We start from the raw sequence: 123175 nt of genomic DNA, 5'->3' as shown, positions 1-123175 counted from the left end.
AGAATTGTATTGATCAGTGAAACTTGATTTATATATTTTCATTTAAAATATATTTAAAATAACACTGGACATAATTCATATATTATAAATTAGTTTTGCCCTCTGCTCTTGAGATTCTTTTTCTAGTATGTCAGAGTAAATTTGGACTTCCATCCCCAATAAGACTTGAGATTGGAGGACACAAAAGGTTTTTCTCAGACCTAAATTATATCTGAAAAAAGCGAGAAATGTCATAAGCCCTATGTGACCTCTCTAGGAGCAGAAATGATTTACAGCCGTGGCATTTAACCATAATTCCTTGATCTCGTTTGAGAAGAGTTCAGTAAGGAACAACCTCTTGATTTTTGTTTCTTCCCTGTTTCCTTGTCTTGCTTACCAACAATCCATTGTAATCCATGAATTAATATGACATCAGGCTGAGTGGTCTCTGGAGCTCATTCGAGTAACTTTTTTCCCTAAAATAACTTTAATTTCCTTGTTTTTCAGTTCCTCTTGTCTCCTTGCCCTTTACTAAAACCAGAATTCACCAAAAGCTGACTGGCTTTGTGCTGACCCTTCTTAGGACAATCTTTCCTTAATTATTTTACTCATCACTCTCTTTCATTTTTTGCCTTCTAGAAATATGTTGAAAGCTTTCTGTAGTTGATGACTTCCACAACCTCTTGGCTTTTATTGGCTTGTTAATTTTGGTATTTTTACACTGTTATTTAAATATGGTTTCAGAAAGAAGAGAAAGTAAATATGTGTTCTAGTCTGCATCTTGAGCTGAAAATCCCTGTCAGTTCTAGCATCCAGCATTTCCATGCGGGGGGGGGGGGGGGGGAGGTGGGGGGGAAACCTTGGCATTAATAGGTGTAACACTCAAGATTTCAGCTTTTCTTGGGCAATCACTAAGGACTTAGTATGTGGTAATTTCTAATGCTGCTGCTGCTGCTAAGTTGCATCAGTTGTGTACTGACTCTGTGCGACCCCATAGTTGGCAGCCCACCAGGCTCCTCCGTCCCTAGGATTCTCCAGGCAAGAATACTGGAGTGGGTTGCCATTTCCTTCTCCAGTGCATGAAAGTGAAAAGTGAAAGTGAAGTCGCTCAGTCGCGTCCGACTCCTCGTGACCCCATGGACTGTAGCCTACCAGGCTCCTCTGTCCATGGGATTTCCCAGGCAAGAGTACTGGAGTGGGTTGCCATTGGGTTGCCATTGCCTTCTCCAAATTTCTAATGGGAAAGTAATAATAACTATTTCATGGATTATTTGAGAATTACATTAGATAATGAAGATGCAAATGCTTTCTAAAGTTTAAAAGTCCATACAAATGTTTTTGGTTATTGATTTGTTGCTACTTCAGTTTTACTTGACAGTGATTTATGACCTTGCTTATGTGAGAAGATGCCTTCTGATTTGTTGTTTTGAAAGTTAGATTATATTTTTCAACAGCTCAATGAAAATAGCACCATTTCTGAAGGTTAAGGGTGAAACCGTGAATGTCTCTTGACACCTGTCACTTTACAGTATTTTCAGCAGCTAATTCACTCATGGATTCCTCCTCCCAGTTTTGTTGTGGACCTACTACCAGCCCGATGATTTCCATCAGGTGTTGGAAAACATTTTCTGGAGTTTTACATATGTATCTTAGACTCGGTGGGCCGCATACAGTTTCTGTAGCTTCTCCTCCTCCTCTTTCTTCAGCAGCCTTTCAAAATGTGAGGTTCAGTATTAGCTCAGCAGTCATAAAAGAACAGGCTGAGCTCACAGTGATTTGTGAGCAATTATTTGCCAGTCCCTGCTCTACATTGTCACTGAATAAGAGGTGCGTTTTTGAGTAAATCATGTCTTTGAGTCAACTCTTGGTCTTCTGGAGCTTGTCCTTACTCTCTTGCAGTTTCTAATCAACAGGGCATTCAGAGAGATCCTGTTAAAACGTAAATCGGGTCGTATTGCTCAGATCTCTTCAGTGACTTAAAAAGCAAAGTCCTCAGAGTGCCTCCACAGGCCTAGAAATCTGGGCCTCTGTTTCTTCCTGACTTGTTCCTTCTCCTCTCTGCTTTGCTCACTCTATTTCCCACGCGCTGACACCCTTTCTGTCCTTGAATACTCTAGGCACATTCTTGCCTCCTCCTCTTGCCATCTGACTGTTCCTTCTGCTGGGAATATTCATTCCCCAGATATGCACCTTGCTCCCTTCCACAACCACCTTAAATTCCTTGATACATTTTATCTTCCCCATAAAGCCTTCATTTATTACTTAATTTCAAGTGGCAGGTGCCTTCTATCAGCCATCTCCATCTCCCTACCATGCTTTCTATTTTTTCCCTAGCACTTACCTGATATACTAGTTATTCTATGCATCTATGTAATTTTTATTTACATATTTATACTTATATTTTTTTATATTTGCTTGTTTATTTTTGTCTGCCCCCTCAATTGGAGAGAGGGTATATTCATCTGTGTTGATCACTGCTGTGTCATCACCCTACAAAACATACTGAAGAATGGTGCCTGAAATTTGATAAGGGATTAAGAAATTGGCCACATCACTAAATAGGTACACAAATTAATGAACAAATCTCCAGGGCTTCTGGATTGAGGGCTAATGAAAAGAGGAAGGAAAATGGTTGGGACAGGGTACTACAAGAAGTAGAATTTGGAATACTCTGATAGCTATCCTAATAGATAAGGTCTTGTTAATTTAGATAGTTTTTTTTTTTTTTATTTGACAATATTATATTGGTTGGTTTTGCCATACATTGACATGAATCTGCCCCGGGTGTAGAGAGCTGGCAACTAGGGACACACAGCATCAAGATTTTTATAATATATTGTGTAGAGTTCTTTTTAAGTGTGCACAGATATCACTGAAAATCTATGCATGTGTGCATGCCTCTATTACTTTATTTAGTGCTTTACAAGAGCCCCTCAAGGGCAGGGTTATAGTAAGTATCAGTATCTTTCCTTTATGATGAGGCTGAATTTGTTCAAAATTATATCATAATTTATTTGTGTCTGTGAAACTAGACTTAGTTTTTGAGTAGACCCTCCCTAGAAATCTATGACATTAATAAAACCAACAAACATGTGTTCAGCTTCCAGTGATACACATACTACCGACTCAATTATGGGCCATCCATTTTAATGAAGGCAAGAAGTGATTTAACAAATACAGAGCAAAGAGAGTATTAAGTTTTGTCCTCTGTTAATATTAGTAATGGATAAAGAGGGCTCTAACACCTTCAAGATAGCTTGAGACCATCATCTCTGTGTCATGGCAGAGGGATGTTCAGCCAGGATATTGTTCTCTGTCACTCAGAAAAATACCCATAATGGATAATTATACCTACTGAGTCGGATATGGGATATCTGGGTGATTAGGAGTCCTTGAGCATGATTCTTTCAGATGCCTTAACTACAAGATGAAGCTAGCAGCTTTGGATACTTTCAGCAGTGAAGAGTTTGGATGTTCATTTTTGTGCTGAATGAAATGAGCTTATTTCTTCTTGGAAAGCCTCCCACATACCATTTCTAACCTCTGTTTTCTGTTTGGAAAGACTTTTAGAAATTAAAGATCAAGATCAAGATCTTTCTTGGGTGGAAGAACTCAAGACCCCAGCATGGATGGTATGGTCCCAATCACATTTGTAAAAAGCAAAAGGAACCATCATCTCTGAATCTACAAGTAATTGAGAACAGGCTTCTTCTAAGGATGGGGGATATTTTTGTTTATGGGGAGAGGGTCAGGTCAGAGGGAGAATGACAGTGACTAAAACACCATTCAGTTCAGTTCAGTCGCTCAGTCGTGTCCGACTCTTTGCTACCCCATGAATCACACCATTACACACCCTTATATTTTTAATCTTTATAAGAGAAAATAAAACAAATCTTACTCAAAAAAAAAAATCAAGATAAAAATAAATCGCAACTTAACTGATACATGGAATATTTTTCTGACTTAAAAGACCATGCAGAATTAAATATGACCAAGTTCAAATCTGAGCTACTAGGGCTTCTCTGGTAGCTCAGATGGTAAAGAATCTGCTTTCTATGCAGGAGACCTGGTTTCAATCCCTGGGTTGGGAAGATCCCCTGGAGAAGGAAGTGGCAACCCATTCCGATATTCTTGCCAGGAAAATCCCATGGACAGAGGAACCTGGCAGGCTACAGTCCATAGGGTCACCAAGTCAGACAGGACTGAACCGACTTAGCACTAGCACAGTTCAAATGTTAATTTCATTTTCATGTGTATAATGGAGTGAAATCTTCAAGGTGCCAGAAAACAAGAATTCACCCTACCTACTTGAAACTGCAGCACAGCACACACACTTCAGTTACCAGTTCTGTTCATTCCACAGAATTTTCATAAAACATAGTGTTCTATATACCTGGGCTGTATCTCACTTATTTTTAAGAATTTCCAGATAACTCTTCATACATAGTGTTACAATTCCAATCTTGCCAAGTCCTGCACCAGTTACATAGAACACAGCACATTTATTCCTCTGGGTTGTTCAGATCCCAGTGAAAGAAGCATGGAGTGGGTCAAAGAGATCAGGAATCTTGTCCCAGATTTACCATAAAACAATTGTGTTCTCAGGAAAATTGTAGTTATTCTAGACCCCTTTCCTTTTCTTTATTTCCACAGAGTTGCACTAGGTGACACCAAATAACATCCCACTCTTTGCAGTGATAGCTTCGATTTTATTGGTATTCTAAACAAATGAAGACAATGACACGTGAAGCTGTGCACCATCTCTGTAACCATGTTTTTAGAGTTGCCCCTATTTTAAAAATGAAAAGATGGCTGAGCACAGAAGTAGATGTTTTGACCAGAGGCTCCAAAGTAAATGCAACTAAACCACAAGTTTTCTTCTTTCCCGAAGCTCACTTAACGGAAACATAGGCTGCTGGATATTAAGCTGTAAAGCATATTATCAGTGTATTTTAAAAGAAGCTATTCTTCTAGAATTTCTAATTAGTAGCGGCAACCCACTCCAGTGTTCTTGCCTGGAGAATCCCAGGGACGGGGGACCCTGGTGGGCTTCCGTCTATGGGGTCACACAGAGTCGGACACGACTGAAGTGACTTAGCAGCAGCAGCAGCAGCAGCAGGAAGTTTTGAAATTCTTAAAAGATCATCTGATCTTGTGAGATTTACAGATCCATTTTCCAGTCAAGCAAGTTGAATTAGAGCATCTGAACTTCTGGATGCATCTCAGAACTAAAATTCTGAACCTCTTGAGTTTTTCTTCATGCTGTCAGAAAGTCATGCTAGATAATCCTTTTAATAGGGAGTATGGATGGACTTGTATATTTTCATATAAGAAAGCACTGTGGTGAGTCAGGATGGAAGTGGAAGTGAAGCCCTCAGTCTCAGAGGGGTATTGAGCTCCTGGTGAAACAGTGTCATCATTTCTTCAAAAGAGAAAAGCAGTTATCTGAAGTTATTAACACCAAATAACTATTGATACATTTATTTGTGATCCATGTATTTACTGTACCAACTAGGCGTGTTCTCTTTGGGAAGTAAACAGCTGTTTGAGACACGGATTGTTTATTTTTGTTTGTTTTCCCACAAAGACCTGACCTTCTGATCAGGAACATCTATATTTTACTAACTTCTGGAACCACCAGCTAACACAGTGTCTAAAATGTAGCCAATGAATAGGAAATCAATGAACACATTTTTAAAGTATGGGCCAGGGCATGGGCAAATATAAATTTTTTGTTTTCAGTCATAACGTAATTGAAACATGTAAATGATACAGACAACAAGTGCTACAATATTTCAAAGAAGGCATAGAACAGATAACCTGTAAGGATCTATTGTATAGCACAGGGAGCTATGCTCAATATTTTATAATAACTTATTAATGGAAAAGAATCTGATAAAGGATGTATATTTAATCACTGAACTGTATACCTGAAACAAACATGGCATTGTAAATCAACTAGACTTCAATTTAAAAAACAGACGACAGCAAAAGACACCAAGAAGTCATAGACATTCTTATGATATTTCCATAAAGAAGCCAAATGAAGAAGAGAGAGATAGCTTTTGAATTAACCAGAGGAGGAGTCACAGAGAACCTAGGCTTGGACTGGAACTTGAGTTTACATTAAGATTGCAGTGCAGGTACAGATGTAGGTGATCACATACTCTCACTATACTGAGACTCGCTGAAGTTATGAGTCTCGTTCAAGATCCTAAAGCAAGTACATTGTGGAGTCAAAATTTTAAGTGACACCTAATACACTAAACTCCAACCAGTCCCTCCTAAAGGCAATCAGTCTTGGTGCTCATTGGAAGGACTGATGTTGAAGCTGAAACTCCAATATTTTGGCCACTTGATGCAAAGAGCTGACTCATTTGAAAAGCCCCTGATGTTGGGGAAGATTGAAGGCAGGAGGAGAAGGGGATGACAGAGGATGAGATGGTTAGATGGCATCACCAACTCAATGGATATGAGTTTGGGTAAACTCCGGGAGTTGATGATGGACAGGGAGGCCTGATGTGTTACGGTTCATGGGGTCACAAAGAGTCGGACACGACTGAGTGACTGAACTGAACTAAACTGAATACACACACACACACACATACACACACGACTGAGTGACTGAACTGAACTGAATACACACACACACACACACGACTGAGTGACTGAACTGAACTAAACTGTACACACACACACACACACAGACACACAGACACACACACACACACACACCCCAAGCCCTTTCTGTGATACTGTGTTGTCATTGAAACAGTTTTGTTTCTTTTTGGTAGATTATAGTAGAAATTGGTTCTAGTATTTCCTGCAGTAATTACTAGTTCTGTTTATCTCCTCTAGAGTTGATCTTCAAAATTTCCATTAGAATGGTTTTGCCAAAATGAAACATACAAATATTCATGATGCCTATATCCAAGTATTTCTTCTGCTGCTCCCTGCTTCTCTTCTAGGAGTATATGAACAATTCACTCTCTTGAATTATGCTTTTCCCTTCTCGAAGAATTCTCTCCTCCCTATTGGGCACCTGGAAAACCTGCTTCATTTCTGAGTCAAAACTCAGTTTACACATTATCTCTTTTGTGCTGTCTTCTCTTTAGTGTTGTGATCACTTTCCTTTTTGCTTCCATTACACTTTTGCATACCTGATTGTTGCACTTTTTTACACAAAGTTGGATTTTTTACATATCTCGGCCTCTTCTGGGCAACATTCCTTGGGACCAGGGCTACCTTTTCTTCATCTGTTGATGCAGCCTTAGCATGTTACTTGGCATGCAGTAGTTAATATAAAAATGAGATTTGAACAAATTTGAAAAGGTAGGTACATATGATTTATTATGACTTTCCAGACATTACAGGAAAAGACATTACTGTTGGTGCTGAATGTTCACTTCTACTGTAGTGAATGGTGGTGGTACTTGACTCCACTTATAATGTTTTACCCACTATTTTATGTATTTGTACCTGATATCTCTTCTTTATTTCCATCTATGTATTTTTTGCTTATCCAAGTAAAGCAGGAATGAGGGTAGGGCTAGGCTACACTTGGCTGGAATAGTAAAGACATTGTGTGATTTTTGGTGAGAAAATCTTGACACATAAGAGGTCTACATCTTTCCTTTGAGGCATATGGAGACTCTGCCTCTAAAGAGTTTTATTAGCAACTAATCAAGATGTTTTTGCACAAGACTCCTGATTAGGTATTAGTAATACTAAGAGTGAATCAGAACTAAAGAAGTTTCTGATTTGTTTTACATTGTAAGTGTAGGTTATTATTTTTTAATGCTGGGGGTGGTGGTGGTGGGGAGTGAGGGAATGGTCTTTTTCCCATCTTGATGTTTCAATCCTGTCAAGAGAGATCTTAGGGTAATTTCAGCCCTGCTTCTTTACTTACTCCACCCCAGGGTGATCAAGTGACTTATATAGGAAGCTTGAAAAGAATTAAGCGGGCATGTTTGTCTTAACTAACTCTGTTCTCTCCCTTGAGAGTGAGAGTTGGTATCTTCTGTTTCTGTCATCCTGTGTATTACTAGTTCAGTTATGGACTAGTAATTTCTGGGGTTCAGTTATGGGATCATTTCATTCAAACTGGAGTTGAAGCCAGGGTTAGATCAGTACCAGGAATATTTGGACCTCCATCTTCGCTCTTTTATCTTGTTTCTTAATTAACTCCATTCAGTTCAGTTCAGTCACTCAGTCGTGTCCGACTCTTTGCGACCCCATGAATCACAGCACGCCAGGCCTCCCTGTCCATCACCAACTCCCAGAGTTCACTCAAACTCATGTCCATCGAGTCGGTGATGCCATCCAGCCATCTCATTCTCTGTCGTCCCCGTCTCCTCCCACCCCCAATCCTTCCTAGCCTCAGAGTCTTTTCCAGTGAGTCAACTCGTCGCATGAGGTGGCCAAAGTACTGGAGTTTCAGCTTTAGCATCAGTCCTTCCAATGAACACCCAGGATTGATCTCCACCTAGATGTCATTAAGGTGTTGTATCTGTTGTACTTGCACAAATGCATCATTTGGTGTGTTACCTGGAAACACTGAGAAATAAAAAGAAAGGAGCAGACTTTTTGGAGAGGAAAATGTCCACATGGGAATGTTTCGGTGCTTCCATGCAAGGTAGTCTTGTGCCTTGGTCTTTAATGTGTGGTGGGATGTTGGGACCTTTGGCTATTTGAAAATACTTCGGCTTATGCAGTTAACTGCAGAAGTCGAGAAAAGGTTTAATGTGTGCTGTGTTAATTTCCGGTACCTGCTGTAACAAATCAGCATAAACTTGGAGGCTTAACATGATAAAAATGTACCATCCCACAGTTCTAGAGGTCAAAAGTCTGATTTCAAGGTGTCAGTAGGGCTGCACTCCCTAACGGCGTCTCCTGGTCTCTTGAGACGAGGTGCACTCCTTGTCTCTCTGAGCTTCCGTGGTTAGCAGCTTCCTGGGCTTGAGGCCCCATCACTCAGTCTCTGTTTTCACTCCCGGTGTATGTCTGTATTTTTCTTTCATCTGGTCCAAACTGCCCTCTGCCCTTCTTGTTTAATAAGAACAATTGTCATCATATTAAGAACCCACCTGATTAATACAGGATGGGAATCCCATCTCAAGATCCTTAATGAAACTTGCAAAGACCTTTTTTCCAAGTGAGGTAACAGTAGAATTAGAACATGAATATATCCTTTCAGGGGTCATCATCAACCCACTACACCAACAATAAGACTCTGCAGTTGGCTGCAGTTTATTGCAAGAGAGAGTGGCTGTTTCTGTCAAGCCACTTAAGTAAAGGTCTGGCATAAAGAAAAGGGGCCCTAGGGAATTGCAGGTGGCTGAGCGAATGCCTGGAGCAGAATGAATAGGGCAACTGGAGGGTCTTTAGTATACAGAGAACTTTACCCGGCTCTTAACTTTGGGGTGGGCAGAAGTTTACAGGGCAGGAAATACTCAGGAAGCTGCTCACCTTGGCTTACTCTTCAGGTAGTTTTTTCCCAAGCAGGCTTGACTGAGACAAAGACGTAGTTGTAAGGAAAGTATATGTTACAGAACTTGTCAGCATTGACACGTATGGTTACCATAGGCTCAAGTTAATCCCTTTACATGTGGATCCAAGCTGACATGGAATTTGTCAGTTACCGTGGAAAAAGAACTGTTCTCTAAAAGGCAGGCTTCTTTGGTCTATGCAGTTCCATAGCCAGAGGCAGTGAAAATGGCTATCGTGCCATAGGACCATAGAATCTACACATCATAACTGGAGGTAAAATGTTACTGGATAGAACCCATAATCAGGTCAGTACTGCAGGGGGAACAAGACCATCAGAGAGGAAGGATAGCTCAAGAGTCTATGCGTGATAGGTGCTCAGGGCTGTGCACTGCACACGGCAAATTCATAGCGACCAATCAACCTTAGGCCAGAAAAGTCCTCCTGGGTCTAAGTTTGCAGGTCAGGAATTTCAGATAAATGGCACAGACTGATGGACATCCTAGTGAGGCTAAAATCAAAGAGACTTTATCTTTCTTTCCAATGCCATTGAGTTTCTGCTATGTTCTTTGATAATTTCTGTACTGGATTCTGGGAATGAAAATGTGCCCAGTTTCATTATTCTCGGAGTGGGGACTGGCTTGCTTTTGAGATTTTTTAAATTGTGGGCATAATAAACTGATAGAACAGCCAAGATCCTGAGAGACCAGGCCAATGTCAGTGACAGAAATCCAAGCTGTAGATATGGAAGGCTCCCTCAGGCCACTGAGACACTGAAAGCCCTACCACTGAGAATGAATTAAAACATACATTTGGGAGGATTATTTCTGGACATTTAAGGACTTCAGATTTTTTACCTAGCATAACAAGGAAACTTGATTTAAGAAAAAAAGTGAGGTCTTCAACTTTGTTTTTCTTTCTCAAGATTGCTTTGGTTATTGAAGGTTCTGTGTGGTTACATATACATTTTAGACTAATTTCTTCTATTTCTGAAAGAATAGGGGATTTTGATAGGTATTGCATTAAAATGTAGATAGCTTTGTGTAATATGGACATGTTAACATATTAAGTCTTCCAATTCGTAAACATGGGATATCGTTCCATTTATGTCTTCCTTAATTTCTTTCAATAACATTTTGTAGTTTTCAGTGTGCAAGTCTTTCATGTCTTTAGTTAAGTTTTTCCATATTTTATTATTTTTGATACTCTTGTAAATGAAATTGTTCTCCTGATTTCTTTTTTAGATTGTTAATTGTTAGTGTACAGAAGTACAAGTAATATGTGTATTCTGGTTTTGTATTCTGCAAATGAACTGCTAAGTTTATTAGTTTTACTAGATATTTTCGTGAAATCTTTAGCATTTTCTGCATGTTTTTTCAGTATGTTCACTTTCAGCCGAAGTGTATCCTTAATTCTAGCTGACATTTTCACTTCCATCTTAGGTTTTCATCTTTTAAAAAATTATTTTCCCATTAATTTTTTAATTTGTATAATCATATTTATATTTTGGCTGTTCTGCGTCTTCATTGCTGGGCACGCTTTTCTCTCGTTGTGGCACAGAAGTTACTCTGTCCGCAGTGCGTGGGCTTGTTGTGGAGCACGAGCTCGAGGGCGTGTGGGCTTCAGTCGTTGTGCTGTGTGGGCTCAGTTGTTGTGGCTCAGGGGCTTAGCTGCTTCGTGGCGTGTGGGATCTTCCCAGACAGGAATCAAACCCAGGTCCCCTGCACTGGCAGGCAGAGTCTTTCCCACCGAGCCACCAGAGAAGCCCCTTAGCCTCTCACCTTCATTCTCAGTGTATTCAGGCTGAGTTGGGGATCTCTCTTGCTCCTCTTCCCTGTACCTGACCATGCCTAGAATAGGAGGTGCCTCTACGAACCTGTGTTGATTTATTTTAAATGACATAAGTGCATGTATATGTTCATTTCCCTCTGGAAAAGGGGGTTCCATTCCATAAGATTCGAACATCAAGTCTTTAAACTTCACTGAACCCATAGATTAATAAATAGTTGCATAATTATCCTCCTCTCGGAGAGTCGGACACGACTGAGCCACTGAACTGAACTGATACCACTCTAAGATAATCATATCGAAGTATGGTTATTAATTAATTGCAAAGAAATAATAGGCAAAGAGAGAGAAATTGATTCTCAAAAGAAATTCTTCCACCAAAGTAAAGACTAAAGGTCAAAAAGTCAAATTAATGTGGTATTTGTGACTATTCTAAGTGATACAGAACTCTGACAAGAAATACTGCAGTGCTGATTGCTAGTATCATCTTTTCACTCTCCATTACAGTTGTTTATATTATTCTCATGAGGTTTGACTTCAGTTACCAAGATTTTTATAATCGTCAAATTATAAAAACAAAAACCAAAATATCTTGAAATGCCAATACAAAGAAAAATGAGTCAGAACATGAAAAATGTTTTAGACAAGTTGACAACGTATATTCTTTGCTCATTTCTGTTTGAGACAAGTTCCATCTTATTCACACCCACATGTACAATACACTGAATAAAATACAACCAGTCACCCTATGGTGATGAAAAACAAAAGACAGGATGGTTCTAGAAATTTCTTCTGTTTATTCCTAGTATCTCATTGTATCTGGCAAAATAAGCATGTTGAAATGTTCTCCGAATTTTTGTGTTTTATAATAATTTGCTTATTTATCTTAATGTAAATATTAAAAATCTTGAAATATTTTAACAGTTGGCATAAGATTTCCCCCACCTATTTTCTCTAATGTTCCCTTTGCCTCCTATAATGATCTTTTAGGACAGCCTGCATATACCACTCACATACTCCCCAGACTCTACAGCCCCATACATGTGCAAAAATAGCTTCTAGGGATGGATTCGAATACATTGGATTGAATTAGGAAGGCTACAGAATACATAGTTTTTCATCTCAATATTTCAAAAATACCTTTGGAAATTTTGCACTCAAGTTTGAGTGCAAATTTCATCGACTTCCAAGTGCATTTCAGGTATACTTAGGTATGTCCAATAAAATGGTGGGCTCTATTACTGGGGGACTATTTAAATGAGCAAGCGAAACGATATCAGCAAAAGGATATATTATAACCAAAAGGCAGATATCATGGGTCAATCAAGCAATCCCAGAAACATATCCACACATATAGGACAGTTAACTTACAAAGCCAGTTTAGAAGAGAAAGGATAATCTTCTTGACAAATGGTGCTGAAAACATAGTACCTGGGTAATATCCATAGATATCCATATGCAAGACTATGAGTTTTGATCCCTACCTCACACCATATAAAGAATTAACTAAAAATAGATCAAAACATAAATCTGTTAAACTTGGACAAAATCTGTTTGACCTTGGTTAAGCAAAGTTTCCTAGAGATGACACCAAAAACAAGATCCATAAAAAAAAAAAAGTGATAAATTAAGTTTCATCTTTGAAAGACATTATTAATCAAAGAAAAGCAGCAGATTGGAAGAAAACATTTTCAAATTATAAATTTGAAAAAACTTATATCTGTAACACAAATAGAACTCAAAACTCAGTGACTAGAAAATTTAAAACAAAATGAGCAAAAATATTTAAAAAGAGATCTTGCCAAGAAGATGTATGGGTGTCAAACAAGTACATGAAGTTGCTCAATGTAATCAGTTATTAGCTAAAAGAAAAAGCCACAGGACATAGTACTGCACACCTGGCATACGTGCAGTGGCGTGCACACCTGGTATGGCTAAAATTAGAGTCAAGCACACTGAGTACTGGGGAGGCAGTGTAAACATTGGGAGTGTTACACCCTGCTTGTTGCTGCCGTTGTTGTTCAGTCACTAAGTCATGTCCAACTCTTTGTAAACCCATGGACTGTAGCACGACAGGCTACTGTGTCCTCCGCTGTCTCCTGAAATTTGCTCAAATTCATGTCCGTTGAGCCAGTGATGCTGTCTAACCATCTCACTCTCTGCCTCCTTCTCCTTTTGCCCTTAGTCTTTCCCAGCATCACTGGGGGTGGTCTTGATCCCTGTCTCCTGTACAATGCTGCAAACCTCTGTCCATAGTTCTTCAGGCACTCTATCAGATCTAATCCCTTGACTCTGTCACTTCTACTGTATAATCATAAGGGATTTGATTTAGGTCATCCCTGAATGGTCTGGTGCTTTCCCCTATTTTCTTCAATTTGAGTCTGATTGTGGCAATAAGGAGTCCACGGTCTGAGCGACAGTCGGCTCCCGGTCTTGTTTGTGCTGACGGTACAGAACTTTTCCATCTTTGGCTGCAAAGAATATAATCAATCTGATTTCAGTATTGACCAGCTGGTAATGTCCATGTATAGAGTCCGGAGATGTCAGGTGAGCAGCAAACTAGAAGGGCCATTACTAGGTGACAGTCTCACCAATGGATTCAGGAAGGCTTTTTCAGCTTTGAGCTCAACACAGAAAGTGAAACACATTTGGGGATTGAATTATTTACCGTGCTTGTCCCTGCTGCTCCTGAGAGGCAACCTCCAGGGACAATATTGGGCCAGAAAGCAATGCAAAATAAAAGGAAGAGAGAGTTTCTGGACTCTACTCCATTTTTTAAAAATTATATTTATTTATTTAGCTTTGGCTGTGCTGGGTCTTCATTGCTGCATAGACTTTTGTCTAGTTGCCGCAAGCAGGGACTACGCTCTAGTGTGGGCTTCTCACTGTAGTGGCCTCTCTTGTTGTGGCTCCCACCTTCAAGAGCACAGGCTGAATAGTTGTGGCACATGGACTGAGTTGCTCCAAATCAGATGAGATCTTCCTGAATCAGGGATCAAACCCATGTCACTGGCAGGTGGATTCCTTACCACTGAGCCACCAGGGAAACCCTCTATCCATTTTTGTATAACAGCTAAAGAGGATCTTCTGTGAAGACCAACCTGTATCAATGCTGCACTAGGAATCCAAAATCTTGGATACCTATGACTATTTAGAAAGTTTAAGTATATGTGAGAGCCCTTTGACTATCCTGATTCACTGTTCACTTTGTTGTAAATGTTGCTAACAAGAGACCATGAATGTTATTATTTTATCTATAAACATTTTTAATTAAAAATAATTTTGTTGTTTTTAATTAAAAATAATTTTATTCACTTTTAATCCCATTATAAATGTTTCTTTTTTAATTAGTTTTTACTGGAGTATAGTTGATATACAATATTGTGTTAGCTTTTGTAAAGTGGATCTGTGATACATAGACATATATCCACTTATAGAAAAAGAAGTATAAACAATAACACGACATTCTTTTACAAATTCACATACAGTTTGCTTGGCCTTCCAAGAGAATACTGGAAATATTTTCTTGAAAGTCATGCCAGAGCCATTTTAGCTCCTCTTTGTTTCCTATTATTTTTCAGATAACATGACAAAATTTAGTGAGTTTTGATTGAATCAGAGGATTAGCAACTGAACAACAACAACAAATTAAGATTTTAAATTCCCTGTACCTAAAGAGGAAAACTGAAATTGCATTACCAGATCAAATGCACAACAAGGCAGAAACAGAATGACTTCAGTATTGAGGGCGTGAGGAGAAGGGGACGACAGAGGATGAGATAGTTGGAGGGCATCATCAACTCAATGAATATGAGTTTGAGAAAATTCCAGGAGATAGTGAAGGACAGGAAAGCCTGGCATGATACAGTCCATGGTCGCAAACAGTCAAACACAACTGAGTGACTGAACAACAAAAACTTCAAAATGATAAACTTAAAAACAAGTGAGCAAACTGGTTCTCAAATAAAAAGGAGTCTGTTCTTTAATAGGATTTGAAGGAAAAATAATATCCTCAGACATGGGATCATGTTTCATTCCATAGGAAGGAGACCGGATGCCAGAAATGGAAGGTTTTCAGTGTCATCCAAGTCCACTCGGAGGCCCCTCGTCCAGGGTTCAGCATCCCGATCTGTTTTGGTTACTGTCATTGTTCAGTCACTAACTCAGGTCTGACTTTTTGTGACCCCATGGACTGTAGCAAACCAGAGTCCTCTGTCCTCCACTCTCCCCCAGAGCTTGCTCAAATTCATGTCCATTGAATTCGTGATGCTCTCTAACCATCTCTCATCCTCTGCTGCCCCCTTCTCCTTCTGCCTTCAATCTTTCCTAGCATCAGGGTCTTTTCCAAATGAGCTGGCTCTTGGTATCAGGTGGTCAAAACATCAGAGCTTCAGCTTCAGTATCAGTCCTTCCAATGAATATTTAGGGTTGATTTCCTTTAGGATTGACTGGTTCGATCTCCCTGCAGTCCAAGGGACTCTCAAGTCTTCTCCAGTACCACAATTCAAAAGCTTCAGATATTTGGCACTCGGCCTTCTTTACGGTCCATCTCTCACATCTGTACATAACTACATGATACATTACTGATCCTATGTATATAATAGAAAACCTAGGCTTCTCAGGTGGCTCAGTGGTAAAGAATCTACCTGCCAACACAGGAGACGCAGGAGATGTGTGTTCAATCCCTAGGTCAGGAAGATCCTTTGAAGTAGGAAATGGCAACCCGCTCCTGTATTCTTGCCTGGAAAATTCCATAGACAGAAGAGCCTGGTGGGCTACAGTCCATGGGGTCACAAAGAATTGGACATGATTAAGTAACTGAGCATGCACACACAAACGAGAACTTCTATACAGCTCAAGGAACTCTACTCGGTGCTTTCTGGTGACCTAAACAGGAAGGAAAACCTGTTAAGAGGGGATATTTGTACATGTAGAGTTGATTCACTTTGTTGTACAGTAGAAACTAACACAACATTGCAAAGCAACTATACTCCAATAAAAATTTTTCATAAAAGAAAAAAAAAGACAAAAATACAACATCTGGCACAGAAGATTAATTCAACCACTGTCCTGGATATGATCCTAAAGTAACCTTTCATTTGGCTCCTCCTCCGCCCTGGCACAGTGTGGGAGCAGTTCTGCCTCCCCAGGAGCCTGGTGGGATGTATGCATATAATGTCATCTAATCTAGGACAAGGGCACCAGGAATATATAACGGGAAAAAGATAGTCTCTTCAATGAAAGGAAAAGGAAAGTTAAGTCGCACAGTCGTGTTCGACTCTTTGCGACCTCATGGACTGCAGCCTCCCAGGCTCCTCCATCCATGGGATTTTCCAGGCAAGAGTATTCTTCGATGAATGGAAGAATAAAACTGAACTGGATTCTTTTATTATTCCATGTATAAAAATCAACTTGAAATGGATTTATATATATCAATTCAGATCAGTTCAGTTGCACAGTCATGTCCAATTCTTTGAGACCCCATGGACTGCAGCACGCCAGGCCTCCCTGTCCATCACCAACTCCTGATGATGCCATCCAACCATCCCATCCTCTGTCATCTCCTTCTCCTCCTGCCTTCAATCTTTCCCAGCACCAGGGTCTTTTCAAATGAGTCAGCTCTTCGCATTAGGTGGCCAAAGTATTGAAGTTTCAGCTTCAACATCAGTCCTTCCAATGAACATTCAGGACTGATTTCCTTTAGGATGGACTGGTTGGATCTCTTTGCAGTCCAAGGGACTCTCAAGAGTCTCCTCCAATACCATAGTTCAAAAGCATCAATTTTTCGGAGCTCAGCTTTCTTTATGGTCCAACTCTCACATCCATACATGACTACTGGAAAAATCAAAGCCTTAACTAGATGGACCTTTGTTGACAAAGTAGTGTCTCTGCTTTTTAATATGCTGTCTAGGCTGGTCACATATATATATACACATATGACCTGATATTCCTGAAACTGTAAAACATAGAAGATGACATGGGAAATAAGTTCCTTGGCATTGGTCTGCCAGTGCTGTACAAAGCAGCAAAAGCAAAAATAAACAAGTGGGACTACATCTAAAATAAAAGCTTCTGTACTGTGATGAAAAATTAACAAAATGAAAAGGCAGCCTATGTGATAGAAGAAAATATTTGCCAACCATATACCTGATAATATCTAAAATATAAAAGGAACTCATGTGACTCAAGAAAAAAAGTAACAAATTTTAAATAGATATTTATAGATGTATTTCCAAGAAAGGTATAAAAATGGTCAACTGATACATAAAAAGGTGCTCGACATCACTAATAATCAGGGAAAACACAAACCAAAACCAAGAAATATCATCTCACACCTATTAGAACAGCTATCATCAAAAAGACAAAAGATAACAAGTGTTTGGAAGGATGTGGAGAAAAAAGAATCCCTGTGCACTATTAGTGGAATGCAAAGTGGTACAGCCACTATGGAAAACAGTGTGGAGGTTCCTCAAAAAGTTAAAAATACAGCTATCATATGATCCAGCAGCCCCACTTCTGAGTATATATTCAAAGAAAATGAAATCATTATCTCCAAGAGATATCTGAACCTCCACGTTCATTGCAGCAATTTTGACAATAGCCAAGAATGGAAACATCTAATTGTCCATCTACAGACCAAGGGATAAAGAAGATATGATATATATATATATGGTAGAATATCATTCAGCCATGAGAAAGAAAGAAGTCTAGCCATTTGTAGCATCACAGATGGACCTTGAGGGTATTGTGCTTTGTGAAGTAAGTCAAAGACAAATACTGCATTATATCACTTCCATTTAAAATCTTAAAAAGTTAAACTCAAGAATCTTATGTACATCATAGTGATTATTGTCAACAATTTGAATTAAATACTTAAATTTGCTGATAGAGAAGATCTTCAATGTTCTGGCCACCAAAGAAAAACAGTAATTATGTGAGTGGATGGAGGTGTTAGCTAATGTTATGGAGGTAATCATTTTGCAGTTTATAAGTGTATCAAATTAATACACTGTATATTAAAAAGCAGAGACATTACTTTGCCAACAAAGGTCCATCTAGTTAAGGCTCTGGTTTTTCCAGTGGTCACGTATGGATGTGAGAGTTGGACTATAAAGAAATCTGAGCACCGAAAAATTGATGCTTTTGAACTGTGGTGTTGGAGAAGACTCTTCAGAGTCCCTTGGACTGCAAGGACATCCAACCAGTCCATCCTAAAGGAGATTAGCCCTGGGTATTCATTGGAAGGACTGATGCTAAAGCTGAAACTCCAATACTTTGGCCACCTCATGCGAAGGGCTGACTCATTTGAAAAGACCCTGATGCTGGGAAAGATTAAGGGCAGGAGGAGAAGCGACAACAGAGGATGAGATGGTTGGATGGCATCACTGACTCGATGGACATGGGTTTGGGTGGACTTCGGGAGTTGGTGATGGACAGGGAGGCCTGGTGTGCTGCAGTTCATGGGGTCGCAAGGAGTTGGACACGGCTGAGTGACTGAACTGACTGACACCTTAAACTCATACATTGTAATATGTCAATTATATCTCAATAAATCTGAAAAAGAATTTAAAGAGTACGTGCATGCTCAGTTGTTTTGGTAGTGTCCAACTCTTTGCAACCCTATGGACTGTAGCCTGCCAGGTTCCTCTATCCATGGGATTCTCTAGGCAAGAAAACAGGAGTGGGTTGCCATGCCCTCATCCAGGGGGGTCTTCCCTGGAGGGAACCCACATTCGTGGGATCGAACCCACGTCTCTTATGTCTCCTTCATTGGCAGGTGGGTTCTTTACCATTATCACCACCTGGGAAGCCCTTAAAGAGTACAGTGAAGTACAGAAGTGCATAAAGATGAAATAGAGACAATAGAACTGGGTGCTAGAAAGTGGTCATCTCTCCAGTTTATGCTACTCCAGCACACTGCCCTCACTGCTCTTCCTCTGACATGCTAAATGTACTCCTTTTCTTCTTCCTGGCATTAGCTGTTTCTTCTGTCTGAAAACTCTCTCAATCTCCTCTTGGATTTTTCCCACATTTTTTTCAAGCTTCTGCTCAAATGTTAAGTTCTCTGATAGGCTTTCTTTTAAACCATATTTAAAATTACAAGTCCTACCCCGCAGGGGTTAATAGTCAACCCACCTGTTGCTCTGGCTAAGCCATGAGAAACTCACCATGGGAAAAGAATAAAAGCTAAATATAGCAATACAGCATAACCCAAATAAAAGTACATTGGGTTGATTAGTTGGGGTCGTCATACCCCGCTAAGCTAAGGAAAAACATAGTGTGGAACTTGGAACGCTGGGTCAGCGCAAGTTCAGAACACTGCTTGTGCACACACTAAGATGTTTTCCTAAGGTATATGCGGGTCTATGACCTCCAGCTAGGTGATAACCCTTGTACAAGAAAATAACAAAGATAGCTTAAAGTAATCAATAAACGGGAAACGTGACTGGGGATACAGGAGAATGACATCGTTGTAACACAACAGATACTTTCTGCTTGCCAAGACACTAAATAAAAGTGATGAGGCCCCAAAGTGCCCCCCAGTCCCATCTTTAAAACTTTAATTCTGTCTCTAGTTTCTTTTTCCCAAACTGCGCGTGGACCACTTTTAATCCCTACCTGTTGTGCTTGCCTCAGCACTACTCCATTTATAATCCGTCCCACTTCCATGTTTCATTTTTCTTGAATGAAAAGAAAAAGTTAATATTTCAGTTATTCACTTACTGATTTTGTTTAGTTTCTGTTGCTCCCCAACCTCAATTGAATTGTTCTAGGTAGGCAGGAAATTTTTTTTCTGTTTTTAAAAACAGGCTGTATCCTTACTGCCTGTTCAGCACTTAATAAACAATTGCTTACTTGAATAACCCTATACCAGTCTTAGCCCTGAAAATGCAACTTTGCAATGACTATTATAAAATAACAGCTGAAATGTCTCTAAACAAAAAATCTGAGAATATTAGTGAGGAAAATTTGTTTTTCTCTTTCTTCAAAAGAGAAAGAGAGTCAAATGGTACATCTTTTTATTGTAACTATTACAGCAAACACTGCTATTATTTAATTATTCCCCAGGAAACTTTTGCAAAACCTGATTAGTGGAAGCTCAAGAGAAGATAAGAACTTACTCCGCAAGTGCGCTATTCCTCAAGGAACAGCAGGACTTGGATTTCATTGTAAATAAAGACAATTCAAAACCCATCTGCTGAACAAATACTTGCAAAATATCAGGGCATGGCTCCCAAATCTCAAAAGGCCATGATGCAAGGAAATGAATTTAGACAACACCTTCATCTGGGCTTTCATCTAAATATGACCCTTGAGGCTGGGGAGGAAAAACTCTTTTAAAATTCACTCTTTGCTTCTCATGACAGGTTACAAACTGGATCGGCCATCTCATCAGAAGTCCCTCACATGCTATGGGAATATTTTATTTCCCCTCTCTGACTTTTCTTCTTGGCACACATCCAAGGAGTGAGTTAAAGTTTTGCATGCCCTATTTCAAATGCTGAGATTTTTGCATACATGGATTTGCTGACAAGTGTTTACTTCTTGTTCTAAATGTAAATATCTGACTACAATAAAATTCAGACAGAGAATTTTAAAATATCAACTTTCTATTATTTTCCTGAGCTTTGGGAAATACACCTAATTTTCTGATTCCTTTAAAATACTAATGGGTATTGTTTACAGAGAGACTTGGGGATTTTATTTTTAAAATGTATAACGGTAAATTACTGGAAGTGGATTTATTACCAATATTATAATGAATTTTGTTTTTTGTTCAGTAGAAATAATATGACAAATCTCTGATTCCACTCTGATATCACAGCTCTCCAACCCACATATTGCCCTCAAGCTCACTAATTTTGTGTATCTTCCTTAAGTGATAAAACACCATTCAGCATCTGTATGCTTCCTGTTTCTTGCATTTGTAGGATATCCTTTGGATTGTGACTTTATACAGTTAGTATTCCCAAGAAATACTGTAACAGGAGACCCAAACAGGGTGAGTATTGACATTGATTTGACTGGCCACTGTTAGGGTGCCATTGCACTGCAGGCTCAGTCACTCAGTCATCTCTGAGTCTTTGCAATACAATAGACTGTAGCCTACCAGGCTCCTCTGTCCTTGGGATTTTCCAGGTGAGAATACTGGAGTGGGTTGGCATTTCCTCCTGCTAGAGATCTTCTCAGCCCAGGGACTGAACACACATCTCTTGTGTCTCCTGCATTGCAGACAGATTCCTTACTGCTGAGCCATCGGGGAAGTCCTTGTTAGTAAAAATGAGGAATTTCAATATCATCAAACAGGGTTTCAAGGTATCAAGACACACATTGCAATATAAAAGACAAAAATTAAATGAGTTTTAAAAATTCAGTCAAATGAGTTATGAAGCTACCACTATGATGTGTGTTAGCTGAGCTTTTTCTTCAATAAAAGCAGCAGAATAATTTGTGGACATCTAAGGGTAATTTTGAAGCTTATTCATATGAATTGCCTCTTAATGTTATGCTTTTTCTCTTTTTTCTGCATATTTTTATTCACTGTATGTGTGTAAGTACAATTTATATGTTCTTAAGTAAAAGGCCCTCTCATTTATAGTGACAAGCCAAGATTCACTAGCTCCATAGCTTGAGTTTCTAGACAAGATGACATTTATTCTCTCTCAGCTACTGTACAAAAGCTTCAATTGAGAAAAATCATACAATTATTCATGATAAAAATCTTAAATAATCTTCTTTTACAAATCTTGCTTCACAATTGCAATAGATCAAAGAAGACTGTCTTTGATGACAAAATACACACACACACAGAAGCACTTGTGCGCCCCCTGATATAATGTGATTGCTATGAGAAACAAACAGATTGGCTACCAGCTTGCATTCAGACCTGATAAAATCTATATAGCCCCATGAGCAATGAGAATACATAAATAGCAGTGCTTTCACTTTAGGTTCCAAATATGATAGCCAACAGTAGGCTTCTAAGAAAGCAAGACATGAAGCTTTGATTCGATAATTACCAACTAGGGGAAGAGGGGAGCAAGAATGGTTAAGAAAGATATTCCATGTCTCAAGATTGTCTCAATAGAAGATGCCTAGAATGAGTATAAAAATGTTTCAGAGGTTATGCATAAAAAAGAGAAAACGAGACCAAACATAGAAAGCAGCTATGAAAATAATGGAAATGCCATGCACACAAATCAAAATCTTTTCTCTATGTCACAACTATTTTGCAGCAAAATGGGCCAAGTCTAGTCACATTCAACAGGGCAGTCACTCCGAGTAGTTGCTCTCCTTAAGGTCCATCAGTCACTCTGAGTCGTTGCTCTCCTTAAGGTCCGTTGCCCCAAGTGGCATATCTAGTTCTCAAGTTCACTAGAGAGTATATCAAAATTTTCAGTATTCAGGTGCCAAAGGTTAGGGCTCTTCTCGTGCTGTGGAGCTGAATCCAACAGGCCGGACAGAGAAAACACATTTCTTATACGCCAAACGTGTTTAGTACAGTCATATAATATACCACCTGTGCTGGTACCAGAGAGGCCCTTTTCATCATTACTTAACAATATCATAAACAAGCACAAAAAGAAATATTCCCTGTATTCTTTCTTTGTTATCTCAGTGAGATAGAACCTTCTGAAATTTCATTTGCTATTATTATCAATATCACTAATTACAAAAAAATTAGTTTTACATAATATTTTAGAAATTCCACATATGCTGGTTTGTGTGTACTATTCTTTTTTATGGTAAAACACACAGAAAGTTAAGTGACTTACTCTGAATTACAAATTTTACACTTAAGTGTTATCCAATATCCCAATCTAGTTTAATGATTGTGCCAAACCATGTTCTTATTTATATGATTATTTGCATCCTATCAAAATGAAGGGCTTCCCTGGTGGCTCAGTGGTAAAGAATCCACCTGCCAATGCAGGAAGAACCCCTGGAAAAGGAAATGACAACCCATTCCGGTATTCTTGTCTGGGAAATCCCATGGACAGAGGAGCCTGGTGGGCTACAGTCCATGAGCTAGCAAAAAAGTCAGACATGACTACGTGATTAAACAACATCATCAAATGAAATCATACTCTTGGGCAATAGGTTATGATGATCACCATTTGGGTGCTTTAAAATAAAACTCATTGTTTATTACTTAATCTACCCAAACTGGTAACGAAACTAGGATTTTTCAGGAAGAATCAGTATACTGTGTTAAAGTTAAGTAACTTCTGTCATCCCATGTCTTCCAGACCAATGAATATGTCCAGCAGAGAAACCACCCACTTTGTTATCCACTTAATCCTCCTGGGCTGGGCTTTCCCTCAAGCCCAGAAATGCAGCTCCTCTACTTCGGGCTCTTTTCAGTAGCCTATATCCCGACCCTGATGTGGAACACAGATGTGCGGTGGGATCAGCGCCTTCACACGCCCATGTACATCTTCTTGGGGAATTTCTCTTTCCTGGAAATATGTTATGTCACCACAACCATCCCTAATATGTTGGCCAACTTTCTATCCTCAAGCAAGTCCATCTCCTTCGTAAGCTGTTTTGCACAGTCCTACTTGTTCTCTTTTGGGTGTGACGAGGGCTTCTACCTTTGCATCATGGCCTTTGACAGGTATCTTGCCATCTGCCATCCTCTGCATTACCCACGCATCATGACTAAAGAGCTCTACACTGCCATCATCATCTTTGGGTGATCCTGTGGGTTCATTCTCTTCCTAACCCCTGTTGTTCTCATTTCACAGTTGCCCTTTTGCAACCCAAATATCATCGACCACTTTATGTGTGATCCTGTCCCATTGATGATGCTGTCCTGTTCTGAAGACAGCACCACACAACTCATTTACTCTACTTTCAATGCTGTTTTCATGACTGGCACCTTTCTCTTCCTCCTTTGCTTCTATGTGCTGGTGATTCTGGCTGTGGTAAGGATGCCCTCAGAAGCCAGCAAACGCAAGGCTTTCTCCACTGGTGCTTCTCATCTGGCTGTGGTAATTCTGTTTTTTGGCTCTGTTATGGTGATATATGTTAGTCCTGGATCAGGACACCCAGTGAAAGTGCAAAAAATTGTGACCTTATTTTATTCTGTAATAACACCCCTCTGCAATCCTCTAATTTATAGCCTCAGGAACAGTGAGATGAAGGCTGCTCTAAGGAAAGTCTTTTGGGCTGAAATATCTGTTCTTAAAACATAAATCAGAAGTCATAGTGAACTAAGTTGCAACACAAGCTATCTGAATAAGACACGAACAGGATGGTTTTCTAGAAAATTTAATAATAATTTTGGTTAAGGAACTATTACAATAAAGCCTACTATTATCATAAAAGTCACCCACTACATGATGGATTAGTCTTTTTTTTTTTTTTTTTTTTGCTGATTATCAGTGATCTTTATTATAAGTGAATATGTTCAAAATCAGGAGTTTGAGGTTGTTCAAAAAAAAAAAAAAAAGAACTATTACAAATTTAGGAGAACCAGGTAATGACAAACTCAAAAACAAACAAATAAAACCTGGTTGCTCATAAGGAACCCTGTTTTATAATCTTAAAAATTATCTCACTAGAGCCACTCCAGTACTCTTGCCTAGAAAATCCCATGGATAGAGGAGCCTGGTAGGCTGCAGTCCATGGGGTCGCTAAGGGTCGGACACGACTGAGCGACTTCACTTTCACTTTCACACATTGGAGAAGGAAATGGCAACCCACTCCAGTGTTCTTGCCTGGAGAATCCCAGGGCCGGGTGGGCTTCCGTCTATGGGGTCACACAGAGTCGGATACGACTGAAGTGATTCAGCAGCAGCAGCAGAGACATACAGATAGAATACTATAGGATGTTATTACACGTGGATGGCCATAACATTATAAACTGTCATTTTTAACCCTTGGTTATTTTTTTATCTGTTGACAAACTTAACTACAAAACATCTTTAAAAATATGGTTCTTGAATGATGGTATATACAGCAGGTTAGTAACAACCAACATTCTAAAAAATGTCAAAGAGCTTTCAAATGAACACAATTTCAGTATCACTTTTCATATATTTAAGTTACATCCATTCTAGGACTAGAAACAGCATTCTTTGATGGTGGCTCACTATAAGATATTGTATTGGAAATATGTAGATTAAGCAACTGCTTCTTATGATATGCATCATTTTCCTGGTTGGCGTGTTCATCCAGAGATTTCCCTACACAGTTCTTTAGTTCATCGATTCCTTCTCCAGTAACTGCAGAGATGGGGATGATGTGTTGGAATTCCACAGTCCTCTCTGGAATCATGTGTTTTTCAAATAAATGCAAAAATTCTTTAGGATTCTGGAGTTGGTTCATCAGTACATGGAACTTATCCTGTGCATCTGGCAAGTCCATTTTATTTACTGCTAAGAGTGCAGATTTTGTCTGAAGTTCCTCTTTGTACAACTCTAACTCTTTTGAAAGCAGTATTATGGTTTCAAAAGCAGTTCTGTAATGAGTTTGGGAAGAAAGCTGAAATCCAGAAATATCAACAACAAAAAGCAGTTGTTTAGTTCTTTCTATATGCTTGAGGAATTTGTGGCCCATTCCTTTGTTCATATGTGCTCCTTCTATTAAACCAGGAAGATCAGCTACTGATATCTGTTTGAAATCACTATACATAATTTTTCCGAGTTCAGGCTTTATTGTTGTAAATGCATAATCTGCAATTGTAGGTTTTGCATAAGAAATCTCACTTAGCAAAGAGGATTTTCCAGCATTTGGGAATCTATAACGTTACCACTGTCATCAGTTACTGAAACACCCACAGGGACAGGAATTTCACAGTCTTTCCCTTTGGAGCCTTTCAGTGCACTAACTCGACTGTTTGCTCCTTCTCCAGCCACAAACCGTTTCTGAGGATATTTATCCTTAAGTTGTTTTAAAGTCATTTTGTTATGGGCTACAATCCAGACGTCACCACCTTTTCCACCTTCTCCACCTAAACGAGGGTAGCCCATTCCACCACTTCCTCCCTTGGTGAAGAGTCTCAGGTTATCAATGAAGTTTCCATACTTTCTGAACAGCATGCAACTGCAGCGCACCATGCCTGCAAAGCGGATTAGTCATTTTTAAGAAATAAAATTGTCTTAAGAAAATTGAACTTGTCATCATAACCAAGCTTCTAAAAGGAAGTATAAATATGCTTTGTGTTTCAGAATTGAAGCAACATATAAGGATTCAAGAGGATTCATAAACTTGTTTTGGTATTTACACTGCAACATCTTCTCCACTGGTAGCCACAGAATGTAAGGATTACCGTATGAAAAAAGTACAGCCGTACAGGTGTGATCTTTTTACTCTCTTCCAAAGAATAATTCCTGTTTCTACTCTAAGGATCGTAAAGAAACAAACAGCCTTAGGTGCATATTAAGTAGTAAGTCAGAAAGTACTCAAAATAAGAATTAGGAACTTAGTGGCTCGTGTTTATTCAATAAAGTTAAGATATATGCTAAATGTAAAGGGCATTAGTCAGGACTTCTCTCTTTGCTGCAAATCCAGTGTCAACTGACATGCTGTAGGACCATATTTTATTTCGGTATTTTTGCCATGTGACATATTAAGTATTATCTAAAATGTGTCTAAAGATCTTTTTAAAATATATAGTTACAAATGTTTGTTTATGCATTTTATTTTCACCACTAGCACGTATTTTTTAAAGATGATTCTAAGAATATAACAGAGAAATAAAGTGTAATTTAGGGAGCCACATTTATAGCCTTCAGAAAATCATCTATTCCACAAAGTGAAGTACAACTGTAATTGGACTTCCTTTAAGAAAGAACCAAGAATCTGAGGTTGTCTGGACAAGGACGGTCAGAATTTCTGGGGGTTCTATAGCAAGTTTTTTCTGTCCTATTTCACAAAGTGGACTGAATGGGTGAACAATTGCCTGGACAAATTATCTACCTAAGTAAAAATGCTTAATTAAGAACATCATCCAAAATATCTTTAACATAAGATGCTGTTTCCCTGATTATTTTAACTATTATTTCCTTCTGGGTGCTTATGGTTTGCTCACCCTACAGTCATCTAGCTTTCTTAAAGCAGATAGGGAAAAGAGATGAGAATGTGTAGTGAATAAAATGTACTGTTGCTTCCAAAGGTGTGTGGTTTCTGCATTTGTAACCGATTTTGCGATAATAATTAACTAGGCTTTTTGCATCTCACACTTTACGTATCAGAAACACCTCGTAATTCAGGCTGCTGACACTTAAAATGGAATGAAATTAATTAATTAATTAAAACGAAATAAAATTCAAGTTTTTTAGTAACTTTTGCTTAATTCAGGACTTTATGAATTAAGGATATAGTGAAATCTAAACTTCAAATTTGTCTAGTTTATTTTAGGAGATTATTTACAAGGATACAAGCAAAGTCTATCTACTCAATAAACAATCTCTTGTTTTACCACTTCCCTCAGATACTTCCCTCAATCTCACCATCTGGACCAGTCTCACCATTTGGACATTCATTCCAAATCATAAAGTAAATTCTTACCTCCTCTCATACAGAGGTCAGCCTTGCAGGCTACTTCCTTTATTTCAATTACATGTCCTACTATTTCTAAGAATTTATCAGTGCTGATCCTGAGCTAAACCACTTATGTAAACTATCTCCAAATTTACCAACATGCTTTTCTAGGAATAATCCATGTGAAGTTAATAGGAAAGGAGAAAAACTGTCTGCTCAGCTTTTTTAAGTGCCATTCTTAAATAAAGCAAGTAAAGGGTTACACCAAAGTAAGCAAATTCATGAAGTCTTCAAAACATTGTAAGTATTATAAATCTCCAAAAATCATGTACTGAAATGGAATTTTATCCAATTTTGACAAAATAACTTTATTTTCTCCCAAATCACCTGATGGAACTGTTATCACACTGAGTAATTTGAGAACAGTCACTTCATTTATTATATACATATAATATGCATTTATTTTATACATATAACAACCTTCTGGAGCAAGTTATTACCAACACTATGTTAAAAAATTAGAAAATTAACAGTTTTAGTGAGGTTCAGGAATTTCCCAAATATCACACTAGTAAATGGTAATGGAGCCAGATGTTTATTGTAGCAGATACTTTTGGTAAGCTTCTTTTTCAGCTACAGTTGTACTGAATAGTTCTACATGAATTTTAACTCATACTGGGAGAAATATCAATAACCTCAGATATGCACATGACACTACCCTTATGGCAGAAAGTGAAGAGGAACTCAAAAGCCTCTTGATGAAAGTGAAAGAGGAGAGTGAAAAGGTTGGCTTGAAGCTCAACATTCAGAAAATAAAGATCGTGGCATCTGGTCCCATCACTTCATGGGAAATAGATGGGAAAACGGTGGAAACAGTGTCAGACTTTATTTTTGGGGGCTCCAAAATCACTGTAGATGCTGACTGCAGCCATGAAATTAAAAGACGCTTACTCCTTGGAAGGAAAGTTATGACCAACCTAGATAGCATATTACAAAGCAGAGACATTCCTTTGCCAACAAAGGTCCGTCTAGTCAAGGCTATGGTTTTTCCCATGGTCATGTATGGATGTGAGAATTGGACTGTGAAGAAAGCTGATCGCCGAAGAATTGATGTTTTTGAACTGTGGTGTTGGAGAAGACTCTTGAGAGTCCCTTGGACTGCAAGGAGATCCAACCAGTCCATTCTAAAGGAGATCAATCCTGGGTGTTCATTGGAAGGACTGATGCTAAAGTTGAAACTGCAATACTTTGGCCACCTCATGCGATGAGTTGACTCACCGGAAAAGACCCTGATGCTGGGAAAGGTTGGGGGCGGGAGGAAGGAGAAGGGGACGACAGAGAATGAGATGGCTGGATGGCATCACCGACTCTGTGGACATGAGTTTGAGTGAACTCCGGGAGTTGGTGATGGACAGAGAGGCCTGGTGTGCTGTGATTCATGGGGTCGCAAAGAGTCGGACACGACTGAGCGACTGAACTGAACTGAATTGAACTGAACAATGTCCCACTTCAAAACCACCACATATCTTTCAAATTTCTGCCTCAGAGTGTCTCAGAAGTCACTAGAGCCAGCCACTTGATGGCAAGTTGATTACACTAACCCCTTCCTTTATGGAGAAGGGGTTTATCCTTCTGAAATTTATCCTTTCTGAAATTGCTACAAGTACTGGAGACTGGTTGTGTTTCCCTGTTGATAATTGCACACATTTTCTGTTCACAAAATCAGACATCTTTCAATTCTACATCATATATGTTATCAATATGTAATCTCAAGATGTGAATATATTCCTAAGCATAAAACCAAAGTATAAACCATTAAGAGAAAGAGTGCATATGTGACTACATAAAAAATAGCTTTGGTTCAAAAAATTGCTATGCACATGTATTGAATAGGTAAAACATCAAAAATGGAAAATATAAATATGTTATAAGAAATTATTTTAAATCAAGAAAAATGAACACATGATTAGAAAAATGTTATATATATAAATGAAAAGGAAAAAAAGGCAAAATGATAAAAAACACTTCTTAGACTCAACCAAATTACTAATTAAATAAATACACATTAAAATAATGACACATTACTTTAAAATATTCATAATGGTAATTTTTAGACAGAATTATAATAAGCTGTATGTGTGTGTGTGTTTCACATGTGAGGAAAATGAGCATTCTCACTATCTGCTGGTTAGACTAAGTTAGGGCAACACTTTTAGAAAGCAATCTAGCAATATGGCAAAGAAAAGTCTTAAAATTATATATACATTTTGATCAGCTAATACACTTATACTAATTCACTGTAAGAGAACATCATCACAGAATAGTTTGTAATAGAAAAAACTTGCAAAGCAATCTAAATGTCCAACAAGAGAGAACTACTTATATTACGCTGTAACCATAAAATGATTATGTTCCTCAGTTCAGTTCAGTCACTCAGTGGTGTCCGACTCTTTGCGATCCCATACATCACAGCACGCCAGGCCTCCCTGTCCATCACCAACTCCCGGAGTTTACCTAAACTCATGTCCATCAACTGATTAAATCAATCAGCATTTGGGAAGAAACCAAGAGGAGAAAAAGAAAATCACAAAACAGTGCTCTAAAGACAATATGAAGTGGGTGGAACAGTGGAGGGAGTGAGGAAAGATATGGGTGTAACGCATTTTTTACATAATTGGAGTCTCTCCGAGCCAGTGCCAGGTGCCTGCTTTCAAGCCTATTAAAATTCTATTTCTGCCCAACTTCTTCTGAGTCAGGGATTCCACCTCTTGTCTGAGATTAGCAGTCATATCAAAGTTGCATGGGAGACTCTCAAAAGACCAGAAAATTCTCAGAATTAGTTAAATTCGCTTTCATTTGAAAATTCATTATTTAATGTACAGGACATGTTTGGCGAGAACAAATGAAGCAGAATGGTGAAATTAAGCACTACCTATATCATCTCCAACAGTTTGGATATCATCGATCTAAAGTCAAGTATAAAGTGACAAGTATATGTATTCGGCCACTTCTCTCTTCTGCCCAAATTCACAAGGAACACAGCAACAGTAAGAGTCCTAATGTATGGCCTGGGGAAGGCTGTGCCAAGAGAGGGACCTGGTATCCTGGGCCATATTGCCCAAAGCTGAACCTGGTTCAACACAGTCCTTGGGGCTTAGCTGCCTACCTTCCACAATATCCTGCCTGGAACAAAAAGAGTGCCTGGGAAGGTCCAATTTGCCCAGAACCAGGATGGCTTTCTTTCTTGAGGCAATTGACCTATCTGAGAAGATTGGTTTCTGAGGTGTTTCTGGAGTTAAAAAGGGAAAGAACTGATTTGGAAGGTTACATGCTAATGAAATACTGACAATATACATTATCAGTAACAAAATGTTTGAAAAGGTTAGACAGTCATCATCAAAGCAACAAAGAATGAAAAGAAGTTTTTATAAGCAAGTCACTGAGGGAGGAGTTTAAAGATGAGTCTCCAAACACAATGTGAGAGTATAAGTGATTCTATGACTTGCAGATACATCACTGGTGCTTCCAATGGAAAATCCTTCTAAGTCATTACTAGAAGAAGCAACAGGAAGCAGGGCTACAGTAAAAGGACCTGGTCACTATTAACTCAGAATTATCTTTCCCCCAGGTTGCTTTCTGCTGGAACTAGTGAACATCAAACAGAGTGAGTGGGCTACTTCCAATATTGCTGCCTTTGTCAGCTTGGATTAGAGACTTTCTGCCTGGTTTTGGACACCTGGTATCTCTGTGCTAAAATAACTAAAGCTTGGAGAAGAAAGATGGAGTCTAGCACAAGAAATAGAGAGTCGAACAGAAGTAACATCTGAATCTGGTCTGACCCCTACCTTGCTGGGAGGCACTGCAAGCTCATACTCAGTTGTGTTCAACTCTTTGCGACCCTATGGATTATAGCCTGCTAGGCTCCTCTGTCCATGGGAGTTTTCAGGCAGGAACAGTATTACCGAGAATTCAAATGCACCTCATTGTCAAGACTACTCTGTGTCTGCTTACACAGCAAAGAATAAAAAAGAATTAAAGTTCTGTCCTTGAATGGGATTTTTGCTGGAACTTTTGCCAAAGTAGCTCATTACCTTGAAAGCTGCTTATGGGCAATAACTATTTTAAACAAATCTTTGTTCACAATAGCAATCATTTTTCAGACAAATTTGTTTTATCAAGATAAAATAAGATGTTAAGCCATAAACCAGATTCTGAACAGCCTTCTCAAATATAATGTTTGAAGTAAAACTACTTAAGGAAGCCAAGAAGCCAAAATAACAATATTAATAGAATTTTCCCAGAGGGATAGAAAGACATAACAATGACCAGGAAAGAATAACAGGTAGAAGCCATGGGAAGATTAGATATAACTTTTCACTCCAGTCACCCTATATGTAGAAAAGATAAACCAAGTTGAGTTAGAGCCAAATATAAACTCTTACCCTCTGTGGGCTTCTGTTCAATCATTTTAAAAGGATAAGACAGTATTTCAAAGAGTTTAATGAGATTTACAAGTATTTGATAGGACTTCCCACATGGCTCAGTGGTAAAGAATCTGCCTGCAATGCAGGAGACCCAGGTTCAATCCCTGGGTTGGGAAGATAACCTGGAGGAGCAAAGGACAACCCACTCCAGTATTCTTGCCTGGGGAATTCCATGGATAGAGGAACCCAGCCAGGTATAGTCCATGGGGTCACAAAGCGTCGGACATGACTTATAACTGAGCATGCACACATATATAATAGATAACACATATGAAATCTGCTGGCATAGTAATCAGCAAATAGCAGGTACTATCACCTAAACACAATAAAAACCGGGTAGAGTGTTTATATCCATTGAGACAGGAGAAGATAATTGGAAAACATAAGAAGACATAAAATCCTTGTGGTTGAGGGTATGATAGGAGGCTCTGAACAAGTGAGACCCTAGGTTTTCTTATTCTCATGAGGATTGAAAGCCACTGTACAATTTCACTGGGAATCAGTTCCTGCCACCAAAAGTCTACTCAGGGAATGCAGACCAACTTTTAACACTGCTGTACAGACTGATAAAGATAGGCAGGGAGGTTACCTTTTTAGTGGGTCATAGGGAAGAGACTTGGGCTTCCTCAGTGGCTCAGTGGTAAAGAATCTGCCTGCCAATGCAGGAGATGCAAGATACAAGTTCGATCCCTGGGTCAGAAAGATTCCCTGGAAGAGGATATAGCAACCCACTCCAGTATTCTTGCTGGGAAAATCCCACAGACAGAGGAGACTGGTGGGCTATAGTGCACAGGATCATAAAGAGTCAGACAACTGGCCAACCGAGCATGCTCCCACAGGAAGATACTCAGGATCTGGGAATTTGTTAAAGTGAACTTTCAATGTCATTTGAAGAAACACATATGCTAACAGGGGAGCTCTGGGAGCCTTAAAGCAACTGGTGATATCCAATATGGAGCTGGTTTTAAATCCAGAGCCTGTCTGTGGGTGTCAGGTGAGCAGCAAATTAGAGGGGCCATTACTAGGTGACAGTCTCACCGATGGATTCAGGAAGGCCTTTTCAGCTTTGAGCACAACACTGAAAGTAAAACACACTTGGGGATTGAATGATGCCCTCTGATTGTCCCTGCTGCTCCTGAGGGATGGCCTCTAGGGACAGTATGTGGCCAGAAAGGTATACATAGTAAAACGGAGAGTTTCTTGGCATTTTATTCTTTTTTTGCAGTTAAAGAGAATCCTTTGTGAGGCTCAAAGTGTGGCAAAGTGTCACCAGGACCCCCAAATTCTTCATCTAGGATCTTTAAGAGGGCACAGTGGTAGCCCCTCAACTGCCTGCTGCAATGTCCACTGTGTGTATTATTGCTACAGAAAGAGGGCTGTGAACGGTCCTTTGGATTTTTATTTATAAATATATTTCATATGATAAACAAGGTAATATATCAACTGATATATAACTTTTTACAAAATCTTTATTATTCCTGGTAGAATCACATCTGTCCAGCATACAATTGTTCAAAAATCCCATCAGGAAATTTTGAGCTGACATTTCTCTGTTTGGCATTATTTTTCAGGTAAAGAAATGATAGAAGCTAATGAGCTTCATATCACTTCAAAGGAGAGAAAACTTTTGTAAGTAATCGATATTTATTTTCATTAAGTGTAATTAAGACTGAAGAATTCCTGTATTTGCAGTGAAAGGAAAAATCAACATATAGTCTCAGGTAGAGTCCACAGTGACCCAAGGCAGGGAGAGAAGGGCCCTGGGTGAATTGAACTTAGAACAGTGAGGCAGGAACAGAGGAGTTTTTAATCAGGAAAGGAAGGAAGACATTCATGAGAGTACCAAGTTGTATTACAGATAAAAATCTGAAAGAAAATTTGTTGTTTCTTTCTCTTTCTTTCTGATGACATTTTCCTTTTTCTTACTTTGAATTCTGATTAACGTCTGCTCATTCAAGAGCCTACGTTAAAACATCAAAGACTCCTCCTCAAATACTCTTATCCTTACCTTAATTTTGAGGTGGGTTTACACTGATTCTGACCGTGAGTGAAGGGGGATTTCCCATTAAAATATAACACCCCTGCAACGCACCTTCATTCCACTATTTTTCTTTCTTTATCAAGTTTCTTTGCCCTGTTTACACACAATCTTACCCACCACAGTCAGTTCAACTCTATATTTACCCACCATAGCCAGTTCAACTGTATAAGTAAAATTATGGTCACAGTAAAAAGTGTGATGGCTCTTACTACACATATTTTAGCTAAATATCCAATATTGAAAATTTAGGTTGTCTACTTCTGATTTAAAGCATCATATCATCCCTTCCCATCACTGAATTTCCAGTCAAAGTTTTCTCCAATGAGCCCATCACCTGGGATGTATAGCTTATAGTTCATTTCAACTCATCCATCTGTTGGTCTTTCTGAATGAACACAAAACTCTTTTTATACTTGATCTCCCTTTGGCATTTGATGGAAGCTGCTAGTTTGGAAGATACCCGCCTCACCATCTTAGTGATGTATCTGATGTATCCTATAGAGAGAGACAGTGAGAAATATGTAAATAATCTTTTCCTATAGTATATAGCCTCAATCACTAACACAGCTTTCCTGAGGCTAGTCCTCCACATGCACGAGTGGAAATTTGATATAGGCAAGTGGCAGATGAACAAATTGAATAAAACACAATAAGGAAACACAGCTAATACATACATAGCTGACATCTGTGTAGGGGAAAAAGTTGGATTTTAGAATCAACGTGCTCAGAGTGACAGTAAAATTCAGCGCTACATTTAGAAATGTGAAGGTGTTTTTTCTTAAGGCTCTAGAACTGGAAAGCAGAGGGAGGAGAATTTATTGAGATAATGAATGTTAAGTGATGGTCACAATAAATGCTTCATACATAACAGCGGGTGCTCTTTGCTCACTACCTTAGACGTCAAATTTTTTAAAAATGTTCAGAAATTGGTTCAAGTCAGAGGGCTTCCCTGATAGCTCAGTTGGTAAAGAATCCGCCTGCAATGCAGGAGACCCCAGTTCGATTCCTGGGTCTGTAAGATCCATTGGGGAAGGGATAGGCTACCCACTCCAGTATTCTTGCGCTTTCCTTTTGGCTCAGCTGGTAAAGAATCCGACTGCAATGCCAGAAACCTGGGTTCAATCCCTGGGTTGGGAAGATCCCCTGGAAAAGGGAAAGGCTACCCGTTCCAGTATTCTGGCCTGGAGAATTCCATGGATGTACAGTCCATGGCGTCACAAAGAGTTGGACACGACTGAGTGACTTTCACTTTCATAAAAGTGCCAAAAATTAGGACGCAGGGCAGGTCAAAGATGGTGATTTCCAGCTTTTGTTAGTAGCCTTGCTAAAACTCTTCTTTATCATAAATCAGAATTTGGGTCAAGGAGGAAAAGCTGTAGTACATGCACAATATACTTTTGCAGCCATCTAAGCAAAGAGACAAGTTTTCTCCATCTGCCTCTTGCTGTTTTTCTATTTGAGAGCCAGGATCTCCTAATTAAAGAAGAGAAGCCAACGAAGGTCCTTTTTTCTCTGTATCAGTTTAGCTGTTGGCTCAGCAAGTAGAAGTTAAATACCAGCTCTAAGAAACTAATAGGTACTGTCTAAAATGGAATTTGTGGCAATGTCTTCAGCACCCTGCTTCCGTTAACAGAGCCATCCAGGACAGATAGCCTGAGAAAATGTTAACTGACAACATAGTAAGGTACTCTTTTTGTACTGACCTAATTCAACTTCATAGTAATTTATTATTTTTTTACAACATGACAAGCTTTAATATTTTTTCATTCATCTTTTACCTCTTATTCATATAAAATGATTCTCTTTGTCTTATTGAAGACAAGCCTTGAATTCCACTTTTCTGCTATGAATATTGCCAGGCCATTTTTTTTTAATTGAAATAAAATAGACTTGCAATATTATATTAGTTTTAGGTGTACAGGATCATGATTCAGTATTTTCATACACTACAAAATGATCACCACAATAACTCTAGTTATCATGTGTTACCATGTTAATTTGAACTTTGATTTTTCTTAGAATTTTCCAAAATTCTAAATAAAATTTTCTTTGCAATGAGGAGAAAAGAAATTACATGGATGTATGAGGGTGTATCTTATGGAACTTTACATCAAGGAAGAATTAAGGTAAATGCAAACATAGAAAACAATCTGGACTCCATGTTATATGATGTCAGTGAAATTTGTACTCTGAAAAAAATGGAGACTGTTACAGTGGGCGCTGTGGGAGCATATAGTAACATATTGGCTGGGGTTCTCAGAAATCTGCTCTCATTGGACTAAGCTAGATCATTGGGAAATGAGTTAAAATCAGAACCATATGGAGCCCTTTCACAAAAGTGCATTAAAGGAATAAACAGAAGTCAGAAAATTAAAAAATGACTTTTCAAGAGAAAGAAATGGCTAATCTAATGATCATTCCCTTCACAGATCAGAAGAATGCACCTCTCAGAAGCCAGTGATATCTCTGGGTCTGTGAGTGAGTTCATTCTCCTGGGCTTCCCCTGCCGCAGGGAGATCCAGATCCTCCTCTCTGTCATATTCTCCCTCATCTACCTCCTGACCCTCCTTGGGAACGCAGCCATCATCTGTGCTGTGTGGTCAAGCCAGAAGCTCCATACACCCATGTACATCCTCCTGGCTAACTTCTCCTTCCTGGAGATCTGCTATGTCAGTTCTGATGTGCCCAAAGTGTTGGCCAACATCATCTCCCAGACCAAGAGCATCTCCTATGCTGGCTGCCTGCTCCAGTTCTACTTCTTCTTCTCCATGTGTGCAGCTGAGGGCTACTTTCTATCTGCGATGTCCTTTGATCGGTTCCTTGCCATCTGTCGACCTCTGCATTACCCCACCATCATGACCTATCAACTCTGTGCCCGATTAGTGGTTTTCTGCTGGGCAGGTGGCTTTTTATCAATACTGATGCCTGCAGTTCTTATGTCCCGGGTGCCTTTCTGTGGCCTTAATGTCATTGACCATTTTTTCTGTGACCTGGGACCATTGCTGGCACTGTCCTATGCCCCCGTTCCAAAAACTACTCTAACTTGTGCCACTGTAAGCTCGCTTATCATTTTCATCAGTTTCCTCTACATTCTTGGGTCCTATACCTTAGTTTTGCGAGCTGTACTTCGGGTCCCAGCTGGCTCAGGCAGGAACAAAGCTATTTCTACACGTGCCTCCCATTTCTTGGTGGTTTCCTTGTTCTGTGGCTCAGTTATGGTGATGTACGTGAGTCCAGGCTCCAGGAACCATCCTGGGACACAGAAATTTGTGACCCTGTTTTACTGCATGGCAACCCCACTCTTTAATCCTCTGATCTACAGCCTCCAGAACAAAGATATGAAAGATGCATTGAGGAAAGTCCTCTGTGCCTCAGAATTTTCTAAAAATACAGAGAAACGATATACATTTTTACATTATTATTCTCTCAAGATTTCAGAATTTCTCTCATTTAAAAAAATTCTTTTCTGGGCATGTCTGAGTATTTGACTTCTTAATCTCATGAAAGTATGATTCATTACACACACCAAAAAACTCTCATCCTATCTCAAAATAAAATACCCACAGTTCCAAAGGTCTATTGCAGCAAAGTTTCATGGAGTTTTTATTCACCAATGTATTAATATAAATTGATGTTTTAAAGATTTTTTTTGTAGTCCTAAAACTAATATAATCAAGTTGGTATATATAAAACTAAGACTCATACTTCCAACTTGTGTCTTGGATTTTATCCTAATACTGTTTTATGCACTTTAAATTTATCAACTATTTTGCTTTTCCAATTATAAGGTTGTCTATAATTGAGAAATAGCACCAACTTACTATGCTCACAAAAAAAGCCAATCAATTTATAAGATCAAGGACTCAATATCTGTCACTGAAACAGTAGTGTTTTCCACTTGTGTTTTCCTTACTACCTAAAACTGATGAGCTACACACAGTATATAGCAAATTAAAATAGGAATTTATATGGTTTCTTCTTAAGGAATATTCTTGGTCCAACTTTGAAGAGAGTACAAAGGCAAGCACACGTTTACATGTGCCAAATCATTAAGTATTCTTACTCAAAACTGCGTTTCTGCACCTTCCAAGCTTTAAGTAGAGGAACATTTACTGTTAACAGAAAATAAGCATGAGAAACCAGAAAACAGACTCTGCCAATTAAATATAAGCTACTTCAAGGCAGTCAGCACTTGATATAAATTTTTCGGCTTGACCTGATCATCCGCTTGTACTCTGAATTGTTCATATCTTATTTTTTTAATTAAAAATTGATTGAGGCAACATTGGTTTATAACATTATGTAAGTTTCATGTGTTCAACAATATGTATCATATTTTAAACTGTAGCACAAAACTTCTTTTTCTGGGGGAGGCGTTGGTTTGTAAATTTTCTTCTATATAGTGAAGAAAAAGCTTATGATTTGACCGACAATGTGCAATCCAAACCAGACCTCAATTTGTTTTCTGTTTTTATGTAGAAAACAGGGTTCTTACTTGCACACAACAAGTAAAGAGGGCTTTAAAGCCCTCTTCCAAGTTATTCTGACTTTGGGGAATATTTTCTGTAATAGAATATGCTAAGTAGTGAGGCTGCTGGATCACCGTAAAATCAGAGGAGAATTCCAGGCACCAACCAATCCAGAAGGGTTTAGTTTCTTTTTGCTCTCTGCAGATTACTGAGACTGCACCTTTCTACGGCAAATCTACTATGATGTAATTATAACAGGTTTCTTACTTGCTTACAACAGAAGCTGACTTTGGCTGATTAAGCATGACAATGGGGAAGATTTATTGATGGGATATAAGGAATGTCACAGAATCAGTGAAAGTGAAAGACTCACAGATGAAGCGCAGAATCAAAGATGAATGTGCAAACCATCCTGTGGAACTGGTCTGAGGAGAAATCGCTATCCCTACAGCCATGCCTACTACCATGAGCCGCCAGATGGCACAGTGTTGCCTATACTGAATCTGCCTCAGATGCTAAAGAATCCTCCTGCAGTGCACTAAAATCCTGCCAATTCTGCACTAGGAATTTGTCTTTCCTGCAATAAGTGTGCTAACTGCTTCAGTGCTATTTTTTTCCCCAATATTTCAATATTGTTATCCCCTACCATCCCATTTCTCCTTCCTGCGTCACTATTTTGACCCAAAATCTGATGTAGTTGTACCTGCTTGGTGCAACCAAGAGTACATCTCTCTTCTATAGCTGCCTCAGAGGCTGGGAGAGTTAATACCTAGAAATAAAAACTCCAGTTATACAAAGATACAAAGAGCTCCAAGTCTCTACTGAGATACTAGGCAACAAAAGCAAAAGAAAAATACCAAGTATAACTACACATTCATTTCAACTCCCCTATGATATGCCTGGGTTATGTTCTCTTTAGAAGTTCCGTAACTTAGGATTTAGCTAAATAATCCACCGATGTAACAGCATGGAAGTCACAGCAGGATGAGTAAGAGGAAAGAAACTTCATTGTGAGTAGTTGAGGGCTTGTCTATCTCACAATGAGTGCTGTTAGAACTTAATATGAAGTTTATAAGTTATTACTACACTCTGGAGTTCTGAGAGACGGAAGTTCAACTAAAGGGGAGGAAACTGTCCAGCATCTGAGAAAGTCTCTATTAACTGCAGTGAGATTTAAGGCTGCCCCCAAGCCTTTCTTAAAACTGGCAAGGAAGGGATAAAGAAGATTCTTCATTTACTCTTTCACTTTGAGTCAAAAAGTTTTAGCCTGAAGGTTAGTGGGCCACAATCAACTAAATAGTTAAGATCTTCCCTTACATCTAGGTTTTCATGATGTCTGAAAAAGATATTCAATATGAAATTAAATATATTTGGTTTTGCCCTAAATGTTAGATACATAAATTTTTCAATAACCAGGGCTTATTTAGCTACATTGGAATGAATTATATTTCATTTTCTCAACATTTCAAAAACTTACATACACAAAATAAAACTTATACAAATGATATATTTTATAGTCAACATTTTTCATCATAAAAAGAAAAACAGAACAAAATAATGAAAATCCTCACAGTTCCACACCTCTACACACCTACTTCTCTCCACAGGATGTGTTTAGTTTGGTGGGTATATATCCAGATATTTTCGGTGCATTTACACATAAAATATTGGTTTTGAAAGAGTATATAAATTGGAATATTCATTGGAAGGACTGAAGCTGAAGCTGAAACTCCAATACTTTGGCCACCTGATGCAAAGAGCCAACTTATTGGGAAAGTCCCCGATGCTGGGAAAGATTGAAGGCAGGAAAAGGGGGTGACAAAGGATGAGATGGTTGGATGGCATCACTGACTCAATGGACATGACTGAGCAAGCTCTGGGAGTTGGTGGTGGACAGGGAAGACTGGCATGCTGTAGTCTATGGGGTCGCAAAGAGTCGGACATGACTGAGAGACTGAACAGCAAGAACAGTAAATTGGATTGTACCTGAGTATTGTCCACAAATTACTGACTTTCACCTAAAAGCGATTTTCACCTAAAAAGCGATTTTCACCTAAAAAGCGATGTCTGAGGGAGGACTTCCATGCAGCTCTTGCAGGGTCTTCTGTCAGTTTGGAACAAATTAGGGCAATGAAGCTGAAGACACAGTTCTTCAGGAAAGACTTTCTCCAAGGAGGTGGTACACGGATGTGTGAGAGAACTCCTTCCAGAATACAGTGGACTCAGTGGGGGGTTTTGCCACCAAAATTGGGATTTAAAATAGGAAAACCAGTGAAATAAGAGGACAATTATTCCTTCTAAGCAAAGAAACTGTATTCTGAAAAATGACAATTCACTTACTTGTTTAACCTCAACAACTTTTGGGCTCCTTAATTAGACCTCAGTTTTCTCTATGTATACATACACTGTCAAGTACAACAGCCATAACCCACATGTGGCTATTGACCACTTGAAATGTAACTAATCCTAATGCAGAATGTAATAATTGTAAAATCACACACCAATTTTGAAGACTTAGTATAATAAAAGAATGTAAATGTTTCATTAACAATGTTTAAATTGATTATAAATTTAAATGATACTCTTTGGGATAAACTGAGTTAAAATATATTATCAAAATTAATTTCACCTATTTCTTTCAATCATTGTTTATGTGGCTAATAAATATTAAAAACTACATATGTGTTGTTTGTGGTTCACCTTGTGTCTCAGCACTGGTTCAGACAGATCTCAAAGAATCTAACAGCTTAAAATGCCATTCATGTTGATTATGTTGCCATTTCATTATGTTGATACTTCTTAGGTTTTTACCTCCACTTGCAACTTCAACTCATACTTCTGGACTTGCATATAAAATTGTCTACTTATAAATCTCCACTTGGATATTTATTCATCCATTTTTAAGTGTATATTTCTATATTTTATTTAGTGAAACTAGTCATGGTCTTGACAGTATGAGAAATTCTGTTTAATGTACGTAATTCTTATATAGGTTGGTCTTATTCTGTCATGACACAACAAAGCAGATTCCTCTGGTATATATAAATATGTACATAAATCTTTACATTTTAATTCCAGGTTTTCCCATGGAAGCATCACCTTCACTGAAAATTCGGACACTGCTAATTAAATCTAACTTTCGTGTATGTGCCGTGCTCAGTCACTTCAGTTGTGTCCGAGTCTTTATGGCCCCATGGACCGTAACCTGCCAGGCTTATCTGTACATGGGCTTCTCTCAGCATGAATACTGAAGTTGGTTGTCATGTCCTACTGCAGGGAATCTTCCCAAATCAGGGACTGAACCCGCGTTTCTTGTGTCTTCTGCGTTGCAGGCAGATTCTTTACTGCTGAGCCAGCAGAAAAGCCCAACTTTCGTGTAAGAGAACAGTTTAAATATGAGACGTATAATGTAAAAATCATGGGCAAGATTTCTACTTATTAAATAGGGCAGTGGACAGAAATTGTTCGCTCTTTTTTTGAGATAAGTTGTCAAGCTTGTCAATTCTACCTTCTTCTTAATAACAGGAAAGATTATTTATGTTACAAGGATATATTTTCCTGCATTCTCAAAGTACTCCACTCACTCATCCTCTCCCAAGGTGATGTCTTTACTCTTATTTGTATTTGCGAGAAAATCACGAAAGAGAAAGAATATCAGGAACCTAAACAGATATTAAAACCTGAGAATGCTCAATTTCCTTACATAAAATGGCATCGTATTTGTAGACAAAGCTCATTCTGCTTCTACAGAAAAAAAAAAAAAACCCTCACTGTTAGATTTTGCTATCTTGATGTCCTTAAAACATGGCAATAGTCTGCTCTTAAATCAGGAAATTAAAAATGGTTAAACAACAGCTAAAAGTCAAACAACCAGGGCTATGGGAATCCTACGCGGCCATGTGGCTTTTCCCGGCTCCCTGACAGACCTTATTTTTATCTGATGGGTTAAAGCCTTTCCTGACTACAGTGTTAATGCCCTCACAATGAGTTCTCCAAAAAAAAGAAAAAATTACGTTTCAGTTTTGTTAATTAAGGTCTGTGCTGACTAAGACACTTCTGAGATAGTTCCTTGTTATGTTATATTGCTTAAAAGCTTAATTAAGGACTCTAAGATTGTTTCTAAAGCTTATCTCGGTAACCAATCTTTAGATAAAGGTCAGATGCTTCATGATGTACAACCAGGAGATTAACATTCGGATATAATCATTTAACTGAGTCAGATGACCTGGGGTATATGAGGCTATACACAATGAAAGTTCTTGACTTAAATTCTTGCTTGTGACTTTACTAATAACTGGTAGCTATATTATTGTCTATGTAGCTTGCTTCAGAAGATTATTTCTTGTTACCAAATGTGTGACTGAGCCTGTGATAAAATGCTGATATGCAGTTCCATATGAGATCAATATTGTAACAATGTAGCTCTAGATATGAGAAGAAACAAGAGGAAATATTTTCCTGGACCAAAAGGCTAGTAAGACAGGTATGGTCCACAGGCTTTTGCCACTTACAAGGCCTGGTCTAGTGACAACACACTGAGTGGGCTGTCAATGGAATCTTTGCTCGACCTGGGAATGAGCCTTCCCAGCACTGCAGGACACAATGACCATGAAATGTCCCCAAAACCTGGTCAAATATGTGGCTATGAAGGGGTCCTGCTGACTGAAAGTTGGCCCTTGCCAGTTGCCTCCACAAAGATTAAATCATGACCATTACAAGATGCTGACCTTCAGCACCACCTTGACAGTTCAGGGTGGAGATGCAAAAATAAGGCATTCTGTGCTCTGGGGGTAAAATAAAAAAACAAGCTTTCAGATTATCAGGTGTTTTCAGGTAAAGATTTTTATGAGTACAAATTCTTGCATCTTCTCATACCTAGAGAAACACTAATTTCATGAATCAGTGTCTGGACCTGGTTCTCCTGGCTAGCCCCTCAGCAGCTTTCCTACATCTATTAATCTTTGGGTCATATATCTTTAGCTTTCTTGTTAAGTTTGTTTTTCCAAGTAGTAGTGCAACAAGAATATCCCCCGGCCAACACCAAGACAAGGCTAGAACAAGCTGCCTTATCATTCTGTGCACTCTCATCTCCCTCCGTAAATGCACCCCTAGGTCCTCATGCTATTCTCCTTTTGAGATCTTATATGGGAGACCACCCCCAGTAATAAACAACTCAAGGAAGACCATCAGCAACTAGCTGAACTGAGGTGTCCTGATACCTCCAGGCCCTGGAAAAGTCTTCTCCATATCGCCGGAGAAACCTTAGAAAGGACACCCATTCCTTTGGGCAATTGGGTTCATTCTATCAGCCAGGATATGAGGTATGGGTTAAAGATTAGGACAAAAAAAAAAAAAACAAACAAACAATTCAGCCAGTTTGAAAAGGCCCTCACACGGTTCTCCTGGCAACCACTACTGCTGTTAAAGTTATAGGTGTCATCCCTTGGATCCACCACACCAGAGTCAAGAAGGCAACTACTTCCTGTGATGAGGACACCTGTAAAGCATTCAGCACCCCAAAAACCGCCTCAAGGTCCGGTTCCAAAGACAACGGCCCTCACCCACGAAGGACACTGAGCCCTGCTCTGGTCACTCCGGAATCTGACGAGTCAATGCACGGCAGGAGCTTGAGCATTCTTCAGCCTTGCTCCAGCCACACTCCAGCAGCTGGCGGGTCAATGCAGGAAAGAAGCTTGAGGATCCAGCTAGCAAAATATCAATGGATTTTCATTGTCAACCCTAGCCTCTATCCCTAATTGGTATTATTGCTGTGCTCTTCATTACAGGACCAACTAGACTCCTTGGCTGAGGTGGTTTTACAGGATAGGAGAGGGCTAGACCTACTGACAGTTGAAAAGGGAGGACTATTCCTCTTTTTGAATGAAGAATGCTGCTTTTATGAAAACCAATCAGAAATAGGGACATCGCCCAACAGCTAAGGGAACAAATCACAAACAGGAGAGAGAAACGAGCTAATTCCTGGGGTAATTGGAACAATATTTGGAGCTGGGCATCGTGGCTTCTCCCTTTAACAGGTCCTCTTTTCATGCTGTTTGTGGCACTCTGGTTTGGCCCTTGTATTCTCAATGATATTACCCAGTTCATAACCCCTCATAAAGTTACAAATACTAAGAGCTCAATATAGCCCCCTAAATGACTGGGAGCTCTGAATGTCCTACCAAAACATGAGATGATGCTTTCTGCAATGAGTGATAGAAGCATCAAGAGAGGGAATGAAGAAGAAAAGTTAAAATTTTACATAACCTCCTGCTGCTTCTGCCTCTGTAACTCAGCTTGCTCCTTGCAAAGTCTGGATCACTTAGGTCTCAGAAAGTGGGGACTCACAATACTAGAAACTGGCTCTTATCTCATTCACCCCTGTACTGTTTTTTGCAATCGCCCAGCCCCCACAAGCCTGCAAATCAACTTAATCAGGCCTGTCCATGTATAAAAATTCTGCAACCCCTTTGTTTGGGGCTCAGAGCCTGGAGTGTTAACTTCTCTGGGCCCACCGGCATAATAAATGTGAGTTCTCCAACTCCCCGAGTGTGGTGCTTATTTTCTCGAGTACTGGTTTCTGAATCATGTGAGACATGACGATTATATTCAGTTGAAAAGAAAGAAAGAAAGAAAGTCTTTTGAGAGGGTGATGGACCTTGGAAAAACACACATTTCCATGATCAGTGATGGAGGCAGAATATCAATAGCATATAATATGAAAAGATTTGAATACAAGAAATTATGTTCACAGAACAATCCAAGAGTGGAAGTTAGAATATCTGTAAAGATATAGTCAGATATTAGGTACAAAGATAGGGCCTCAAAGCAGAGGACTCACTGCCAGTCTGACTCGTTTGGGCTTAATTTGCTAGTCAGTGGAAATCTGGAGCTGCTCTAGTAGAACAGTAAAGTGATCAAGAGTTTATGGAAGCTGCATTCACAAGACAATTCACCAGACAATTACAGGCTGATGAAATCAACAAGAAATTATTAGAAAGCTGTTTTGATAACTCAAGGAGAACGGGTGAAGAACCTGACCATGGGTAATAAATGTGCAAAAAGATACCAGGGTTGGTTTCAAGAGATGGGCAGTGGTAGAAACCTAATCTCCTGGTCTTTAAAATAAGCAGAGGTAATTAAATATTGCTCAAGGAGCACAGGAGGAAGACAGAAAAGAGAGATCTTACTTTTCATTTTCCACAGTAATACTCTTTAGCTGTCTTCTGATTGTCCTTCACCTGGGATGCCTCGGAGCAAACAGCCACCCTCAGCACAATAGACACATGCTCAGAGCCCTTCAGTTCCCATAGACCAACCCACTGAACAGACACTCCTGTTTTTGTCTTTGGGTATGTCTCAGAGGGCTTTCCTGGTGGCTTAGACTGTAAAGAATCCTACTTGATTCCCCAGTCCCATTTTCTTTTGACTCTTTTGAATCTCCATATTTCATTAAGTAAATTAGCTTCTACTTACAAAGTTTTCTTCTCTCACAAGCCACACAAAATGGGTGTTGATTTGCTATGTTGTCATCCGTGTGAAAGAGAACAGAAGACAAGAGACTCATCTACATTATTGCCCAAGTCTTCAAGAAAAAAGTTTCCATTTTCCTGTCTGCTAAAAATACAGTTCTTTTGAAGACAACTTGTAAAACACAAAATGACAATTTGACAAAAAAATTGTTAATTCCACGTCTATTAAGATTTTTGTAATAGGAACAGTATTTGTAAATGAAAGCAATCATGAAAATTTATGCTTTCTCATGTTAATATACAAAATAAAATGGACATCAAGACATAGGAAATAAGTGACTGTTCCATATGCCCATATACATTTATCCTCATGCTTCCCAGGAGTCCAAGGTGTCAACTCCTTTGTAAAACATCTTCAGGTACCTTTCTTCACAAAGATTCCTTTCAGGTTTTACTCAGAGAGTAGAATATACCACAAATCTCTCTGCTTCTCATTATTTATTCCTTCCAGACTCTGAAGCCTGTCTCTGGAGATCTCAACCCCAGGAGCAATGGAAGCAATTAATAAGCATCATACAGACTCAAGAACGTTTCATCTTCAGTGATGATCAAACTGGAGATAAAAACCCCATGCGTGTGCACACGCTTATATGTAGACTCACGTGCAAACACACGTACGTGCAAACACACACACCCAAGTGTTCTAGGCTCACACATTATTGCCCCCTCAAGAGCTGTGTCTCCTAACTTTATAAATTACTTCTTAGCTAACAAAGGTTTTTGACATGATATGTACCATTACCTTCAACCTTTGTTAGACCTAGAGTTTCCCATTCTTGTGGTCCAAATGCAATTTAAAGATCTCATCCACTAAATCCAAAATGAGCCTGTTAAGTATTAAAACAGGAAAAAGGAGTCCAGAAGGGTGGTGGCTAAAAGACAAAGAAGGGAAAGGCCCCCAAACAAAGGAAGGTCCAAGGACCAGAGTGAGGACCTCAGGGAAAACAAACAGCACTCCTGGCTAGCTCAATCTACATAGGGCAGACCCAGGGGGAGGAGAAAAACATATAAAAAGAGGAGCCAAAGGACTGGGGGTCTCTCTCTTTCTCTTCAGTCTTTTGGGTCGGCATTCCATCACAGCTCAAGGATGTATTTTCCTTTATTTTCTAAATAAAACTGAGCTGTAACACTGATCTGTCCAAGAGCTGTGACACGGTCTATCCGAGGGCTGTAATGTTGGTCCATCACTTCAAATTTTTGTTGTGATGAGACAGAACTGAGGAAATCACACACACACACACAAGCCTATCCCACAGAGCTGTCTCTATTCCTTACAAAACTCCTTATTTCCACATATAGGTCAAACAAGATAGGTATTGGTCAACCAAGAAGTTGAGACATTAATTGTATCAGTTCAGTTCAGTTCAGTCACTCAGTCCTGTCCATAACTGCAACAAATCCATTTTCTCTTCTTCAACTCAACAGTTTTTTTCAAAGCCTTCCTTGCAGCATAGGTGTGCATACTTGTTATGATGTATTTAAAGCTGATGTGCAATACTTCAGGCCTTACCCATACAAAATCCTTGACGATCTCTGATGTGATTGAGCATGTTGACCCAAGAAACTGAGTTTTGAAGATGGCAAAGCCCAAGATGGAAAAACCTAAGTTCCAGAATCATCACATGAAGAACAGTCTCCTGTGGAGTAGGAATACCTGTTTGGGATTTAAATGAGTAGTAAATAAACATCTTTCAAGCGACCCACTACAAAAGAACTTTGTTTGGAGAACCAAAATGTAACTGACTGAATCAAATATTTATATTTTGATAAATATATAAAGAAATCAATCCATGGTTGACTATGTGAAATGAAAATATCTCCTGCCATGTTAATAAACAAGAAATGTCACAGCCTATTTCTTCAAAATGTGAATCTGACCTCAAAATGTGAAATCAGTTCAGTCGCTCAGTTGTGTCTGACTCTTTGTGACTCCGTGGACTGCAGCACGCCAGGCCTCCCTGTGAATAAGGACTCCTAAAATTGTAATCCAGAAAATGCTGCCACCCTTACAATGATTGCTGAGGTGCGGGTAGGGGTGCTGGGGGGCAGGGGAAATGCAAGAAGCAAGTTGAACCAGGAAGCAGGATTGGCCTGGGATAGCTGAGGTGCATATGAAAGGAATGAATTCAGTGAGCCCAGAGGCTTGCCTCTTCCCATACATAGAATGCTTTCAAACTGCCTGCTCCCTTTGTTCCCCTCCTGCCTGTCTCCTGAGCTCTGAGTCCTAAACATTCCCACCAAATAAAATAACTGTCTTCTTTCAGGTTGTGGCTATATTTTTTAAGCCGACAACTGTATCATAGTGTATATATGTACAGAATAATTCCATCCAACTTTCTAATTTACCATAACAGGGAGAAATTAAGGAAACTGTATATGAAAAACAAATCCAGAAAAACAAAAATTTTGAGTCATACAGTGAATATATTTTAAATTTTGGTCACATTGCCCTCCAAAAAGTTCCAGGACTTTCTTCATTAACGTTACCTTTCCCTCTGTTCTTAGCACCAAAGCTGTGTACTGTGCTGCTAGCCTGTTTCTTCAAACCAGACTTTATAAATAAGTGTAGCAACACTATTTCATGCCTCCAGTGTGATGATCTATGTCGACGTCAACTGAGAGAACATGAACATACCCTTAAGTCTATCTTTTCCTCTAAGGTGACCCAATGGCTACCATTCAAACATTCTAGATCCTCAAGAACACAGAGCTAGTGATCCCCCCAAATAAAGACCTGGGGAACTGTATTAACTATTCACAAGCCATTATAGAACCAAGGCAATTCTCATGCTATTTCAATGTGCACGCATTGGGGGTATATGATCCTTCAGAACTCATTGGATCTGTTACTAACTTGACTCTGTAACACTCTGAGACATCAGCAGTATTTTTAAGGGGAATTGTGAAATTCTCAGAAGATTGAGATAATGAAATTAATTTGAATTCATCTTCTCCTTAAAGTTAACCTGATAGCTTATGACATACTTGGTGAGAGAAGAAGCTGTTTTTTGGCATTAAACAGAATAATACCTAAACTTAAAGATGCCAGATTTTCTAAAATGCAAATCTTGTCATCTCTTTTGCTTTCTATCCCTATATATTTCCTTCCCACCTATGGGATCAAGTTCAACATCTTTAGCATATCTAACTTTCTGCATGTTTAAGTTCATCTCCTTTCAGGAGCCCCACACTCACTGTGTAATTCAGTTATATATTAGGAATGTTCTATATGCTTCTTTTACTGTTTGTAACATTACCAACCACCATCATTCCCTGACTTCTATCTAGAAAACTTCCAACTCATCATTCAAAACTCAGCTGAAACATCAGCTTCTCTGTGAGCACTTTTCTGGCACTTCCCACCTACACCCCCAAACCTGTACTCTTAGTCCAACACTGCTCTGTGCTCTGGCACCTTATGCATTCCTCTCTCTCAACAATTTTTTTTTAAATTGAATTGTTAACACATCTGTGGCCCCACAAGTCAAGAGTTCCTCCAGAACACCTATGCATCTCAATGTCAAATGTACTACTTAGAACATTTAGACCTCTTAGTTCTTTGTATAAAAAGGCATATCCTCTGGTCTATATACCACCATCAGCAAGACTAAAGAGGAGGCCGTAAACTCTTGCATCTCCTAATAAGTTAGCCTCTTCTCCCTCCCTACCAACCCCTTTCTACAACCATCACTGTGGGAAACATCAATACAATTCCACTGTGCTATTTTTCTCAAAGTGGCCCTGACCTGACTTTACTGGCAGCCCTCCTTGTCTCTTTTGCCACTTCAAGGTTTTTATTCCTCTCTCTTCTCTAAAAGTTATGTTTTGAATTTCAGCCTCCCTTCAGAGGAAGAGGACAAAGAGGAAGGGAGAGTAAAGAAAACACAATAAGTCATTTATCTAAAGTTACTTATGAAAGCTCCTAACCTCCTAATCTTAACTTACCACACTTCCACCCACTTTCATTACAAAGGAGGATGCAGGAAGCCAAGAGCTACACTGTCTAATATGGTAACCACTAGCTATATGTGGCTACTGAGCACCCGAAATGTGAATCCAAGCTGAAACATGCTGTTAATGTATATAAAATTCACCCCAGTTTGCAGGATGAAAAAAATGAATGCAAGATATCTGGTTAATAATTTTACATTGACTACATGTTGAAATGATGTTTTAGGCTGATAGATTATTAAAATGAAATTTACTCTTTCTTTTTAATGTGGTAACTAGAAAAATGTACCTTATGCATGTTGTTTGCGTGTGTGGCCCACCTATTTCTATTGGACAGCTCTGCTTTAGCCTTACGTGTCCTGAGAATAGAAACAGAGGAGGCGCTCTCTTCCTCCTTGAACTCATACACATCAAAACTGTGGCTCACAGTGGAGGAGGGTGAATCCAGTTGGCTCAGGTAGGAAGTATTTCTGAGATTCAACACAGGCTCTGCCTGGGATACCTGAAGAGTGGGTAACACTGGGCAGCCTCAGAGAAAATTCTTTCAGGTGTCAAGAGTTTGCACATCTCAGGTGGACTTGCCCTTACATACCTATCTCAGATGCAAAATTATTCCTTTCTTTAAAGTTATTCCTGGTCAGTTAGTACAGTGTCTAACAATTATGTGCACAAAGGGTGAAAGAAATTCCTGAGGCGGAAATCTACATTTGGAAGAAGGGGAGAGACTTCCTTGCTCTGTCCTCCAAGGTGCCCTTTTGGTTTACTCTTTGATGACAAAAGGGCACCTTGAAGGACAAAGCACAATTAGAGTTGGGGAGTGGAGATGTAGTCATGATTTCAAGGGAAATATCCTACCCTTTGGGCTTCCCAGGTGAAACTAGTGGTAAAGAACCCTCCTGCCAATGCAGGAGACATAAAAGAAATGGGTTCAATCCCTGGATCAGGAAGATCCCGTGGAGGAGGGCATGGTAACCCACTCCAGTATTTTCGCCTGGAGAATCCCATGGACAGAGGAGATGGGTAGGCTATACAGTTCATAGGGTTGCAAACAGTTGGACATGCCTGAAGAAACTTAGCATGTTTGCATGCATCCTACCCTTAGTAGCTTTTTCTACTGAGAAAAAGTTGTAACAGCAACATCATGGAAGAAAATAAAGACAAGGTTGCAGCTGCAGAGACTGCCAGAAAAAGCATACAGTGGAAGTGTGAATCAATAATAATAAAATACAGAAAAATTGACACTGGTAGTATGCCTTGCATTTTTAAGTTATTTTTAACTATGGTAAGATACACATAATGTGACACATTACAATTAATTTTTTTAGTGTACAGTTCTGTGGCATTAAATACATTCACATTGTTGAGCAACAATTACCACCATTCAATCTATAACTTTTTTCTTCCAAAACTGAAACTCTAGATTCATTAAACAACAATTCCCCATTTCCTTACCCCAAGCTGGTGGTGACCACTATTCTAGTTTCTGTCTCTATCAGTTTGACTACTCCAGGAAACTTCTATAAATGGAGTCATACAGCATTTGTCGTTTTGTGATTGGTCTATCCATGTTTCTGCATGTTTCAGAATTTCCACTCTTTATTAGGTTGAATAAATATCACACTGTATGTATATCACATTTTTTTCATTCATTCATCCATTGATGAGCATTTGAGTTGCTTTCATCTTTTGATCATACTTTGGTATGATCAAACACTTTACAGATATTTTTAAATGATCTTTCATTTGGTCCATATGGGCTCTTAATCGCTTCAGTCATGTCCAAGACTGTGCAACTCTATGGACTGTAGCCTGCTAGGCTCCTCTCTCCATGGGATTCTCCAGCAAGTATACTGTAGTGAGTTGCCATTTTCTTCTCTAGGGGATCTTCCCAACCCAGGGACTGAACCTTTGTCTCTCACATATCCTGCACTGGCAGGCAGGTTCTTTACCACTAGTGCCACCTGGGTAGCCATTGATCCACATAAAACCCCCCAAAAATATTCTTTTAAAAATTTGGAGTGAAAGCTTCTTGCTGAGGCAGAACCAGAAGACAGTCCTCATCAATTTTGTCCAACAGATAATTATTATTATTTTCATAAGACAAGGAAATGTAGGGGAGTATGCCAAAAAATTCTCCTCTTGATTTGCACTTACGCAGACTTCTTTTGAAGTTCAAAACTTGTTTTAAATAGGCACTTTTTCTTTATATAAAATAAAAGAATTATAATTTAAAAGATAAGAACCATAAAATTCATAGAAGAAAACACAGGCAGAACACTCTTACCATAAATCATAAAAGCATCTTTTTGGGATCTGTGACTTACAGCAAAGGAAACAAAAGCAAAAATAAATAAATAGGACCTAATAAAACATAAAACTTTTGTATAGCAAAGGAAACCATTGACAAAAGATAAACACAACCTACTGTATGGTAGAAAATATTTGCAAATGATATGACCAACAAAGCAATTAAAATCCAAAATATATAAACAGCTCATACAACTCAATTTCAAAAAACATCAACCTGATTAAAAATGGACAGAAGACGTGAATAGTCATTTTTCCAAGATGATATCTAGGTGGCCAACAGGTAGATGAAAAGGTACTCAGCACCACTAATCATCAGAGAAAGGCAAATCAAAAAAACAAATGAGACATCTTTTCATACTTAACAACATGGCCACCATCAAAAAGTCTAGAAACAAAAATGTTGGCAAACATATAGACAAAAAGAACGTTTGTATGCTGGTGGTGGGACTGTAAATTGGTGCAACCAATTTGGAAAACACTTTGACAAAAAGTAGAACTACCATCAGTTCAGTCGCTCAGTCCTGTCCGACTCTGCGGCCCCATGAATGGCAGCACGCCAGGCCTCCCTGTCCATCACCAACTCCCGGAGTTCACTCAAACTCAGGTCCATTGAATTGGTGATGCCATCCAGCCATCTCATTCTCTGTCGTCCCCTTCTCCTCCTGCCCCCAATCCCTCCCAGCATCACAGTCTTTTCCAGTGAGTCAACTCTTCCCATGAGGTGGCCAAAGTATTGGAGTTTCAGCTTTAGCATCAGTCATTCCAACGAACACCCAGGACTGATCTCCTTGAGAATGGACTGGTTGGATCTCCTTGCAGTCCAAGGGACTCCCAAGAGTCTTCTCCAACACCACAGTCCAAAAGCATCAATTCTTTGGCAATCAGCTTTCTTCACAGTCCAACTCTCACATCCATACATGACCACTGGAAAAACCATAGCCTTGACTAGACGGACCTTGGTTGGCAAAGTAATGTCTCTGCTTTTTCATATGCTGTCTAGGTTGGTCATAACTTTCCTTCCAAGGAGTAAGCGTCTTTTAATTTCATGGCTGCAATCAGCATCCGTAGTGATTTTGGAGCCCAAAAAAATAAAGTCTGACACTGTTTTGCCATCTATTTCCCATGAAGTGATGGGACCAGATGCCATGATCTCAGTTTTCTGAATGTTGAGCTTTAAGCCAACTTTTTCACTCTCCTCTTTCAACAATTCCATTCCTTGGTATATATTTGATGAAAAAGAAAATGTTAATTAGAAAAGATATACGCAACCCAATGTTCATAGCAGCATTTTTTCAGTAGCCAAAATGTGGAAGCAACCTTAGTGTCTATCAACAGATGAATGGATAAAGAAGATGAATATTCTATGTATGCTACTGCTGCTGCTAAGTCGCTTCAGTCGTGTCCGACTCTGTGCAACCCCACAGACAGCAACCCACCAGGCTTCCCCGTCCCTGGGATTCTCCATGCAAGAACACTGAATATACATATACCTAAAATGTGTGCATGCTGCGTGTTCAATCAATCATGTCTGACTCTTTGCAACCCTATGGACTGTAGCCCACCAAGTTCCTCTGTCTGTAGGATTCTCCAGTCAAGAATATTGGAGTGGGTTGCCATTTCCTCCTCCAAGGGATTTTCCCAACCCAGGCACTCAGCCTGCATCCCCTACTTCTCCTGCATTGCCAGGAAGATCCTTTAGCACTGAGCCACCTGGGATTCCTTAATGGAATATTACTTAACCATAAAAAATAATGAAATCCTGCCATTTGCTACAACATTGATGGACTGGAGGGTATTATGCTCAGTCTAATAAGTCAGACAGAGAGAGACAAATACTGTATGTTATCACCTATATGTGGAATCTAAAAACAAGCAAATGAATATAACAAAACAGAAACAGACTCACAGATACAGAGAACAAACTAGTGGTTACCAGTAGAGAGAGAAGGAAGGGCAGACAGGCACAACAGGAGATTAAGAGATACCAACAATTATGTATTAAATAAGCTTCAAAGACATATTGCACAACGTAGGCAACTATAGTTGCTATTTTACAATAACTTTAAATTGAGCATTATCTATAAAAATATTGAATTACTGCTTTGTGTAGCTAAAATAATATAAAACTGCATATCAACTATACTTTAATAATAAAAATAATAATTTTTTAAGTTTGGGAAAAAAGAAACTGCTGAAACTCATACTTGGCAACAATAAATAAGGATAAATTTTGGTACAATTTTTATTGATAATAATATATTACCAACATTATAATAAAATATTTATTGAGTGCCAAGCACTGTTACAAATGTTTTCATATATTAACTCACTCAATCTCCAACACTCTTTAATGGGGATATGATTTAACTTCGTCTTCTCCAGTTAAAATTAGGAAAACAGATAAATAACTAGTCACTCAATCAGTAAATAATAGAAAAGACTTTGAATTTTAAGAAATTCTCCTCTGGAAATATTTATTTTAGATCTAGTAACATTTATTACTTTTAAGTATAGTTTTCCTTGACTCTTTACAACAGTCCTAAAAAGTTAGGACTGTTTAGCTCACCAAAGTGTCCCATTCAGGAGTTATTTCTAAAGTTTACCCATAATTTTCTTCAGAGCAACCTTCATCTCCTCATTCCTGACGCTGCAGATCAGAGGATTTAAAAGTGGAGTTGCACTTGAGCACAACATGGTCAGGAACTTCTGCAGCCCCGGCTGACCGGCTCCCCTGGGCTTACACACAGCATTGAGACTGAGCCGTGAGAAGGAACACAGCTGTCAGGTGGGAGGTGCGTGTGGAGAAGCTCTTCTCCCATGTGAGCCTTTGGGGACCTGAGCCACAGCTCGAAGTCCCAGAGTGCAGGACACAAGAGTGCGGAACCAAGTGACGAATGTGATCCCAGCACTGAAAGTGCTGCAAGTCAGAGCTGTCCTGGGGACAGGGACACATGATATGGCCAGCATCGCCCCAAGATCACAGAGGGAGTGATCAATGACATTTGAACCACAGAACGGAACTTGGGAGATAAGAGCAGCAGGTGTAACTAACCATAAGAATCCACCCACCCAGGAAGCAGACACAAGGGTTCCACAGACTTTCCTGGTCATTATGGTTGGGTAGTGCAATGGACGGCAGATGGCAACATATCTGTCAAATGCCATAAGGGCCAGGAAGAAGAGTTCTGTGGCACAAAGAGGGAGGAAGATGTGGAACTGTAGGATACAGCCATGATAGGAGATGGTCTTGGTCTTGGATAGGAAGTTGAACAACATGCTGGGCACATTGGAATGGATGTAGCAGATCTCCAGGAATGAGAAGTTGGCCAATAAAATATACATGGGAGTGTGGCGTTGCTGGTCCCACCACACAGCACAGATAATAGCACTGCTGCCCAACAAGGTCAAGAGGTAGATGATGGAGAATAAAACAAAAAGGAGAATCTCTATTTCTTGGCTACACAAGAAACCCAGCAGGATGAATTCATGAAAGGTAGCAGTGACACTCTTGTTATGCAAAACATGCATTTTCCTCTAACCTGTAATGTGCACAGACATAAACAGAAGTGCATGTTAAGGGTCTGTTTTATTCAGTTTTTCATGCCTCAATTTCTCATTGGAAGTAAGTGGCATTATAAGTAGAGAATAAACTGGAATATCAGTATTTAGTCAATATGAATAATTTTTCTCAAAATAACATTGATATAAAACAGAATAGCACCACTGATAATATTACTTAAATATTACTTCACTTTAAATAGTTCTTCTAGAACATTTTCTTCCAATTTTAGCCTGTAAGAAAAACAGAGATAGAAATGAATCATTAAACACCTTAACTGGCCACCTTTGTTTAACTCAAGTAGCACTAATAAGCTTCAGAAATGTAGTCATTAAATGTCACTGCTACCATTAAGCTGGACGTGGATTATCTATCGTTTTGATAATCACTACAAGGTCCATAAGCTCTCCTCCCTATTTAACTAAAATACTATAGACTCTTGGTAAATCAAATAAATACACTAATTTATTTATGCTTCCATTTTTAAAAAACTTACATTCCCAATTGATTATGTGAAAAATACACCTTGCTTTAAAAATTACCGTTATGTTATATAAGTACGGACTTCCATGATAGCTCAGTTGTTAACAAATCTGCCTGTAATGCAGGAGACCCCGGTTCAATTCCTGGATCAGGAAGATCCTCTGGAGAAGGTTTAGGCTATCCACTCCAGTATTCTGGCCTGGAGAGTTCCATGGACTACAGTCCATGGGGTCACAAAGAGTCGGACACGACTGAGCAACTTTCACTTTCACTTATATGGGTATAATAGCCAGAGAAGTTTGAACCTAGAGGTTTTTCAGAAGCTATGAATTGACAACAAAGAAAGCAAAATATGGAGGTTACACTACTAAGTTAGAGGCTGTGCTGTGCTTAATCGGTCAGTTATGTCCAACTCTTTGCAACCCCATGGACTGCAGCCTAACAGGCTCCTCTGTCCTTAGGGATTCTCCAGGCAAGAACACTGGAGGGGATTGCCATGCCCTCCTCCAGGGGATCTTCCCAACCCAGGGATTGAACCCAGGTCTCCTGCATTGCACTGTTTCTTTACCGACTGAGCCACCAGGGAAGCACAGGGATATAAAATGAAAGAGAGTTCATAAATAACCGGAGGTTAATTCAACAATTCCCAGTCTAAATTAAGGAATATAGCATGTGCTTTAAAATATTTAAATTGTTTTAATTTAATTCCAATTATCCTCTGTGGAGTGCCCTTCATTCACATTTGCTATGCACTTTCAGTTCCATTTGCAAAGTTTGCTAGTCTACTATTTTTAAAAATCATATCATATACTTTAGCTTTTAGTTAGAATAGATTTTCAATCCACTTATTTTTCTTTCCTTATTAATTTATACTATTTTCCCTCAATTTTCATTTTAAATATATAGGGTTTAGTTTAAAAATAATAATAATAAATAAAGGAAGGGCTCAACATTTTAATGCTTCCGAAGTGCAAAGTCAAAGTGACTGTTTAAGAAGGCAATGTAAGTTGTATCACAGTTTAATTTTAAAAAAAGAATAAAGAATCAGAATTCAAGAGGGCTATAATGAAGTCCTGGATCTTTTAAAAACAGTATTTATAACCTGGGACAAGTGACTCTCTCTTTCTCTCTCTCTGCTTCAATATCTGCATCTGCAAAATCAGAGTAATATCTAGGTTGCTTCCATGTATTATTGTAAATAGTGTTGCGATGAACACTGGGGTACATATGTCTTTTTCAGTTGCGGTTTCCTCAGAGTATATGCTCAGTGGTGGGACTGTTGGGTCTTACGGTAGTTATTTTTATTCCTAGTTATTTAAAGAATCTCCATACTATTCTCCATGTATCAAATTACATTCCCATTAACAATGCAAGAGAGTTCCCATTTCTTCACACTCTCTCCAGGATTTAATGTTTGTAGATTTTTTGATGATGGTCAATCTGACTGCGGTTAGGTGATACCTCATTGTAGTTTTCATGTGCATTTCTCTATTAATAAGTGATGTTGAACATCTTTTCATATGTGTATTAGCCATCTGTATATCTTCTTTGGAGAAATGTCTGTTTAGGTCTTCTGCTCACTTTTTGATTGGGTTGTTTGTTTTTCTGGTATTGAACTGCATGAGCTGCTTTGTATATTTTGGAGGTTAATCCTATATATACAATGGACTATTCAGTTCAGTCACTCAGTTGTTTCCGACTCTTTGTGACCCCATGAATTATAGCATGCCAGGCCTCCCTGTCCATCACCAACTCCCGGAGTTCACTTAAACTCACGTCCATCAAGTTGGTGATGCCATCCAGCCATCTCCTCTCTGTCGTCCCCTTCTCCTCCTGCCCCCAATCCCTCCCAGCATCAGAGTCTTTTCCAGTGAGTCAGCTCTTCCCATGAGGTGGTCAAAGTATTGGAGCTTCAGCTTCAGCATCAGTCATTCCAATGAACACCCAGGACTGATCTCCTTGAGAATGGACTGGTTGGATCTCCTTGCAGTCCAAGGGACTCCCAAGAGTCTTCTCCAACACCACAGTCCAAAAGCATCAATTCTTCGGCAATCAGCTTTCTTCACAGTCCAACTCTCACATCATACATGACCACCAGAGAAACCAAGGCCTTGAATAGATGGACATTGGTTGGCAAAGTAATGTCTCTGCTTTTTAATATGCTATCTAGGTTGGTCATAACTCTCCTTCCAGGAATAAGCGTCTTTTAATTTCATGGCTGCAGTCAGCATCTGCAGTGATTTTGGAGCCCCAAAAAATAAAGTCTGACACTGTTTCCACTGTTTTGCCATCTATTTCCCATGAAGTGATGGGACCAGATGCCATGATCTAAGTTTTCTGAATGTTGAGCTTTAAGCCAACTTTTTCACTCTCCTCTTTCACTTTCATCAAGAGGCTTTTGAGTTCCTCTTCACTTTCTGCCATAAGGGTGGTGTCATCTGCCTATCTGAGATTAATATTCCTCCCAGAAAACTTGATTCCAGCTTGTGCTTCTTCCAGCCCAGCGTTCCTCATGATGTACTCTGCAAATAAGTTAAATAAGCAAGGTGACAATATACATCCTTGACGTACTCCTTTTCCTATGTGGAACCAGTCTGTTGTTCCATGGTCAATTCTAACTGTTGCTTCCTGACCTGCATACAGGTTTCTCAAGAGGCAGGTCAGGTGGTTGGGTACTCCTATCTCTTTCAGAATTTTCCACAGTTTGTTGTGATCCACACAGTCAAAGGCTTTGGCATAATCAATGAAGCAGAAATAGATGTTTTTCTGGAACTCTCTTGCTTTTTCCATGATCCAGCGGATGTTGGCAATTTGATCTCTGCTGCCTCTGCCTTTTCTAAAACCAGCTTGAACATCACGTGAACGCGACGTTCATGGTTCACATATTGCTGAAGCCTGGCTTGGAGAATTTTGAGCATGACTTTACTAGCATGTGAGATGAGTGAAACTGTGCGGTAGTTTGAGCACTCTTTGGCATTGCCTTTCTTTGGGATTGGAATGAAGACTGACCTTTTCCAGTCCTGTGGCCACTGCTGAGTTTTCCAAATTTGCTGGCATATTGAGTGCAGCACTTTCACAGCATCATCTTTCAGGTGTTGAAATAGCTCAACTGGAATTCCATCACCTCCACTAGCTTTGTTCATAGTGATGCTCTCTAAGGCCCACTTGACTTCACATTCCAAGATGTCTGGCTCTAGGTCAGTGATCACACCATCGTGATTATGGTCGTGAATATCTTTTTTGTACAGTTCTTCTGTGTATTCTTGCCACCTCTTCTTAATATCTTCTGCTTCTGTTAGGTCCATACCATTTCTGTCCTTTATCGAGCCCATCTTTGCATGAAATATTCCCTTGGTATCTCTAATTTTCTTGAAGAGATCTCTTGTCTTTCCTATTCTGTTGTTTTCCTCTATTTATTTGCATTGATCACTGAGGAAGGCTTTCTTATCTCTCCTTGCTATTCTTTAGAACTCTGCATTCAGATGCCTATCTTTCCTTTTCTCCTTTGCTTTTCGCTTCTCTTCTTTTCACAGCTATTTGTAAGACCTCCTCAGACAGCCATTTTGCCTTTTTGCATTTCTTTTCCATGGGGATGGTCTTGGTCCCTGTCTCCTGTACAATGTCACGAACCTCCGTCCATAGTTCACCAGGCACTCTATCTATCAGATCTAGTCCCTTAAATCTATTTCTCACTTCCACTGTATAATCATAAGGGATTTGATTGAGGTCATATCTGAATGGTCTAGTGGTTTTCCCTATTTTCTTCAATTTAAGTCTGAATTTGGCAATAAGGAGTTCATGATCTGAGCCATAGTCAGCTCCTGGTCTTGCTTTTACTAACTGTATAGAGCTTCTCCATCTTTGGGTGCAGAGAATACAATCAATCTGATTTCGGTGTTGACCATCTGGTGATGTCCATGTGTAGAGTCTTCTCTTGTGTTGTTGAAAGAGGGTGTTTGCTATGACCAGTGCGTTCTCTTGGCAAAACTCTATTAGCCTTTGCCCTGCTTCATTCCACGCTCCAAGGCCAAATTAGCCTGTTACTCCAGGTGTTTCTTGACTTCCTACTTTTGCATTCCAGTCCCCTACAATGACGCGATGCCGGCTCTGAGCGTGCAGACAATGGACTATTCAGTTCAGTTCAGTTTGGTTCAGTCACTCAGTTGTGTCCGACTCTTTGCGACCCCATGAATCACAGCACACCAGGCCTCCCTGTCCATCACCAACTCCCGGAGTTCACTCAAACTCATGTCCATCGAGTCGGTGATGCCATCCAGCCATCTCATTCTCTGTTGTCCCCTCTCCTCCTGCCCCCAATCCCTCCCAGCATCAGAGTCTTTTCCAGTAAGTCAACTCTTTTCATGAGGTGGCCAAAGTATTACTTAGCCATAAATTGCATTTGAGTCAATTCTAATGAAGTGGGTGAACCTAGAGCCTATTATACAGAGTGAAGTAAATCATAAAGCAAATATCATATATTGATGGATGTATGTGGAATTAGAAAGATGGTACTGATGAACCTATTTTCAGGGCAGCAGTGGAGACACAGACATAGAGAACAGACTTATGAACACAACGGGTGAAGGAGATGGTAGGACAAATTGAGAGAGTAGCACTGAAACATGCACATTACCATATGTATAATAGATAGCCAGTGGGAATTTGTTGTATGACACAGGGAGCTCAAACCTGGTGCTCTGTGACAACCTAGAGGGGGTGGGATGGGGTGGTAGGTGGGAGGAAATTTCAGGAGGGAGGGGACATATGTCCCCTATGGCTGATTCATGTTGATATATGGGAGAAACTAGCACAATATTGAAAATTTATCCTCCAAGTAAAAATAAATAAATTTTTAAAAATCAGAGTAACAATATCTACCATGGAAATTAATGAAACATTAAATGTAACATATTCTTAAAGCACCTAGCCTAGAGTAAATAAATGTTTAGTGTGAGCTCCACTTATTGCCCTAGTTATCATAAGCAAAACATGAGCCCATTGATCTGATTCTTCCTTTAAAAGTATCTGTTTGAACCTAAAATATAGCTTCCATACACATTCTTATCTCTGAGTATTCAATCTAACAAATTATATGAGTTCAATGCACTTCTATGGTGTTAACTTATAATGGAAAAAATGTCTTAAAATCCCATCATATATAACTCAGAATGAATCTCTCAAAAATATACTCGAATTCCCAAATAGCGCATGAAATTTGCTCACTGAAATAATCACTTTAATAATTCCTTACCTTTTGAATTAAACCCCTTTTGATAATTATCTATACAATGCTTCTGTTTCTCTGATCCGCAACCTATTGGTCATTATTCTTCTTTTAGTACCTTCCACAAAGCGGTTCAGCTACAGATTTGTTAAACAGACATTTATGGGTTGCTTGAAAAAAACCACTATGAGGAAAATTTCCATTTTAGTTAAAGTTTAGAAGTCCAGGCATAACTTTATCCTTTACTGCCTTGTATATGTTAAAGCTAGGAGAGTAGAACTGGAGTTGCATCCCTTTAGTCTGGATTGATAAAGCTTTTTTCACCCAGAGAACAGCTTCAAATAATCCAGGTTTTTAAAATATTTGATAGTTAAAGAAAGACAGAGTATTCAGGAATTCTGTTCCCTCCTCTGCCTGCGATAGGATTCTTCCTTCATTCCCTCTTGGCTTCCCTCCCTTTCCCAATCTAGAATGAGTAAGAGCTAGTAACATGGACCACCCTCCTCTCCTCCAACCCGAACCTTTTCATCTTTTTCAGCATTCACTTGAATGAGCACTTTTAATAAAGGTGACAATAGACAGGACATGGTGCTACAATAATACAATACTGATCACTGAGGTGATTGTGGCCTGGATATGATTACAAGTAAAAACAGCAAGGTGATTTGGAAAGGGTGGGAAGCACTTGGAATGATGGAATGAATTTGGAGGGGATCTATGGCATAGAAAGTAATCATGTGGAAATTCTACTACTAGGAGAATAATTATACAATCAGAGGAGATATTAAATAATGAGATCTTTCAAGGAGTTATTCACAATGCAAATGACTAAAACTGGTTTAGGAATTTTTAAGACAATAAAACCTGAAGTCTGAGACATTTGAAAAATTTTTCCATAGTGGATTTCCCTGTATGTTAGGATTATTTCAAAGAGAAATGCTCATTTTCACGGCAATTTTATCAAAGAAAAAAACCCTAGGGCCTTGCCCCATCTGGCCACCTTGCACTGATAAAATACCACGCACTGAAATTCTCAATTAACTGACCACCTCAAGACATCTATTCATTCATTTAATACATAAATAATATCAATCTGTTGTGTGGAAGACAGAATAAAAGGAGGGATTCATTCACACTCACTCTGATGAGGTATGTCCAACCTCCACTAGAATTCAAGGGTCCTGTCTGCAGAAGAAGGCATACATTCCTAGCATTCAATCACTTCTGGCTTTGACAGGATTATTATTTAAGGAAAATCCATCTCTTTTTTCTCCCCTCCCCTTAATGTGTTTTCTTTCTCCTGAGGACCCACACAAAAGAAACACTGGGAGATGTCCTGATTGCCCTCTAGGGTACACAAAAATTTTTTTTAATGAGTCTTGAAAAGAAAGCAATTTGGATGCACAATCTCTGACTTACTGGAAGTATATTCCTGTGACATCTCAGACTTGTTGAGGAATATTCTGATCCTAAAAAAGCTTCACTTTATCCATAGTAAAGTTCTTCTGAGAACAACTGCTCTAGATGAGAATGGATACAGTTTGGTCAGATCAATTTCCCTGTGAGCATCACAAACTTGAAAGTAACTTGTTTTTTAACTGTTATCACAACAGATAAATGATAAATACATGAACAATGGAAAGGGGTCACATATTCCATAACCAGCACCCCTTCTTCTTTCTTCCTTTTTCTGATCTTTTGGTGACTGGCATCTGGTTGTTGATTTTTAGGGTAAAAGAATATCATGGTACCACAGCTGTTCAATTATTTTTGGCTTCTTAATAAAGACTGATGTATCAATATAAGATAATGATGAAGGAAATTGAAGAAGGCACAAGTAAATGGAAAAATATTCCATGGGTCCATGTTCATGGATCAGAAGTAATATTGTTGAAATGTTCATACTCACCAAAGCAATCTATTCAACCAAGGCATGTGTGCTCAGTCATGTCTGACTCTTTGCAGCCCCATAGACCATAGGCTCCTCTGTCCATGGGATCATCCAGACAAGAATACTGGAATGGGTTGCCATTGCCTTCTCCAGGGGATCTTCCTGACACAGAGATCAAACCTGCATCTTCTGTTTCTTCTGCTTTGGCAGGTAGGTTCTTTACCACTGAGCCACTTGGGAGGCCAATTTGCAGACTCAATGAAATCTCTCAAAATTCCAATGGTACTTTTCACAGAAATAGAAAAATCAATTCTAAAACTTGTATGGAACCACAAAAGGCACCAAAGCAATCTTAAGAAGGAAGAACACTGCTGGAGGCATCAAACTTCCTGATTTGAAACTATATTGCAAAGCTATAGTAATCAAAAGAGTATAATATTGGCATTAAAAACAAACACATTGACCAACAGAACAGCATGGAGAATCCAGAAATAAATCCATGAGTGAGTGAGTGAGTGAGTGAGTGAGTGAAGTCACTCAGTTGTGTCCAACTCTTTGCAACCCCATGGACTGTAGCCCACCAGGCTCCTCCATCCATGGGATTCTCCAGGTAAGAATACTGGAGTGGGTTGCCATTTAATATTTGACAAGGGAGTCAAGAATGCTCAGTGGAAAAAAGGCAATCTCTTCAACAAAAATTTGAGAAAATTGGATAGTCACATATAAAAGAATGAAACTAGACCCCTATCCTACACTTATCACAAAGATTAACTAAAAATGGATTGAATATTTAAACATAAGTCCTGAAGCCATAAAAACCCTAGAAGAAAACAAAAGCTTCTTGACATGGATCTTGGCAATGACTTTTCAGCTATGACACCTAAAGTATAAGCAACAAAATCAAAGACAAACATGAGGTATGATATCAGACTTAAAAGTTTCTGCACAACAAAAGTAGCAATCAACAAAATGAAAAGACAACCTATGGAATGGGAAAAAATATTTGCAAACCATATATCTGATAGTGAGTGAAAGTTGCTCAGTCGTGTCCAATTCTTTGCGACCCGATGGACTATACAGTCCATGGAATTCTCCAGGCCAGAATACTGGATTGGGTAGCATTTCCCTTCTCCAGGGGATCTTCCCAACCCAGGTCTTCTGCAATGCGGATGGATTCTTTACCAGCTGAGCCACAACGGAAGCCCAAGAATACTGGAGTGGATAGCCTATCCCTTCTCCAGCAGATCTTGCTGACCCAGAAATTGAACTGGGGTCTCCATAAGGGGTTAATATCCAAAATGTATAAAGAACTCATGAACTCAAGAGGAAAAAACAAACAATCCAATTAAAAACTGGACAAAGAACCTGAATAGGCATTTTCCCAAAGATTTATGAATGGCCAACAGGTACATGAAAAGTTACTCAAAATCACTAATCATAAAGAAATATAAATCAAAACCACAATGAGATATCACCTCACACCTGTTAGAATGGCTAGCATCAAAAAAGACAAGAGATAACAACTGCTTATCAAGTATGTAGAAAAAGGGACCTTTGTCCACTCTTGGTAAGAGTGTAAATTGGTATGCCATTATGGAAAACAGTATGAAGGTTACTCAAAAAGTTAAAAATAGAACTACCATCTAATCTAGCAAGTCTACTTCTGAGAATATATCTAATCTAACAAGTCTACTTCTGAGAATTATATATATATATTTTTGACATTGTAATTTTCCTTTAAGTAGTCTACTCTAGGGAAATGTTCTAATATTAAACAAAAATTTAAGCCCAGTGATTTTTATTGCATTATTTTAAGACCAGAACATTTTAAATAGCCTAAAAACCCTAGGGAAATGATATTAAAACAACACTCAGTATTATGCAGCTTTAATAGTATTTAAGAGAGTTTTAGTTACATGGAAAAATGCAGGCTATAAATGTAAGCAGAATACTAAGTGCTGTATGACCTCATATGTATAAATTTTTACAACAAAAAAGACCAGAGGGAATAAGCCAAGTTTTAACCTGAATTATCTGTGCTTGAAAAAATTGTGAGTAATTTTTTAGCTCCCTTAATTTTTCTGACTCTTCCAAATTTTTGTTTAAACACAAGTTACCTTGATAATCAGAATTTTAAAAAATTGCAACAGTGATACCCAGCACACAGGGTGTTGTAAGGATTAAATAAAATGAGTTAAATATAAGAATTTGTCACAGTATCTAGCATAAGATATCAATAGCAATTGTTTCCCATCTTTGACAGGTAAAGATGGAAGGTAAATAGTTTACTATTTAAGAACTCAGGCTTCACTCTCAGAGAGAACTGAATTCAGATATTGTCATCCCCATTTATTAAATGTTACAAATTATTTAATTAACATAAGCTTCAATAGCTTCCCTATAAGTAAAAATAATAGTACATCTAACCTATCAGATTGGGAAGGGATTAAATGAAATTACTCATAAATTTACTCATCTTACTGCCTGACATGTAACAAGTCTTCAGTAAATATTAACTGCTATATTTGTATGCCAAAGTACAAGGGTAGCTACAGGCATGGATAGGCTTTTGAACCCATGTAATGAATTAAAAAATAAAAAAATAACTGTCCCTTTAATCAAAGAAGCTCAAAATTATATGGCAAATGCATAGCATCAACTGATAGAGTGGAATCATTGGTCCATTATGAGAAAAGGAGTATCAGATGTTTGAAACAACCTTAACAAAAGATGAGTCCCTGGGGTAATGACCATCCCAGCTGAGGGAATCTCAGCAAAGAGCCCCTTTAGGGAAACTGGCTTTGGCTCAGCAACAGTTTCACTGGGCACAAGTGGAAAATTCAAGCTTTCATTCTTACTACTGCTGGATGGGGAGCAGGGGAAACACGTCTTTTTCAACTTCCAAAAAACAGAAAAATATTTCCCCAAATGCTCTGGAAGTGAAAGCACAAGGGAGAGAACTCTGAGATCCAAGGGAAATGAAGAGCAGAGGAAAGGCTTATCTGCAGACAGTGTTTCCTATTCTAGTAAGTGCCTGAATCAATTCCTTCAACAAAGGGCATATTCATGAACACGGGACAGAGAAAAATATGTGTTATATTTTGACAGTGGAAATGTAAGTTGGAGAAAGTATCTTTCTACCTGTCTGGTTGAAAGAGAAACCATTACATTCAATTTTATCAACTGTAAAGGTGAAAGAAAAGAAAAATAAGTGTATTGCCTTTATTTAATCCTGTCTAATATCATCATGATTTTTTTGACTTTTATTCTAAACTACAATATTCTCCTTAAAATTTTGAAGAAAATTAAAACCCAAAATGGAAAATGGTATCATTTTCCTGTTTTTTTTTTTTTTTTCTTTCTTTCTCAAGGAAGAAAAGTATTACCTGATTGAGGATAAGGTATGGTTCCTTCAAATGGGAAAAGACTAATAACCCGAATTCTCTCCAGAAGCTAATGGCTATCATTTCTCATGATGTTGCATTTGATTTTTTTAAACTTAACTTCTAATCCGTGTCCTAGGTTTATGAAATGGCATTGGCCACTTAAAGTGAAATACAGCCTTTAGGATGCCTCGCTGGCAATCTTCCCTTTCTCCTCAACCTTGGCACAGAGACTTACTTCATTGACTTTAAACCCAAGTAGCAAGAAAGTGAGAAATTATATCTTGCATGGTAAGTCACATATGACATAAATAATGGGCTTCCTAGCAACTTGTAACATTCCAGAAATAGCAAAGGTCACAAAAATTGGTTAGGGAAAGTGGAAGATTCAGAAAAGTGCCTTCAAGAATAATAATTTTTAATGTTTGTCTTTTAAGTTTATAAAAGTAATGTATGTTATTTATAGAAATTTTAAGAAACACAGACATGTATAACTAAGAAAAGTATGCAACCTATCATCTGATCTTGAAAAACTTACCACTATTAATTTCATTTTTTCCAGAAATTTTTTACTTTTACTCAGTATTATTTACTTAACCCACTCCAGTGTTCTTGCCTGGAGAATCCCAGGGAAGGGGGAGCCTGGTGGGCTTCCGTCTATGGGGTCACACAGAGTCGGACACGACTGAAGTGACTTAGCAGCAGCAGCAGCAGCAAAGAAGTATATATAAAGAATTACATAAACTCTTGCTACACAAAGAACTCTATAAAGTATGGAGGACTTTATAAATTTTTACTACTCAAAGAATTAACATTACCTTATTACTTATTAGAAATTTAGAATCCCAAACCCCGTCCACTCCTTCTGAGTCAGAATCTGTATTTTAACATGATTCCTAAAAATTCTTATGCACTGTATGAATTTTTTCTACACCTCTAATTCTTATTTAATGGGTATAAATGCTTTAAAAGCTCTGAGTATTTCTAAATTGCCAGCCAGATAAAACATGTACAAGTTAATATGCTCTCCAACAGTTTTTCTAAGTGTAATTTCATTGCACCTTTATCAACTCTGGTATCATGATTATTCATTTTTGTTAATCTGAAAAATCAAAATTATGTATTTCATATTTAAATTAGTGACCTTTATCTGGAAATGTGGAGTTATAGATTTAACTACCACAATTTACACTGAAACTTATATTAACTTAAAGTGCCTCTTAATTTTACTGAAAACAGTATTGCACCATGAATGAATATAAATATATGTTCCAAAACACCCCTTGCTTAGTATACAAGAATGCAGTAGACACTAAGCAAACTTGTATTGAATTTTTAAATTCTTTAGTTTAGTGATTAGCTTATAAAGCTAAATTTAGGAGCTAAGCCTGAAAAGACTGTAGCTAGCACACTCAGTTTATGCTAACAAAGTGGCAGTTGATAGAAAATGAACTAAGGTTCATGATGGATAGCAATCAAAAAGTTAATGCTATTATTCTAAAATGTTTTAATAAAAATATGTTAAGAAATATTTTCCTTTATTATCCACATACTGAAACTATATAAGACTGTATTGTAGACAGTTCTTAAATTTTCCAGCAACAAAAATCTCAGGTCATCTTGTCATCTTAGAAGTAATTCTAAGAAAAAAAGAAATGAAGAGAGAGACAGAGACAGAGAAACAAATGAAATAAAGTGATTAAAAGCAAGGGATGTTTTTCTATGAGAAATTTAGTGAGCTTTTCACTGAAGCTCACTAAACAAGAACGTCTTTCCATACCAGCCTATAGCGCTGTGGTCTCCTTGTTTGCAAGTTTATGAGATGAAAGAAAAAGACTAGGCCATCTGCTGCCCTCTGGAGAGAAAACATCAAGGACAATCAATCTAAATTAGAATATGGACAGCTCTAAGGATTGATCTCCTTTCAACAGAAAGAAGAAAAATGTATAAAAGAGAATTGACAAGAAAATAAAGTAAAATAGCACTTAATAATTTTAAATAAACTTATATTTTCAGACCTAAGCAAATTATATCCCTGGGTACAGAAAGAATTTACAGATGTGATTTCAAAATCACTATTGGTGTCTCTGAAGAATGCTAAAGAAAGGAAGAAAATGTTTTAAAAACTGAAACTGAACAAGGGCATCAGTTTTAAAAGCTACTTTTAAATTTTTAAATAAGCCCTTTGTTTATTAATGCCAGATTTGTTTATTATGCCAGAAAGTTTTTCAGATACAAAGTCATTTTCACCATTTTTGTGCTGTTTATCTGTTTTGAGCTTAGCCATCTATTCCCAATTGTTTAGAATAATATGTGTTAACCTAGAAAAAGTTTTAAGTTCTCTAAAAAAGCAATTTTTAATGTTCTACATATTCTAACCAAACACACAGGTGAAAATCATGAGAAATTTTATCAAATTCACAGGGAATAAAAATACAAATGGAAGTTAATATTTGAAGGTCTTAAGATCTCATTCAATGAAACACTTTGTGAAATTCAGTAATTAACCTCCCTCACTTCAAAAACTCAATAACACAACCACTAAATGGGGCCACTCTTGTTTCAAGTTCTGTGAATAAAACTTTAAGGACTTTAGTATAATAAAAATTCAATAGAAGTCAAAAGTATAAAGTTACTGCCCAAAAAAGCCAAAGAATTTAAGCCTGCATGAGTTCCTAGAGCAAAAGAGATTATAGTACCATTGCGCTCTGTGTCAGCAACACAGTATGAGGGGTAGCCTCACGTTCTCTCCTTTAAGGCACTTAGTTGATAACACTCTTTTGTTCAGTAAATCTGTCAATTCTAGTTTTTTACAATTAAATTGCCCATGTCAAAATTTATATATTAATTTAGCATTAGCCAGACACCCTTATGGGGAAGAAAATGGCGGCCCACTCCAGTGTTCTTGCCTGGAGAATCCCATGGACAGGGGAGCCTGGTGGGCTGCAGTCCATGGGGTCGCAAGGAGTCAGACATGACTAAAGCGACTTAGCACGCATGCAGATACCCATCTGTACTGTCTAGACCAATGTTCTCCAAAGTTCAGTGCACCAGGCAACCCAATGAGAGATGCAGAAAGGAAATATCTGAAGTTCTACTTTTATTTTAATTCTAAAAAAACTTTTTTTTCAAAATCTTTACCAATATTTACTATATTTATTGACAGTGGTTTGTTGATAGTTTAAAAGCGAATAGTCATATATAGAGGAGTACACTCAACAACTGTATTGTTGGACTGCCCAATCAAAAATAGAAACTATTGATCTAGTCCCCTCCCTTATGCTCAGGAAAATGTGCTCATCTCCTGGGGAGGAACCAGGAGACATAATTCTCTTTGTAAATGTAATTTCTGCTCCAATCCTCACAGAATGGACAGAAATGATGATGTCAAAGGTCAGAAATATTTCCCACGTTGTGAGTGAGTTCATCCTCTTGGGCTTCCCTTGCCGCTGGGAAATAGAGATCTTCCTCTTTTCCATATTCTTTATAACTTACATCATGACCCTCCTTGGAAATGTGGCAATCGTGTGTGCAGTGCGCTGGGACCACCGGCTCCACACCCCAATGTACTTCCTGCTGGCCAACTTCTCCTTCCTGGAGATCTGCTATGTCAACTCTGATGTGCCCAATATGCTGGCCAACTTCTTCTCCCAAACCAAAACCATCTCCTTTGCTCGGTGTCTCCTCCAGTTGTACTTCTTCTTCTCACTGGGCACAACAGAATGCTTATTTCTCTCCATCATGGCCTATGACCGTTTCCTGGCAATTTGCCGCCCTCTGCACTACCCCACTGTCATGACTACTAAATTCTGTAGCAGCCTGGTCATTTTTTGCTGGGTGTACGGTTTCCTCTGGTTTCTGATCCCAGTGATACTTGTTACTCGGCTACCATTTTGTGGCCCAAATGTGATTGATGACTTTCTGTGTGACCTGGGTCCTCTGTTGGCCCTGGCTTCAGCATGTGTGCCAGTCCCAGGGACTGTTCTCATATGTGGTACCATGAGCTCCCTCCTTATCTTTGCCACCTTTTTCTACACTACTGGATCCTACACCCTGGTGCTGATACTGTATCTATAGATACAAATATAAAATACCTATTTATATTTGCAAGTACTGTCATTAATCTTCTCCAAACTGCTTTTTTGCAGTTTTGCTGGGTCTAAGAAAATACTGAAAGAGGAATGAGAAAGTCCAAAATTCAAAGCTTTTTCATATCTAGCATTCTGAAGTTTGACCGTCTTCAGCAGCGTATTTACATTATTAATACAGTAATAGAATCTGAGGGACTTACAGATCTCTGAAAGGATATATTCCTGAAGATTAGAGAGTAAGGTCATCTCTGTGGCTGTCATTTTTTCCTCTCCACCTCTTAGGAAGCCATGAATGTGTCAGGAGTCAGCACAGTGACTGAATTCATACTCCTGAGCTTTCCCTGCTCTAGAGGCTCGAGTCCTCCTCTCTGTGCTCTTCTCTGCGTCCTACATCCTGACACTGATGGGGAATGGGGCCATTGTCTTTGCAGTGAAGCTGGATCACAGACTCCACACTCCCATGTACACTCTGTTGGCCAACTTCTCGTTCCTGGAGATGTGTTACATCAACACCACTGTTCCCAATATGTTAAGGAACTTCCTGTCTGAGACCAAAACCATCTCTTTCGCTGCCTGCTTCCTCCAGTTCTACTTCTTCTTCTCCATGGGCATTACTGAGACCTTCTTACCGCCCCTCATGGCTTTGATCGATACTTGGCCATCTGCCGACTTCTCCACTATCCTACCATCATGAGCAGCCATCTCTGCATGAACTTGGTGGGCCTCTGCTGGGTAACAGCCTTCCTCTGCTATCCAGTCCCTATCTATTTCATCACCCAACTCCCCTTTTGTGGCCCCAATACCATTGACCATTTTGTCTGTGACCCTGGTCCCCTTCTGGCCCTGTCCTGCATCCCTGCCCCTGGAATTGAGCTTTCCTGTTCTATATTGAGCTCTCTTATAATCTTTATCACCTTCTTTTTCATTCTTGGGTCTTACACCCTGGTTCTCAGAGCAGTGTTGCACGTCCCTTCAGCTGCTGGCAGACGTAAGGCCTTCTCCACTTGTGGTTCCCACCTGGCTGTGGTATCTCTGTTCTATGGAACCATCAGGATGATGTACATCAGCCCAACCCCTGGAAATCCAGCTGGGATACAGAAGATTGTAACCTTGCTGTACTCATCAGTGACTCCACTTGTAAACCTGCTGATCTACAGCGGGAACAAGGACATGAAGACTGCCTTGAGAAAAATTCAGATGTTTACAAAAACTGGCCAAAGCAAACAAGAGCTCATGAGTGGACCAAGATCATAATATTTATTTTTTCCTTCATTCTGTTCTCCATAGTGGCTGAGCCAGTTTACATTCCCACCAACAGTGTACAAGGGTTTCCTTTTCTCCACACCCTCTCCAACATTTATTATCTGCAGAGATTTTTGATGATGACCATCAAAAAAATCTATTCCAACTTAAAAAGTAGATCTCTACTTACTGGCACCTAGAAATACAGACCCAAATTCATCTACTTCTGTCTAGACAATATGGACAATAGTACAACCAATTAAACCAGACCTGACCTTCAAAACAGGACTTGATAGACAGTAACTTGAATTAAATGACCTGAATCTGAACTTTAAACTCTTCTCCTCTCCTGACTGCCAGTAACTACTTCCCCTTTATCTGAGATCACTCTCCTCTATTGTGTGCATATTCTTACATTTGGTCTCTATCACAAATGAGCCAAAATTCTTATGTAATTAATATCCAAAAAATTAATAATGATCTTAAGTTATATGTTATAGTTATTTAGAGACCTCTTTAAAAGAATAGATTCCCAGGTTTTTCTCCAAATCCCCTAATTCAGAATATAAAATTAACCCCAGAAATTCCCATATTAATGTGATTCTGGTGTACCTAGATCAGCACCAGTTCACACACTGACCTTACAGAGCCACTATTTAAAAAAAAATACATGACATATAGTGAGGAATAAAAATCTTACAATAATTGGTTGGGAAAGTGAAACAAGTTATGGTGAGTAGTACAGGTGATTCAAACACTCATGACATCAGCAGTGGAAGCTTCTCCTGCCTCTATTCCCAAATTCTCCATTTATAGAATAAGAAATATATTACAGTCTTCTTACCTTTTCCTACCTGTGAAAAATAATTAAGATATCTAGAAATAGGCTCACATTTTAAAAGATTAGCATGTAGTGACAATATATCAATACTCTGGGGTTAGTTTTAAGAGAAGGAAGTTTGGGTTGAGCACGCAGCTCAAAATAGGTAAAAGCAGACAGAGAGTAAAAGCCAGTGAGTCTGAGATATGAGACAGGTGTACGTGATTTGGCTCAACTATTTGGTCATAAATAAATTAGTCAAGTTGTCCTCTGGGGTTGATGCATTTCATTCAGGCATTCAGTAAACATTTATCTCTATCTGAATGCAGAAGATCAAGTCCCTGCCTTTGTGAAGCTTACATTATAGCGAAGGGGATAGATAATAAGAAGCTGAACACATAAATCTCATTGCTTATGACTACTAATTCCAGTAGTTTGAAAAATTTGTAACTATATGTGGTAATTGAGACTAACTACAATTAGACTCCTGAAATTAATGTTTTATATCAATTATATATCTCAATAAAACAAAAGGAATAAATGAGAACTCTACTTTTAGTTTTTTAATTAACCTCCATATTGTTCTCCAGAGTAGCTGTACCAGTTTACATTCCCACCAACAGTGTAGAAGGGTTCCTTTTTCTCCAAACCCTCTCCAGCATTTATTGTTTATAGACTTTTTTGATGAGGATTATGATCTGTTGAGATGATGCCTCATTGTAGTTTTGATTTGAATTTCTCTAATAATTCGTGATGTTGAGCATCTTTCCATGTGCTTTTTGGCCATTTGTATGTCTTCTTTGGAAAAATATCTATTTACATCTCCTGTCCATTTTTTGATTGGGTTATTTGTTGGATTTTTTGTTGTAGTTGTTACTGAGCTACATGATTTGCTTGTATATTTTGGAGATAATCCCTTGCCAGCCACTTCAATTGCAAACATTTTCTCCCTTTCTGTGGGTTGTCTGTTTTGTTTATGGTTTGCTTTGTTGTACAGGAGCTTTTAAGTTTAATTAGGTCCCATATGTTTATTTTTATCTTCACTATTCTAGTAAGTAGGTCAAAGTGATTTATGTCAGAGAACATTCTGCCTATGTGTTTCTCTACAAGTTTTATAATAAAATAGAGCTATCATATGATCCACCAACCCCACTCCTGGGCATATATCCAGAGAAAACCATAATTTGAAAAGATACATGAACCCCAGTGTTCACTACAGAACTTTTACAACAGCCAGGACATGGAGCCACCTAAATGTACATTGATGGGTGAATGCATAAAGAAGATGTGGTACACATACACAATAGAATGTTACTCAACCATAAAAAAAATGAAATCATGCCATTTGCAGCAACATAGATGGTCCTCGAGTGAAGTCATACTGAGTGAAGTAAGTCAGACAAAGAAAGACAAGTATCATAGGATATCACTTGTATGTGGAATTTTTTTTAATGGTACAAATGAACTTATTTACAAAACAGAAATAGAATTACAATCCTAGGATTACCAGAGAGGAAAGAGGGAAGGGATAAATTGAGAGATTGGGATTGACATATACACACTACAGTATATAAAATAGATACCTAATAAGTACTTACTGTACAGCACAGGGAACTCTACTCAGTACTAATTAATGACTTTATGGAAAAAGAGTCTAATAAAGAGTGGATATATGTATATGCATAACTGATTCACGGTGATGTACAGCAGAAAGTAACACAACATTGTAAATCAACTATGCTCCAACCAAAAAAAGAAGCTATCCTTGAAACGCCAAAAATAGGAATAAATGGGAGTATGAATACAGAAATTGTTGGGGTAGGATAGGGCACAGTTTAGATCTAAATGGTTAGAGAATGTCTTTGTTAGGAAGTGGTATTTCAAACTCAGATAATATATCATGCAAAGATCTAGGACAATAAACACCCATGTAAGTACAGGTAGAAGCTTGTGATTTTCAAAGAATAAGAAAAGTTGATTTTGCTACCTGGAAGGAAAATGACATAAGAGGCTGGAGTAGTGGGCAGCATCAAATCATTTAGAAACTTCTAGCCCACAATAAAAAGCTTTTATATGAACTCCTGGGGAAGGCTGCTCAATACAATATACTAAGAGGAAGGCTAAAAAAGCTCTCCTTAGAAAAATCCATGTCTTCATAAGCTCTTCTTATATTGAAACGACCTATTTACTTACATGTCTATTTATATGTTCCTTTATTATGCTACATTCCACTTTTTTCTTTAAGAATTTGAAGTATTAAAGTGCACTAAAAGAAAGAATAAGGAAAATATTAATTTAAAAAGGAAAAACAGGATGATGATTTGCAGATGGATAAATGCTGACATTAAGTCAAGCCTGTAAGTGTTATGAGCTCCCTTTAAATAAAGTGGGAAATCACCAGAAAGGATCTTCAGTGTTGAAGTTTTTTCAAGTGTTGTTATGATTCTCTATGTTTCTTTGATTCAAAAAATGAAGTAGAGAATGGAGAAACATTATCTGTCATATGATTTTCACTAATTGTAAGAAGAAACAAATCTGTTTACAAGGAAAACTAAATTACTGACTCCTAGTTCTATAATTTCTTTCAAGATGATTCATATGAGGGAGAATGAGATACACTGAACAGTGGTTCCCCAAAATATCTGACGTATATACATATAGTTAAACACAGCTGCTTCTTATAGCATTTATTAATAAGATTCAAAGGCATTTTATAGAAATATAGCTCAGAGGAAGCAATTCTTTCCAGATCTAAGAACTGAGGTCCAAATATCTGCTTTCTGATAATCTATCTGCCTTAATCCAAAAGTCTGACCTTAAGCTCACACTGGTCAGAGTGGCCACCATCAAAAAGTTTACAAACAATAAATGCTGGAGAAGTTGAGGAAAAAAGGAAGCCTCCTACACTGTTGGTGAGAATCTAAATTGGTGCAGTCACTCTGGAGAACAGTATGGAAATTCCTTAAAAAAACTAAACATAGAGTTACCATATGATCCAGTGATCCCACTCCTGGGCACATGTCTGGAGAAAACCCTAACTTGAAAAGATACATGCAGCCCAATAGTCATAGAAGCACTATTTACAACAGCCAAGACAATGGAAACAACTTAAATGTCCATTGACAGATGACTGGATAAAGATGTGATACATGTATACAACGGAATATTCAGTTCAGTTCAGTTCAGTCACCCAGTCGTGTCCGACTCTCTGCTACTCAGACATAAAAACAATGAAATAATACCATTTGCAGCAACATAGATGGATCTAGACATCATCATACTAAGTAAGAAAGAGAAAGACAAATACCATTTATCATTTATATATGGAATCTAAAAGATTATACAATTGAACTTACCTCTAAAATATAAATAGCTTCACAGACATAGAAAACAAACTTATGGTTACCAAAGGGGTTACCGTACAACATAAAGAACAATATTCAATATCTTATGATAACTTATAATGGAAAAAAATCTGAAAAAAATGGAAAAATCTTATATATATATGTACATATATATACATGTATACATAACTGAATCACTTTGCTATACATCTAAAACTAATAGCAGTATTGTAAATCAATTACACTTCAATTAAAAAATAATCTATTATATGATTGGTGCTTTGGTTGACTGATTTGAGGGAGGATCTAAGGAAGTGATGGTCTGCTCCAGATTGTATGTTGTCTATGCAAGGGCCATTCTAAGACTAGGTATCTAGATAAGATTTTATCTATATAGAGGGCAGAGAAGAAGGAGATTAAAGCTGTAATTGGCTTTTTTTTTTAAGTAGTAGACACTCATTTTAGCCAAGAGAGGAGGATATTTGGTATTTTATGACTGGCACAGTGACATTGTTTTTTTTATCCTTAGACAAAATTATAAAGTAGCTTTGTTTTGTTTCATGTATGTGTCCAATAACAGAATAGCATGACCTAGCTGAGAGTGTCAGAACAGCTTGTAATAACTTTGAGGTCTAGTCACATCATTTGTGGACATCTGGGGCTGCATTTATTGCCTTCAAGTTTTTTAAAGTCTTCATTGGCCACATGGTATGCACACTTAGGGGAGTTAGAGTTAGATATACTGGTTGATTAATTAATCAAGCAACCAGTTGATTTGTTAACATTTCCTTCTATCTGTAAGAATTTTAAAGAAGGAAAAAGACATCATTTCAACCGCATAGAAAATAAAAACACTGAAATTAAGGAACATCCCAAGGGAAGTGAATAACAAGCAGAGCGATGTCTCTTGACATTGTTTACCTTTAGCATCAATAAATGGATCCTTAAGGATCAGGAAAAACAGGACTTACTTCCTGGCAGTCTCTGCTTATAACCCCTCCATCCCTCAGCAAACATATTCAAGAATTTTTACCACAACCATTTCCAGCTCTTTCCTCCTCTCTGGTTATTGTTAAGAAGACTATCTCTTCTAAGAGAATAAAAAATAAACTTTTGAGAAGCTCCAGGTTAGAATTCCCTTTGCTGATCCAGGTAACAAGATTATGCAGTGTTTAGCAGAGCAAAAAATCATAATCTACTGGTTTTTACCCACAGCTCTCTTTGAATTATCACGGTCATATGCATACAACCAATATCACTTAAACTCTTACTGGTCAGGCAATAGTCAAAGTACTTCCACAGGAATTCATCTCATTCAGTTATCTTTGTAACAGTCCTTTAAAGAAGGCATAACTGTGTGCTTATAATAGCTGAGTATTAATTTCTTATGACAAATAAACAAATAATTCTAAATAATAAATAATAATTTAAATAATTCTAAATTCAATAATTTTTCTATCGTATACAGCTCCCTACCTGTCATCCTACTCTGGAAAATTATCCTTATTTTTAAGTGTCTTCCAGAAACAGATTATCCAATGTTACAGCCCCTCACTGAAACTGTACAAACTAAGGAAGTGAATTGAGTTGTCATGGTTGGGAAGATCTCCTGGAGAAGGAAATGGCAACCCACTCCAATATTCTTGCCTGGAAATTTCCATGGACAGAGGAGCCTGGCAGGGTGAAGTCAATGGGGTCGCAAAGAGTTGGGCATGACAGAGCAACTGAGCACACACACATGAAACATCTCTGGGTGGGTTCTAGAGAGCCAACAAATGGGTACCAAGGCTTCTACTGTCCTGAGTTTTGAGGGAAAATTAAAATATTGGTGAATGTCTTCCTTGTAATGTGTACGGCATGGCCTGGTTCATTCAGACATACTTTATCTCAGTTTTTCCAGGGTTGACTAATTTAACAAGTAAACGAAGAAAACAAGGCGATTGTTGTTAATTAACTCAGTCCAAATGGCCAGGGTACAAATACACAGACATCACTGCACCCATGTTCACAGTACCCTCTGTAATTGATGCAAGGTGAGTTTATTGGTCTTTTGCTGTTTGTTTGGTTGATTGGTTTGGGGAATTTTGTTGACAGTTTCAGCTCAGACTTGAGGCAGGTAACATCATCAGTCTTCTGTACAGAGGAGCTCAGTAATGAAAAGTGAATAGTGATACAAGCTAATTAAATATGTTAGACTGAGCATAAAATGGTGATGGTAATTCCTGTTTTCTAGAACACCTTCCTGTTTTCTGTAACAGCTCTGTAAGACTTCTTGGCACAGAATTGCTGAGAGGGATAAGTTTTACTTAAAAGTGTAACATGATCAGTTTTTCCATTTTTCAAGGAGTACTTGGTTGCTGCTTAGAAAATGGAGGATAGAAGGGCAAAAGTAGAAGCAAGCTGTTAGAATGCTGCTGCAGAAGTCTAAGGAAGAAAGGATGGTAATTTGAACTTGAGAGACAGCAGTTAAGACAAAGGAGTGCATGATACAAGCCATACTTTAGAAACAGAAGAATCCTGCTAATGAATTGGCTGTGAGGGGTAAAAGAAGAGATGTAACAATGAAATAGACTATACCCGAAAAAGTAAGTTCTTCAACATTAACTAAGCTATTTAAAGTGCTGAAAATATTTGAGATGATAAAGTGATTAACACACATAAAAATAACCTTTTAGAAGGTTATTTCTTTAAATCATAAGGCTGAGCACAAGACTCAAAACTCATATAAGATAAAGATTGCTGTAAATTACATGCATTAAAATGTTCTCCTAAACCAAATTTGAAGACAGTTTTCTTTATAATTTCCGGAATACTTTCCCTTGAAAGTAAAAAATTTCTAATATAAGCTCCTACTCTGAAAAAAACAATACTGCCAGGAAGAAAACTATGCAGTCTTATATGACAAAACTAAAAGAGAGAGAAGTCATTAAAATGCAGCATATAGCTCACTCCCTAGGCTCTGGTCAATAGAGACCTCACCATCAGAAAAGAATGTTGACAACTGGGGCTTTCACATGCTAACAGTTGCAGTGATAAATAGTGCAATAATGATGGAACACTGTTGAACTTATCTACTGAAGGTAAAGATACACATGCCCTTATGATCCAGCCTACAGAAATGCATGCATGTGTGAACCAGGAAAAGAGAACTGTATTCATAGTACCATTACTCCTAACAGCCCAAACTAGAAATAGCCAAAATAGTCATCTATAGTACGATGGTTTAATAAGTGGTGGTTTATTCATAGAGTACAGTGGAGTGTAAATGGACCACTATAGATGATTGTTACAACATGAATGTAAAAAACCTTACTGTTGAACAAAAGAAGCCGTCCAAATACTACATATACTGTGATTTCAATTATGTAAAATAAAAAACAAGCAAAACTAAAAAAAAATGTTTCAGAATGCATACTTAGCTATTAAAATAAAGAAAAATAGGGAGGTGATTACCATTAGGAAAGGAGAGTGTTAACAATTGAAGGGGCTAAGAGGCAGAGGATAGTCATCCTCTTATTGGAATGGAGCATAAGAGGAGATTCTAGGGTACAGGTGATCCTCTATTTCTCAACTTCAGTGATAGTTACTGCAGAATTTTATATATAAAGATTTAAATGTTGAACATGTTTCCATATATTTCACAATAAGTAAATATCTCTATATATACTGATATTCATTAAATTGTGTTTTTATAATCCAACTGTTAAACTAGGACAGTAATTCAGGATTAGGCTAAAACAGTAACTATTGATACATAAATGTCTATTTCATTCCCCAGAGTGGCTTCAATTCATATCTGGGTTCTCACCTGTCTTTACAATTATTCAATAATGTGATTTTGTTTTCACAGCTCCCAGACTCATGAAAATCTACAACACCCCCAACACCTCCAGCACCATCACTGGCTTCATCCTCCTGGGCTTCCCTTGCCCCAGGGAGGGGCAGATTCTCCTCTTTGTGCTCTTCTCTGCTGTCTACCTCCTGACTCTCATGGGCAACGGTTCGATCATCTGTGCTGTGTGCTGGGATCAGAGACTCCACACCCCCATGTATATCTTGCTGGCCAACTTCTCCTTCCTGCACATCTGGTATGTCACCTCCACTGTCCCCAACATGTTGGCCAACTTCCTCTCTGACAACAAGCTCATCTCCTTCTCTGGGTGCTTTCTCCAGTTCTACTTTTTCTTCTTGGGTTCTACAGAATGTTTTTTCTTGGCTATTATGGCATTTGATCGATACCTTGCCATCTGCTGCCCTCTACATTACTCCACTCTCATGACTGAACGTCTCTGCACCAATCTTGTGATCAGCTGCTGGGCACTTGGTTTCCTCTGGTTCCCAGTCCCCATCATCATCATCTCCCAAATGTCCTTCTGTGGGTCCAGGATCATTGACCACTTCCTGTGTGACCCAGGTCCCTTGTTGGCCCTCACCTGCACTAGAGTCCCTGTAATAGAGTTAACTAGCTCTACCTTAAGTTCTCTCCTCTTATTTATCCCCTTTCTCTTCATCATGGTGTCCTATGCGCTGGTCCGACAAACTGTGCTGAAGGTCCCTTCAGCAGCTAGACGAAGAAAAGCTTTCTCCACCTGTGGGTCCCATCTGACTGTGGTTTCTCTTTTTTACGGATCAGTGATGGTCATGTATGTGAGCCCAACATCTGAACATGATGCTGGAATGCAGAAGATAGTGACTTTGTTTTACTCTGTAGTTACTCCACTCATTAATCCTGTAATATATAGTCTGAGAAACAAAGATATGAAACATGCTATGAAGAAATTATTAGGAATATAAAAGTAAGGGTCTTGATTTAAAATATTTGGGGGGACAGAAGCTGTTTTTAATTTCTTGGTTAAAAAGAAGACTAACTGACTTTAGGACTATAAGCCATCTCAAAGATGTACCGCATATCCCCAGTTTTGCAAATGATAGAGCCATAGATTGAAAAACTGAGTTTAGTTTGCTGGGAAATATAATTAAATATAAATTTCCTGCCAATCTAGAAAACCTCTCCACAGTGGTGGAAGAGAATAAAGCAGTTTTATTATTTATTATCTATGGGTGTGAGAGTGGGACCATAAAGAAAGCTGAGAGTAGAAGAATTGATGCTTTTGAACTGTGGTGTTGGAGAAGACTCTTGAGAGTCCCTTGGACTGCAAAGAGATCAAACCAGTCAATCCTAAAGGAAATCAGTCCTGAATATTCATTGGCCGGACTGAAGCTCCAGTACTTTGGCCACCTGATGTGAAGAACTGACCCATTGAAAAAGACCCTGATGCTGAGAAAGATTGAAGGCAGGAGGAGAAGGGGACGACAGAGGATGAGATGGTTGAATGGCATCACTGACTCGATGGGCATGAGTTGCAGCAAGTTCAGGGAGTTGGTGAGGAACAGGGAAGCCTGGCATGCTTCAGTCCCTGGGGTCACAAAGAGTCAGACATGACTGAGCGACTGAACTAAACTCACTGATTATTGAATAAGCATTAAAGCAGGAGACTATGGGCATCTCAGGCAACCCACTGAGAAATGGCAAAGACTGAAAGAAATTTTATCCTTTAATAGTCAGGCAAATACAACCCATTACATACAGGTTCTCAAGATAAAAACTAATCCTCAAAAAGACTCGACCATTTTATCACACATAGTCAATTCATCCTAGATTCACCTGGTAATTGGACTGGCCATCTGTGTTTGCTAATTGGCTTCACACAAAGAAGAAAAGACATTTCTATATAACAAGAGGTAGTTTTCAACTTGGAAATTAGGCCACCAATGTTATGTGCCTATCTTCCCACAGGAAATGGAAGATTGGGGCCTTTCTATCTTGATTATTACATTTCAGAAAGTCTTCCCAGGTCCTTGACAAAGACATTCCTAGGTCATAAATCTGGCAAGGGTGCTGAAAAACCTGTCAAAATTTAAAACTTTTAAATTTTACATTCATTTCAATGACAGAGAAACAAGTACAAGTTTTCTAAAGTAAGTGTTCTAAAAACAGGAAGAGGGGAAAGTTTCTTCCTTTATCTTCAGCATGGATACTTACACCTCTTTTTTTTTTTTTTTTTTGTATTTGCTCTTACAAATTGTACAATCCTGGGGCAAAACTTGTCTCCTATTACTCTTCCAACACCAGCAAACTCTTCACTTTTCTGGTAGTGCTTTTATTTCTGTCTTCTAAAACATCTATCATGATAACATCAATTTTAATATTGTATATATCTTCAGGTCAATATGAAAAATAGCATCAGCAAAATAAAAAGTCATAAATAAATGAAAAAAAGTAAATAACAAAGGAAAGGCTTTTAAATATCTAAAAAGACATTCTATTTTGTTCAGAATTAGAGAAGTACAAAGAAAGCTATAATAAATATATCTCTTTTCCCCACAAATTGACAAAGATCAAAAATAATGTTGAGAAAAACAGCAATCTCTTCCCTTACTGGTAGAGCATAAATTGGTACAATATCTATGGAGGACATTTTGCCAAAAAACTATCAGAATTTATTTTTTTTTAATTTATTTATTTTAATTGAAGGCTAATTACTTTACAATATTGTATTGGTTTTGTCAAACATTGACATGAATCTGCCCCGGGTGTACATACGTTCCCCATCTTGAACCCCCCTTCCACCTCCCTCCCCATCCCATCCCTCTGGTTCATCCCAGTACACCAGCCCCGAGCATCCTGTATCATGCATCGAACCTGGACTGGCGATTCATTTCACATACAATAATATACACGTTTCAATGCCATTCTCCCAAATCATTCCACCCTCGCCCTCTCCCACAAAAAACTAGAAATAGAACTGCCATACAACTCAGCAATCGCACTCCTGGGCATACACACCGAGAAAATAACTATCAGAATTTAAAGGGCATACCCTCTGACTCAGCAATTCCACTCTTAGGTATTTATCTGAGGAGTATACTCACAAATAAGAAAAATGACATGTGTACAAGAATATTGACTACTGTTTCTAATAGTAAAAGATTGGAACAATCCAAATCCCATTAATTAAGGACTAATTAGATAAATTATTGTATATACATAGGGTGAAATATACTATATAACTGTTAAAAATGAAGATCTGTACATGTTGATATAAAAGTACCCTCAAAGTTAAAGAAAAAGTGAGATGAAAGAGATCTGTCTTGAGCCATCTTTCATATGAAGAAAGATTACATAAATATCTACATATTTATGTTCATAAACACATTGTGTATCTCTGAAAGAAGAAACTAAGAACAGTGATGCTTTTGAGAAACAGAACTGGGTATCTAGGGACAGGGAGAGAAGGAAATATTTTCTCTGTACATACAAGCCTTTGTATATTTAAAATTTTTCCATATGCATGTATTTCATTTACTATGAATATTTTTTTTACTATGAAATTGGAACCAAAGTAACATTTTTTCATACTTCTGTGATTCTTTGAGAAACTAAAAAGAAGACTGTTTCTCAGAGGAAAATTAAAAAAAAAAAAGAAACTGACAACCTCTTCATGTCATCTCACTAAAATTCTTTTGTTCAGCCAGAACAAAGTAAGAAATGTCTTCCTCTTCTGAGGACCTATGAGAATAACAAACTATGAAAAAGTGAAAGCAGCTTTTTAAAAATAACTGTTGTATCATCTTCCTCCATAGTCACTTATTCACTAAAACAAACACATTCAATATGTTAGGCACTGAACTGGAAGGGACAAGCCATATACAGAAGCAAATAAGACACATTTCCTTCTCTTCTGGGGATCATGAACAAGTAGTAAATGAAGCAAGATGTTCTATAAACAAGGGAATTTTAAGTTGCTATGGGAGCAGGTAAAGGAAGGCACGGATAAAAACCCATGAGTATGAAGGGGTAAGAAATCATGGCAAGTTCCGAAAAATGCATATAACCATTCCCAGACCACTATCTGTTTACTTGTATACTACAATATACAGAATAGAAGTATTCCTCAAATAGATGTCCATGTAGCATTTACCACCCATCATGACTTATATTTGGCCAAACCTATTAATATATTAATAAGCATCCTTAATCGAAATAAATACAATTTCAAGATGGAATATAATTCACAATTCATCAAACAGATATAGATAGAAAAATGGCTGATTCATGCTGATGTTTGGTAGAAACCAAAGCAATACTATAAATCAATTATCCTTTAATTAAAAATAAATAAATCAAAAAAAGGCCCAAAAAAAGACAAATAGAAATAAAGAAGCACATCATTGGGATAGAGGTATTAAAATATAAAACTCAATCTTCAGATGCCATCACAGTACAAATATTACTGATATTTATTATTAGTATTTGTTTCCAGGGAACTCAACCTACAAGACCATGTCACTTAGAAAGAAAATAACACTTGAGTGCTTAAGTAAATCAATGAGCCAAAAAAGACACATCAACCTACCTCAGATCTTTCATGAGAGTGAAGTATTTCAGTGAGCGGCAGATGGCCAAGGGCTGATCATTTTCCATGACAAAGTAGAACTGTGCAGTTGTTCTGGGGGAAAAAAGTAGAACCAAGTGATGAAACCGGAATAGGAAATGGTCTTGGCTTTCGAAAGCAAATTGTCCTATATGTTGGACTTAAAAGTTGTGAAGTAATTTTAAAAGTCACAATAGCTACACTAGCTAACTCTCAATGTGCCTAAAATGAACTTCCACTTTAGCCATGCTAGTAATGTACAGCCTCAAGCATACCTTTCATATCTTCATTTTATAGATGAGGGAACTAAAGCCTAGATTGAATAAGCAAGTTGCCCTAACAGTTAATGAGTGTTGGAACCAGCTATGACTCCAAAAACCATACTATAACGTGTTATGCTATGGCATCTCTTAATGTTAGGTTATCACATGTGAGCTCCCGAGCTAAGCATTTTGTATACAATCTCTCTTTTAATCCTCATTACATTATATGAGCCATTACCATTTTACATGTTTTACAGAGTAGAAAACTAAGGCCTGGAGAGAATAGGTAACAATTTACCAGTAATACAGTTTAACAGTAACTAGAAAAGCAGGGATTCAATCAGGTTTCTCTGAGTCCAAACTCATATTCATCATCACCATTTATTTGTCATAGCAGACTTACATATATTGTTTAAAAGCAGGAAAAATTCTCCATGTGCCTCTAAAGCTGAAATAATATTCAACTATTATTGTTTGGGTAAATGGTTGATAAAAACTTAATGAATAAGTATAGCATACTATTGTAAATGCAATATGGCACACGTGCAGAAAAATTAAAATCTAGTCTTTAGAAAAAAATACAAAGGGAAGCATTTCAAAATATTTGAAATGGCAACGTTTGGGCAGTAATATGGAGGTTTGGGAGGTCTTTTTTTTTTTTTTTCTATTTTGGGTTTTTTTTTTCCCAATTGTATGCTTTATTTTCAAATGTTTCAATACCAAGTACAGATAGTCCCCAACTTACTATTTAACCAGTTTTCAGCTTTACAGTTGTGAGAAAATAATACACATTTGGTAAAAACCATACTTTGAATTTTTATATTTTTCTGGCCTGTTGATAAGTAGTATGATACTCTCTCACAATGCTAGGTTCAGCTCTGAGCCACAGCTTCCAGTCAGTCACATGATCATGAGGGTAAACAACCTATACACTTATACCATTCAGTACCCATGCAGCCATTCTGTTTATCATTTTCTGTACAGTGCTCAACAAATCAACAATAATATTTATTATGAAAATTCAGCAATTTTATGATGAAATAAGCTTTATGTCAGATGACTTTAGCCCAAAAGTAAGCTAATACATGTTCTGAGAACATTTAAGGTAAACTAGGCTAAACTGTGATATTCGGTAAGTTAGGTGTAATAAATGCATTTTTAAGGCTCAAGAGGGAGGAGATATATGTATAATTATGGCTGATTCGTGTTGTTGTACTGCAGAAACCAACACAACATTGTAAACCAATTTTCCTCCAATTAAAAAATTGAAACATTTTAGAGCATTTACTTACCATATTTTCAATTTTAAAGGTTTTATTAGGATGTAAACCTATTTCAGGTTAAGGAAGATATGTAATAGTATATAAAGAATACTTTGAATCTCCAGTAAGTTATTTTGTAAATAATGATAATGATAAATCTAGCTCAGTTTCCCAGTTTAAAAGAACTAGCATATCTTAAGGATGCTCGTCTATATAAAACCTCACTAACCATTTGTCCCTTATTTTTTCTAACAAAACTAATATTTGTAACTTCAAAATTTTCTTAATTTTCTGTATTTTCTTAATTTTCTCTGAATTAAATTAAGAGAGAGCCACAAGGTACCCTGAGGGAATGGGAGCTGGAGTTGAAGATAGAAAAGTGAGCCCTTAGTATTGGACAGAAGGGAAGAGGTCCGTTAGCCCATCCAGCTTCTCATCAGTCAGTTTCACTGGTACCATGCAGAAGAGGGGAAGTTTCTCAACTTTGATATATCAACTGATAATGTATAAAGGAAGGTGAAATCATGCTAGCAACATTTCAAACTGAAGACTGTTATCAATCATATTGCATACTTTCTAGTTCTGAATTAATATGTCCCTACAGAGTTGGAGAAGGAAATGGCAACCCACTCCCGTGTTCTTGCCTGGAGAATCCCAGGGACGGGGGAGCCTGGTGGGCTTCTGCCTATGGGGTCACACAGAGTTGGACACGACTGAAGTGACTTAGCAGCAGCAGCAGCAACAGAGTTGGCCACAGTTTACATTTCACTACTATTTAAATTGATATTTCTCAAAAGTACAAATGAATTTCTAGAATAAAGTAAATAGGTCTGCAAAATTTAATACAAATCACAATTTACAACCCTGTTTATTTATAAATATGGATAGATGCATACTTAAGTATATATATAAACATATTTGAGAAGATATGGAAAATAATTCTAAAGAAATATCACAAAGTATAAACTGAAGAAGCTTTTGCATTTTACTTCAGTGATAGAGTCATACAAAATATGTTCTGGATACTAATGGGCCTTTATATCTAAGATATAGTTCATTTCCTATCCCAAGGTCAATGTTCTTTAGCGCTCCAAGTTCTTATCATTAATAATTGTATAAAATATCTGTGGCACTTTTTCGTATTTTTTCTTCTGAAATATTCATGTTAAATTCCCATAATAAATGAGGACAAGTTTTAATGTTCTTTGCATTTCTCTATTTTTCCAATTTTCATATTCATTCACAATCCAGAGTAGTGGCACATACAAAGTAAATATTCAGTGATGGATTTCTGGGAGTCATATATTCCATCAGGTGTAAGCCACAAAAGATATGCAGCAAAAAGCAGAATAACATTTACTTGCTAATATGTTACTACAGCTGAAATAACTCCGTAAAACCTTTCTCTATATTTTTGCAATTTTTCTTCTTTTTGTTATCTTCTTTTCAGTTCAGTTCAGTTCAGCTAAATCATAAGAAAAATTGTATTTTGTTTGCAGATGTTTAAAAAGACTAACTGCTTCCAAATAAGACCTTGAGAACCAGGGGGGAAAAAAAGGCATATTTGATAAATAAAAGTGAGCTGATTACTGGTATTGTTTTTTATTATCAAACAAAACTTCAGCTTTGCAGAAAAGTTGCAATAATAGTAAAGTACAAAATGTCTATATGCCCTTCATCCGGACTTCAAATCATTAAAATTTTACCACTATTTCTTACAGTCTCTCTGTGTCCTTTTACATCTATTACCCTCTCTCTGTCCATATGTCTGACTGTCTCTATATACACACCTATTAAGTGTAAGCTGAAGACAACTTACCTAAATGATTTAGTGTGCATTTTCTAGAATTAAACATATTTTCTCACATAACCTCGCATAATTATCAAAGTTAAGAAATCTATGCTGCTTTAATACCATTATGCAATATAAAGACCTTATTCTGTAATTTCCCAAATTATACTGCTCGTATCTTTTATAGCAAAAGGTGAAGAGAGATTTTATTTTTCTGGCCCATGATCCAATCAAGTTTAGATACTGATCATTTTTTAAAATAAAATGAGCCTTTTTGTGTTAGTAAATTGGTGAAAACCTCAAAGATTTAAAACAGACTTTTAAAAGAAAACTCAATTCTTGGGAAAAAAATTTTTATTCAAAATTAAAATTTCTTATTTGAAACTGTAAGTAACTCTTTCTAAATGATAAATGCTTATCAGATTCAACACAAGATTTCTATTTTTTCTACAGAAAAAGGCCATGATAGTCTGGGGGAAAGAGGGATTGCACAGCTTCGTTACTCCCTAAAACCAGTCTCCTCTGTCTGATAGCAAGACAAGCACCTGTCCCCAGCACCCACAGTTGACAACAACTTATCAGAAGACCAAAGAACAAACTCCAGCAAGACGAACACCTTGGCTTGGGTTTTGTTTGACAGAATCTCCCCTGATCATATGAGAAGTGTTCTGAACAGATTTGGTGAGTGACTGATGAACCTGTCGATTGAATCTCTGGCCATCTCGAAGAGACTAAAACTAAGGAAAAGATATTACTTCCTCCATCACTGGGGAAAATAAAAGCAATAATGAAGGCACAACTGTCTCCAGAGGAGATAGGAAGTGAACACGGGAAGAACTAGCATAGACCTGTCTCCTGGCACAATCCTTCTAGAGGCAGCAAATGATTCCTCAAGGAGGACGAGACAAGCTGTGCTTATAACCCATGGATCCTAAAGCACATACATTCACTGATCCCCATCCAACCTACTCTTCACACCTTCTCTCCCAGCTGGTTACTACAAAGACAACTGCTTCTACTCAGAAAAGTCTGTAAAAAACTGAGAAGCTTCAGTTGAGAATCCCTTTCTTACTTCAGGAAAGAAGGTAATTCAGTTTTTAGAAGAGAAAAATATTAAAATATAGACGGAGAATCTACATCTCTGGAGAAAAATGTCTCCTGTAACTCCGCCACAATTTTACCCAAAACATCTAATATTTACCACATGTCAGATATTGAGAAGCTGCTTCCACCTTGTCAATTTATTATTCCATTCAATAGTTTTCATAACAACCCTCTGGGGAAGGTGTTATCATCTCCATCTGACATCTGAGGAAACTAAGAGTCAAAAAATAACTGGCTTATAGAATTTGCCACGACAATGCAATGTTTAGGTGTTGGAATTCAAATCCTGGGCTCTTGTATCCAAATTCAGTACAATTTCTAGCATAACATAATTGGCTGCCACTCACCAGTAGTGGATAAATACACTTTGCTTTGGGCTTTTGAAAAAGTTTAAACAATAGGATATATATGTATATGTATATATATATACCCTATGTATATTGCTAGGTATTTTAAAACTATTCTTTCTGTAATCTTCAAAATGCCCTCTGTAGTTGTATTCACTTCACCTTACAGAAAAGGACACAAAACCATGGAGAGGTTAATACTTGGTCTAGCATCCATGGCTATAATGTTGTGGAGGTAGGATTCAGACTCAGGTGGTCCAGTTCTGGAAGCTGTGCTTCTGTATGGAGTAGCCTGTCCAGGCCAGCAAGGAAAGGACTGTGCTCACAGGGGAATCATCCAGGCTGGCTGCTGAGAGAAGTTAGTGAGGATACCAGGACTCCACTCCACTGTAGAAAACAAAACTCTATTGTTTTCAGGCTTGGAATATATTTCTTCCAAAATATGTTTTATGTATAGATATTAAGGAAGCTTTTATTCTCTTCATTATAATGCATACATTTTCCAAAATTTCAGTAATAACCAAACTTTATAATCAGAAACATAATTTTGAAAAAAAGCAATTAATAAAACAATTAAAACTATTTTGTGCCACAATTTTAATAAAACAATGAACCCAACAGACAAGGTTCTTGCCCTCATTTGGCTGGCAAAGATACACACATAAGAAACAAAAGAATTTCAGACTTTGATAGGAATTTACAAACAAAAGAATGACAGAGATACTTACATAAGGTGTTCAGAAGAACAGAATAATTAGGCTGGAAAGTGAAAAATGGGCTCCAGATACATTTCCAGGTGAATAGAACATTTAAAGCAAAGAACCCAGTCAGTAAAGAAGTTGTGTATTCCAGGATACAAAGAAGGCCTGTGTAAATGAAGAAGGGGGAATAGGAAAAGACAGATCAGAAAAGGGAAGAAAATGGTAAAATAGGTGGAAGCCAGATCATTCAGGGGCCCATGTATCATAAAAGGGAACTTGGATTTTATTCCAGGTTGAGTTGTGGGATGTTTTTGCATAAGCAAATTGCATGATCTTATTTACACTCTTAAAAGGTCAGTCTGTCTGCTGTGTAGAGAACTGATTGTATAGAAGCAAAGGCAGGAATCAGAGAAATCATTTGGGAGACCTTTGCAGTAATTTAGAGAAATAATATGGGTAACTTAAACTATTAGGGTGCTGGGGAAAGAGAGAAGCAGATGCATCAGGGCTCAAGGCGTATTTTAGAAATAAACATAACTACAGCTGAACTGTGTACAAAGGATAGTAGAAAGAGAGATGTGCTATTAAAACATAATGAAAGTTTTAATTCAGCATTCACTTCAGCGAAGTGAATCAGCTATAGACATACATATATCCCTTTTTTTGGATTTCCTTCCCATTTAGGTCACCACAGAGCACTGAGTAGAGTCCCCTATGCTATACAGTAGGTTCTCATTAGTTACCTAGTTTATCCATAGAATTGTAATCTCTCAGTTCATCCCAACTCCTCCTTCCCCTTCTTGGTATCCATATATTTGTTTTCTATGTCTGTATCTCTATTTCTGCTTTGTAAATAAGTTCATTGGTATCATTTTTCTAGATTTCACATAAAATTGATATAATATTTGTTTTTATCTTTATGATTTACTTCACTATGTGCAACAGTCTCTAGATCCATCCATGTATCTGCAAATGGTACAATTTTGCTCCTTTTTATGGCTCAGTAATTTTCCATTGTACCACATCTTCTTTATCCATTCACCCATCAATGGACATTTAGGTTGCTTCCATGTCCTGGCTATTGTAAATAGTGCAGCAATGAACATTGAGGTGCAATGTATCTTTTTGAATTATGGTTTTCTCCTGGTATATGCCCAAGAGAGGGATTGCTGGGTCATACGGTAGCTCTATTTTTAGTTTTTTAAGGAACTTCCATACTGTTCTCGATAGTGACTATATCAATTTACATTCCCACCAACAGTGTACGGGGGTTTCCTTTTCTCCACACCTTCTCCAGAATTTACTGTTTGTAGATTTTTTGATGATGATCATTCTGACTGGTGTAAGGGGATACCTCATTGTAGTTTTGATTTGCATTTCTGTAATAGTGAGCAATGTTGAGCATTTTTCATGTGTTGGTTGGCCATATGCATGTCCTCTTTGGAGAAATTTCTGTTTACGTCTTCTCCCATGTTTTGATTCGGTTGTATGTTTTTTGAAATTGAGCTGCATGAGCTGACAGATAAATTTACAAGCTGAGCAAAAGCATAGAGAAGCTGAACACATAATGCAGTCATCTTCTCCCCTCCCAGTCTCACTCTAGCTGAAGCCAGCAAGGCACTGAGGTAATGCACATTAAGATAGAAATGGACAGAATCATGGGAGTTCTTATTGAACACATGAGTGAGTACCCCTTGACCTGAGAACCAAGTAATACTGATTTTGACCGAGAAGAATGGGTTCCAAAGTGCTGTGCACAGCACTGCATTTTTATCACAGAGAATAGACAGAACTATTTCAACATGGTCATATTATTGATATATTAATTTTATTATTCAAGAAATCTATTTAGATGGCCTCTTTCTTGGTGCTATTTTTTTCAGGAAATTTTCCCCATCAAAGTTGATTGATTTACTTATGAAATTGTCAGATAATGATAATAGGGAGAATGAATCAACAAGTTAGGTTGGAAGATAGCCAAATGTCAACTTTTAAATGGCATCAAAAGTCACACATGTTTTCCTGCTTCAAAATCACATGATCCAACATGGTACCTGCCTACAAGCAGCTACATTAGGTGACAACTCAAGGAGTACATAGGAAATGCAATTTTCCACTTATTATAAGGAAATTATAGAAACCCTTCTAAATGCAAGATCATGTACACCCCCAGTCATCACCATGACACTACTGTTTGACATAGCAATAACTTCAGCCTACCCTTAAGAAGCAGTTTGCCAAGAAGAACAATAACTCAATGTATTTAATTCAAAAGAATTACACATTGCATTCTCCTACTGGGATAAGCTACATGAGGTATGAGTTTTAATCTCTTGTGTTCATTGCTGTATCCCCAATATTTAAACGTAAACACTCAATTATAATGAATTAACAACAAGTAAATAAATCTCAGCTTCATGTTGGGACAAAGAAAATGAAGCTCCTCTGCTATTCCAGGGATATTCAGTAATTATGACCTTTCACAGCTCGCAGACTCATGAAAATATCCAACACCCCCAACACCTCCAGCACCATCACTGGCTTCATCCTCCTGGGCTTCCCTTGCCCCAGGGAGGGGCAGATTCTCCTCTTTGTGCTCTTCTCTGCTGTCTACCTCCTGACCCTCATGGGCAACGGTTCGATCATCTGTGCTGTGTGCTGGGATCAGAGACTCCACACCCCCATGGACATCCTGCTGGCCAACTTCTCCTTCCTGGAGATCTGGTATGTCACCTCCACTGTCCCCAACATGTTGGCCAACTTCCTTTCTGACAACAAGCTCATCTCCTTCTCTGGGTGCTTTCTCCAGTTCTACTTTTTCTTCTCCTTGGGTTCTACAGAATGTTTTTTCTTGGCTATTATGGCATTTGATCGATACCTTGCCATCTGCTGGCCTCTACACTACCCCACTCTCATGACTGGACGTCTCTGCACCAATCCTGTGATCAGCTACTGGGCACTTGGTTTCCTCTAGTTCCCAGTCCCCATCATCATCATCTCCCAAATGTCCTTCTGTGGGTCCAGGATCATTGACCACTTCCTGTGTGACCCAGGTCCTCTTCTAGCACTCACCTGTGCTAGAACCTCAGTAATGGAATTTTTTGGGCAGTCATAAGTTCTCTCCTCTTATTTATTCCTTTCCTCTGCATCATGGGGTCCTATGCTCTGGTCTTGAGAGCTGTATTAAAGTCCCTTCAGCAGCTGGACAAGGGAAGCTTTCTCTACCTGTGGGTCTCATCTGGCTGTGGTCTCACTCTTCTATGGCTCAGTGATGGTCAGGTATCTGAGCCCAACATCTGGGCATGATGCTGGAATACAGAAGCTTGTGACTCTGTTTTATTCAGTGGGAACCCCACTCATTCATCCTGTGATCTATAGTCTGAGGAACAAAGATATAAAATATGCCCTGCAGAAATTTCTGGAAATACAAAAATAAGAAACTTGGTCAAAAAACAAAAGGGGAAATCTTTGGGCAACTGGGCTATCTTTATACTTTTCCAGGTTAAAAAATCTTAAGTAAATAGTGAGTACCAACTCAATGTACATGAGTTGAGTAAACTCCAGGAGTTGGTGATATACAGGGAGGCCTGGCATGCTGCAGTCCATGGGGTTGCAAAGAGTAGGACATGACTGAGTGACTGAACTGAACACTTTGAGAACTGTTCATCTTATTGTTGAACCTATTCATCATGGCTATTCGTACTTTTCCCAAAATTTTAGGAGAAAGGACTCAGAGACTTTATCCAACTCCCTCATTGTGCAGATCAAGAAAGTGAAGAATGGAAAATTTGAGTGATTTGCTCTGGTAATAACTTTAAAATGTTTAGAAAAATCTTTATACTTCTCATTCTACTCATAAAGAGAGAAATACATAATAAACTATAAGAAAATATTGAAGGGTTTGGCATTCTGGTGTACAACCATCAAATATTCTTTCATTTAAAAGGGGAAAGCATGCATTACTGATAAAAGTCTAAACTGGTGCAACTTCTACTTAGGCCATTGCAAACAATTTCAGAAAATTTAAAATTCACATATCCATTATCCCAGCAATTGTACTCACTCTTAGATACACAATCTACACATATAATCATACATATGTGAAAAATGCATTTTTAGAACCCACTCAAATGCCCATTTATTGAGACATATTTCAATATGTATGACATTCATGCAATGGAATATGATGTAGCATTTCTTAAATGGGAGAATTTTAGATATACAGATATGGAACTACCTCCAACTTATATTTGTTATTAAGTGAATAAATGATGCATAGTATGTAAGTTGTCATTTATTGATGAGATTATAAATTTGTCCTTGTGGTTTAAAAAAAGGAATATCTTTCATAGGATAAATAAGAAACCTAACCATAGTTGCATTTGGCAACAGGATGTCTTGAAGAAGGAAGAAAGACTTATTTTCACTCTTTGGTATCTTTGAAACAAAATTTTATAGATAATAACGATAGCTCTACTGGTAAGTTTTCTGAGAACTGGAGCCTAAGAAACAGTCGCCCACAATTCCTGGGTTTCTTGGGGAATCTATGGCAAGGCACAGGCTGTTTCCAATGCAAACAAAGGAGCCGGGATCCAAAAACCCACAAACATCATTTCATTCAGACTTCTTGGTTCTGGAGAGAAAATATGGGAAATTATTTTGTTCTTTGAAGATGTTTTCCAATTTCAAAATTGGGAAAGGAGTACATCAAGGCTGTATATTGTCACCCTGCTTATATAACTTATGTGCAGAGTACATCATGCAAAATGCCAGGCTGGATGAAGCACAAGCTGAAATCAAGATTGCAGGGAGAAATATCAATAACCTCAGATATGAAGATGACACCACCCTTATGGCAGTAAGCTAAGAAGAACTAAAGAACCTCTTGATCAAAGTGAAAGACAGCAGTGAAAAAGATTACTTAAAACTCAACATTCAGCAGAACAGGCCTTCACATAGTTAGATCTTTTCAGAAAATGGTTTTATGAGTTCCAATTCTTGCATCTTCTTATACCTAGAAAAACACTGACATCATTAATGGTGAAATCTGCTTTGGCTATTAAAAAAATTTTTTTTTTACAATTAAAAGTCAAAATAGAGTAGCTATGGTTCAGACACCCTGGGAAATAACTATTTCCCAGATATCCTGAAAAATTATATTATGGGTGTGATTTCAGATTAGACGCTGTGACCTAATGTAGGTCACATTAGAACTTAATGCTCCTGTAATGCATTTTTGCTTCTGTACTTTGCTTGCTGCTCGTAAAACCAAAGTTACTCCATTTTAAGATAAGGTTGTTTTTAAGTCAAGATTCCTAAAATTGTTTTTGAAAAAAAAGAAAAAGAAAAAAAAAAAACCTCAACATTCAAAAAAAGAAGATCATGGCATCTGGTCCCATCACTTCATGGGAAATAGATGGGGAAACAATGGAAATTGTGACAGACTATTTTGGGGGACTCCAAAATCACTGCAGATGGTGCAGCCATGAAATTAAAAGACACTTGCTCCTTGTAAGAAAAGCTATGACAAACCTAAACAGCATATTAGAAAGCAGAGACATTACTTCACCAACAAAGGTCCATCTAGTCAAGGCTATGGTTTTCCTAGTTGTCATGTATGGAAGTGAGAGTTGGACCATAAGGAAGGCTGAGCCAAAAAGAATTGATTCTTTTGAACTGTGGTGTTGGAGAAGACTCTTGAGAGTCCCTTGGACTGCAAGGAGATCCAACCATTCAATTCAAAAGGAAATCACTCCTGAATATTCATTGGAAGGACTGATGCTGCAGCTGAAGCTCCAATACTTTGGCCACCTGATGCGAAGAACTAACTCATTTAAAAAGACCCTGATGCTGGGAAAGATGGAAGGCGGGAGGAGAAGGGGATGACAGAGGATGAGATGGTTGGGTGGCATCACTGACTCAATGGACATGAGGCTGAGCAAGCTCCGGGAGATGCTGATGGACAGGAAATCTGGGCATGCTGCAGTCCGTGGGGTCGCAGAGTCAGACACAACTGAGCAACTGAACAAGAGCTGAAGATGTGCGGGAGGAAGTAAAGTTTGTTAAAGTGTTTGTTAAAGTGTTCACCTAGTCCCACCAGGTGGCTCTAATGGTAAAGAGCCCGCCTGCCAATGTAGGAGACCTGGGAGACCTGGGTTCAATCCCTGGGTGTGGAAGATCCTCTGGAGGAGGGCATGGCAACTCACTCCAGTATTCTTGCCTGGAGAATCCCATGGACAAAGGAGCCTGTCCCTGGTGGGTACAGTTCACAGGGTCGCAAAGAGTCGGACACAACTGAAACGACTTAGCATGCATGTAAAGTGTTAATTGGTCTAGTTTCAGGGCTATTACATTTGCATTCCTTATTGTTCGCTAATTCATTAAAAGCATTTAGTGAATACTTGTAATACATCAAGTATATATCTAGGAAATAAATCAGATAAGTCAGTAAGTCACATTTCAGTCCCTCAAGGAGTTGACAGTGTAGGATGAGAAAAGATTAAAACTGTGAGACGTGCTATGACCAAAAGAGAGATTAGTTGTTACAGGAGTCAACTGGGGAACAGTATATGCAAACAATGGAAAGGTAAGTGGTGAGATAGCAGGAGAATGAAGTATTTCACACAGATAACTATAGCTCATGGACTACAGGGTAAAGGTAAAGATCAGGTGTGTCCCTGATAGACATTCATAGAAAGGGTCTCTGAATCTCTTAAAGAAAACCTGTCTCATGGTTTACAGTTTACTGCTACTACAAGCAAAAGAAATCTGACTGCATTACATGACAAAATAATTATTTTATCATATAAAATATGATATAATAATGGTATATTATATGGTTTCCCTGAGGGTAGGAAGCAAGGAAGCTGAAAATTGCTTCAGCTCTTTGCACAGCAGCTTACATTCAACATTTTATGTCAAATGCATTTGTAACATAGTAATTGTTTGATAATAAATATCCTAATTCTCTTTCTTATTTACATAATACTTGTTTATTTTAAACATTTTTAATGTATTTTTTAACTGAAGGATAATTTCTTTACAGAATTTTCTTGTTTTCTGTCAAACCTCAACATGAATCAGTCATAGGTATACATATATCCTCTCCCCTTTGAAACTCCCTCCCATCTCCTGCCCCATCTCACCCCTCTAGGTTGACACAGAGCCCCTGTTTGAGTTTCCTGAGTCATTCAGAAAATTCCCATTGGCTATTTATTTTACTTACGGTAATGTAAGTTTCCATGTTACTCTTTCCATGCATCTCACCCTCTCCTCCCCTCTCCCCATGTTCATAAGCCTATTCTCTATGTCTGTTTCTCTACTGCTGCCCTGTAAACAAATTCTTCAGTACCATTTTTTAGATTCTGTATATATGTGTTCAGTTCTCTTTATGGCTCACTTCAGTCTGCATCATAGGTTCTAAGTTCATCCACCTCATCAGAACTGACACATTTGAGTTCCTTTTTATGGCTGAGTAATATTCCATTGTATATATGTACCACAACTTCATCCATTCAACTGTCAGTGGACATCTAGGCTGTTTCCATGTTCTAGCTATCATAAATAGTGCTGCAATGAGCAGCACTGTTTACTACATATGGGATACATGTGTCTTTTCAATTTTGGTTTCCTTAGGGTATATGCCTAGGAGTAGGGTTGCTGGGTCATACGGTGGTTTCATTTCTAGTTTTTAGAGGAATCTCCATACTGTCTTCCACAGTGGTGGTATCAGTTTAAATTCCCACCAACAGTGCAAGAGCATTCCCTTTTCTCCACATCCTCTCCAGCACTTATAGCATTTTAAACATTTTTTAAATAGTAAAGTATAAATATATTTCAGTCACCTCAATTCCACTGTCCAGGGTTCCATATCATTACATTTTAGTTATTCATCTCTTTAGATGTATTTATGTGCATATGTATAATATAGACAGAGTGTAAAATTTACATTAATGCATATGATTTACATACATATGATTGTAAACATACACACATATAATTTTACATATATGATCACAACAGACAAGCTGTCTCTCAGAACGCCATCTTCATTTTTTCTTAATTTTTAAAAATTAATTAATTTATTTTTATTGGAGGCTAATTACAATATTGTAAAGGTTTTTGCCATATATTGACATGGGTCAGCCATGGGTGTACATGTACATGATCTTTTCCTCTCTTGTTACCTTTATTCTTTCCCTACTTCTGTCCACAATTACCTCACAACTAAATAATCAATATGAATAATCTAATGTGTATCCTCCCATATTAATCTTAATGCACATGCAATTGTATGCTTATACACACAATCACATGACTCTTTGTGACCCCCATGGACTGTAGCTTGCCAGGCTCCTCTGTCCATGGGGATTCTCCTGGCAAGAATACTGGAGTGGGTTGCCATGCCCTCCTCCAGGGTATCTTCCCAATCCAGGGATCCAACCCAGGTCTGCCACATTGCGTGCAGGTTCTTTACCATCTGAGCCACCAGGGAAGCCCTTATTCTAAACTACATATACCTTTATTTTTATAAGATAGATTTCTAAGAATGTATTGATATTTTTGGATCAAAGATCAGTACACTTAATATTTAGATATTGTTAGATTGCTTTCACTCAAGGATATGCACAATCACGTTTCCACTATAAGTACCCATTCACCCTTAGGAGCTAATAAAATTACTTTAAATTTTGGCAGTTTGGTGGGTTAAAAGAGACAGTCCACTTCTTTTACTAGTGATAGTTGAGCATTTTTTCCCTTATGTCATTGGCCAGTGGATTTTCTCTACTTTTTGCTTGTTAACATCTTTATCCATTTTTAATTTTTCATATTTTGCTCAAAAAATATTTTACTTATTTTAGATATTAACACTTTACCTGTCAAATGCATTGCAAATATTTTTCTCTACCATTTCATTTTGTGCTTATAGTATCTTTACTAAAATTTTATTACACATACTGAATATTTTTCCTTGTACTAATAACTAGAGATTTATAAAGAATAAAAATAAGTCAGTTTGGATTGTCAAAAGAGGTTATTTTCCCATACAACAGAAAAAAGTGGCGTTAGCTACAAGGCTATCCAAAGACAATTCATGAGCTCTGATTAATTCTCATTCCATAAAGATCTGTAAGATCCAGATTATTGTTGAGTAGGTTAGAGATTACAGGGTTTGAGACTGATTTCACTACAGAATATACCAATATCATGATGTGATTATTTTCTGCATTTTAACTGAACTCCTAGAAGTAGAACTCAAGGAATGAAATAGTAATTTATGACTGGAATGAGGGTACAGGACAGAACATCGGTGGGTCCATGTCACAAAGAAAGTGATAAATAATGTTAGGGAGAAATGAAAACTAAGCACATAAGGACATGAATGAGCAATCACAAGAATACTGGAATACGCAGAGCCACCCATGCTGGGATAGTGCAGCAGATGTTCAGGAACGAGTCATTAGCATAGAAAGAGAGAGCCAGTACCACTCAGTTGTGTGTAAGGAAATGAAGCAGAAGTGAGAAAAGAAGCCAGAGAAGGACAGAGTGTTGGACTGAATATTGATAAATATGTTGTGAACTGTGCAGGCAACACACAAGAATGCAGTCATTGCCCCAACAACTCATTGACTCAGGCTCAAAGAGCAATGGACCCAAACACCCATGATCTAGATTTGAATTCCAGTTTTGTCTTTTACTGGCTGTGCATTGTCAGAAAGTGATTAAAATCCTCTGAGCCTCAGCCCCCTCTATGTAAAAGGTAAAATTAAACCTAACATTTCTAAAATCCACAAGCTGTTCTAATTACTGTTAAATCCTAAACAATCAGCATTTATTTTTATAAAGATTATTCTCTATTTTTGCTTAGGGAGGGAATGAAGGAGAAGTTACACCAGAGGGGTTTATGGGCAGTCTTTAACTCAAAATTCAACAAATCTAAAAAGAGAGTGTTTTACTTATTAAGCTCATTTACTCATTAAACTTATTTACTTATTAAGTTTATTTATAAATGAACTTCCTTTTAATCATTGGATGGAGATAAAGTGATAAACAAAAGATAGGACTATCAACAGGCAATCCAAAGCTTCCTCAAATAATTAAAACTACAAGTACCATACGATCCAAGAACCCCTCTTCTGACTACTTATCCAAAGAAATTGCAATCAATACCTTGAAAAGACATCTGCACTACCGTGTTCATTGTAGCTCTATTCTCAATAGCTAAGATATGAAAACAACTTAAATGTCCATCAACAGATGTATGCATAAAGAAAATATGTATAAATATATATTATGTATGTATGTTTGGAAGAAGGAAGGCTTCCCTGGTAGCTCAGCTGGTAAATAATCCACCTGCAATGCAGAAGACCCCGGTTCCATTCCTGGATCGGGAAGATCCCCTGCAGAAGGTATAAGCTACCCACTTCAGTATTCTTGGGCTGCCCTGGTGGCTCACACAGTAAAGAATCTGCCTGCAATGAGGGAGACCTGGATTCGATCCTTGGATTGGGAAGATCCCCTGGGGGAGAGCATGGCAACCCTCTCCAGTATTCTGTCTTGGAGAATCCCCATGGACAGAGGAGCCTGATGGGCTACAGTCCATGGGGTCGCAAAGATTAGGATACTGAGCAACTAAGCACACAGCATGGGAAGTGGAAGTGAAAGTCTCTCAGTCGTGTCCAACTCTTTGCCACATCATGGATCATACAGTTCATGAAATTTTCCAGGCCAAAATACTAGAGTGGGTAGCCTTTCCCTTCTCCAGGGGATCTTCCCAACCCAGGGATTGAACCCAGGTCTCCCACATTGCAGGCAGATTCCTTACCAGTTGAGCCACAAGGGAAAGCCCACAGAGCATGGAAGAAGGCACAAAAAGAGGGGAGAAAGTGAGGCAGTGAGGAAAAAGAGAAAGAGGGACAGGGAGGGAGGAAGAGAACAAGAGGGGGAAGGAGGGAAACAGGGAAAGGGAAAGGGAAGGGGAAAGGGGAAAAAATAATGAAGAAAACGAGGAAAAGATTTACTCAAACTAACCATGTGGGTGTGTGTGCTCAGCAGTGTCCAACTCTTTGCAACCCCATGGAGTATAGCCCGCCAGGCTCCTCCAACCAACCATAATGGGATTTAAAACCAGAAAATGATGATGGGTAACCTGACACCAGACAGGAGTATGAAAAAAATAGTGGTATCATTCTGTAATTGTTTATAGTATTGAATTAACCAGTGGTACAGACATTCTAGGAAAATGGTCTATAAAAGCATGACTTGAAAGCTCTTCAGAAACCAAATGGCTTGGCTACAGAATGAATTAATCTCTACTGCACCTGCTCTACAAGAAAATGGTTCTATACTTCAGACATCCGCCACTGAGTCATACAGCAATCTTTTGGGCTCTCTAAGAGAAGAGGCAACAGCATTATGCTCACAGGGGTGTGTTAATCAAGCTGTGTCTTCAGTGGAATACTATCTTCTGAAACTTCTCTTATAAGAAAGCTTATTGCTAATAACCAATTAAGAGAAAAAAATCAGTGACCTGTCACATGAATCCATTATTGCTTTACCTGGAAAATCTACGTGCATGCTCCATCTTCCACAGTAAAAAGGCCTGACTGCAGATCGGTGGTGTTTTGATGATAGTACTCTTCTTTTTTTAGATTAATTTTAGGATCTAATTTTTTTAATTGAGGCAAAATTCTTTTAACTTATAATCAGCCATCTTAAAATATACAATTTAGTGGCATTTAGTGCATTCACAGTATGGTGCAGTCACCACTCTTCTGTAATTTCAAAGCTTGTTCATAACCCCAGAATAACACCTTATATCCGTTACAGTAAGTCCCTTCCCATTCTCACCCCCCTACATTACCTGGCAGCCACTAATCTGCTCCCTGTCTCTATGGCTTTGCCTACTCTGGACGGCCCATATGAAGAAATCATACAACATGTGACTTTCTGTGACTGCCTTCCTTTACTAAGCATAAAGTTCTCAAAGTCGCCCAAGTTGTAGCGTATTTCAGTACATCATTTCTTTTTGTGACTGAGTTAAACATTTTTTTATAATGATTAATCTGTTTGATGATAGTACTCTTAAAGGAACCATTATAACACATAGCACCCACCGGACAATATCAATATTTAAGCTGTTAAAAAGCTTAATGGAAAAAAATTTTAATTTGTGAAACTGGATACAAACTTGATTATCTAAAAGTGTCACAAATGGTGGCTAGACCAAATATACCAGCCCCTATGTCTTTCTTGGTCTCCCCAAAAATAAATCCTGAGACAAAGATTCAAATGCAGAGTTCATTTAGGTAATGAAGGCAAGACTGATAGAGAAAAGCCAAATAAGGAAGAGAAGTCTTCCAACAAAGGGTAAATAGTCAAAGCAACTCCCATTGGGAGCAAATGCAGCTAATCCCTCTGGAGGATCCCAAGGTAGGCAATTAGACATTCCAGACTTATCCAAATATTTTGCTAAAGGACCTGGGATATTGAAACTCCAATTTCAATCTGTCCATAGTTGAGGGTTTCAGGAGGTGTGGAGGTCATTAACTTCCAGCCTGGAAGAAAGAAAAATGGGCAGCCAAAGCAGGTTTCCCAGTTATGAAAAAACTCTCAGGAAAACAAATGCAGAAGCTTGCAGTTGCACTGAAGTGGAAAGGGAGGAGAAAATACAAAGGGAATATGGACTGGCAACCGATGAGTTCTGTTACAATGCACTAATACCACCTTCAAGAATTCTGTGAGAAAATATTTTGAGCTGGGGGAAACAATGACAGGAGAGACTACAAAAAAAGAAAAGGAAAGAAGGAAAGCAAAGAGAACATTTCATAAGTTATCTCCCTTCTGCATGATTAAGTTAATCTCCTGGGATCCTCACTCCACAGGGCTGAACTCTCCCACTGGTAGTCATCCATTCACAGTGTTTTTGTTTGCATTTCAGAGGGTAAAATTATTCACCCCACCGAAATATACAATATTCCACTGTGTGTCTAAGCAATTCAATCCAACTGTGACACAAGGACTTCTGCAAGAAATAGTGGGGAAATGATTAAAAATATAAAATATGGACCTACTCTTTAGCACAGGAAACTCTGCTCAATATTATGTGGCAGCCTGGATGGGAAGGGACTTTGGGGAAGTATGGATAGGGGTAGATGCATAGCTTGATTTCTTTGCTGCCCATCTGAAACCATCACAACATTTTTAATCAGTTATACTTCAATATAATAAAAAAGTTATAAATATATATATATTTTAACTTTAACAACAAGGGTAACAATAGTTACAGCTGAATTGCAACGGTCCTTGTTTGCCAATTTCAAATCTCATGTTGTAAACAGAGGGAAACATCAAAGCGGTTCAAACAAGGAAGTTAAATGACCTGATAAGTCATTGACATGAAACTCCTTCACAAATGGGACAGAGGGACAAGAAATGGGTTTTGCTAAAATACCTGTACCTTTGTCAAGATCAGAAAATCTTAGATTCAACTCCCTGATGCAACCCTGAGTAGAGCTAAGGAATGTTCTGCTCTGGCTTCTCTTGGACCTAAGTTAACCATCAAGACACCTGCTTGAGACCAGTTTGAGACTCACAGGGCTCAACCACAAATGAGAAAGGGTAGATCTATAATACAAACAGGGAGGTCCTGGAAGGGGATTGATTCTTGGAGTAACTGCACAGCCCTCTATGACTGAAGTCATATCATACCTCCAACCCATCTCTTCCGTCAGGAGAATCAGAGAAGACTTTGTTCCCAAAACCCATAATTGACAGCACTCACTAGAGGCCCACTGCCTATTGGACGTGAGGCAGCTTCTCTTGGCCGCCGGCCCTGGCTTCAGGCGTGGGGTAGCTCCTAACGGCCGCGCCTCTTTGCGGCGCAGACGCGAGAGACGCCGGCCCCGCCCCGGCAGGGCAGACGCGGGAGACGCCGGCCCCGCCCCGGCGGCGCAGACGCCGGAGACGCCGGCCCCGCCCCGGCGGCGCAGACGCCGGAGACGCCGGCCCCCCCCCACTCCGGCGGCGCAGACGCGGGAGACGCCGGCCCCGCCCCGGCGGCGCAGACGCGGGAGACGCCCGGCCCCGCCCCGGCGGCGCAGACGCGGGAGACGCCCGGCCCCGCCCCGGCGGCGCAGACGCGGGAGACGCCCGGCCCCGCCCCGGCGGCGCAGACGCGGGAGACGCCCGGCCCGGCGGTGCAGACGTGAGAGAGCTGCCCCACATTCAAGAGGCGGTGGCTGCGCAACCACAGGAGGGCCAGAGGAGCTACTCCACGTTCAAGGTCAGGAGGGGCGGCCTTGAGGAGATACCCCTCATCCAAGGGAAGGTGCAGCGGCTGCGCTTTCTTGGAGCAGTTGTGAAGAGATATCCCACGCCCAAGGTAAGAGAAACCCAAATAAGATGGTAGGTATTACAAGGGGGCATCAGAGGGCTGCTGCTGCTGCTAAGTCACTTTAGTCGTGTCCGACTCTGTGTGACCCCATAGACGGCAGCTCACCAGGCTCCCCCGTCCCTGGGATTCTCCAGGCAAGAACACTGGAGTCGGTTGCCATTTCCTTCTCCAATAAGTGAAAAGTGAAAGTGAAGTCGATTAGCCATGTCTGACTCGTAGCGACCCCATGGACTGCAGCCTACCAGGCTCCTCCGTCCATGGGATTTTCCAGGCAAGAGTACTGGAGTGGCTTGCCATTGCCTTCTCCCCATCAGAGGGCAGACACACTGAAATCATAACCATAGGAAACTAGTCAATCTGATCACGTGGATGTGGTCCACTGGAGAAGGGAATGGCAAACCACTTCAGGATGCTTGCCTTGAGAACCCCATGAACAGTATCAAAGGGCAAAATGATAGGATACTGAATGAGGAATTCCCCAGGTCGGTAGGTGCCCAGTATGCTACTGGAGATCGGTGGAGAAATAACTCTGGAAGGAGTAAAGGGATGGAGCAAAAGCAATACCCAGTTGTGGATGTGACCAGTGATAGAAGCAAGGTCTGGTGCTGTAAAGAGCAATAATGCATAGGAACCTGGGATGTTTGGTCCATGAATCAAGGCAAAGTGGAAGTGGTCAAACAGGAGATGGCAAGAGTGAACATAGACATTCTAGGAATCAGTGAATTAAAATGGACTGGAATGGGTGAATTTAACTCAGATGACCATTATATCTACTACTGTGGGCAGGAATCCCTTAGAAGAAATGGAGTAGCCATCATAGCCAACAAGAGAGTCTGAAATGCAGTACTTGGATGCAGTCTTAAAAACGACAGAATGATTTCTGTTCGTTTCCAAGGCAAACCATTCAATATTACAGTAATCAGGCCTATGCCCCAACCAGTAACACTGAAGAAGCCAAAGTTGAATGGTTCTATGAAGACCTACAAGACCTTTTAGAACTAATACCCAAAAAAGATGTCCTTTTCATTATAGGGGACTGGAATGCAAAATTAGGAAGGCAAGAAACACCTGGAGTAACAGGCAAATTTGGAGCATGGAATGAAGCAGGGAAAAGGCTAATAGAGTTTTGTCAAGAGAATGCACTGGTCATAGCAAACACCCTCTTCCAACAACACAAGAGAAGACTCTACACATGGACATCACCAGATGGTCAACACCGAAATCAGATTGATTATATTCTTGGCAACCAAAGATGGAGAAGCTCTATACAGTTAGCAAAAACAAGACCAGGAGCTGACTGTGGCTCAGATCATGAAATCCTTATTGCCAAATTCAGACTTAATTTGAAAGTAGGGAAAACCACTAGACCATTCAGATATGACCTAAATCAAATCCCTTATGATTATACAGTGGAAGTGAGAAATAGATTTAAGGGACTAGATCTGATAGATAGAGTGCCAGATGAACTCTGGACGGAGGTTCATGACATTGTACAGGAGACAGGGACCAAGACCATCCCCATGGAAAAGAAATGCAAAACGGCAAAATGGCTGTCTGAGGAGGACTTACAAATAGCTGTGTAAAGAAGAGAAGAGAAAACCAAAGGAGAAAAGGAAACATATAGGCATCTGAATGCAGAGTTCCAAAGAATAGCAAAGAGAGATAAGAAAGCCTTCCTCAGTGATCAGTGCAAAGAAATAGAGGAAAACAACAGAATAGGAAAAACAAGAGATCTCTTCAAGAAAATTAGAGATTCCAAGGGAACATTTCATGCAAAGATGGGCTCAATAAAAGACAGAAATGGTATGGACCTAACAGAAGCAGAAGATATTAAGAAGAGGTGGCAGGAATACACAGAAGAACTGTACAAAAAAGATCTTCACGACCAAGATAGTCACGATAACGTGATCACTGACCTAGAGTCAGACATCTTGGAATGTGAAGTCAAGTGGGCCTTAGAAAGCATCACTACGAACAAAGCTAGTGGTGGTGATGGAATTCCACTTGAGCTATTTCAAATCTTGAAAGATGATGCTGTGAAAGTGCTGCACTCAATATGCCAGCAAATTTGGAAAACTCAGCAGTGGCCACAGGACTGGAAAAGGTCAGTCTTCATTCCAATCCCAAAGAATGCTCAAACTATCGCACAATTGCACTCATCTCACACGCTAGTAAAGTCATGCTCAAAATTCTCCAAGCCAGGCTTCAGCAATATGTGAACCGTGAACTCCCAGATGTTCAAGCAGGTTTTAGAAAAGGCAGAGGCACCAGAGATCAAATTGCCAACATCCTCTGGATCATGGAGAAAGCAAGAGAGTTCCAGAAAAACATCTATTTCTGCTTCATTGACTATGCCAAAGCCTTTGACTGTGTGGATCACAATAAACTGTGGAAAATTCTGAAAGAGGTGGGAATACCAGACCACCTGACCTGCCTCTTGAGAAACCTGTATGCAGGTCAGGAAGCAGCAGTCAGAACTGTATATGGAACAACAGACTGGTTCCAAATAGGAAAAGGAGTACGTCAAGGTTGTATATTGTCACCTTGCTTATTTAACTTATATGCAGAGTACATCATGATGAACACTGGGCTGGAAGTACCACAAGCTGGAATCAAGATTGCCGGGAGAAATATCAATAACCTCAGATATGCAGATGATACTACCCTTATGGCAGAATTTGAAGAGGAACTCAAAAGCCTCTTGATGAAAGTGAAAGAGGAGAGTGAAAAGGTTGGCATGAAGATCAACATTCAGAAAACAAAGATCATGGCCTCTGGTCCCATCGCTTCATGGGAAATAGATGGAAAAACAGTGGAAACAGTGTCAGACTTTATTTTTTTGGGCTCCAAAATCACTGCAGATGCTGATTGCAGCCATGAAATTAAAAGACGCTTGCTCCTTGGAAGGAAAGTTATGACCAACTTTGATAATATATTAAAAAGCAGAGACCTTACTTTGCCAACAAAGGTCTATCTGGTCAAGGCTATGGTTTTTCTCGTGGTCATGTTTGGATGTGAGAGTTGGACTGTGAAGAAAGCTGATCGCCGAAGAATTGATGCTTTTGAACTGTGGTGTTGGAGAAGACTCTTAAGAGTCCCTTGTACTGCAAGGAGATCCAACCGGTCCATTCTAAGGGAGATCAATCCTGGATGTTCATTGGAGGGACTGATGCTAAAGCTGAAACTGCAATACTTTGGCTGCCTCATGCAATGAGTTGACTCACTGGAAAAGACTCTGATGCTGGGAAAGGTTGGGGGCGGGTGGAGAAGGGGACGACCGAGAATGAGATGGATGGATGGCATCACTGACTCTGTGGACATGAGTTTGAGTGAACTCCGGGAGTTGGTGATGGACAAAGAGGCCTGGCGTGCTGTGATTCATGGGGTCTCAGAGAGTCGAACACGACTGAGCAACTGAACTGAACTGAACTGAACTAGAGGCCCAGGAACATCTTCTATATAACAGCCACCACACTGTTTTTTTTAATAGACTTTCCCTTGAACAGCACTCTGAGTTGGCTCATATTGGCAAAAGATTGATGAAATCTCATGCCATCACTGAGAAGTTTGGGGCTGGAAAAAGTAATGTTTTCTACTCTACTGGGAGACAAAGGTAGAAGGACCACAGTCTCCTGAGAAGACAGGCCCCAGAGGAAGGGAATAACTAGTAAGAACAGTCTCCTAACACAGAGATCCTTCTGGAAGTGGTAAATAGATCCTCATGGATTCTCACTCTCTGGAGTCTCTGCTTATAATTTTCACATCCTTCAGCAAGCACAGAAGGATATTCACCCAGTTTCTACTCCTTCACCGCTTGATGGTTTCTGTAGAGAAGACCAACTCTCCTCTCCAGGAAGACCAGACACTCAGAGAAACTTCAGGTCTGGATAGTCCTCTTGTTCAAGAAAGGAAATGATATAATGCTTAGAGGAGAAATAAATATAAAAGAGTGAGAAAACTACTATCCTCTAAGTAAAGCTTCATTTTACTTTGCTTCAGCTGTATATTATACAGCTAAAAATTCCTATGCATTACAGTGTGTCAGGCCCTAGACAAGGTTCCACATGTTTTATCATTCAGAATCCTCAGTACTTTGGTGAAAGTACTTTGCTGAAAGTACTACTGTACCCATTTTACAGTTGGAAGAACTAGAGATAGTTTATATGTTGTATATCAAACCCTCAACTACTTACTCCAAATCCTTTGCTCTTCTATTATGCTTTAACTGCCTGCCACTTCTCAGAAATGAGAGCTTTTCTTGTTTTCAAAGGCACTGCAGAAATGAGACAGCTGTGACATCTCCTGACCAAACCAAATGAAGCAGATGGATGTGCTATTGTGAGAGCAGGGCATGATGCTTCTACCCCGTTGTGCCTCTGTGGACTAGCCCTGGGGGGAAAGCAAAATTTCAGAGAAATATCTTTCCTTCATCGTATATATTACATCTGAAAATCTGACTAATCTAGATTGGGTTTAACCCAACCTTTCCAAGACAGCATGGAGGTGAGGGAGTAGTTTATCTTGCTTGGCTTTGTTAATAAACTCAGTCCAAACATCCTGCATACATAACACAACTTTGACACCACCGTATGCATATTTCCATTCCCTCTGCCACAGAACTTTCTGCAGCTAATTCAGGGGAACTGTCCTGCCTCTCTGAACAGCTCCAGCTTCCCCTTGTGTCAAGTGAACACCACAGCTCTTCTGTACAAAGGAGTGAAGTAATAAAAGGTGAGTAACAAATGATATGTTTTATTCAAAATATCTGTTTTCACCCACTGACAATTTATAGTTAGGTTGAGCATGAAATGGTGATGACACGCAGAGAATCATTTTTCACACTTTTCTTATTTTCTAGAGCAGCTTTGTCAGACTCTCAAAGTAGGAGAATTGCCCTAAAGGGAATCACCTGGATATTTTTGCCTCATGTAAACGTGACAGACTAACGGATTTTCTCATCTGAGAGATAAATAAAATATCACCTCTAGATCTATAAAACCTCCATATCGTGTGCTTGTAGTATACTTGGAATAGGAGTAAGCATGTTATAATGAAAGGTTATTAAAAATTATATAACCCTACTCCCCTTTCACATAAAGAAACCAAAGTTTATAGACAGTAGAAGACTCCACTAGAGCCACTAAGCAACTCTGTCATGATGCTAAACCTGGAATTTCCATCCTACCCTCCCTATCTCCTATTTTAACATCTACAGCTGGGGTCCATTATTATCTCTAGCAATACAGAGTAAGCCACCTGGGATGGGACACATTGTTCCACACAGAAACTTAGCTCCCGTTACTTCCTTTAAATGGATTCCTCTCATGTCTGGGCCAATACTCTCCTAGTCTCAGATCATTTGGAGCCCTTTCTTATATAATTTATTTCCTAAAACTTCATCTCACAGGCTCTATGAAGCTCAAAGAAACTAATTGGTAGATATCTCTATATTATCTATCTATATTCTCTATGTTGGTAACAGTGAGGACAATCATTTCTTTCCAAAAAAATTACAAATATATACTATCTTCCTCATACTATGCTGAGAACTAGGAATTAAGAATGACCATGGAGGACAATAAGAACAAAGACCCTGGGTCAGAAAAGTACTTGGCTATTTCTAGAAACTGAAAGAAGGCCAGTGTTACATTACTGAAGTACTGTGGGGAAGAAGGAAGCCATGCATGCATGGGTGTGTGCCTCTAGTGGTCTCCTCCCTTCCTATCTAATAAGATTCTTGCTGGACCAAGGGGCTTCTATTGTTTCACAGTAAAGTGATTGTCATTGCTTTCCTATCCTTAAAAATGCATGGAACAGGAGTCAGCAAATTATGGCCAATGGTCCAGATCTGGCCTGCTGCCCATTCTTGTATAGACAGTGAGCTAAGAATTCTTATATTTTTAATTTAAATTAAAAAATTAATAGAAGACTAACTTTCTGTTACTCAGAAACTGTGTTAATATAACACATCAGAGTTATATTAAATTCAAACTTCAGAGTCCTTTGCAAAACAGAGTATGTGTTTCTAACGTGTGTGTGTATGTATGTGTTTGAGAGATATAGAATGTATATGATTGATTAATACAGCCATGAGATGAGGTTGGAGATGTTACAAGGGGTCATCTAATAGTGTGGTGTGAAGATTTTATTTTCAGTGCATTGGGAAGCTAACTGAAGTATGTGCACAAGAAAAGGGACTGACCTGATTTTCTGTTTTAAAGAGTGCTCTGGCCGTGACAGGGATAGCACATTATCTAGAGGCAAGGGTGGAAACAGGAAGCCAGTGAGGACAGCGTCACAGTGATCCAGGGAAGAAAAGATGAGAGCTTAAACACGAGAGCGTTAGACATGGGAAAAAGTAACAACAATTTCTGGTGGACTCAACGTGAGGGTTAAATAATGGAGAAACACTACACTGACACAAATTTCACCAAAAAAGTTATTCAACATTCAATTGAATAGGTCAAATTATGTGATTGCTGAGCGGATGCTTACTCCTAAAATGAAATTTCAGGAACACCAGCAAAGCAAACCTGGTCAAAAATACTTAATAATTGTTTTTAATTGATCATAACACTTTCCTCTGAATTGGTACAGGAATTATAGACTTATGCTTTTCTTTTAGCACAGACACAGACTTTGTTAGGACATTTCATAATGAGCATCAGCCTGCAGTGTTAACGTAGAGCAAAGGATTCTGGCAAAGTTAAGGCTAATCCCAGCTGGCAAATCTAGATTTATCTTTAGATTCTAAAATACTTAGAACTCATTAAGGACCTTTTCACATAGCAGAATTAATCCTTTGCATCGCTAATTTTATTCTTTACTAATCAATGGGCTCATGCGACTGATATAACTTTGTAACTACACTACAAAAGCCAGGGTGAGAAGCAAAAATAGGGTAAATGATTACTGTCATTGATCATGAGTGAAACCGGTACAGAGTGACTTAAAAGTCACTCAGATGTTATACTCTTCTGCCGTCTTCCTTCAACTCTCCTTTATAAAAAAATGAATGTGTGGTCTCAGAAATTTACTGGGCCCCTAGGAAAATGACTTTAAAAGCAGAAGAGGAAAGACAGTAAATGGAATTGCATGGTATAAGTACCAGAACCTACACACTCTTCCCTTCACCAAATAGAGTCCTTTAAATCCTATTCCAGTCCAGTTATATACTCTAAAAGACAACCTGGCATATCTGCAAGAATTCTATTGGCCCCAAGCATCCCTCATGCGATATGAATCAGGGAATCCTGTTTAAAATGACCCAGAAAGGGTTTTTAAAGAATATGTTTTGTATTATAATCTCTCCCACAGCCTTGTTCCCCTGCCTCCAACCAACACAGTTCTCTTCCTCCTCCAACACTAATGTAAGCAACCATACCTTTACATGAGAAGGGATGACACCTTGCTGCCACCACCTTTTGCTTCTGATCCTGTAGGTTTCTCAGAAATTGAATATTTCTGGTAGAAAATTATTAGACTTCCTGAGTCCCTGTGTCAAACTTCAAAACCAAAATATGGATTTACAATAGAACAAGGGGTAGGGAACATAGCTTTTCTTTATATTGCACATATATACATTATCTCATAGGTTTCTGATTGATTTCAAGATCAATGTGCAAGATTATTTAACAAAAGTATTCTCATTTAGAACAACAGAAAAAGACATGTTGCGGATATGCAAACTTTAAAAGCTACTCTACCTTGAGATGCTCCAAGTAGTTACTGGAGGATAAGCAAAATTTTAGTGCTGAATCCTTACAAATCCACTGCTATTAGAATATTTAGAATTCCATGTTATCAGTAATATTCATAGCTCATATCTTTGGATAGAAATATATCAATAACTGTAGCTTGGAAAATTTCATATCTCTGTTCCAGGTAAGTACAGACCTTTTTCACGTGTTCTGTTAATAATTCTTACACGCTGGTCCACCGTGAAAGGATTGCCTTTCTAACATAATAGAAATCAAGGTTGATTTCCTATAGTTGATCTGATGATTGCAATCTGATGATTACAGATAATTAGTGTAAAACAATATGAAATTAGTAAGTTAAATCATTTAGTTTTAAATAAAGGCTGCTTCAAAAGTCACATAAAAGAAGTAATTCAAGAAGTTCCATTAATTTATTTTACATGGCAACATAGGTCTGTACTTACCTGGAACAGAGATATGAAATTTTCCAAACTACAGTTATTGATATATTTCTATCCCAATGATATAAGCTATGAATATTACTGATAACATGGAATTCTAAATATTCTAGTAGCAGTGGATTTGTAAGGATTCAGAACTAAAATTTTGCTTATCCTCCAGTAACTACTTGGAGCATCTCAAGGCAGAGTAGCTTTTAAAGTTTGCATATCTGCAACATGTCTTTTTCTGTTGTTCTAAATGAGAATACTTTTGTTAAATAATCTTGCACATTGATCTTGAAATCAATCAGAACCCTGTAAGATAATGTATAAATGTGCAACATAGTTTGATTCAGCTTCTGACACAACTGCAATGATGTCACCTCTTTGAAAAGTGGAAGAAATCCATTCCATTTTTGTGACAATAGACCAGTAGGTTGGTTGGTAGATAGATCAACTCTATTAAATGTAATATTTGTATGCAAAAATGCTAAGTCACTTCAGTCGTGTCTGACTCTTTGTGACCCTATGGACTGTAGCTTATCAGGCTCCTCTATCCATGGGGATTCTGCAGGCAAGAATACTGGAGTGGATTGCCATGCCCTCCACCAGGGGATCTTCCTGACCCTAGGATCGAACGCTTGTCTCTTATGTCTCTGGCATTGGCAGATGGGTTCTTTACCACTAGCGCCACCTGGGAAGCCCTAAAGATAATATATGTATATTCTCTATTAAGTCTATATAATCTTCAAAAACTGCTACAACCCTTTCCTAGAAGGGCTTATCTATTTCTGGATCCAGGATGAAAATATGAATGAGAGTAAAGAGGAAACCCAGGTCAATATTTCATCTTTCAAGAAAAAATTATTGATATATAAGTCCTTATGGGCTTCCCAAATGGCACTAGTGTTAAAGAACCTGCCTGTCAGTGCAGGAGACATAAAAGATGCGAGTTCGATCCCTGGGTCAGGAATATCCCCTGGATGAGGGCATGGAAACCCATCCTAGTATTCTTGCCTAGAGAATCCCATGGATAGAGGCGCCTGGTGGGCTACCATCCCTAGGGTCGCAAAGAGTTGGACATGACTAAAGTGACTTAGCATTCAGGCATGCAAGTCCTTATATCTTTCCCAGGAAGATTTAAGTATAAATTTGAGTCCTCATGTCTCTGTGCAAACTCATTTGATATTTGCTGGTTCTTTCACAGCCCGCAGACTCATGAAAATATCCAACACTCCCCACACCTCCAGCACCATCACTGGCTTCATCCTCCTGGGCTTCCCTTGCCCCAGGGAGGTGCAGATTCTCCTCTTTGTGCTCTTCTCTGCTGTCTACCTCCTGACCCTCATGGGCAATGGTTCGATCATCTGTGCTGTGATCAGAGACTCCACACCCCCATGTACATCCAGCTCGCCATCTTCTCCTTCCTGGAGATCTGGTATGTCACCTCCACTGTCCCCAACGTGTTGGCCAACTTCCTCTCTGACAACAAGCTCATCTCCTTCTCTGGTTGCCTTCTCCAGTTCTACTTTTTCTTCTCCTTGGGTTCTACAGAAAGCTTTTTCTTGGCTATTATGGCATTTGATGGATACCTTGCCATCTGCCAACCTCTACACTACCCCACCCTCATGACTGGACATCTCTGCACCAATTTTGTGATCAGCTGCTGGGCACTTGGTTTTCTCTGGTTTTTGATTCCCATCATCATCATCTCCCAAATGTCCTTCTGTGGATCCAGGATCATTGACCATTTCCTGTGTGACCCAGGTCCTCTTCTAGCACTCACCTGCATAAAAGCTCCTGTGATGGACCTTGTCTTCTCCACTCTAAGTCCTATTCTCCTCATCATTCTCTTTCTCTTCATCATGGGGTCCTCAGCTTTGGTCATAAAAGCTATATTGAAATTTCCTTCAGCAGCTGGACAAAGAAAGGCTTTCTCAACCTGCGGTCTCATCTGACTGTGGTTTCACTGTTCTGTGATTCAGTAGTGGTTATGTATGGGAGCCCAGCATCTGATCATGGTGCTAGAATGCAGATGACTGTGACTCTGTTTTATTCTGTTGTCACCCCACTTCTTAATCCAATAATATATAGTCTTAGGAACAAAGATATGAAAAAGGTGCTGAAGAAATTTCTGAGACTATAAAAACTATTAACCAAAAAGACTCTTTAGCAAGTAGAGCCCAAATTTTTATTTACTAATTTGCAAACATTTCTAAATATTCTATTTATTTTCAGGTTAAAAACAACATTATTCAGAAAATATTTCAGTATCTTGTGAGCATGTTATCTGTTGATTTTTTCTTCTCATGGTTCTTGACTGTTTGTCCTCTTTCTTCATATACTTTCATATTTTTAATTGAATGCTGCACATTATATTTTTAACATCATAAAGACAATGGATATATTATTGCAACAAAGGTTAAATTTCCCTCACGTAGCAGATAGAGTAAAAACAGATCAGTTTGATCCCATTTAAGGATTCATGTTGTAAAAACAACCTTAACCACTTTTGCTCTTATTTCTGGGATGTGACTCTTTCTCGGGAATATGACCTTTCTGAGATCTCAGCTGCAAACCTGGACTGTTTTTAGGATACCTCCACCTTAGCAATCCCTGAATTCCTATTTTTGTACTCTGAAAATCATGACTCCTAAAACATCTGCTCCGCACTTTAGACTCTCAATTTCTGCTTTCTGCTAGATTTTTTTGAAATCTTATCTTGTATGTGAATGGCTGGCTGAGACATCAAAAATGCCTTGAAAGGAGATTATATTACCCTTTGATCCTCCTTCTCTGTGGTCCTCCTTTTCTAGAATTTGTTTCTCAAACCCCAAGTGCCTTACTGGCCATAAGCACAAAACCTTTATCTCCTCAGTTCAGTCTGAGGAGAATCTACTGCTTTTTGCTGAGACAGTATTCTTCCTTCACCCCAATCTTTCCCAAATGCCTTCCTATCTACATATTCCTGCCCTACTGATTGCTATTCCTCAGGGGAAAAGCCCCAGTGTGAATGTGAAACTCATTTCCATGTTCCTCCCTTCTTGGAATTTTATCCCCTGAAGTCTTTTCTGTGTTAACTGCCTTCTAGTGCCTTAGAATATTCCTTTTATGTATTTTGTCAAGGTTTTATAGTTATTTTTTGTAGAATGGTTAGTTTAATGCAAGCTGTTTAGTCATGACCATAGTCAGAGATTCTTGTCCTTTATATCTAAATTCCAGACCTTCTCACTACTATTCTCACTTTCAGAAGATGATCTTATACCATAAATATGCAAAAACCCACAAAGCAAAGAACAGTGAATACAGAGACTGGTATAAATGCAAATCTCGGAAGTAGATCTGCTTTTTTTTCAATGCAAGAAGCTCTGGATTCCTGTAGGGGGTGGGGTAGGGAAGGGGAGTTTACTTATAGTAAGACATGAAAAAGCAGAACCACAGAGAACAGATTTAGGCCATTTTCATTGGTATATAGTTGATTTGCAATCTTGTATCAGTTTCAGGTGTACAGCGTAGTAATTCAGTATTTTTATAGATTACACTATAAAACTACTGCACATTTCACTCATTCAAACTACTGCACAACTGCACTCATTTCACATGCTAGCAGAGTAATGCTCAAAATTCTCCAAGTCAGGCTTCAACAGTCTATGAATCGAGAACTTTCAGATGTTCAAGCTGGGCTTAGAAAAGACAGAGGAACTAGAGATCAAATTGACAACATACATTAGATCACAGAAAAAGCAAGCGAATTCCAGAAGAACACCTACTTCGGCTTCATTGACTACTCCAAAGCCTTTGACTGTGTGGATCACAACAAACTCTGGAAAATTCTTAAACAGATGGGAATACCAGACCACCTGACCTGCCTCCTGCAAAACCCGTATGTAGGTCCAGAAGCAACAGTTAGAACTGGATATGGAACAGACTTGTTCCAAATTGGGAAAGGAGTACAGCAAGATGTATATTGTCACCCTGCTTATTTAACTTATGTGCAGAGTATATCATGTGAAATGCTGTGCTGGATGGAGCAAAAGCTGGAATCAAGATTGCCAGGAGAAATATCAATAATGATATTGATAAATATAATAATATAAATAATGATAATGATAAATATCGATATCAAACCACAGATATGCAAATGACACCACCCTTATGGCAGAAAGTGAAGAGGAGCTGAGGAGCCTCTTGATGAAAGTAAAAGAGGAGAGTGAAAAAGATGGCTTAAAAGTCAACATTCAGAAAACTAAGACAATGGCATCTGGTCCCATCACTTCATGGCAAATAGATGGAGAAACAATGGAAATAGGGAAAGACTTTATTTTGAGGGGCTCCAAAATCAATACAGATGGTGACTGCAGCCATGAAATCAAAAGAAGCTTGTTCTTCGGAAGGAAAGCTCTGACAAACCTAGGCAGCATATTACAAAGCAGAGATATTACTTTACCAACAAAGGTCCAGATAGTCAAAGCTATGGTTTTACCAGCAGTCATGTATGAATGTGAGAGTTGGACTTATTAAAAAGGCTGAGCACCAAAGAATTGATGTTTTTGAACTGTGCTGTTGGAGAAGACTCTTGAGAGTCCTTTGGACGGCAAGGAGATCAAACCAATCAGTCCTAAAGGAAATCTATCCTGACTATTCATTGCAAGGACTGATGCTGAGGCTGAAACTCCAATACTTAGCCACCTGATGCAAAGAGCTGACTTATTTGAAAAGACCCGATTCTTGGAAAGATTGAAGTCAAGAGGAGAAAGGGACGACAGAGGACGAGATGGTTGGATGGTGTCACTGACACAGTGGACATGAGTTTGAGCAAGCTCCGAGAGATGGTGAAGGACAAAGGCCTGGCGTGCTGCAGTCCATGGGGTCTCCAGGAGTCAGACATGACTGAGTGACTGAACAACAGCAACATAGATTGCACTCTATTATAGGTTAATACAAGACAATGGTGATAATAATACTTGTACCAAAAGCACAAGCAACAAAAGAAAAAATCAACAAATGGGACAACATAAAATTCATATCTTCTGCAAAACAAAATAAACAATTAACAAAATGAGAAAACACCCTACTGAATGGAAGCAAATACTTCATGTAACAGATAAGGGGTTAATATCCAAATAAAGAAATAAGTCACCTTAACAATAAAAAATAGAAAACTTGGTTAAAAATGGGAAAGACATGAATAAATATTTTTCTAATTAAGTCATACAGTTGGCCAATAGGACATGAAAAGATGTTCAACTTACATAATCCTCAGAGAAATGCAAATCAAAACCACAGTGAGATATCAGTGTGATATCTCACACTGATAAAAAATAATCAGTGTTGGCCAGGACATGGGAAGACTTGTACACTGTTGGTAGGAATATAAACTGGTGCAACCACTATAGGAAACAGTATGGAGGGGGGTCTCAAAAGCTAAAAGTAGAACTACCATATGATCTTGCAATTCTACTCCTGGGTGTTTATCTGAAGAAAATGAAAACACTAATTCAGAAAGATAAATTCACCCGAATGTTCTTAGCAGCAATGTTTACATGAGTCATGATATGGTGGCCTCAGTGTTTATGATGTACAGATGAATGAATAAAGAAGATAAGGTGTGTGTGTGCTTGTATACAGTGGAATACTGTTCAGCTAAAAACAGAATGAAGTTTTGTCATTTATAACAGTGTAGATGGACCTGGAGGATATTATGCGTAATAACCCAGAGAAAGACAAATACTGAGTATTATCATATATATCTGGAATCCAAAAACTAAAACAAATGAACATTTTGAATAAATGTAAAAAAAGCGGAAACACATTCATGCATTTGGAGAACAAACTAGTGGTTACCAGTGAGGAGAGGGAAGGAGGAGGGTATTAATAGGTACAAACTACTATGTATAAAATAAATAATCTACAAGAATACAAGTACAGCACAAGGAGTATAGCCAATATTTTATAACAACTTTATATGGAGTATATTATATTCAAAATATTCAATCATGATGTTGTATACCTGAAACTAATAAGTCAACAGTACATCAACTTTTAAAAATGGGATGGGAAGGGAAAAAATAAAATGACTTGACTCTCATAGCCAGAACCAGAAAAAAAGTAGCTGGATATTTTCTCAATATATAATAAATGTTTATTATTACAATTATCAAACAAGAGAAAAAGTATAAAATATTTAAAATTAAAAGTTATCTAAACCCATCACCCTCAGGCAAACACCATTAATGTTTAAGTGAACAATCTTTCATGTATTATTTTATACACATACACACACTCATATAAGTTGATTTTCTACAAGTCGGATATTGTACATGCTGTTTTTATGACAGACTCCTTTATTTTTTTCCTTACCACTCCCTACTACCATCACTCCACCCAAAATCTAATTTTCACACATCCTGTCTCTACTAGATCAACAGTAATAACAACCTAGTATGCATGCTTCATACTATTCTCCAAGATCCTAATTATATGAAAATATTTAATTATATATAAGGATTTTTTCGTTATCCTTCAAATATCAAATCATTATTATATAGGTTTCTGTACAAAGCGCTTTTACATTTAGCCTTATAATATGCAATTACCTCCAAGTTTGATACCTGGGTCAGAAAGATCCCCTAGGGAAGGAAATGGCAATCCACTCCAATATTCTTACCTGGGAAATCCCAAGGAGAGAGGAGTCTGGTGAGCTACAGTCCATGGGCTCACAAAGTAGTCAGACAAGACTTAGTGACTAAACAACAGCATTAAGTATACTACATATGTTCATTTTCTATAGTAGACTGCTGCTGCTAAGTCATTTCAGTCGTGTCCGACTCTGTGTGACCCCATAGACGGAAGCCCACCAGGCTCCCCCGTCCCTGGGATTCTCCAGGCAAGAACACTGGAGTGGGTTGCCATTTCCTTCTCCAATGTGTGAAAGTGAAAATTGAAAGTGAAGTCGCTCAGTGGTGTCCAACCCTTAGCGACCCCATGGACTACAGCCTACCAGGCTCCTCCGTCCATGGGATTTTCTAGGCAATAGTACTGGAATGGCTTGCCATTGCCTTCTCCGATAGTAGACTGGAGATATATAATTATTAAAACCAGTCTTCCACAGGACGTTTCTGTAGGAAGAACTATTCATGAGTTAGTTTTGGTTAATACTCATTCCATAAAAGACATGACTGAGAACAAGTTTCATATTCTTACTGAGAGGGTTTTCACTGAGGAAACTGAAGATTAGAGTCTTTATAGAGGTATCGTGATAATCAAGTAAATTATTGTCTGCATTTCTACTAAATCCAGCTAACTTGCAGTGTGCCTGATATGAACTTCCAGTTTAGCCATTCAAGAATTGTACAGCCTCAAGTACACCATCAGTATCTTTTTACAAATGAGGTAACTAAGCCTTGACTGGGACTTCCCTGGTGGCTCAGAGATTAAAGCGTCTGCCTCCAATGCGAGAGACCCGGGTTCGATCCCTGGGTCGGGAAGATCCCCTGGAGAAGGAAACGGTAACCCACTCCAGTATTCTTGCCTGGACAATCCCATAGATGGAGAAACCTGGTAGGCTATAGTCCACGGGGTCGCAAAGAGTCGGACACAACTGAGCGACGGAACGGAAGCCTTGATTGAGTAAGTTGCCCAAACAGTTAAAAGTGTTGGAACCAGGTTGAATTAAAGAACTATGACTCCAGAAACCATACTGTAAACTGTTATGCTATGGTGTCTCCTGATGTTAGGTTATCATATGTAAGCTTCCAAGTTAAGCATTTTATATACACTATCTTTTTTAGTCTTCATAATGACATTATATGAGCCATTACTATTTCACGTGTTTCACAGAATAGAAAACTAAGGCCTAGAGAGAACAGATAACAATTTGCCAGCAATGCAGTCTAATAACAACTCAGAAAGCAGGGATTCAAACAAGTCTCTCTAGTCCAAAAGTCACATTCTTCATCATCATTAATTTGCTGTAACAGAGTTTTATATATATACATATATATGCTATTGAGTGAAAGGGGGTAAAATTCCCCTTGTGCCTCTAAAGCTGAATAATATCCAGCTATTAGGAAGAGTTTATGGGAAAAGGGAAAAGAAAAAGAAAAAGCCTCTAAAGCTGAATAATATCCAGCTATTAGGAAGAGTTTATGGGAAAAGGGAAAAAGAAAAAGCCTCTAAAGCTGAATAATATCCAGCTATTAGGAAAAGTTGATGGGAAAAGGGAAAAAGAGTTTATGGGAAGTGAAAAGCAAAGGAGAAAAGGAAAGATATACCCATTTGAATGCAGAGTTCCAAAGAATAGCAAGGAGAGATAAGAAAGCCTTCCTTAGAGATCAATGCAAAGAAATAGAGGAAAACAACAGAATGGGAAAGACTAGAGATCTCTTCAAGAACATTAGAGATACCAAGGGAACATTTCGTGCAAAGATGGGCTCAATAAAGGACAGAAATGGTAGGGAACTAACAGAAGCAGAAGATATTAAGAAGAGGTGGCCATAATACACAGAAGAACTGTAGAAAAAATGTCTTCATGACCCAGATAATCACGATGGTGTGATCACTCACCTAGAGCCAGACATCCTGGAATGTGAAGTCAAGTGGTCCTTAGAAAGCATCAGTAGTGGAGGTGATGGAATTCCAGGTGAGGTATTACAAATCCTGAAAGATGATGCTGTGAAAGTGCTGCACTCAATATGCCAACAAATTTGGAAAACTCAGCAGTGGCCACAGGACTGGAAAAGGTCAGTTTTCATTCCAATCCCAAAGAAAGGCAGTGCCAAAGAATGCTCAAACTACTGCACAATTGCACTCATCTCACACACCAGTAATTTAATGCTTAAAATTCTCCAAGCCAGGCTTCAGCAATACATGAACCGTGAACTTCCAGATGTTCAAGCTGGTTTTAGAAAAGGCAGAGGCACCAGAGATCAAATTGCCAACATCCGCTGGATCATTGAAAAAGCAAGAGAGGTCCAGAAAAACATCTATTTCTGCTTTATTGACTGCCAAAGCCTTTGACTGTGTGGGTAACAATAAACTAGAAAATTCTGAGATAGGAATATTAGACCACCTGACCTGCCTCTTGAGAAACCTGTATGCAGGTCAGGAAGCAACAGTTAGAACTGGACATGGAACAACAGACTGGTTCCAAATAGGAAAAGGACTACGTCAAGGCTACATATTGTCACCCTGCTTATTTAATTTATATGCAGAGTATATCATGAGGAACTCTGGGCTGGAAGAAGCACAAGCTGGAATCAAGATTGCCAGGAGAAATATCAATAACCTCAGATATGCAGATCACACCACCCTCATGGCAGAAAGTGAAGAAAAACTGAAGAGCCTCTTGATGAAAGTGAAAGAGAAGAGTGAAAAAGTTGGCTTGAAGCTCAATATTCAGAAAACTAAGATCATGGCATCCGGTCCCATCACTTCATGGCAGATAAATGGGGAAACAGTGGAAACAGTGGCTGAGTTCATTTTTCTGGGCTGCAAAATCACTGCAGATGCTGATTGCAGCCACGAAATTAAAAGACGCTTACTCCTTGGAAGGAAAGTTATGACCAACCTAGACAGCATATTAAAAATCAGAGACATTACTTTGCCAACAAAGGTCCATCTAGTCAAGGCTATGGTTTTTCCCATGGTCGTGTATGGATGTGAGAGTTGGACTGGGAAGAAAGCTGATCGCCGAGGAATTGATGCTTTTGAACTGAGGTATTGGAGAAGACTCTTGAGAGTCCCTTGTACTGCAAGGAGATCCAACCAGTCCATCCTAAAGGAGATCAGTCCTGGGTGTTCATTGAAAGGACTGATGTTGAAGCTGAAACTCCAATACTTTGGTCACCTGATGCAAACTGCTGACTCATTGGAAAAGTCCCTGATGCTGGGGAAGATTGAGGCAAGAGGTGAAGGGGAAGACAGAGGATGAGATGGTTGGATGGATTCATCGACTCTAAGGACATGGGTTTGGGTGGACTCTGGGAGTTGGTGATGGACAGGGAGGCCTGGCATGCTGTGGTTCATGCGGTCACAAAGAGTTGGACATGACTGAACAACTGAACTGAACTAACGGGAAAAGACTGATAAGAACTTAGTGAATAAGTATAGTTGTTTAGACGCTAAGTTGTGTCCAACTCTTTGCAACCCCATGGACTGTAGCCCTCCAGGC

General features: G+C 38.6%; 3 protein-coding genes and 5 pseudogenes across 8 annotated transcripts; 6 read left to right on the top strand and 2 right to left on the bottom strand.

Annotated features, from left to right (window-relative positions):
• Positions 1–23493: 23493 nt before the first annotated feature.
• Positions 23494–24452, top strand: LOC148776955 (olfactory receptor 11G2-like; annotated as a pseudogene).
• Positions 24453–24793: 341 nt separating this feature from the next.
• LOC129542138 (GTP-binding protein 10 pseudogene) lies at positions 24794–85261 on the bottom strand (annotated as a pseudogene).
• On the top strand, positions 36348–44494 carry LOC148776954 (olfactory receptor 11H6-like). The gene is made up of 5 exons (XM_088840250.1): positions 36348–36395; positions 36699–37739; positions 40764–40929; positions 43876–44059; positions 44200–44494. The coding sequence occupies exons 1-5, from the start codon at positions 36348–36350 to the stop codon at positions 44492–44494; spliced, it is 1734 nt and encodes a 577-aa protein (XP_088696376.1).
• LOC129542142 (olfactory receptor 11G2-like) lies at positions 55121–56056 on the bottom strand (annotated as a pseudogene).
• LOC129542141 (olfactory receptor 11G2-like) lies at positions 63734–94522 on the top strand. Of its 6 annotated transcripts, XR_016038336.1 has the most exons (4): positions 80514–80653; positions 88771–89402; positions 92956–93193; positions 94190–94522. XR_016038336.1 is itself a non-coding variant. In XM_088840132.1 (3 exons), exons 2-3 carry the CDS (start codon positions 78592–78594, stop codon positions 81357–81359), a joined length of 951 nt encoding a protein of 316 aa, XP_088696258.1. In that variant the 5' UTR covers positions 63769–63895; positions 78457–78591. The 6 variants fall into 6 exon arrangements, 3 of the variants coding, with proteins under 3 accessions (XP_088696257.1, XP_088696258.1, XP_088696259.1); XM_088840132.1 differs by lacking the exons at positions 88771–89402; positions 92956–93193; positions 94190–94522 and adding exons at positions 63769–63895; positions 78457–78598 and having other exon boundaries at positions 80416–81359; XM_088840131.1 differs by lacking the exons at positions 88771–89402; positions 92956–93193; positions 94190–94522 and adding an exon at positions 63734–63895 and having other exon boundaries at positions 80416–81359.
• LOC148776953 (olfactory receptor 11H4-like) lies at positions 70447–71145 on the top strand. Its single transcript, XM_088839950.1, has one exon. It carries the CDS (start codon positions 70447–70449, stop codon positions 71143–71145), a length of 699 nt encoding a protein of 232 aa, XP_088696076.1.
• LOC148776952 (olfactory receptor 11H6-like) lies at positions 71448–72413 on the top strand (annotated as a pseudogene).
• A 14931-nt stretch (positions 94523–109453) lies between the features above and the next one.
• On the top strand, positions 109454–115150 carry LOC148776951 (olfactory receptor 11G2-like; annotated as a pseudogene).
• Positions 115151–123175: the final 8025 nt, after the last annotated feature.

This window comes from Moschus berezovskii, chromosome 9 (genome assembly GCF_049115385.1).
Source record: "Moschus berezovskii isolate FMDL1 chromosome 9, NW_MosBer_1.0, whole genome shotgun sequence".
In the NCBI taxonomy this organism is placed as follows: Eukaryota; Metazoa; Chordata; class Mammalia; order Artiodactyla; family Moschidae; genus Moschus; species Moschus berezovskii.
The sequence above is the reverse complement of the archived record's forward strand: the minus strand, read 5'-3'. Positions and strand labels throughout refer to the sequence as shown.

Excerpts from the sequence above, each read along its gene's own strand:
- LOC148776954 (XM_088840250.1), top strand. The coding sequence starts at position 36,348 with ATGTATGAGGGTGTATCTTATGGAACTTTACATCAAGGAAGAATTAAG. Across the intron at positions 36,396-36,698 it reads TACATCAAGGAAGAATTAAG|ATCAGAAGAATGCACCTCTC; the intron begins GTAAATGCAAAC and ends TTCCCTTCACAG. Across the intron at positions 37,740-40,763 it reads TTAAAAAAATTCTTTTCTGG|CGATTTTCACCTAAAAAGCG; the intron begins GCATGTCTGAGT and ends TTCACCTAAAAG.
- LOC129542141 (XM_088840131.1), top strand. The coding sequence starts at position 63,787 with ATGGGATCATCCAGACAAGAATACTGGAATGGGTTGCCATTGCCTTCT. Across the intron at positions 63,896-80,415 it reads TGTTTCTTCTGCTTTGGCAG|CTCCCAGACTCATGAAAATC; the intron begins GTAGGTTCTTTA and ends TTGTTTTCACAG.
- LOC148776953 (XM_088839950.1), top strand. The coding sequence starts at position 70,447 with ATGATGATGTCAAAGGTCAGAAATATTTCCCACGTTGTGAGTGAGTTC.